Raw genomic sequence first — 117,439 nt, 5'->3', positions numbered from 1 at the left:
TGCGAAACGGCTGCTACCCCCTCTCTGGCCGAGGGATACCTTCGTCTTCCTGAGCCTTTACATGGTGTGCGTGTGCACCTGCGCCAGCCCTCTCCTCCTGCAGCCCTGTCAGCCCTTTCCTGTTCAAGTGAATTTAAAGAAAGTGAAGGTGAAATCCCGAAGCTGCAGCTTTGAGCTCCCAAGCCAGGCAGCCTTCCAGCGAGATCCATGCTGCTTCCCTGGGGCGGCACTCAGGGCTGTAATAACACATTTAGTTAAGCTTTTAAGACCTGATCTTTTTTTCGTATGGGAAAGCCAACTTCTGCAGCAGCCTCCAGCTTCTTGATGGGTCTGTTTGTTCATTGCCAGAGCTTTTTCTTGAGGCTTTGCAAGAGCAAGGAGCTTACGCGGTCCTCTGTTTTGTTTTGGTATTTTAAGTGATTTGATTTATTATTATGGTTAAATTATTAATACTAGATTTTAGATCACACCTCAACTAGATTAATTGGTCCAGTGAAAAAATACGAGCTCTTATAACTACTTTTGCTGTTTGTCCTTGGACAGTCTTACCCCACCATACCACAGCACTCTTTGTTGGATACCTCTGCATAGCTGACAGTACTGTAGAAGGGATATTTTGGCTTTTCTTCTTGGCTAGTTTCAGTGGCTGGGGTGGTTTCAGGGTTTTGGTGTGTCTTACAGTCCCTTGTTTGCACAGGGCAATGCTCCATTATCCCATCAACCTGTTTGCCTGCACACACAGCTTGTGGATGGATGGCATGCCTGCTGGCTTAAGCGTTATTTATTTTGTCATCTCTCCAGCATGGCCATCCTGCAGGCTGCAGATGAGTGCACAAATGCCAGCTGGTGACCAGTGTCAATGGCATCGAACTTGCATGCTCCTGCTGCAGCGCTGGTCATCTCCAGCAGCATCCCAAGCCTGGCGCGGGCCGGCAGGTCTGTCACCTCCGCTGCAGTTCGATGGGTGGGAAACACATGCCAGGCAGGGGAAAGGTACATGGTGGAGCCTGGCAGCAGCTCGGAAGAGTGGGAACATGGTAGAAAAACATCTGTCCCTCTTGGGGATTTGATACCTGGAGGTGGGGACAGCCCCAGGCTCAGGGATCGATGGCAGCGAGGGATGAGGGAACATGGTGCGTGGGTGGCTGGCTGCCATCAGGCTGGAAGAGACGGTGTGAATTGGAGTGAAATCTGGAGTGGGGGTGAAGTGAGGAGGGGAAAGGTGGGCAAATCCGTTCCTCAGCACCAGGGAAATGAAGTCCCACGGTTCCTCAGTGCCCTGCCGGTGAGGGGAGCTGGATGGAGCCCTGGCCAGGCAGCGCTGGCCCTGCTGCCCTGTTGAGTCGGCACCCACAGTCTCTGGGGTCAGTGGCTTAGGGCAAAGAGGCTGCAGTCCTGCCACTGCTGCTGAGCAGCTCAGCTTGGGCCAACTTGCCCACTCCAGCCATCAGCACATGCCCAGGCAGAGCCCGGTCCCCTGCCTGGACAGGTGCATTGGCTAGAGGGGCTGCCATCAGTGGGGACCCCTCCTGCTCGAAGGGGTGACTGGGTGACCAGGGACAAGGGCACAGGAGCGCAGGGATTGGCACTGGGTCTGCCAGGCAGCTGTGCCAGTGGCGCTGGGGTTGTTGCCAGCACTTGGTTTGATGCTGCTTTTAATTCTGTCGTGATAAGGTTTGCTTGTTTGTTTGTTTTTTAAAGTAAATGATTACATGAGCTTTGCAAACATTAATAAGTAAATAAAATAAAAATGATTGCTCAGTGGTCAGCTCTGCAGGTCACGTTCTCCACAGTCTCTGCTCCATGATTCTTCTTGTTTGAAATACTTTGCTTTGAGCCTGTCAGCCAGTGCTGCCCAAGGGCTTTTGAGGGGGCAGCGGTGCTGGGTCCCCCATCTTGTGGGTGTCAGGGCCCTAAACCAGCCTTTGCTCACCCACTTGCTTCTGCTCTGTGTGCTTAAAAAAGAGCCCAGGTTGCAGGCAAGAGGCTGGTCGAGACTTGCCACGTACAAAGCCTCAAGTCAGGATAATGCGTGGAGACAAAAGGAGACAGTTATAAAATCAGCAAGCTGAAAAAATAGAATCTGTTGCTGCTTAAATCACCCCTTGCTGTGCCACGTGGCCGTTCCCAAATGTGCTGGCACCTCATGGCAGTCCTGTGCGGAGCTTTGCCTGCGAGTGACCCCCAGCCTGGCCTCGGCAGGGGCTGAGCTGTGCCTGCGGGGATGCTGCATGCCTCTGGCTTCCCGGAGCACCACAGGGGCCATGGTTTCGGCGAGAGAGGGGCCCAAATCCACCAGATCTCTGCAGAGGCACAGCTCATCCCTGCTCGTCCGTATGTGCTGTGGGGCCAGGGACCATGGTGCTGCCCCATCCATGGCCAGCAGCACCCTCAGGACCCTGTGCTGACTTACTGCTTTTTCAAAGGAAGATTTTGAGCCCTCACCCAGGACTGCAGAAGAAATTTGGAAGATGCCTCAAGAGGAAGATAAATGAAGAAGATGATTATGACCCTAACCATTCTCCTTTGCTTTTTGTTTTTTTTTCTCTTCAGGTCCATCTTCCAATTCCTAAATGCTTCAGGTTAATGTTGCTCTTCAACACCATCACATCTTGCAAAATTTAATTTCTTGGCAGAATTTCCCCCCATCGCCCTGTCTTGAAAACCCTCTCTCTGTGGATCCTCAAGGATTTCTTCACGCTACATTACATCTATCCATTACCCCGCTGTTATTTTGCTACGAAGGTACATCTTGAGGCTTTTAGGAAGCATATTCAAGCTCCCTGACAACGGTGCTGAGGCGGATGTAAATACAGCATGACAGACTGTGAGTGCCATAAAGTGCAGGGGTGGAAAACTGGCTGGGGGGGACCTGCCTGGCTGCAGCAGCGCTGGGATTTCATGTCCAGGTGAACAGAGAAGGGGGACCTGGCCTGACACTGGTAGAACTGGGGAAAAAATAAGCTCTCAGCTGGACGAGTCTGTCTTTGGCAATGCAAATTTGGAAATGCAAACCTTCAGGTTAATGGTATTCAGGCAGGGTGTTCACAGCTCAGTTTATTTTGGTCAATCACTTGGCTTGGGAAAAAAGTAGGGGTGGCGTTTGTGGAACAGAAGGAGCTGTGGCCAGGGCTCAGTTCAGCCACGATGCTGGGCATCACCAGGTGTGTTGGGAGAGTTTTGGGGTGAAAGCAGCATGGTTTTTCCCAGCCTGTGTTCTTTCCCATCTAGCAGAACTGTCAATGTTCATCCTGAGGCTGCTCTTCACAGGGTCACTGCATGGTTGATGTTGGGAGGGACCCCTGGAAGCCATCTGGTCCAACCCCCTCGCTCAAGCAGGGCCACCTGGAGCATGTTGTCCAGGACCATGTCCAGGTGGCTTCTGTGCATCTCCAAGGATAGAGACTCCACAGCCACCCTGGGCGACCTGTGCCAGTGCTGGGTCACCCTCACAGCGAAAAGGTATTTTCTGACATTCAGAAACTCCTCCTGGGTTTGGGTTTGTGCCTCTTGTCCTGTGAAGGTATGTGGTGGGTCTCCTGGAAGAAACGGTGCCAAGAGATCAGAGCGATAAAGTGGTGACTTTGTTACAACTGTGAAAATAAAATGTACCTACTGGTGCTGGGGTGTCTCAGAAAGGACAGTGGAGACTCAGAGAATGGCATGGCAAGAGCACCTAGGACTGAGGCTTGAGCCTAAGTGGGAGGTGAGACAAGGAAGGGGTGCACCTTTCTTTGTGGGTGAGATGGGAGGCTTGAACATGGGATGCGAAGAGAGGACCAGCAGACGGATGGTGATGCCAGGTATTGGTGTTACAGCTCCATGCCCAGGCACCATGCTGTGAGCCCTGCAGCATCATCCCATACGTGTCCTGACAGCCCCAGAGACTCAAGTTCTGTGCAGCCCATCGGTAAAATCTTCACCAGGCCACAGCTGAGTGCCAGGCAACCCCTTACGGACAGCCTGGAGCTTAGCCACCTCCCAGTACACCCAACATTTTCCTGCTCAAGCTACCATGGACTTTAACTAGAGATGGGCTCCACTTCACAGACATCACAAGATCAAGGTAGTAAGATCAAGGTAAGAAGATCCTGGATCTCGGGGCTTTGCTCTGGGCAAGTCTTTTTTGCTACTTTCCTCTCCCCTTTCCAGCTTTCCGTTCCCTAGGCTAAAACACTGAGTGCTGAGGAAAGAGCTTGGTATTGAATATGATGTAAATGAGTTTTACTCACAAACTGAATTAAAACTAAGGAAGGTGTTAAAGGAAAAAAGCAATCCCAGTGTTTTGAGTGGAGTAAGCCATCAGTGTTAAACAGCTTATTTCACCACCGGGAACTCAACCAAAACCAGCGCACCCCCTCCTGGGCAGCACCCCGGCAGCATGGGATGCCCACCAAGCAGCGAGGAGGTCTTGCTGTGCCTGGGAGCAGGAGGTTATTTCTAACAGAAAGCGCAATCAGATTTTACAGGGAAGGACAGATAGTACGTGAAAACTGAGGGGACAGGAAATCTGTAGTGGGAAGAAGGTGGCTGAAGCTCCTTCAGCTTGAAAGCCCTGAGGAAACGTTGACCAGCAAAGCCCTGCAGGGCAGAAAAGCATCGAGTATTTCACCTACTCAGCAGAGGAGGAAAATCAGACCCTTGGGGATATTGGGGATGACAACTGGTATGTGAAATGTGGATTTTTGGCATTAGGCAGTCACCTACCTCTCCCCTCATCAGGTGTGTTGGAGGGACCTAGAGACCCTAAGTACTGCTCGAGGGTCAGCTGTGGATCCTGGCTGTAAGACTTGGGCAAAGTGATGCAGCCCGAAGGAGGCAGCACGTGCCTGGCTGCTGCACCTCTCCCACCAGCCTCCCCCAGCAGCCCCCGTGGGGCGTGCAGCTGGGGGCACCCCCGGACAACACCCACACCCCGAAAAAGCACCTCAACGTGCAGTGCTGGCTCATTGCTCTGCTCTGTTGGCAGCACAGAAGGATGCCCAAGGGGAAAGAAATTCAGCATGAACAGTGTCGCCCGTAGTCTGGAGGGGAAAATGGCGTGGCTGCAAACCAGAAAAGCTGCAGCCCAGCATTAGAGCCCGAGTTTATTTCACATTAGTCATCTTGTTGCGTCCTCTTAACATCTTGAAGCACTACAGTAGCAGGGAGGAAGCGCACGCCCCAGACTGACGCAAGGATTTACCCATGCTGTGGAAAAACATCAGGACTCCTTGTCCTTTTTACATAAACAGTGTAAAACTAAGTGGGAAAGCTCCTTTGAAGGGAGGCGTTACGATCTCTGCTGTGCAAGGAGAGTAACAAGTAAGTCCAAGCAAGCACCAGTTATCAGAAAAAGCATCAGTTCCTACTCAGCAGCCCAGCCTGGCAGGATGCTTTATCCAAGCAGCAAGCAGGGTATGTTCTGCTTCTGAGCAAGTGGGTTGGGGGAGACTGAGTGATCCGTGACCAGCAGGACTGATGGAGAAGTATCACAAGAGCAGGATTTTCTGTTTTCCAGCTCCTTGCCTGGGCCAGGGATAGGATACGGAGATTGCTGGGGTGAGACACCCCCCCATAGACACTAGGACAGTGACTTAAACTGTTAAGTGACTCAATTGCTACTGACTATTCCCCCCCAAAAAACCCCAAAGATGCACAAGAACACAGGTGGCTTTTATTTTCTCAGCTCTTAATGGAAAACATATTTGTCAGCAGTAAAATCCTGTATTAGATTGTGTTTGTTGGATATATACAGTCAATTGTAAAGCACAGCGTTGATTTTGGCACAATATATACAGAGGGCACTCAGGGTGGATAATCAGTAGTTTCACAGTTTGAGGGCAAACACTGGGGGCAGAGATTACCCTTACAAGCAATTTCACCCTCAGCTCATGCCCTCCTTTCCTTTAGCTGCCATGAAACAAGGCTGTGCCCTTGTCCCTGGCTTAGCCATCCATCCTGCCATTGTGGCATTGGAGAGGGACACGGAATCCCTGTCCCCTGTGAGGGAGCATGGCCTGACTCAGCTGGAGATGACATGATTTTGAAAGCACTGCTGTTTCGCCTGTCAAGCAACATTTGGGAGGGCAAAGGAGGGTGTCAGGTGAGTGCAGGTGGAGACCCTGCAATGAGGGGCAGAGAGAGGAGTGGGTGCAGTGCAGCCCAAGAGAAATGGAAGAAGGAGATGCCATAGCCGCACTGGTTGGAGAGGAGTTTATTTATAAATTTAATGGGTTAGCGATCGCATCTTGGTTTGGATGTCAGCGTAGTGTGACAGCTAGCTGTCATGGGGAGGATTTCATACAGCAAAATTTGCAGCGGCACTCGCTCAGGCATCATTTCAGGCACTTACAATGTGATAGGAAGCAGCAAGCGAAGCTGAGCATGCAGGGTGGGGGTAACTCAGCTTCTGGCCCTTCCTCATCTACTGCAGTCCCTGTGCATCTGCACGTGGCAAGGTGGAGAGGACCGTGTTCCCTCCCACTGCGCTGGTGTCCCCACAGCCAGGTTCTTCAGCTCTGGCTGGGAAATGTCTGGAGGCAAGCAGAGCTGAGCCTTGGTTTGTGTGAGGACATCCATGTGCAGGAGGGCAGCAGTAGAGGTGTGTTTGGTGCCGAGGGCAGTTGCTTGAAGGTGGCCATCTCATCTGTCCCCTTTTCTTCTGTCACGTGTCCTCGTGCTTACTCCTGTTCAAGGATGCCCTGATTGGTCTCCTGCCTCTCCTCGGCCTCCCCATCTGTCTTGTTTTCTGTGATGGTTGTTAACTGCAGCCCAAGATGGTTATTTTCTTGTGTGGATGTTCCTTATTCTTAACGTTTTGCCAAGAGAGGGCCAAGAAGGGAGAGGGAGAGACTCTTTCTGCAGGGCTGTGGAAGGGAAGAGTGGGAGACACAGCTCCAGGGAGGAGCAGGGGAGGCTGCAGGATGGGCCATGTGGACCAGGGATGTGTGAGCGATTAATTCCATGGGAAGCACAAGGTCAGGAGTCACCATGGGATGGGAGGAGAAAAAGTACAGATAAGGCACTAGCCCAGAAATAAAATGGACAATTATTTTAAGAGCTGCTTAGAAGCGTGACCCAAGACCACCTCTTCCAACCAACACATGGACCTTGGCCGAGAGCCAGCGAAGAGACAATTAAACACATACGATGAGACAGCTGGACACCTGTGATCAAATTCCCCCACCCACAGCCCTCCCTGGGGCACCGTACTGTGCTCAGTGCTGCACAACTACTCGGGAGCTTAAAGACAAAGCCCTAGAGGAGGTGGCAGTGTTGGTACTAGAGGACCTTCTCTCTGACTGTGAGGACACCATGGCTAACTCCATGTCGGAGGCTGCTCCTGCCCGGTGGAAGTCTGTGGCACCGGTCACCCCCCACTGTGAGTGTGAACTGTGTCTGGTGGTCCAGAAGTTGGTCTCTGGTCACACGGGATGTCTTCCAGCATCCAAGTGCTACATGAAAACACCTCAGAGTTAAGAAAAAGTGAAAGATGATTCAGGATGAAGCACATGTCTGCACATAGACTTGATACCTGCCCAAGCAAGTTGTGAGATGACCAAAAGAGGGGAACATCTGTCAGCATTACTAACGCTTTAATATACTGTGTGTCAGAAAACACACGTGGGTTTAGCTAACAGTAATATTGAGGTCAAGAGAACAGTGAAAACGATGAAGACATCCACTTAAGCAGAACAATAAATAAATAACATGTCATTTTTATTTTTGCTGGTATTTGAATCCATCTTCTGGTGCCACTAAAATAAGATCAGGGCATGAATAGCAGCAGTAGAAAAACCAGATGGTGCACTTGAGCGAGCAGATGGTGCACTAGTGTGTCATACTTATTACTGTCACTTACTTTATTATTTCTGTTATGGTGGATCTCTGGATGGTCCTCACCTGTGATCAATCTTTGTGGATTGGATTTTTTTAATTCAGTAAAACATTATGTTTCACATACCCAGAAAAAGTCTATTTGAGTGGTGATTCCCCTCTGTAGCGCTGCCAGGTCTCAGGAAGCATTTGATGCAGTCAGTGTTTTTTCAGGTAGAAACATGTTTTTGGGAGTGGAGGGAAAAAAAAAAAAAAAAACCAAAACAAAAACCCACCAAAACTGGCAGCGTGTGTTTCTTCTGTAAGCACCCTGGATCCAAAATAAAGTGGGAAACAGTTTGTGTGGCTCTTCTCTCAAACCCTTTCCTTTCACCACAACCTGGCTATGTCTCCTTATGCTGTTCTGGCTGCTTACCCACTCCTTGGATGCTTATCCACGTACTGAAAGTTCAATCTGTTTCTGAAAGGGAATACGAAAGGCGCAGGCGAGGAAAAAGTTGACTTTTGACTCACACCAGTTGGGGATGGCACGCAAGGACTGTGCTTTTCGTCCTCCCCTTGGGCAAAGGCTGCTGTGTCACAGCCTGTCCCTGCTAGCAGACACGTACGCAGTTTGCCGGGGAAGGCTGGGGCTCCTTGCCCAGCAGCAGGGGGGGATTTGTTGCGCTGTTCGACAGCCCGAAGCCATAAAGGAGGTCTCCTCTTCGGCAGCTGGCCCACATGCAGTGTGACAGTGCAGACAGACTGCACGTTTGCGCTCCCCTCCCCTCTTACATGCTGTCTAGCACCTTGCCTCTGCCGGCACGTTGGGACCGTGTCCTGTCGGCTCTGTGATGCTGCTGGGCACGGCAACAGGCCGACAGCGTCAGCAGCCAAAGGCTGAACGGTCTGTACGGCTGCGCCCGCTTGCTCAGAAAGAGGCAATCCATGCAAACGTGCTCACACAGACTCTCACTGCCAGCCAGGGCCAGAGTCTGTATAAAAGCCCCTGGCTTTATCATCACTCTTGCATTCAGACTTTATTTTAGCAAGAAATTTTCCTTGTTGGTCTGTCTGCTTTTGTTTCCTCTCCTTTTCTTCCTTTCCCTCCTCTATTCTTTGTGGTTATCCCTTATATCCCTTCCCCACCCCCACCCCCCCACTCTCCCCCATTCTTCACATATATCCCATTATAACTCTCTGACTGTAAATCCCTTCTATAACTCTGCTATTCCCCCTGAGGTCAGTGCGTTCACCCTCTGGGTGAATGCCTCTGGTCCTGCTCCCGCCCTCAGCCAGGGGCTGCTGCGGCCATTTCCATCAGCTGGTGACAGGCACCACCTGGCAGAGCTGCCTCATTTGCTTTGTGGTGTTTTCTTCTCCGGTTGCTGCTGACAGTCCAGCAAGTACATTTTGGGGCAATGTGGGGCTGTGTCAGCTCCGACTGCTCCACCCTTCAAGTGCAGAACAGAGGAGGGAGAGGGGATGGACACCCATCTTACATGTGCATCGCACTCTTTCATTTCTTCTGATGTATCTTCTCACATCTCCTGCACGGGATAGCTCTGATTGTAATTATCTATATTTATTTGATCCCGCCCCATTCGCTAAGCTATTTGTCTGCTACAGTAGCCTGCTGCTGTATTCAGCCAGACCAGATGCCGCTGCCAAATTGCACTAACTCTAAAGCTGCACCCCGGACAACTGCTTTGGTCTATTTTTAACTGCTGGTAAACACTGGGAAAACTGTCTGAGCCCATCATATTCTTCCTCTAGTCTCTTTTCAATTGTTTATTGTGTAATTATCTGCAAAAAGGCAATGGGGGAAGAGCTGCCTGTGTGCCGTTTTGTTCTTTTCAGTCTACAGTATGAAATATTTTCCCTCCTACTCACATGCAATGTTTGATCCTTTTCTTGTCATCCCAGCCAAAAGGATAAGATAACCTGAGTGGAGCCTTAACCCTCTGCTGAAGCAACTTACATCTGCTCGTTCCTGCATCGGAACAAAGACATTGTCTATCTTTGACAAAGAAAGCCTTTCTCTGAAGTGTTTGCCAACAGTCTGAGTTAAATAGGCCTTTATAAAACCAAATGGAGAGCCAGATCTGGAGAATACCAGAGCAGCAGCAGCACTGCAGGGGCAGGCTAGGGGACAATGGCTTTGCTGGGCTGGGGGCCGCATCACTGCAGCCAGGGAGGGCAGGGGCACCGGCATCCTGCAGCCGCTGACGTGGGCAGGCTCCTCCAAGTTCTTTGGAAAAAAGTATTGGGGTGTTTGAGCCGTGGTCCAGGTTACCAGCTTCAGGAGGGAAAGCACAGCCAGCGTGGATCATCCTGATGAGCACACCAGTACGTTGTTCAGGAAGCTGTGCCACTGGTTGAAAGCCCCAGGGAAGTTGATGGGTGCAGGCAGATGTACAAAGCAGCAAGATAATATTAACTGCATTAATATTCACCTTAGCGCAGCCTTGAGAAAGGAAAGGGGGGAAAGGAGGAGAAGCTCTAGGCTGTTAGGGCTGAGGGCTCAGGTGCCATGGGGTTCAGACCCATGCTCTGCCACAGATATCCAATGCGATGATGAAGAAGATGCTCCTTCGTCACCTAAAACTGCCTCAGCTGGCAGCAACATAACAAAGCAGACCAGGAAATTTTGGTAAGAGCTCTGGGGATTTGTACTGAAAAACTTCATTGCCGTTTTTAGCTCAGCGAAGGCAACACGATCAAACACGTTTCCCCCACGGTGCAAGTCAGAGTACAGACATGTACCACCACTTCTAACTGGCACTGCACGCACGTGTTGTCACGAGCACCCCTGGTCCAGCAATCTCCACTTGGGGACTCAGAAGACGGGGACAGTCTGTGGTATGTGACATGGGAAAACATCCTGCTGGGAGCTGGGAGAACTGATCCGCTCTGCTTCCCTGCAACTGCTTCTTCACTGGCGAGGCTGCTGTGCTGCCTTCAGATGCTATTACTAAATTAAAAATCCATGCTGCAAATGACTAAGGCTGTGTGTATAAGCGCTTTAAGCAGAAACTGCATGTGTTTCAACAGGCAGCAAAGAGACAAGCACAGCCGCTTCTCAACTGCAGTGGAACTGGAGAGAACGCAAAATAGAACCGCACAGTTATTTTCCTAGTTTTACAATTCCTTAAAGGTTTCCCTTGAAATGGGACCGTGTGAGAGGCTCTGGTTTTACAAGGAACAGCTAGTGATTTATATGAGACACATACCTTGTGCCCCCACTGTGCCACCCTCAATCGTGCTTTTTAGTCACTGACAGCATTTTCTTCGAAGTTGTTTCATTCCCTGTCACACAATCGATTTCCTTTGGCAAACAGAACTCTTTAATGTTAGAGCTGGGTTTGCAATCTGAATTACCAGCATTTTTCTTACTCTCATAAGGCACAGGGCCCTGCCACACAGGCGGCAGCACGGTTGGTACCATGCAAACACAAACAGAAAAGCTACTTGCAACCCAAGTACTGCACAAGAGGCTGGGCAGAGACGCGAGCTCGCAGGTTGCAAGCCACAAGCAGCAACAAGGGTGTGCAAGAAACTCTGTGGGACCTTCTGGAGTTGTTGCTTGCAGTTCTACCGGCTGCCGCAGTCCCTGTGGGACCCTGCGGGGGAGATGGTGTGGTGGGCACCTGGAAATGGGGGGGGGGGGGGCGGGGGGAAACGTTGCATGCGGGAGGTACCGGGGAGAGCTGCAAGGCGGGAAGGGGAATGCTCCTGTGGACGGGCCTGGGAGATCGGTTTAATGTGGTGTTTGATGGGCTGGAGGCAGCGGCACCGGGAAGCTGAAGCACACGGAGCGTGCGGTGACGGGGAGCAGAGGTGAGCACGCTGCGGCAAAGCTTCGGAAGCTGCAGAAGAAACGGGCCGCGGTGGCCAAGCCAAGCCGACGGCAAGGGGAGATAGCCCAGATGATGCCCCCACGCCCTCCGCAGGGGCCGGGAGGAGGTCACCCCCGGCGGAGCGGGGGCCGCAACGAGGGGCGGCAGCAGCCCGGAGCGGGGCCGCCTCAGGGCCGCGCCGCGGAGTCGCCGCTGCCCGGCGGGGCCGCAGACGGGCCGTGCGCTGAAGCGCCCGTTGAAGCAAGAAGCGGAGAGGCCGGGCCGGGAGCGCGTTGCGGACAAACCCTGCGGCGGCCGGAGGGTGGCTGCCCGGGGAGGCTCCCTGCCGCGGCCGGCCCCGTGCCTCGGGCGCGCCGCGCTGACGGCCCGTCCCGCTTTCCGGAGGGGGACCGCCTGTCTTCACTCCCGGACGCGCCGGCGGGCCGACCCGTGCCGCGGGCGGGGCCCGGTCCCTTCCTTCCCCGCCGGCGGCGGCACCTGCCCCGGGGGGGGGGCCGCCACACCCCGCCCAGCGCCCGGGCCGCGCTGCCCCCGCCGTGCCGTGCCGTGCCGTGCCGTGCCGCACGCACCGCTGAGGGGGGGTGGGAGCCGCGCCCCCCCCCGCGTCCCGCCCCGCCCCGCCACACCCCCACCGCGCGCACGGGCATTCCCGGCCTCCGCCCCGCCCCGCCCCCAGCCCGACCTTTCCCCCAGTTTCCAGCGCGCGCTCCCCGGCCCCGCCCCCGCCCTGCCTTCCCGCCCGCCGCCGGCCGGGCCCACGCGCCCGCCCTTCCCGCTGGCAGCCCCGCGGCACGCCGCGATCACGCCGGCAGCCGCCGCTCATTGGCCGGGCGCGGGCCGAGGCGGGCGCTGATTGGCGAGTAGCCGCCGCTCCCCCCGCCCCGCTTCCCCCGCTCCCCGCCCCCCCCGCCCCGCCCGTGCTGTCTGGCGCAGGGAGCGCTGCGGCGCGGGTCCCCCGGCGCGCGGGGGAAGGGGAGGGGGCGGAGCCGGCGCCGGCGGCTGCTGCTCTGTGTGTGTGTGCGCGCGCTGCCGCCGCTCCCCGGTCACACCGCCGCCGCCCGCCGGAGCTGCGCCATGCACGGCTCACCCTGCTCGGAGATGGGAGATGCGCCCGCGGTAAGTGGCGGGCGAGCGGAGGGAGGAGGGGGGCGGCGGGTGCCCCGAGCCGCGGGCAGCTGGCGCCGGTCCGGCCCGGGCACGTGCTCTGCGGCGGGCAGGGGCGCGGGGACCGGCACGGCCGCGGCGGGTCGGTCGCCCCTGGGGACCGTTACTCGCCCGGGGGCGGGGGGGGATGGTCGGTTGGGACCGTTACCCGCCGCGGGGGGCGGGCGGGCGGTGCCGTTGCCGCTGGGGGGGCGGCGGTGCCAGGGCAGAGCCCTCAGGGGCGGGTGTGCCCCGGTCACCTGCAGGGGGGGGGCTCCCCCCGCGGCCTTTGTGGGGGCGGTGGCGGGGCGGGAGCTGCTCCCCCCCCCGCTCCTCCTCCTCCTCCTCCTTCTCCTGCTGCTGCTGCTTCCCTTCCTTCCCGCCATCCGCCCCGCAGCGGCGCCGCCCGGCCGGCGGGGTGACGCGGGGACAGGCGGCCGGGCGCCCCGAGCCGTGCCCCTGGCGGCGGGGGAGCCGTGCTGCGGCGCTCGCCCTGAGAAGGGGCTTTTTTAGGTTTTCTTTTCCGAAGCGGGCTGTGTATGTGTGTGTGTATATATATATATTCATGTAACTGTAGGGACAGCTGCTCTCCTGAAACGTGCGTTTGGAAGACATGAACCTGCTGGCTTGGCTGCCTGCAGTCACGCTGCGGGGAGCGGTGGCAGGCTTTGGGGCAGCCGGGTGCACAGCCTGCCCTGCGGTGGCTCCTGTGGGACAGGCGCGCTTGGGTCCGGGCTTGCAGCCCGCATCGGGTTTTGCCCTCCTTCCCGTTCCCATTGCTTTTAGTGGAAATTCTTAGGAGTCTCCCTCAGAACCGTTAGTCACTTGAACCCCATCCTGCTCCCCAGTCTTGACATCTCCATGCCTGGTACATGTTTTAGGTGAAAGTCCTCTGTGAGTGCATTTTGTATTCATTATGTTGAACGTGTTTACCGTGCAGGTCCCTATAGGGGAGGCAATGGCACGCAGCTTTGCATCTTTGTGACACTGTTGAGCCAGGATCATTCCTCCTTCCTTGACTCTGTAACAAAACTCGCTGACTTAGGTGTGTAAGTGATGTCGCCCAACAAGTATAGTTCCCTCTAGGGCTTTAGAACGTGCTAACGGTGTGGCGGTGTCTTTTTAGTTAGAACCTTTTCACTGCAGTCTGTAAGCACTCTGTGTAACAGCAGTAGGCTCAAGAATCTGGGTCCATGCAGAATCCCAGCCTTCACAGTTAGTTGGTGTGCCTAAAGACTGGAAGAGTTTGGATGTCTAGGTGAGCCTGAGCTGGCACGTGAGCGATAAACCAGCCACGCTACGTAGCTTTTGGAGTCACTGCCAAGTGCTGTGGAAGCTTTATGAAGTTTGGGTATCCTTTTGCAGAGGAGTCAAGTGTGTTGCGTGCATGCATACACATGCACACACAAATTTTATGTGATGTTTGCAGCTGGAAACAAATCGGTATGACTACATTTGTCTTCATGTTACTCATAGTGCATCTTGAGATACTCAGCACCTATGTAGCGTCATGACTTTCTGAAGTACAATACATACAATTCCCACTGCACTTTGAAGGCCACTTTCCCCCCTTCCTTCCCCCCACCCTGGCTTCCCTATTGACAAAAATAAGATGAAAATGCTTTTGCAAGATGTGGTACTTAGTCAGTGGTCATAGCTTAAAGCGTCTTACTGTCAGCTGAAATTTATCTTCAAAACGTTACCAGAATTAAGTTAGTGCTGACCAGCAGTCATCTTTTGGGTCCAGGAAACAGCCTTGTCTAAACAAAGTTGGAAGTCAGGATTTTTTCCCTCTTTTCGCGTGTATGCAAGCACAGGGTGTGTTCATTCAGAGAAGTGTAATCTGGGACAGCAATTCTGGAAATGTGAGCTATATACATATCTGTTCCTTTCCTGCAAATCACACTTCTTTCTATTTAAATTTTATTTTTTTAAGAGTAACAGGGGAGTGGAGATGAGCTGGTGGGGGGAGGGTTAGGAGTTGAGCGGGTTGGTAAAAGCCTTTCTGCGGGCATGGGATCTGTTTCAGATGACCTTCATCATGAGCAGACAGTACGTGGGTGGTATTGGCTTTGTATTCTGACCTGTCCTAATAGCCAGTAATCCAATTGCATTTAGGTTGACATCGTGGACATCTATGAGTCTATCCGTGAAAGGCAGCGTCATGACAGCGAAAGGTCTACCTGCAGCACCTTGGAGCAGAACGACATTGAAGCTGTTGAAGCGCTTGTTTGTATGAGCTCCTGGGGTCAAAGATCACAGAAAGGTGACATATTAAAGATAAGGCCACTTACGCCCTTCTCGGATTCTGGTGATTTCACAATGCACGCTGAGACTACGTCTGAATTACCAAAGGACTATTTATCTACACTGGTAAGAAAAACATGAATGCAAAATAAATAAGCCTGGCATCTGGATGTTACATCTCTTCAATGTTCCGATTTGGCTAGAAAAGACAGCTTGCTCATGTGTCCCTGTGTGGAATAGCTGTAGTATAGCCAGTGCTCTGTGTGTGCACGCAGAGTAGTGAGGCGGGCATGGTGAATGTGGGTTTTTCTGATGTGTCTGGAATGGCAAATGCAGGAGCTTGATCCCTTGTTAAACATAGACATGAAAGCCCTTGTTTTTACACTTGGCAGGTACGTTGGGGATGCTGTCTGTGTGGCCGTTGTAGGTTTCTTGGGGCACTGAGTAAGAATTGGCTTCACTCTCGTCATTATAAGAGAAAGTACAGGTTACCATTATGAAATAGACAATTTAATTAGTTTCTGTGCTATGAGTTTTTACATGTAGTCTGTTATTTCTCCAGAGCATTGGTCTACTCTGGCTGAGTAATGTCGGTTGAATCACTTTATTTTTTTTCTTTTTTGTTGCAATTTATGTTGCAGCAAAAGTAGGTATTAAAAAAGGGCTTGGTGCTCTTCAGGTTTCGGATGGTTAAGGCCCTTTTCAACCAGCGGGCTTCTAGTGTGCAGTTATGTCAGGAAAAAGGGGAATAATAGGGGAAAAGAGTCTGAGACAGTATGGCACCTGCTTGATGGACTTCTCTCATGCTCCTGCCGCTCAGTGTTGTTACTGTCTCTTGAGCAGCACAGGAGACAGGTGTGAGTTTTCAGAGGTAAAGGAGGAAGGAGAGGTGGTGGCAGCAGGAGAGCATAGAGAGAATGGATGAAGAAGAGAGAGAGCATTTCCATTTGCCTTTGTCTCTGGAGTAGCCACCAGCTGATGAGGTAATCATTGATAAAATATCTAGGGTTTCCTGGAAGTCTGAAATTGAAAAAGTACAATATTGCTGTCTGTTTCTAGCCTGTTTTCTGTGAACAGCAGAGCGCTCGTACCTCTTACGGCTGCACCAGTTGCTGAGGAGAAAGGAATGGGAGAGTTTGTCATAGTGCAGTGAGTAGACATGCAATATTTTATGCAGGTTTACAGCTGCCTCATTGCCTTTCTTTTACTAATTTTCTTTTGAGCACATTCAGAATGGCCATCAGATGGGCCACTGTATGCTTTAATCAGTTTGTCCTAAGAGACAGGTTCTGGGATTCTGGTGAGGGGCTGTAATTTTATTTTTCACTGTAAAGATAGTCAAAAATTATGCTATGAAGTTACACTGCTGTATAATGGCGTTGTCTGTTTTGCAGTGCATGACCCCTCCGCACAGCCCTGACTTTGTTGAGATATCAGCTGCTATGCTCCTCTCCTCACAAGTCACTTATTCCAAACCAAGGACTGTCATGGCAAGCACAGCTGCCTGCTCAGTCACATCAGCGACCGGTGCCTCTCCCATAACCAAGCCATCTGTTATCAACATGGAGCGACAGTGCAGTCAGAAGCCAGTGATATCGGAATCCTTCACCCCTCAGCCTTGCAGGGCCATGGCAACAAGTGTCATACGTCACACAGGTGATAGTTCGGCTTACCATCACATTCCTGCTGTGCAAGAGAAGACAAAGGTAACTTCAGGCTACAGCACTCCCAGAGACTGGTGTGGAGTGGATGACCGAAGACATTCCAGACTGCCACAGGACATGTGTGCTGCGGATGATTTAATTAACAAAACTTCTCCAGTACATCAGCCTTGCACACACGACTCCAGTGATACTGTGACCAATAAAGGACAGCTACCAGTCCGGCCCATGTCGCCACAGACCCACTTACCAAAGAGTTGTGAGAATGACTTGCTAAAAAGAGCTACCCCGGTGACACCTGCCCCTGTTTCAAGCCCCCAAGTTCTCTGTCAGATGATCCCTTTAAATGGGCAAAGCAGTATGATCAATGCCTACGTCAAGCCTTCTACTCCAGCAGTCTCAGCTCCCATGAAACCTATTTTACCACAGACAGCCCCACTCTCTCAGCCTGTCCTCATGGGACCTTCTGTGCCTCAGGGGACCGTCATGTTGGTTCTTCCACAGACTGCTGTCACACAGACACCGCAGTGCCCACAAACAGTAATGACTGTTGGGAGCACCAAGTTACTGCCCCTTGCCCCTGCTCCTGTGTTCATCACTTCTGGTCAAAGCTGCGCCCCCCAGGTGGACTTTTCTAGACGGAGGAATTACGTTTGCAACTTTCCTGGGTGCAAGAAAACCTATTTCAAAAGTTCCCACCTCAAAGCCCACCTTCGCACCCACACTGGTACGTATGACAGCACGCGTCCTTTGGCACTCCAGCTCTGGCTTGTGTTGGGGTGCTGAAATGCATGGGTTTTGGGGGGAGAGGGTGGGAAAGGGAAGAGGCAGGTGATCGGCAAACTTCTGCCTATCTCGGAGACGGGAGGAATGTTCATTCTCTGTGGGCAGGCAAAACAAGACAGACTTTGTTCTGAGACCTCAGCTGACCCCATAGTGTTAGTTGAATTTCACATGCTTTACTTGGAGCAGAGCTTTGCTGTCTCTGTGTGTGTGTGTGTGTTTAGGTTTGAGTGGAATCCTGCCGTCTGGACTCGATCGAAATGAATTGTGCGAGTCCCATTTTTGGGGGCATGGAAAGGTCTGGTATAAGCAAACCATAGTAGAGGTAGTTGGTCTTAAATTGTTACACAAGTAAAAGAAAGGTGAGGAAGTCAGAAACTGCACGTTTTCCCCAAGTTTTGTTTAGGCTAAATGGGAATGCATTAGATTTTGGGCAGCTGTGTGAGGAAGCAGAGCTGCTACAGGAGCGTAGCAGTTTATTCACTTGCAGAAAAGGAATTTTAAAGGCAAATGAAAACTAATTGTAATTACACATGAGCTGATTTGCTCCATAAAATCTGGTCAGTGTGGAGACCGTATACGTGTATGTTACTTACCCTTTTTCTGGCTCCAGATTCTGTTAAAACATTTGCGTTCTCAGGGACTGTTCCTGATGTCGAAGGATAGGCATAGCAGGAGATTGGTATGGAATAGCTCATTCAAAAGTGTCTAATTTTGCTTGTCCTTGGCTTTTTTTCCCCACCCTCCCTTGGCCTACAGACACTGGTTTATTGGATGTCAGCTTCTTTGGCAGGATTTGCATTAGTTTGCCAGCTTGTCTTTACAGTTCCTTTGGGGAAAGAGCTTAAACCCCACAGGAAGCTGATAATCCTTGTAAACCAGAGCTCAGTGGTAGAATGCTGCTTCTACTTCTGGCTTGAAAGTAAGTGCTGCAGGCTGCTGAATTAACCTGGAGCTACAGGATAGACATGGACTAACAACAAATGTCTTGGTTTTGAATAGGGAAGCTCTGTGTCCCTCCATATGGTGATCAAGCCCAGGACATCTATGGGAGGTGAACCACACTGACCCTTACTAGCCAGTCCGTGTTACAGGATCAGGAGGCAGAGTAGTTCAGCTTTCTTTTCCCAGTGCACAGGTAGTTAGGTGATAACACATACACCAAATGTAGAACTTTACTCTCAATATCTGAAATAAGAACAACACTTCTGTGGGGGTTTCTTTCTGCTGGACACTTTTGTCCTGCTCCAAAACGTTACCATAAATTTGGGTCACATGGTAGATGTTTATCTTGAGCTTTACCAGGGGTGGGGGTTGCAGGCGGTAGATCACGTTGTTTAGGATAGGTCTGATGTTAAGCAGTGGCCCAGGACAAGCAGAAGGTAACGTGGACGGCCGTCCTGACTGCTGTCATTCCTGGGTGTGCAGACCTCCCCAGTCTGTCTTGGGATCTAGCCCTGTGGGGATGGCAGGGCAGGCCATTCCTCAGTAGAACTCGCTGGGGCGGGGTGTTTGTGTATCAGACTGGATCACTGGAGCAGTGGGACTCTTGAGGCTGGATTCCAGGATCCTGCGATCCTGTTCTTATTTCAGATATGTTTGCCTGCGGTATTTGCTGATGACATGCAGCAGCCATATAGCTGTGGTGGCATGGGGCTTGCTTCTAGTTCAAGTCAGCTGATAAGGTAGCTTCGTGAAGAATCTTCTTCTTTAAACTGGGGTTTTGGACAATTAAACCAGACTTGATTGAAGAACATTTAAAGAGATATAAGGGAATAAGTAGAAATGGTATCTGTAACTTTCCTCTGGAACACAACTTGAGCTTAAGCTAATATTGAGTGCACACATGAGCGGTTCCATGGAATTCATCAGTTTTTGCAAGGCAGCGTTTAAGTTAGTTCTTTGATAAAACCATAGCAGGCTTCTCAGAAGTAAGTTATGCTTCTTTTATGTGCTGCAGGAGAAAAGCCTTTCAGCTGCAACTGGGAAGGCTGTGACAAGAAGTTTGCCCGCTCAGATGAACTGTCACGCCACCGTAGAACTCACACGGGAGAGAAGAAGTTTGCTTGTCCTGTGTGTGAGCGTCGCTTCATGCGCAGCGATCACTTGACAAAGCACACCCGCCGCCATATGAGCACAAAGAAGATCCCCAGCTGGCAGGCAGAGGTTGGCAAACTCAACCGAATTGCCACAGTAGAGAAACCGAAAAGCAGCAGTGGATTGAGTATGCTCATCCCTGTACCGTCATCTGTCTGTCAGGGCTAGTGTGAGGAAGCACCTTCTCTACAAACTTGCTGAAGATCAGGAAGAGCTCTAATGGCTACAACAGAACTGACAACGGCTTCTTTTCTTCGTGTGTGTGCATACTTTATTTTCCTTCAGCTTAGGTCCTCTGTCAATAATGCTATGTGAGAAATCTTACCATATATTCCCTCGTCCCTTCCCTATTTGTTTCTTTCAGTACTTGGGCAAATGCAATCACCAGCACTTCAAGAAAGCAGAACTCTTTGGAAATGATTTTGGCAATAGGTTAAAAAAATGTAATGCTTGCTGTTAATATTTTGATGGACAGTAAAACAGGGTGATTTTTAATTTTTATACTAGTATTTTCTATACCAAATATATTTTGTATTTATTCATTTTGGTCTTGATATACAGGCAAATTACTTAGCCTGCATTAGTAGGGGTGTGCAGGATGAGACCCAGAGTTTTGGAAACTCCTTCTCAGTAAACCTAAAGAATTGCATTCAGACTGTTTTGTAAACACATAATATTTGATAACCCATAGTGGTTGGGATTTTCACACTTGCAGATCCAGATCCTGCAGTGAGCTGGTGATGTTACACCCTTCTTACGCAGGTGACGTTGGGGGTTTGAGATCGAAATGTGTCATCATTTCTAAACCAAACCAAACCAGCATGACTTTCTTTCAGAAAACAAGTGTTGAAATCCTCAACATTTTATAAATTCATACCCTTTGCAAGTGGAAGCTGTTGTGACTTTTGGTAAAGGTTTGACATGCTGGGCATTCCTGAGTCCATCCTCTGCTGGAGCAAAGTCTGGAGGAGCCATACTTCTGTGATGGAGGTAGAAGCACAAGCAGTGTTTAGAAACTTTGACACTAAAAATTATGGTTTACTTTCAGTCCTACTAAACCAGCATATCGAAATCTTCTGGAAAGTGCAAAAATGGCAAGATAACCCATGAATAATTAGCTGGGTCTCTGTTTTGGGTTTGTTTTTTTTTTTTTTTTTTTGAGTACTGGAGAAATAGGAAACTAAGGTTTTTTTAATGTATCGTGGATGCTTGTGCACCTTATAAGAAATTGTTCAAGGCTTTCATTTACCTGTATCAAAGCACCAGGGGAAGTACTAATCATGTCTTGACTTAAGAAGTAGCCACCGTGTCAACTGGATGATGCTTTTCATGTGGCCTTATACTTCCCCACAGTACTTTGTATAAAATCACCCTTTTCTATTAAATGAGATATTCTCCCTGTTGATTGGATTTTCTTTTACACCAAATGTAGATATGGCTAAGAAGTGGGATCACTGGCTGCAGGAGTGCTGTGTTGTAATGGCATGGTATGAATAATAAAAAATGCCCACAGCACAGTTGTATTGCTCAGTTTCCGTGGTGCGGCAGGATGTGCATACGTATTGTAGCAGGGCTGACAGTGGAGCTGTTGTGCTGTGAAGCACCGGGTGTTGTTTTGCTGGGAGATGGCACACCTGCTGCACAAAATATTTCTGTAGTGTTTATTCCTTCTGGACTCTTCTCCCATCAGCCACTCCTGCACTGAAATTTAGTTGAGCACCAAGGAGGACTTTTTCCTTGATATGTAAAATGTGGATAACTAGGAATGCACTATCTCTTGCGCTGCTTTGTTGTTCTGAAATTCTGGTCTTGCTTCCCACTGTGGGCAAAGCACGGTTCTCATCTGTGTAAGTGCAGACTTGCTGATCTCAGCTAGCCCGCCCCTGAAATTGGCAGAGACTTGTTTTAGTTGAAAGCAGAATATATCCCTTTTTTTAATGCTTAAATCTATAGTCTTAAGTAATGGTAGTTAAAGTTTTCAAACTGCACTATATTGGGAGTATTGTGCTAAGTGTACTGAAGTTTTTGTGCCTGACCTTTACCATGTCCACACCCTATTCGCTCGACACGCTGCAATCCCACCGACCATGGCGTAGTGCTGATGAGTGTGTGTGCGTGTGCAAACCTCACTTTGTACTCTCCAAAGGGCTTGGTTGAACCCCCTCTTCCTGGTAAAGTGGGTGCTTGTAGTGTTGCTACTCTGTCAGTATGCAGTTTTCCAAATTCACGTGGTGAAGAAAGAGACATTGCTATTTTTTTGTTCATTTGTTTTGCTCAGAAGTCCCTTAGAACAAGCAGCTTGACTTCTGGATGCCGTTTTAGCATGCTTTTAACGGGGGAAGTGTGTTCTGTTTCAGTCCAATAGCCAATTTAGTACTTAGGTTTTTTTACAGATTAACCACATATGGTGTTCGCGTGAGCAAAACGGTTTGGAAACTCATGTCATAATTCAGTAATTTGTCACGTCAGTTTGTTGCATTATGGTGGGGGCAACGGTGGGCTGGAGAATACGGAATTTAAAAGCAATGTGTTGTGTACGTGTGTGACGATGCAGAAAAGCGACAGCTCCCTCTTTGTTAAGTTTGCCTGGCCTGTGATTCCTTGCAGCCCGCTCCTGCGAGGCATGCGCTGCCTTCCGCCACCCCTGTCTGGGACCTGCAGGGACCTGCGGCTCTTGTGGATGTGCATGAACAGCTGAGCGGCGGTGTGGCTGCCTCTGCTCTGTTTGCTCTTTCTGTTCCTTCCTGCTGTGTAAGGGTTATTTATGGATTAAGCATGACTGGGATAGCTGCTCTCTTTGCACTTTACTGCCTGAACTCTATTGTTCAGTCTTTATTTTGAGCCTATATTTTAAAGAAATGGAATCGCATTTTTGTACGTGTTTTTAACTTTTATTAAATAAAAAGTATGCAATGTGACTGGTTTTAAATCAAAAAATTGTGAATTTTCAGGTTTCATACATATCCATTCCAGAACTATGTAAATCCATCTGCCTTACGTTATATATCTAGGCCAGTGGAAGACTTTGGGGCTTGCTAGTTTACTTGTAGAGGCAGGACTTTTTGGATCCTGTTGTAAATTGACCAGTGCTTGTCCGTTTATAATTTTGTGCCATGCTGCTTGTGTATCTTGTAGAATGCCAGGGCTTGGGGCTTTTGCATGCTGTCTGAAAACAAGAGCCTCGGGGTGCATAACTGTTCTAGCATGGCCTCCAGAAGCTATCGGCAAAAGGTGATGATGGTCGGAGCACTGCTCTGTTACTGTTGCAAGCTGCGCATGGCATGAAAGCTGGAAATAAAGGAGAGATGAGAATTTGCCTTAAAAGATGGCTACAGTAGCCCTGCTTCTTCCTGTTCCCTCATACCTGTGTTCTGGCAGGCTGGGGTGTCACCTCCAGGTCTCAGCTGGCGATGGTGACAGCAGCAGTGACTACTTTAGATTTTCAAGTATCTCTGCTGTTTCTTCCCTGCTGATCAGTTCCCAAACCGCAGTGATGGTTATTTCTAGCAGGGTCACGTTTTAATGGAAGAGAAGGGGAAGAGAGGATGTAACGATGCCAGCTTTCTGTCACAGCCCTCCACAGCGAGGTGACTCAGCCTCTGCAGTCAGAGCCCTCGGAGCGAACGGGGAGTGGTGACTCAAGGCGTTGTCTGCAGGAGGGCACATTGTTCTGGCAAATGTGCTGAAGATGAAAATATCCCATGGATGGTCGTACTTCCCCCTCAGCAGAGCTTGGAAGGCTTTACTGCAGGATCAGTGCTCTGGCAGAGTAGCACAACCTCCAGCCCCTGGCTCTGGACGTCTCCATAATGCTTTTGTCTTCCAGGGGAAGATGTCCTACTTGTCTGTTCCTACCACTGTTTTTCAGGGAAGATTTTTCTGATCATCAAGTTACATCCTAAACAATACGTGTAATCTTTTTGCTGGTTTTTTTTTTTTATATTGTCTCCCTTGCTTTGCTTACATGAAACACTACAATGGATTTCACAGTTCTGTGCTCATGGTTCTGCTTTTCCTTAGAAACCAAGCTGTGGTGTGAGCTGTTGCGTGCAGCCAAGAGGTGCACTCGGTAATCATCCAGGTGGGGCTGGAGTCTGGAACAGCTTCGTCCTGTGAGAGAAAATGGTTCACATGTGAGGAAGCCTTCCCAGCTCTACCTCTGTGCTGACACAGGCATTGTGCAGGCAAAAGTCTTTCTGTCTTGTAGCCATTCTACATCCATAAAAACCATCAATTTTTCTAAAGGGAAAGAGGTGTCCATTGGGCTAATGCTACGTTTTGCAGTTAGACCAGCATTCGTTCCTCTGTGTGGTTACACAGCCAACCCTTCAGTTTAGCAGCAGCTTGCCTCACCTTGCTCACAGACCCCTGAGCACCGGTCCACTTGCAGTGAGGGTACTGGAAGCGTGGATCTGTTCCGAAGCTGCGGTGCTGGGTGGGCAGAGGCGGCCCGTGCTGCGGTGTGGCTGCAGGCTCAGTGTGCTCCTCTGGCTTAGGCTGCAGCTCTGGTGAAAGCTGTGCTCAGCATCCTGTGAATGACGAAGGTGGCACGTCGCTTGTCATCTCTCGTGAGCTGAGTTTTGCCTCAGGGTTGCACCTAGGTTGAGTTCATCTGCTGGGATAAATCTTCTAACCGGTTTTGAAGTTTAATCTGTGAGCCCATCTGCCTGTTTACCTTCCGTTCAAGTCTGACAAGGCAGCTTGAGGCAGGCAGGCAATGGCCGTGAGAAGGCAAACTTCTTCCATGTGTGCAGAAAGAGTAAATCATGACTCAAACCCTGGCAACCTACAGGCTAAGGAAAGACTGAGATGGTTCAGGAGGAAGCTGCAAGGCCTCGGCCACATCTGCTCTCAGTCCATGCAATCTCTGGGATTACCTTCCCTGCAGCCAGTACGTTAGCACTGAGGCATTTTCTTTCCAGATAGTTTTCATCCTCTGTCAAATGCAGCCTTCCTCGTTTTCTGCTTCAGTCCTTGAACAGGAGAAGGGAATCTGGTGACTTCTGCATCCTGATGTGTGCAGAAGCCATGGGCACATCTTACACGTGCAGAAAACCTGAGGAAGCTGAAGCATACCCTTTCCTGGGAGAGGTTTTCCTAGATGGGAAGAATACCTTAGGTTTCATTTTCTCCCTTGTAGTGTCTCACAAGTTCAGAGTGATTTCTGTTGGTTGTCATTTTTCAGATAAACCCACTTCACCCTGCGCAAGTAATCACCGTGTCCCGAGTGTGTGTGGCGGGAGGGAAACCAGCCCCTGGTGTGGATGCCCTCCCCGAGGTGTGGATGCCCTCCCCCTGGTGTGGATGCCCTCCCCGAGGTGTGGATGCCCTCCCCGAGGTGTGGATGCCCTCCCCCTGGTGTGGATGCCATCTGTGCCAGGCAGCTGCTGCTCCACCTTGCCGGCCAAGTGCGGTATGGAGCTCTGCCGGTGGCAGCTCCGGGGCAGTGGCTCTGTCTCAGCTCCCACGGTGTGTGTCTGCAAATAGTTTGGCTGAAAGTTTGTTGCGGTTTGATCCTCGGAGGAAGGAGGCTGGGGGAGAGCATCCTCGGGTTGGTGAGGGTGCCACCCTCTTTTGTCCTCTAGTGTTGTGAAGGCGAGTAGATGACAGCAGGGTGCTGGATGTGATGCATCAGGGAACTAGTGGTTGCTCTGCTCTGAGAGGTCTTGGCGATGGGGTGCTGGCAGAATCACACATATGGGGGCCATCCTCATGTACACTGGGCAAAAGAACTGGCGTTCAGGGTCCCGGAGACAGAGGTGGACTACAAAGACCTCCTGCCCTAAGGAGCTGTGGTTATGGTGACTGGCTGCTCTTCCTTGCTCTTTCCAGCCCTCTCACCCAAGCACAGATCACGTCACAGCTTTGTTTTCCCCACTCAGGTCTGCCTATAGCTCCCGGCTGAATTCTTGGAGCTCGTAGGAGATTTCACAGGATGGCTACCCACCAGGTAAAAGACAACTCGCTTCCTAAAACTGCTCTGTTGCTGATCGGTTTTCTCAGTTGCTCTTTGGGGAAGAGTTCTGCCCATTTACTGGGCTACTGAAAGGCAGAGCTCTGCAAGAAGCAGCAGCATCCATTGCAGTGCTGTTAGACAGAAAGGGCATCTATGAAGGGGGAAACAAAAGGATTCAAAGCCTTTGTTTGTTTAGGAAAAACCCAGATTTGAGTAAAATCGAGAGTCTGAGTAAGTGTGCAAACCGGTTTGGTAGTTTCAGGTTCATTGGTTTTGATTTTTAAGGTCTTGGGTTGAGTAATTTAAAAAATAGGGCTTTAATGCTTTCACCACCTGAACCTTTCAGCTGGAATCTTGTTGCACGGCCAGGTAAGAAACCCCCTGAACTCATGGAAGCCACTAAGCTCAGAAGTGGTGATATTTCTTCATGTACTAAAAGGGAATTTTTCATGATTACCTGAAAAATTACTCTCTTTAGTCCTCTCAGCAACTGTGGTTTTGCCTCACTTAAAAAATAATAGCAATAGAAGGTAGGTATAGACAGCCAGCTGGCCAGTGAGGCTTTCTTACCCTTTAGGCTGGTGCAACACAAGATGTGTAGCATTTGTCTTTGTTAGATTAAAAATGTAGTTATCTGGTTAATATACATAGCCTTTTGCTGTTGCATTAATGGGGATTAATAGCATTAGCTCATACCCCATGTCAGCTACCTTGTCTTATGCTGTGTCTATTGCACAGGAGGGTAGTTTCTAAAATGATTAATGGCAGACTCTCCAGCACCCTACTGAATTTCAGCAGAATTGTTTTAGGGGCAGGAAGTACTGGCAAACCAAGTAATTTTTTGTCTTACAAGTATTTGTGATTTGATGATGGTTATAGAGGAATACAATGAAAATAAACTTTCTGATAATTCGGCTGGTGGGATGTCAGCATGCACTGCCTGAGATGTGGCAAAGGGATCTTCATAGTGCAATTTTTTTTTTTTTTTAAAAAAAGCAATTAATTAAAGAAATCTCTCTTGAAATTAGTTACGGGCTTAGATACTTCTTCAAGGTGTTTGTTTACCTGAAAATGATCTAGTGTCCTGTTTTCGCTGAATGGACCATAAGTAGGGTTACACTGACACCAGATAGTTAAAGCTGTGCAGTTGTGCCTCCCTGGGTACCAACCCCACTGCCACCCTCCCAGTTTCAGCGTGCTGCTGGGTGCGGGTTTGTCGCAGATGGAGGAGCACAGTCCCTGACAGTCCTTGGGCAGACTGAGGACTTGAGTGCCACCATCCCATTCTGCACAGTATGAGAATAAGACAGATGGTGGTGAGCCGTCCTGTGTGGGCTGGCTCTGTGGTCAGAGCACGGCACTGACCATGGAATCACAGAATGGTTTGGGTTGGAAGGGACCTTTAAAGACCATCTAGTTCCAACCCCCTGCCATGGACAGGGACACCTTCCACCAGACCAGGTTGCTCAGAGCCCCATCCAGCCTGGCCTTGGACACATCCAGGGATGGGGCATCCACAGCTTCTCTGGGCAACCTGTGCCAGTGGCTCACCACTCTCACAGCAAAGAATTTCTTCCTAGTATCTAGTCTAAATTTACCCTCTCTCAGTTTAAAACTGTTACCCCTCATCCTATCAAAGCGCCCTGGCTGGCATGCTGGAAGCTCTCGCCTCCAAACATAGCTTGCAATCTTTGTGGGAGGCTGGTTCCCTTTCTGCTGCCCACCTCTGCTCTGCTGGGTGCCTGGCAGCTCCCGAGCTCTCCAGCAGAGCGCAATGCCCAGCTTTGCTGAAGGCTGCTGCAGGAAGGACAACTAGAGCATTAGTATGTATGCCAGGGGTATAATCTAGTGTCTGCCTCACGGCATCCCTCCCACCATCCCCCGAGGATGCACTCTGCTTGGAGTCTGCAGGCACCGTAAGGTGATTCACCGTGTGAGCTAGAGAGCCTTTTTCAAAACATTTGATGCCTTTTACTGAGGGCTACATAGAGTACAGATGCATTTATTTCTGTTTCACAGATACCAGGAATTACAAAGAAGTTAAAATACAGCATTTTAAGATGTGTCCTGCTGTTTCCTCTTGCATTTACACAGGCTGTGTGAAGAGTTCATCTAATGTCTTTTATGCTTAAGCTGAAGACAGAAATAAGGTATTTTTCTACTTCTGATAATAAGCAGCTACTCATAGTATGTTAAGATGCAGGTAAAATAAAAGCATGAACCCTAAAATACCAACCTTCCCTGTCTGAGAGCACTGAAAATATATGGTTTCCTCTGGAGAGACAACTTTCTGCTTAACTTTTCAGTCAGCTAATGGTAAAATGCAGTGATTTTTCTTCTAGGCTACCCACTGAGGACAAGAAATAGGTGGGAAGGCCAGGAGTGATAATTCTGAAAATTTATTGCAAACAGCTGCTCTACAATAGCATGCAAGTCCCTCTCAAAATGGTGCTTGCTGGCCACAGCGAGGCAGCGCCGGGGACATGCCTCCCGCTTTCGCTGAAGGATCCACACCAAGGAGCCCCAGGTACGACACTGATGCTGGGATCCCTCCCCAAAGGGGTCGTACAAATCCTCTGCGCCCTGATGGCTCCCAGGAGCCTCATTTTGCCTATTGTAGTGGGATTCGAACTCTGGGATTACACTGCCTATGTACTGGACAGTGCGCTCACTCCCCATTTCATCTTACATCCCATACTGGGGACCACATTCCAAGAGACAATGCCAAGTCCAGACCTGGAACTGAGGCTTGCGCAGCACAAGGAGTAAATTTGACCTGTTTTAAGTGGCAGGAACGTGAATTTCATGTAACATCTCCTTAAATGAGATCTGAATCGAATGATATTACTGCATTTTTCTTCTGCTAAGACAAAACAAGATCTTCCTTCAAAACACCATGTCTCAGCACTTCTGGTACGATGCTTCGATTCTAGTACTTCTTCATTGGTAAATACCATTTAGAGATGAGCTGCTAAATATTGATTCACAAGATTAATTGCTCTGTCCTCCAGTGGCGCTTATCCAAAATCAGCAGTTGGTGAGGATCCTCACAGTCTCGCTCAGAGCTGGCTGGGAGGGCTTTCTCCTCCATGCTTCCCAAGCAGCCACACTGCTTCTCACAGTCCATCTCCCTTTGCCACCCACCTCTCCAGTGCCGTCTCGCTGTGCAAGGGGTTATTTTGTCAGCAGCAGTTTTGCTCCAGCTGTGCTTCCAGGAACATGCTTGAAGATCTTGTGGCACGGGGTTGGGTTCAGCGGCAGTACTCCCGCTCGATGCTTGCCATGAGCTCCTCCTCTGAGTAATCATATGATACTGTGGACTGTGCCGCCAGCTTCTTGCTGTTCCTTTGTGGGCACCTGCCAGGGAAGGCAATGAGTTATTGGTGTTGTGACAGAGAATCAAGACACAAGATGACCCTTACTTCTTTTTTTTTTTTTTTTTGTGAATGGAAAGATCAAGTTGCATATGGCTTGCTGAGACACAGATACTCTGTCATGTCTAGTTCCCCCACCCCACAGACACATTGCTTGCTGACATTTGCTGTCACTTGGCACCTGTTTCAGTCTGCAAGTTCATTACAGCACAGCCCTTACAATGCTCCAGATCAAACTCCCAGAACCTTTTGGTGAGTTAGGTTTGAGGCCTGGCTAAGGGACTGCATAACCTTTATGCTAGTTACTAGTTTTAAGGTTTTATGCATTTTTGTTTGTATCTGTAAGGAATCTTTGTTTGTATCTGTAAGGAATTTGAGTTTCAACCAAAATATGAATGCAAGTACCTCAGACTGCTCTTTGGCTTTTATTTATTTTCACATCAGCACAACTCTCCCACAAGTGGGAACCGATGTACGATTCAAAGGCAGCTGGTATGGGTTTTATTGGTGTTATCAGAGGTGGTTCGTGTTGGGTACAAGGGAAATCTGCCCCTACCTGCATGAGGGAGAACAGTGAAAAGTCTTCTGCAAGCTTTGACCTCTGTAGCTCACGCTACCAAGTCCGTCTACTGATCTTGCCCTCCAGGGCTGAAAAGGGGAGACAGCAGCTGCCAAGCGAGCACTCCTCTTTGACCTTGCAGAGAACTGGGAGGCGAGCTAGCCGGGCTGTCAGGCCAGTCATCTCTGGAAGCTAGGGCACGTGGCTCCGTGAAATGGAGGTCATGGTGAGGTACAGAGCTAAGCGGAGACTTGAGTTGGTAAATCTAAACTGTGAAGTGCTCTGCCATGACATGTCAACTGAGATTGGTGAGCTTACCTTATGACCATCCGCTGGTGGAGAATAAATAAGCAAGAAAGAAATGGTTTTGTACAGTTGCCAAAGAGGAGAGATTCTCATATCCAACAGCAGGGCTCCAAACCGGTCCCAGACGCATTATGTAGCATCTATTGACTTACCATTTCTCTGAGGACAAGATCTCTCCCACCCTTGGTCTGGCATCTGGGATTAATTTGGCCATCAGCAACCTCCAGTGAAAAAACTAAGGACCTGCTTACTAGATGAAATCTAAGGAGCTGCCCCAAAGCAAGCAAGTAGACATAGAATCAGAAACCAAAGAACCCTGAAATGCTTTTCTAAGGAAACCTTGTCATATAGAGGAGGTGCTTTCATAAACTGCCCTTCCTGGGCAAGGGAGCACCCGCAGCATTCCTCGAACAGGCAGCAGCCAGTCTCTGCTGCTATCGCTGCAGAGCAAAAGGCAGCAGTGCAGCCCTTCCTCTCTTCTTATCTGCCTGGCTCAGAAAGGCTCCTGCCCAGTCCAGCTGCTCTGACCCAGCTGTGTTAACACCGTGCCCGCCCCCACGCGTGTCAGAAAGAGTTTGATGTTCTTCCTGGAGCAGCCTGGTGACCAGCCAGCTGGTGTGGCAGCTGGGCCATGTGGGTGTCCCACACTTATTTACGCTGCACCGTGCCCTTGATGGCAAGTTCTACTGGCAGCAAGATGGCAGCAAGTAGGATTTAGCCAGTGGACTCTTCTGCTTATTCCTTTTATTTTTTATTTTTTTCTTCTGATGGTCTGCAGGGAGTCCGGTTTCCACCGTAGTAAATGAGAACTGGGAAGAAAGCTAAAGGTTCAAGAACTCAAAGCATACACCAGCAGCTACAAAGCAAGGACTGGGAAAAAGGAAATGCAGAAATCTGACTTAAGCAGGTGATTTATTGATTTAAACTCTGCACTGTGATAATCCTTAAACTAATTTTATATTACGTGATGAATTAGAGGCAGAGCTCTTGGCAGCTTGCTTGCAGGCCCACAGAAGAGTCATTGTTTCTCTTAGTGGTTACATAATTTCCCACTGTTAATTATTCCTGACACTTTGGCTTGCAGGGTGACCTCCAAGCATGGGAGAAAATCTCCAGGTAAAATTGGTACTCATTGAAACACAGATGTGCTCTTCAAAAGACAAAAGCAAACCTCCCTTACCACGCACCTCTCGGAACTGAGAGGAACAGAGGGGGCTGTGTTTGTTTCAAGAGCAAAGGAAAAACAAGTTGCCCTTCATGTTCTTCCTCCCTATTTTTTTGTGGCAAATTTCTGTATCATTTAATATGGAAAAACTGAAATTAATTAAGAAACAAGAGATTCAATATGGGTAACAGGAGAAAGTTCTGCACCCTGAGGACAGCAAGCAGACAGAGGATCAGGCTGTGGTTGCACAGGCTCCATCCTTGGAGACTTTCAAGACCTGACGGGACAAGGCCTGGAGGGTTCTGCTTTGACCTCACAGTTGATCCAGCTTGGAGCAGGAAATCGGACTGCAGACCTCCTGAGGCTCTCCCAGCCTGAACCCTGATCTCAAAGGTACGCTGGTGCAGCTGTTTCTGCTGGCCCTGGCATCAAAAGAGAGGCTGTGGCGGGGAAATTCCACGCACAGGACATGGGCAGGACAGGAGCTGTGGCCCACAGCCCTCTCCCACGCTCCGCCAGCTGCTCCGGCGCCAGAGGTGGCCCCTTACTGCTCCCACCAACAGGCAGCCGGGGCTGTGGATCGGGGCTTGCAATCACGCAGAATCCAGCTGAGGGCTGTTACTGTTTCCGATTTGGAAAATAACAGGTCAGTGCATTGAGGGGAAAAATTTTCAAACCTCAGATGTTCTGGGGGAAGAGGGAAACCCGGGAAGGAGCGAAGTGGAGAGAGAGCTAGCTGAAAAGCGTACAAGAGGGGAATTTGCAGCACGGTAGGACAGCGAAGGAAAAAAAGGCCGGTGCAGATCCATCAAGATTATTGTGCAGGCTTCTCATTATGAAAAAGTTATTAACAGCTTGGAGGGAGTTTAGAAAGCAGCAATAAAAGTGATTTAAGAGGCTAGAGCAAAGCAATTTAGGAAAGAGGAAAGCAAGAAATATGCTCCATTTCAGCTAAAAGCCTCTCTGTGTTTAAAGATTATTAAGGGAAGGAGGGTTATTTATTCTTTTTTTATGGAACAACAATGAACTGTGCCATGAGGAGAAGGAATGCAAAGGGCAAAATTAGACCAAAAGTGAGCAAAACCACCTTGGAGCAAGGTCCCAGCTGTAAGGATGGCTGGCAGTGCCCCATCCCTGCTGTCAGGCAGCTGCCTGGTGTGGGGGAGAGCTGCCTGTGGGCTCTGGTGACAGCATCCCTGGTGGGTGGCTAGGGTGACAGCTCTGAGGCAGAAACCTGAGTGAAGTGGCTGAAAACTAGGCTGGGGTGAATCTAGGCCAGTGTTTTTTATTGTTTTGTTGAGGATGGGAAAGTCCAGGGTTAATCATTAAAATGCCTTCTGCAAGACTTTGCAGCTGAAAAATGGGTCAAAACAACGCCCCGGTAACTCTGCCAGTGACACGAGCCTTGGCAGCAGCAGGAAAATCATTACCGCGTTCCTGGGCTGTGTCATCCCACCCGTGGACTACCAGATGCTAAAGAGCGGTTCCCAAAAGAACTGCGGGGGTAGAAGAGGGGTAACACAGTGCAATCAGGAATCCATCCAGCCATGTTCCCGTGCACATCTATTTATTAGGGCCTGGTTTAGATGCTTACGTGGTGGCACACAGGCGTGTTTGCAGCACAGGGACTGCACACCTACAGCATCTGTCTCGTGTTGACTGCTCTCTTGGCAGATAATAGTATTAAGTCTCTGTATTTAGTTTTTCTTCTCCTTGCTTGGAATTTATTTCTTATTTAATGTGGCTTTACGGGAATTTCTTCAGTCAGCAACTCTATAAAGACAAGGCTGATTTTTGCTGCTTGTAACATGAGTGTTTATCTAGAATAATTCTAGCCACAGAAATGTGAAGGGTGAGGCACCTGCACACATTAACTGCTGTTTCAGGGGCTTGATTTGATTTGGTTTCTTCAAAATGCAGTTTTGCTGGGTGCTGGACCATTTTAAAAACGAACAAAAAAGAGGTTTGCATGCAGTTCTTGCCAGCAGAAATTGCAGCCCTGCTTACCATGGGTGGCAGAGGCAATCCGCACGTGACCTGTGCTATGGGCTCTGCAGTGAGTATAAAGTAAATGTTATCTAAACGAAAATAAGCTCCTGCTCTGTCATCCCAGATCAGAAACCTGTTTCCTCTATCTCAGGTTTTCCTTTTGTGTTTCAAAGAGGGAGGGAGAAAGAAAGCCTTGGCAGGGGGTGAGGGGCCAGTGGGAGCCTGGGGCTGGGGAGCTTGGTGTGGGACTGCAGCAGGGCTGGGTGTGCACCCCCAGAGAAGACTGCTCAGTTGCCGTAGCCCAAAGCCTATTGAGGATGCTGGCGAGTCCAGAGGGGTTAAGGTCCCTGCGAGCGCACCTGTACAAACCTCACCCTCAGGAAAGGTAAGGGCAGCCACATTTTGCAAGCACTCCCCAAACAAGCAGCCTCTCACCAGGTGAGCTCCCTGTCAGCCGGGAGGGAGAGGAGGAGGAGGAGGAGGAGGAGGGAGGAGGAGGAGGGAGGGTGGCAGCTGGCGCTGGGGCTCTCGTGTCACATCGACCAGCGCTGCTCGGCGTTACTAGGTCACAGCCCGATGGCCAGATTGGCAGATTAGTCAGCGCTCGAGTGCTGCAGGAGCAGAGGGGCTGGATGACAGTCAGAGCTTAATGTTGAAGAGAGTTGCTTTTTAGCATAAGAAGATGGTATTTTAAGATGGTTTTCCAAGCCTTTATGTTTCATCTGGGTTTCCTTAACATGTGCATCAAACTGTTCCCATTGCTCCCAGTGCCAGCAGACTGGGAGGCGCAGCCTGCTCGGTAGCTTTTGCTTGTGGAAGATTTCAATTTCTTTTGTGGGCACCCAGTGCAGTAGGTCCCCACCATTCCCAGGTCCCTGAGGGACACTCTTGTTGCTAACTGGTGTGGCATGGGAGTGTCTCATGGATTTTCTCTTATGATTCCTGGGAAGCAGAGATGTTCTTTTCTACATGCTGAAAGAGCCCACGGGTGAGCTGTGGGTGAACAGGGCCTGACCTATTTGTTGGAGCGAACCTCCCCAGCTTGTCACAAGCTCCCTCAAGGTGCCTCTCTGACATGTGGACTAAATGCAGCCTAAATTCTGCATTGCTCGTGACCAGGAATGAATCTCTATACTGTACTTGAGCTGGAGCCTGGATCTTTTCAGGCAGCACAGCTCCTGGGTTTTTTAAAATTGGCAAATAGGTAGAGGACAGAATATTTAGGACTCTAAACCATTCCACACCATTCCCACCTCGTTTGTACAGTGGGAGGTGTGCAGGAATAGCTTTTCCTTTTATGCTCCCTTTGTTCCAGCTGCTTTCTCCCCCTGCAGATACAACAAATGCACAGGGTACTCACTGATGGTCAGCATCGATCTCTGGGCCTGGTGGGCTTCTGGTTGCCAAAGCCTGGGAAAGGAGAAAAGTCATGTATTTCTGTTATAACACTGTAATGTTGAGGGATGTGATTCCGCCCCTCCACTCCACTCCGGCGAGACCCCCCTGCAGCGCCGGGTCCAGCTCTGGGGCCCTCGGCACAGGGGAGACATGGACCTGTCGGAGCGGGTCCGGAGGAGGCCACAGACATGGTCAGGGGGCTGGAGCAGCTCTCCTGTGAGCACAGGCTGAGGGAGTTGGGGCTGTTCGGCCTGGAGAAGAGAAGGCTGCGGGGAGACCTTACAGCGGCCTTTCGGCACTTAAAGGGGGCCTATGAGACGGATGTAGAGAGGCGCTTTATCAGGACCTGTAGCAACCGGACAAGGGCCAATTGTTTTAAACTGAAAGAGGGCAGATTTAGATTAGATACTAGGAAGAAATTCTTCACTGTGAGGGTGGTGAGGCACCGGCACAGCTTGCTCGGAGAAGCTGTGGATGCCCCATCCCTGGAAGTGTCCAAGGCCAGGCTGGATGGGGCTCTGAGCAACCTGGTCTGGTGGAAGGTGTCCCTGTCCACGGCAGGGGGTTGGAGCTAGGTGATCTTTAAAGGTCCCTTCCAACCCAAACCATTCTGTGATTCCATGGTCAGTGCCGTGCTCTGACCATAGAGCCAGCCCACACAGGACGGCTCACCACCATCTGTCTTATTCTCATACTGTGCAGAATGGGATGGTGGCACTCAAGTCCTCAGTCTGCCCAAGGACTGTCAGGGACTGTGCTCCTCCATGGCAGGGGGTTGGACTGAATGATCTGTAAGGTCCCTTCCAACTCAAACCATTCTTTATTTCTATGAAACCTATCTCTGTCTATAGCAGGCTATGTCTGCCCTGGTTTAAACCCCCTAACAACCTCCACGGAGACAATACAGGTAAAAGACAGTCCGCTTTACTGAGCACTGTTCTGCTCTGTGTCAGTGTTGAGGGCAGCTGGGTGGCTGCAGGCTCCAGAACTGAAACCACTGAACGTTAACGTGGTAATCCTCCCAGTTTTCCCATGAATACCCACTGCCCCCCCCAGCTGACAGGTATGAAAACACCTGCTGAGGAAGGAAGTTACGGCAACACAGATCCAATTGTTTCTACCTGACAAAGCTGCTTCCCTGAAATGATCCATCTGGAGTGAAACATCCACCTTCCCTATGCTGGAAGCCCATGGATTTCCAACGGGGCACCAGAGGGTCAACCAAAGCCAAACCTTTGGCATTTAAAATGGGAAGATGATGGGACCTTGGGTCTGTCTGAGCCCCCAGCTGGACCAGTAACAAAATGAACCCACTTCAGCCAGATGCTACTGAGAAGAATATAACTTTTCTCTTTTTCTACTTCCTCACTGTACTCGCATGGGGAAAGGAAGGGGGACAGGGATGAGGGCTGTGGCTTTGCACAGAACTAGACTCATTTTGGCTTGCCATTATTTTTTATGAGCTGCAGTTCTAAAGCTGGTGGGCCTTCTTCATAGAAGTTATCCTAAATCTCATGATGACACTAACAGATGTTAAACGGGTAGCACACAGAACCAAAGCGAGGACTTGGCTTCCAGAAAATAGAAATGAAAAGTTGTTCCATCAGCGTGAAAAAGAGAAAAAAAAATTCCTGCACAAGAAAAAAGGGAAGCAAAGGAAGCAGGGAGTGGTGCTGAAAACCTTCCAGGTCAGAGCCATTGCCTATACATCTGCTGTGCAGTGTTTCTGAAGGGCTGGATGGGATCAAGCGATTCCTCAGAAAGATCGTGTATCAAACCTGTGCTGTCCCGAGGTCCAGCAGTGCATGGGACTGGTGCTGGTAACCCTGGGAGCTATGGAGGAGATATCTCTCCATAGGCAGCACCGGTAAGGCAACGATGGCTTTATGCACAGTTTTGGGCTGATGTAAATCAGTTTGTGTTGGTCAGGCTTGTATATGGTATCTGCTGGATAGAAATGTCCACCTGGGTGTCTGCTGTTAATGCGTGGCACCTGACTTCAATTTGAGAGGAGATGTTTTCACTATGGTCCTTCCTCAGCTGCTTTCCAGGTGGATGGACAGGAATTGAGGTTTAAACACAGTGGTTTCAGGCGCTGCTAGGCACACAGGTACTTGGCAGCAAACTATTCAGCTCTTCCCCGGTTCCTGGCTGGGCTTTGTGCTGCGGTCACCTTTGGCTCCCATGCTTGAGCAGGTGAGGGGGGGCTGCAGCAAAGACTCCTCTCTCATGGCACTGCATCAACACCTCTTCCAGGCAAACCCTAAGTGGCTTCTATTTCTGGAGCTGGGAAAGGCGTCTGCTATCCACTGTCTTTCATGTCCTAGCTGCTTGCTTAAAATTACAAACTAGATCTCTACGGAAGACTTGTAACATCTTTTGATGCCTGTCAAAAGGCACTCCACTTCCCCTCAGAAGAGCCCGCGCTCTTTGGCAGCACTTTGTTTTCTCTGGAAGAGCCTGAACTGTTCTAGAAACAGCTCCTGGGTCCAAGTGGAGATGAGGCTATGTGAGAAAGCTGACAGTGATGGAAGAGAGTTCCCGCCTGGTTTTTTGGCATAGTTTCTTGGCAATCTCCTACAAGTGACAAGAGCAAGCAGCAGAGCCAGGAGGACACCGTGCTGAGCTCCAGGGGCTGACTTCTCCCGGGAGCACACCCCACAATGCAGCCCTGCATCCTCATCATCACCATCACCCACTGGGCTACTGCTGCCACCCTGGTTTCCTACCACCAGGCAAAGTACATTATTCATTCTCAGCACCGAGGGGAATACAGTTCTCAAGGAGTGCTTTGATGCTACTCTTCCCACAGCGAGAACCCAGCTTCCAACAGTTCTGGGCAAAGGATGGGTTTGGATCATTTTAGGGAGGGGTTTGAAGTGTACAGTAAGTTGTCTTTTTTTCTTCCCTTGTGGCTGACTCCTCCATATTACGAGCTGTACGTGTTGTGTGGGTGGAAGACAGAATTAATTAGTCATCAGGATGGAGCAGCTCTGGTTAGCAAAATCTGCTTCCCTGTGCAAAATCAGCTCCCACCTTCTCCAAGGGATCTGTCAGCAACAACACTTATTTCCCAAGAGAATTTGGCATTGGTACAGGTAGACATTTAATTTGGTGCATGCGGGAAAAATGGTGGCGAGTAAAACCAAAAAGCACCTCCAGCCTCTGCCTTTCCACTGCCATCAGAGCCTCCTTGCTTCGGGAGCTGCTCCTAACCCGGCCGGGTGAACGACGCGTGGCTTCGCGGTGCCCAAGTGACACCCTGCGGGCAGCAGGCAGGATGCGGAGCCGGCTGTCGCAGGCAGTGAGACATAACAAAACCTGACCCCACCCAGCCCGCTCCGGATTGCTGTAATGTACATGATGCAAGTTCAGCAGATAATTAGTATTAGCCCTTTTTGTGGGTTAAGATGATGTGCACGTCACGACACTTTAGTATTATGGGTTCCTATCCTACAGCTAAATAAGTAATTGCTGGCCTGCTTGGCCTATGCCCTGTTAAGAGATAAATGAAGTCAGCTTCTCCTTTCTGCAGCTTGCAGTCATCTTTTTATTACTCATCCAGACTGCAGCGTGTCTCCTTGTTTTCCACCCTGTTCCCAGCGTCGGCATCTCATGCTGGGGTCTGTTGTGCTACAAAGCCCCACATTGCTACCACGTCCAGGTTTAAAGGGTTGGATATTAAGCTCACCCAGCATGTACTCGGGTTTAATTTAGTGTAATGAGATGTGAGGCGGAGTGGTGTGACAGCCATTGCACACACAGTTCAGCCGTCCTTTACGTTAGGGCAGTGGCTCCTGGGGGCAAGGCAGAGTGGAGAGCTGGATGCAGGGGCTATTTCTCTCTACTCCCCCCAACCCGGTGCAAGCTGTGGCTGGCATTGCTCACGGTCCTGCCTGCCATAACCCCCCTGCTCCCTCCCTTCTCCTTCTGTCAGCTGTCAGGGTGAGTTGGGTGAGAGCACCCTCCCCTGGGACCTGCAGGGCAATCTGGAGCCGTAGCTCCGAGCTGCCCTCGAGCTGTGTTGAAACCGGCCGATGACAGCCTCAACTAGTAAAATCACATCGTCTCCAAAACTGGGTGGCCGATTTGAAGCTGCCTCTTAGGGGTGCTCCCTGTACTGCCCCCCGAAACATTATTTGGGAGACTGTGAGTTGGTCCTGGCCCTGGCCAAAACCATGCCAGCTCAGTGGGGCAGACGGCCATGGTCTGACGCCAGGCAGTTGCTATGGTATAGTTTACTGGTACAGATACAGCCCTGAGATAGAGTAGAGTAGAGGTACAGACCCTGAGTGGTCCCGTGATGCGCAGGGGAGCCTGGAGAGTGACTGAGTCACTGTCTACGTGGGAGCAGTGTGGTCCCCTGCCAGTGCTGGTCCACTGGTCTGTGGTTTCATTTTGTGGCTTTTCTGCAGGATGTAAGTCAGTGCCTCCTTCCCTACCTCTGCTCCTCCCAAATCCCTCTTCACAAACACCCCGTGAACTGGACCAGGGGACCGATCGGAGCTGGAATGAAAATCCCCTCCTTTGGGGGGGAGGAAGGTGATGTCGGCCGGCTGGAGTGCGTTGCAGATGCCGTTTGCAGCAGAGCCACAGATGGTACAGCAGAAGGGCAGCACCCTCCAGCGACGCCAGCAAATAATGTGGATGGTTAAGGCCGTCATCACCGCCAAATACCGCCTCTCACAAACCGCAATCGGAGTTATCGCTGGCAAAAACCAATCTAGCTTACCCAACGTGTCAGCAGGTACCAAACGGGCCGTATAGCCCCAGCTGCATCCTAGGCAAAGCACTCCCAGCCTTGCTCAGGTCTGCAGCAACATCCTCTGGCCAGCGAAGGAATTGGGAGCAGGCGGTGGACGGGAAGTGGGCAGGGATGCAGGGAGTTCCCACGCTGCTTCTCTCCTGCCAACGAAAACACCAGCTCCCAGCTATTCTGCGCATGCCCTGGGCTTAGTGTTTAGTTCAGGGATGGTTTCAGGGCAAAAGCAACCCATGCTCTACCAAGTGATGTGGGTGGGTGGGTGGGAAATACCTAAGTCAGCAGTTTTCCAAGTGCAGCTGAAACACAGCTGTGCTGGGAGGGTGACACTGGCTGAGGGGACAGCACAGCTCCCTGCTTGCTGGGCTCTGGTAAAGTTTCAGGTGCTTTTAAATAGACAAGGAACATAATGTGAGAGAGAGGGAGACCTTTTGCTCAGCAACCACCAGATCCATACCTGGACAATTGCAGAATCTGAAATAATCTCACTTTGGACCTTTTACTTAGCTGCTTCCCTAGTTTGGAGCTCAAGGATTCCCAAATGTTCAGTTGGAAAAGACCTTGTCTGAAGGACCCTGGCCAGTGGAGCACAGCTCCTGACACAACTGTAGGAGAACATCTTGACTTGGCTCTTTTTTTTACCATTAAAACCAGGAAGAAAAAGCTGAAATAAATTGCTAACAGCACTGAACTAGAAAGATCAAATTTCTGTTTGGAGGAAGCATACTTTCATTAGAGTAGGAAAAATAAACCTATCTGAGTTCCTGTGAGAAATTAATGGGGCTTGACATAAAATGTCCCCACAGGACCCCTGTGTGTTTGCAGCTGGGACCAGCCAGCCACGAGATGATGCTGCGCCACATCAATGTGCAGAAAGAACATTTATCTGGCTGAAAAAAATCACGCAAAGCTTTGAAGACCTGGGTGTTTGGAAAGTATATGACAGTCCCTCTAGGAGTCAGCTAAACATACCCTCTACCCGTGTTATTCCTGTGCTGCAGCTGGGGCTTAGGTTTACCGTAATCACATCCCCTCTCCAGTTAGAAGGAGTAACGGCACCATGGAAAAAGCTGTTAAAAGCAAGACCCTAACATGTCTGCGTGATTCTACCATTTCAGGAAACCAGTGGGGAAACGTCTGAGGCTGCAGCCTCTTCCCTGGTTTCCACCAGGAGCTGCCACCCTGCTCTGTGCTGCAGCAGCACCTGCAAAACCACAAGTACTTTTTCTGTCTTGAACAAAGAAACAAGGAAAAAGCACGTACAACCATCTGGAACTGAGGGCAAACCTGAAAATGGACATTTGATGCTGATAAGGAGGTGCTGGGGTCTGCTCCAAGCTGGATTCAGGTTCCCCATTAGGATTTGGTTCCCAGCCCACTGCCGTGATGTGCTTTCATGCTTCTCACTCCAAAGCACTATTTGAATGCAACAGAGGTATCTCAAGCTTTTAAATGCAGCTGCATCCCTCTCCACCAGCCCTTGCCACCTGGCATAACCCCCCATCAGCGCTGCCGGCTTGCTGCTGGAGGACAAGGTGCATCGGGGTTCAGGTGCGAAGCACAGCGTTGGTGCAGAGCACGCTCAGGAGAAACCCAGCCTGACAGCAGAGAGCTGAGCCCTGCTTGCAGGCACCCGCTCTCTTCTGGCTGGTGGCAAACCCCTCCTCTCCTCCTTGCTCCTCCATGGGCTATTTCTTCACCAGACTTTTCTACTGTAATATCTCCTCATTGCCTTTCCTCCTCCTCCCTCATCTTTTCTCCATTAGCTCTGTTGAATCAACTTATCCTTTCTGCTCTGAAATTTCTTTGCTCATCCTCCAGCTGAACAGGGCAAAGCAAGCAGGTTCCCACCACAACAGAGAAATTACAAATGACTGGTTGAGAAGCTGGCAAGACCAACAGAAATTGCCCTCAAAATTTCTAGCAAGGAACTAGTGACACAGCGAAGCTGGTATCCCTTTCCAGAAACCTCCTCCACCAGCCTCATGGGAAGGGTGGGACTGCAGTCTGCACAATGACCCCAAAGAATAAACTGCATCCAGTAAACAACCAAAACGGTGCTGCAAAGTTTCCTCCCTCCTTCTCTCAGGCTAGTGACTTTTTAGGCCTCCAGGAGTCAGAAGGGTAAGCCCACGACTACTGTCTGTACCACAGCCACCTCAGCTTCAGGCAAAGAAAATGCTATCAAGAAGAGCTTCAGGTTCAACCTGAAAATATTTAAGACTTCCCTTGTATGGCCTTTACATCTTTGAAAAACACTGGTAATTCTTTGCTGTCTTTCAGACCACTTGTCTGGCTGCAACCAGAGATGTGAACCTCATTCCCAAACAAGACACATCAGCAGCAGCTGGACAAGGAGACACATAAGGTGCTTGGCATCCCTGTCACCCCATGGGCAGCACAGCTGTGTGCCACGGCCACCTGGCCACGCTGGGTGACCGAGGCCCCACGTGCCTGCTTCAGCCTGAATTTTGAGGGCCCTCACAGACATCTCTGCGCTGCAAGGCGTGACGGTGTTCCCACCGTGGGTTTGCACTGGGTGTGACCACAGCTCGGGGCAGCTAAGGTGATGCTACGGGTTCCTCATCATTATTCCTGCCAGAGGAGGAGGTATGCCCCCCCCCCGCCCCATGCCACCCCAGGGGCCACGTCTTAAATTCTTCAGTCTTTCTGGTTTGCTTCTTGTCATGAGTTCACTAGTATCTACTGCCACAGTATACTGTCTCTTTACTGATTTTTGTGAAGAAAGATGAGGGCAGCTCTGTGGCCTTTCTGATACATAATTACCCAGAATACACATCACTTCAAAACAGAGCTAAAATACCACTTTATGCACAGGAAAATTCACAACTGATGTAATTATTATTTTTAAAGATCCAGCCACGATATTCACATGGGGAAACAGAGGGAAAACAGACAGCAGCAGCCTCTGTTCCCATAATTAAAGATAAATGGGAGACATCAGGAGGATTGTTCATAAATGAGAGTCCCTCAGAGGAGAAAGCAGTGCTGGGCTGAGCTCTCCTGTTCGTACTGCAGGAGGGTTTGGAGTTAAAAAAGCAAGGAAAAAATACAACAAGAGCTGTATTTTTTCCATTTCCAAATCTTTTTTTCTTTGAGGCTTTCCTTTAAAACTTGTCTAAAAAAAAAAAAAAAAGGGTTCTCATACTGAACCCTGCCAAGTTTCCTAATGCCAAAATTACTTTGTATTAAAGCTATCCTTACCCCATGGACATGCAGTTTGGCAATGGAAACAACACACTTCCAAAGAGCAAAACTCAAGCATGCAAGGCAGAAAGTTCCTGGGTCCTAAGTGTTCGTTTCTCTTTTTATATTTATTACTTCAGTCTGACGACATTCGCGCATCTGTGGAGAGCAGCGTTTATCGAACAAGCAACACACAAGTTTCAAAGCCAAGCAAAGATGAAAGAAGCCAGTGACTTTTGGCCTCATCCCCAGACGATATAGATGTCTTTTATCTATATAGATATAGTCTTTTTTGGTTTGGTTTGGGGTTTTTTTTGTTGTTTTTTTTTCGGGGGGGGGGGGGGAGATAAACTCCCTCAGAGGTAAATCCATTATTTGTTAAACACAAAGAGACCGAAATGTTTCTTTAGGGAGAGCCAGGCTGCACTCGCAGCGGCTAGCAAACATCGCGCCGCAGCTTTACGTTCGCATTTGTAAACTCCTGCCGACAAGCCCGCCCCAGGGAAAGGCACCAGCTGCACTTCATGAAGTCGAGCTATTTCCACAAGGCAGGAAAAGCAACTTTCAGTGGCCCAGGAAAACGGGAGAGGGGTTCGGCGCCTGCGGGGACGGCGCTCCCGCCGCACCAGCGGGAGCGAGGGCAGCCGAGGGCCGGGCGCGGTGCGCCCGCGGCGGTACGAGCGCTGAGCCCCGGCCCCCAGCGCTCCCCAGCCCCGCATGGAGGGTCCGGGATACCGGCCGGCAGGTGGGCCCGGTGGCGCGGTCCCGGCCGGGCACTTACCGGCTGCTGGAGCGGGGGGGACCCGCCGCTGCCTGCCGCCGCCGCCTCCCCGCAGCGCCCGGCGCCCCGGGGCGGGGGGTTGCCGCCGGCGGCCGGGGCTGGGCGGCCGGGGGCGGGCAGCGCCGCCGCCGCCTCCTCGCACTCGGCCGGCACCGTCTCCAGCAGCTCCCGGTTCTCCGCCGCCGCTCTGCCCGCGGGCACGGCCGCGCCCCCCGCCGCGCCCCGCCGCCGGCTGCTGCCGCTGCCCATGGCCGCCGGTCCCGGAGCCAAGGGCCGTGCGGGCGGGGGGGCGGCGGGAAGCGCTGCCGGGCGCCGCCGCCTCTCCCGGCCGGGGCGGACCGGGCGCGGCTCTCGGCCGCCCCTCGGAGCCTGGGTCTCCGGAAGCCTTCGCGGGGGGGATCCCTGGCAGGAGCGCCCCGGAGGCCGCGGGAAGGAGCCGGGGGTGCAGGGGAGGGGGCACGGGCGGCCCCGCCGCGCTTGTGAGCTGCTCTTGCCCTCCCACAACGAGCGACACCCGCCCGTTATCCCGGGCCTCCGAGCCGTCCCTCGCGTACATCTGCCGGAGCTGGGGACACACACTCGGGGACACCCCCCCCCAGCCGGGGACACGCACCCCCAGCCGGGGACACACACCAGCCGCCAGGCAGCGTGCAGCAGGGGCAGCGACGCCGGGTCCGTTCCAGCAGACCCCCCCCCGCCGGGCCCTGCAGGCCTCTGAGCCAGGCAGCCCGGCGGTGCCACCCGGGCCAGTTTTGGCACCCGGCGCCGGTTCAGGCCGCGCTGCTGGGCCCGGGCGATTTTCTGCCTTTGGGCTGAGCGGTGGAAGCGGTGGAGATTTGGGGAAGCCCCCGTGCAAGGCGGACAGGACAGCTGGGCACCCCCTCAGCCCCTTCCCGCCGACAGAGTCACTCTGCTCCCCAGCAGCCCGCTGAGCCTGCGGAGCAGATCCCCGAAGCACCCCCACCGCCTCCTTCTGCCTTCGCTCCTGACAGCACCCTGGCGATGCAGCCCTGGGCACTCTGGAAGGCCCGGCTGAAATGTACAAGTCCCTGTTAAAGGCGAGGCTGTCGTTTCTCCCCTGGAGAGGAGATCAGGGGGGTAAACCAGCTCTTTGGTTCCCAGCCCCCGTCTGGGTGAGTGGGAAGGACAGCAGGTCCCACAGGGCTGCTGCTCCCCTCCTTCCAAACCAGAGGCTGATAAAAGCAGGAGGAGCAGAGACGTGATTCCTCCTGCTGCTCCTCATCACCAACTGCAATGATTGCACCTACCAGTCATTCGTTCTGCTGGTTCTTCCTAAGCCACCAAGCTGAAGCCCGAGGGTTTGTACCGGAGGGGCTAGCGGAGGGAGGGCAGTGAGGGGTCAGGTCACTGCCAGGCGGCTGGGTGTGTAAGAATGGGGGCTTATAAGAAAGATGAGGACAGACTTTTTAGCAGGGCCTGTAGCAATAGGACAAAGCGTAATGGTTTTAAACTAAAAGCTAGATTCAGACTAGCTATAAGGAAGAAATCTTTTGCGATGAGGTTGTTGAAACACTGAATAGGTTGCTCAGAGAGGTGGTAGATGCCCCATCTCTGGAAACATTCAAGGTCAGATTGGATGGGGCTCTGAGCCACCTGGTCTAGTGGAAGATGTTCCTGTTCATTGCAGGGGGGTTGGACTAGATGACCTTAGAATCATAGAATCATTTAGGTTGGAAAAGACCTTTAAGACCGTCAAGTCCAACTGTTAACCCAGGACTGGCAAATCCACCACTAAACTACATCCCTAAGCACCGCATCTACATGCTTTTTAAGGACTTCCACGGATGGTGATTCCACCACCTCCCTGAGCAGCCCGTTCCAATGCTTGACCACCCTTTCAGTGAAGAAATTTTTCCTAATATCCAATCTAAACCTCCCAGGCTCAACTTGAGGCTGTTTCCTCTTGTTCTGTCACCAGTTATCTGGGAGAAGAGACCGACCCCCACCTGCCCCCAGCCTCCTTTCAGGCAGCTGTAGAGAGTGATAAGGTCCCCCCTGAGCCTCCTCCTCTCCAGAATAAACAACCCCACTTCCCTCAGCTGCTCCTCACAAGGCTTGTTCTCTGGTCCCTTCACCTTTATAGGTCCTTTCCAAAACAACCTCTTCCATGATTCTGTGAAGAGTGTTTTGCAGGAAGAGGAGATCAGCTGGGAGTCTGGTGGTGTGGTGTCACCCGCAGGACCTGGGTCGAGGGCAGGGGCAGTGCCAGAGAAGCTGCTTTGGATCTGAGGCAGGTCTTGGAGAAAGGAGAAGTGATAGAGCCTTGTTGTTGTGGAGGAGATGGTGGAGCTGAATGTGGAATCAACTAGCCCCAAACAAAATGCTCAACATATGAAATGGCTGAAGGATGCAAGGTGAGGAACCACCACCATTCTGCTCTGACCTGGCAGGACACTTCATGAAGACCTTCCTCGGCAGGGAGGCTGAGGCACCATTGGTGGCCATGTGGTCATATTTACCGAGCAGTGAGAGGCAGCCCCATCTCTCCCCATGCACTGCGTGGCTCCAGGCACCGGCACAACTCATGTGCACTGGTGCGATGGGCTGTTCCAGCTGAAGGAGAGGGGAGGGACAGGAGAGGACTTTTGACCTTGGCCCTCCTAACCTCACCAAGGGAGTTCAGTCCCAAGCTTTAACTCCAGATGCTTCCTTGAATGAACTCAATGTACATTGTTTCACCCTGGGAAAGACCGTTCCTGTAGCAGTATTGCTTTTTGGATAAGGTGTGAGCATCTCTGAAAGCAGAGGAGGCAGCTGGGCTTGGGGTTGGGTGCGAGCAGAGGTGGTGTCAGACCTCGTGGGATGCAGTGGGACTGTTCCCTGGGCTCACCAGGATACGGGGCTCTGCCACTGTTTCCTGGCCTGTTTTCTCGATCCAAAAGAGGTGGCATTTCTGACCTCTCCTCAGCGTGTGTGGTGCTTGGGCTTCGGAGGGTCTGTGGGTTCACGAGGTGTGAACCCAAGGGGAAAGGCTCTGCAGGCATCAGAGACAAAAGTATTCCCAACAAAAAGTGAGCAAATTCCTCCTCCTCCTCCATCCCTGCAGGCTGTCTCTGAAGGACTGGAACCTCCTGGAAAGTTTCCTGGCTGCCCCCATGGAAACAGTTCATTCCAGGGCAGTCCCTAAGATTTACTTGGATGCTATGCTGGCTCCATAAACCAGCTGTCAAAATGAGCCAAACGCCTTGTGTTTTGAAGCAGCTTGCTGCTGGAACCAGGCAAGTGTTTGAGCAGTGGTGACCCCGAATGCTGCTGAGGTTTAGCAGTTAAGACCGAACGACTCTGAGGCCGTTCAGCGATATTTCCCTGCTGCAAAGGCTTTAGGACTACTGAGAATTAAAGAGATTTTCTAAAACCTAAAGGTCTGATAAGCACACGACTTCTCAGGAAAATCAATGAAAATTGGCTATCAAATTCCTTTTTACGATGGACTGGTGACTTCTAACACTGTTTCCCAGCAGGGCCAGCGGATGATATCTCGGCTCATCTTCAAGAGGAAGGGTTGGAAGTGTGTTGTGCAAGTGCCAAGTATGGCATGTGGATCAATTTTGGATGGCACCCAGCCAGGCTGGCAAGGAGCCAGGAGCCTTCGCATCCGAAGCACAGCATTGAGAGAGCCAACAGCGCTAGCTCCCAGCTTCTCCCGAGTCCTGTGGGAGCCCAGGAGCCATTCTGGAGGATGATGCTGGAATTATGTGGTAGGTGGCCTCTTCTGACTCCTGCTGCGCTGGCACCCTCAGCTTCTGCTCTGGGAGTGAAAAGAATATATGCCATATGTGAAAGGTTTCCCATCTCTCTCAGCACTTTTCAAACCTGGCAAGCATTTCTTCCAATAAAAGAATTAATTATGGATATATATAGATATACGCGTGCACACACATCTATACTTACACATCTTAACACCTAAGTCTTGCCCAAACCAATACATTTATTTGAGGAACATAGGACTATTTAAAGTTTGCTATTATCCATTGAAGCCAGTAGTGCTGATTTGTCCTGCTGTAGTATTCTTCCAACTTCCAAGAGCAAAGGCCAAAGTGGAGTCAAGACATGCAATTGCCGGGACAAAATGTGACTTTCAGATCTTATTTTTGGATTGCTCATTCCCTGAGTATAAGAATAAACCAGATGGACTCTGTCTCATCCTATGACCAGACTACAGGTAGAACTGTCACTCTTCTCTCTCCTGACAGTCTTTCATCTGTGAAGGGACAGGGCATGTGAAAAATTGCAGCCAGCTCCAGCCAAGCTGCCTGTTCCCTGCCTTGCCCCCAGCCGCTGGTCACTGTGGGATGGTCTCACAGAACTTATCCCACACCTCGTCTCAGCCTCAAAGTCAGACTCCACAGTCCCAAGCTTTCTCTCTATTGAAGCCAAAGGCTTGCTGTTTCTCTGCAATCCAGAGCCTGAGATTTTTGATTCCTCGGGTCTTTGCTCTCTGACTCCCACCCCTGAAATAACCCCCTGGTCACAGGATGGATCTTCATGGCTTTAGCTGGTACAAGGACCAGCACAGCCCATCCCTCACACTCAGCAGCATTAGTGCAAGGAGGGGACTGGGAGGATGGAAGACAGGCAGCAACACACTCTCTGCCCCACCAACAGGTTCCCCTGGCAGGGGCAACACCCCGAGAGGGTCCCGGCACTCGCATTTGGGAGGGGGTGTTGTGGCTGGGCTGTGTTGCTGTTCACCCCAGCGAGGTGTGACAGGCAGCTGCAGTGTTACCAGTAGTTATTATGGGAGCACCAGAGAGTAAACATACAAGGAATTTCCTTGCTGGGTAAAATAACAGGCTCCCTCCAAAATAATAACCAAAACAGAACCTGGGGAGCTCTGTGTTTTCAGGTTTTTGTTCCCACCAGAAATTTTCTAGGCTATTTGCAGCTAGTTCATTGAAGGAGCTGATCTTGTAACAATAAATATCACACCACATGTTTAGGTTTTGACTTCTTTCTTAATACTTGCTGTATTTTCAGCAAGTCTTCAAGAGAGAGGGATACAGTTCCTTGGTATAGGAGCTCTGGAAAGCTACAGGGTTTTTTGTGGTCATCTGCATTAACCACAAAAAGGATTAAAATTCAAAGTTAAAATGCATCATGTCAGAATGAATCTCTCCCTCTTGCTCGCTCTTTCCAGTGAGAAAGGGTGGTTTCTCCCGTGCTGTCCAGGCATCCCAAGGTTCCCCTGTGGGGTACCCACTTCCCTGGCATGTGGCTTGGAGAGGTGCTGTGTCTTCCCAACTGTTCCCCACCACAGCATGGATGCTGGCTGACCACTGCCAGAACCTGGACACTCCTGCCTTGCACTATGAGGACGTGCTGGCAAGTCTGGAGAAAGCCTGTAGATCTTAGTATAGATTTTTGCTTTGGATTTGTTTGAAGCAGCCCAGTGAATGTCCATTAGAAGTTTGTTTAGACTTCAAACCAGCTTAGGCAGCTTTTGCCACACTCTGAGAAGAAAATAAGATTTGGCCTCCATGGAGCAAGTGGGAAAACCTTCATCTTTCCCGCTGGAAACTGCTGGACTGGTGTTACCCTTCAGTGAACAGGTTTATTTATTAATCTGCCTTTCTAGCATTAACTTGTATCTAGCAAAGGCAATGTGTACCTTGCTCAAAGCAGAGCCAGCCTCTGTCACCTGGCTTTCCAAACCTCGTCCCAGATACCTTCACTTTGTTTTTTCTAGAGTTCTGACCTGAAACTTCCTGCAAAATCTATTTCTAATCTTGACGGTTCTTCAGGTCTTTGCTTTTATGCAGAGACTTCACGTCCTGTGAGTCTGAGCCACATCCTGACATGATGTGCTGTGAAATACAGCACATGGAAAAAGCTGGGCTTGAGAACAGAGCACAGAGCCAGTGTTGTCTGCCTGGGGATCCAAAGGGGGAGCAGGAGGAGGGAATTGGCTTTGCTGCCACCAGCTGTCTCGAGAAGGATAATTGCAAGAGAGAGGCCAGTGAGACTCAGAGAGGAAAGGCTCAAGAGGCTGAGTTGGAAGGTGATGGTTAGGGGTTAATGTTCCTAAGCCTGCTTCATCTCTGTTGCTGCTCAAGGTGCTGTCTCTTGCTGGGCACCCCTTTCGCCCACTGACATGAGCTGGAAAGGTGGGTGCTTCACAGTAGGGGAGACTGGTTCCCTTGCTGAAGGGCTGTCCTACAGCAGAACGGGGCCAGGACGCATCAGGGAAACCACAGCTGGAGGAGGGATAGAGGTTGCCCCTATGTAATTAGCAAAGCTGGGCTTTGGCCCAGGGCTGGAGTTTGACTCATACAATTTGCAAAAAAACCTGCTGAGATCAGATGTTTAAATACAAAAGCACCTTTTTTAGGAGTGTCCTTTCAACACATCTCAGATTTTATTGCACCCTAAGCATTGTCAGTAAACATTTTTTTCTCCCTGCTTCCCACAGTCTAAGGGCTTTGCTTTGTTCAAAAACATGAGAACAAAGGCCCAGCCCAGCGAAGAGTTACATTCTGTGTGTGTCACAATGTTTTCCTGTGGTTTTTCCTTCGGGAGCGTGGAGGGCTGGTGCCGTGGGTGCACTTCCGCCAGTGGCAGCTGCAGCTGGTTCCTGCTTGAGCATCTCTGCATGCTGGAGGGGCAGCTGTGACACAGCTGGAGTATGACGGTACGTCCCGTATGAGCAGCTTGCATGCTGACAAGACAAGCCCTCTCTGTCGAGTCCCTGTGTGAGGCTTAAACTACGGCCAAATGAGGAAAAAGGCCAACTGTCACTGTCGCCTGAGGTAGGGAGGGATGCTGTCAGGCATCCTGCAGGTGAGGCCCAGCACCATGCAGATGAGTTGGTGTCCACCTGGTAATGCTGCGTTCCCAGCAGTGACTTACAACTCAGTCTATAACTTCAAGTCAATGACCACAGTATGGATGTAGTTACCAAGGTGGGTGGATGGTTCCAGCTGCCTGTGTGGTGTTCACACCTCATCAGTAGCATAGGATGCCCCCCAACTGGCCCCGGTTGGATCCTTCGAGTTTGGCCCATCTTCCCTGTTTCAAGCCTGACCTCCCCTGGCCCTTCCCACCATGGCTCCCAACACTGCCGTCTCTCCAGACAGGGACACCCTGGGGACCTTGCACCCCTGCCCCATCCTGGGTGGGCTGCCCTTCTGCAGAGCTCTGCTGGGCTTCCTGCTGCGGCTCCCTGTCTGTGTCCTTCTCCTCTCTTGGTCTTGGTACTGGAGGTAGGTCTTTATGAGTGGTCTTTAGAGATGGCTGCTTCTAACTCTGTTGGGTAAACACAAGGGTGTGGGGAAGCAGAAGAGCTCTGCAGGGATCCTAACCAGCTACTAAGAAGAAAATTAACTGTATCTCAGCTGAAACCAGGACAGGGTGTATGAAGCTGATCAGCAAGAGATGAACCCCCCCCTTCCCAGCAGAACCTTTATTCTTGCTCTGGTTTTGTGAGATTGTTTCTCATAGTCAATGTGGACAAGGTTGAAGTCTATGACATTCCCAGTGTCTGGCAGGCTACGGGATTTCAGCAAAGCAAGGCGCTATGTCCCCGGCTTCGGCAGAGTCAAATGTGCTGTAGGGCTGCTGGGCTTGAACATCAGCAGACATGCACCAACCTGGGGTGACACCAAGCAGGGTGTAGGTGAGCAGGCAGGTGACACCAGGCCTGGCTTCCTACGGCCAGAAGCTGCTTTGCTGCCTGGGCAGCACCCAGTTCTCCTGCGGCTTTTGCCCTGTCCCAGCCTGGGAGAAGGCCACGGGCTGCAGGAGTGCTTCCCTGGCTGCCTGCTCAGCGCAGGCGTGCTGCAGCCTGGTGGTGCTTTGTCCGGAGAGCAAAAGGCAGTGGTGGCATAAGGGATTGCTGTTGGTCCCCTTCTCCAAGCTGAGCTATTGCAAATGTCTCTGGCCAGGCACATCTCTCCCCTTACACCTCCACCTCTGCTTTCTGTTCCAGCTGGACAGCCTGGAGCCCTGCAAAGGAGGCAGTGGGGCATCAAGGGCAAATGTAAACTACTGTGGCTTGAGACACTGTTAGGTTTGCAGGCCTCCAGCTCTGGGCCCTTTATCACCACAAGTTGGAGCTCCTGTTATTAAATAAATATTCTGCTTTTCAGCCCTACAGAGCCAAAGCCAAGCCCTGTTTGTGCAGGGAAGCCTAATGGGGAGAGACCACCCAATATAGATGCAACAGAACTGGTTTAACTTGCACAGAGGAAGAAAAGAGCGAGGTTAATGCCTTAAAGCAATAAAACCGACTTGGTGTTCAGGCACACATGTGGGTTGTTGGAGCCGACAGGGTTATCCCCTGGCAGCAGGGCTGTGCTAACTGACCCTGTGCCCTTAGCTGTCCCTGCGCCCTTAGCCCATGTCAGGCTTGAGCTAAGTCCATGCCTCACAGCTGAGCCAGGTTAAAAGCACACACTTGGATAAGTCAGGTTTTATGGCTCAGGCCATGGAATAACTTGCTGAGTGGCTGTAACGGGATCCTGCCTGGTGCCTTCATGGTGTACATGACCTATCCTGGTGCTAGCGGACCTGTGTCTCCCAACGAGCCCCAGAGGCCAGGCAGGTTTGAAACAAAGATCTCTGAAGCTGGCCCGTGACAGAGCATATCCATCTCCCGCTCCCGAGGATGGGGTGGAGGGGGGACCACAAGCCGGGTGGCCTGAGGGAGAGGCAGGGCAGGACTTTCCAGGGCTTCATCTGCAAAGGGCGGTGTGAACAGGAGTGGATCCCTTGTCCTGGCAGTAAGAGTTGTGAAGAGACCTTCCTTTCATCTACCCTGGCTACAGTGTACAAAATCATGTGCTTTTACCTCGAGGGGAAGCCTTTGCATTCTTCTAGTTGAAAGAACTTGTACAATTTTTGGTATTTCACGTTTGAAAAGACTAATGGCAGGGAAGTTTTTAAAAGCATTTCCTTTACAAAAAAGTCAACCCATACAGCGTGCAGCTGGTGTACAATATACCTTTCAGCGTGTAGTTAATGATGTCAAGCTGTGCTACTCCAGAAGGCAGGCCTGAGGTTTGGGAGCATGGGGATTGGCATTGCCTTCACCTCTGTGCTGCTGGGAGGTACAAAAGGGAAGGAGGAGAGCCAGGATTGCTCCCTTGATCGCCCTAAAAATATGGGTCGCAGATCCAAGAGTTTGGCTCTTGTAAACTCAGTGACTGCATCTTCTCTGAGAGGCCAGTCTGGAAACACAGAGCAGCTTGACTGGGAACAGAGATGGACAAATCGGTACTGCTGGCAGGAAGATTTTTGCTTTCCCAGCTCACGGAGAAGAGACTCCAGCAAACTATGGTTCAGCTGAATTTCCACATAGGAACACAGAACCATTTCAGATGCCCTAGAGATGTCCCACCTGGAAGGGTCTCCCGTCCAGCCCTCAATGCAGGGCCGGCTAGATCAGACTGCTTGGGGTCTTGTCCAGTTTTGGGTATCTCCAAAGACGGAGACTCCACATTCTCTCTGGGAAACTTGCTTCAGTGCTTGACCACCTTAATGATAGAAACTCATTTCCCTTGTTCTAGTGTGTGGCTGTTGCCTCTTGTCCTGTTGCTGAGCTCCTCTGGGAAGAGTCACGGATGTTGTGACTGAGCAGAGCACTGACACCAGCCTGTGTCTGGGCAATCAGATTCCACCTCCGGGCTGCTGGTGTATTTTTGCTAATGTGCATGCAGCCTGTTTGCACAGGCGGGGAAAACAACACATGGCCCAGCTTCTGACCTGTGGAAACAACTCAGCTAAATGCTAATGCTTGCTTTTTCACCTTTCCCACAAGTGGGCTAACAAACCCCTCAGGTTCTTTGCTCGGGATTATTCCCAATACTAATTTGCATGAACACCAGTTATTAGTTCTCTCAAAATGTCCATGTGATGTGTTCATGGACATGCTGAAGCCATGACCTAGCAGTGTTGCTGAAGAAGGGCAGGGGGCAGGTTGTGTCCCCCAGCCCCGAAGCCAGCTGGGCCAGCATGTACCCAAGGAACACAGGACCCCACTCCCAGGCTGCCTGCTGGGATGTCTGAGCTGCATCTAACACTGGGCAAGTAAGCTGAGGTGGCCAACAAGCTTTACACCCACACCTCTCAGCCTGGAGACCAGCATGAACAGGCTGGAGCTGTAGAGAGGTGGCCAGGTGGCCTCTGGTCATGGACAAGTCCCATCTAGCTTTATTTGCCAGCACAGATGGACCCTCTGAGTCTTCTCTGGAGCTGATGGAAAGCTGGAGGTAGATACAGATGTGTGTAAATGATAGTCTTAGTGGATTTGTCAGCTATATGTGGCTGAAGACTGAAAACTGGAGCAGAAGAATCAGGGACATGGGAATACCGTATGGGGGCAGACCCTAGAGAGCAAAGATGGTCTGCACAGAAAAGTAATTTCCAACAAAACTATGGGATCTGTCACATTACGCATTCATTACCTTTAATCTCACATGTGCTTTTCTTCTACCATTACTTTGCTTTTCTGTAGGCCTGAACTGTTTATTACCATGATGCCAGGCATGACCTTAAGTGACCCTCTACGCCCTTGATTTTAAGAATCTGTACAATACCATCTGGGCTTCATCTCTGCAAAAATCCTTCCTTTTCTTTCTCCAGGGCTCTTGTCCCTGTTTAGCTAGCTCCAGGATGGGAAGAAATGTCAGCAACAATTCAGTAGTGCTTGCAGTCAAGTCTTCATTTCCAAAACACAGGGAGAGGTTCCCAGAAGAAGGAAGTCGAGTGTCTCAGTTGCTTCTAGAGATTAGTACTCAAATGACATCTGACAGTGATCAAAAGGAAACACAGTTTTGTCCAGGAGATATCAAAAGATATATCTGCTGAAGGCCTTTAGTGATCTGCATTAGCGGACCATCTGGAAGCTCGTTACCACATCTGCTCTTTTGATCAGTTGCCTTGAACCCAAGAGAGACCAACCAATGCCTAGACCTGGGGTCAGTGAGGCATTGCACGGAAAGAGAATTGCAGTTATAACTCAGGTCTCACAGTGAACATCATGGCTCTGGACGTCTCTGTTGACCAGTCCTGAAAAATGTATTTAATTTAGCCCAGAAGGCACCAAATCATTTGTTTTGCCTCCACTCCTGTGTTCAGATAGCCATCTCAACTCGGCTTGTTTTCAATGAAGGTAGAACATCTTTTCTTTTTTTTTTTTTTTTCTTTTGTTAGTTTGGTAAATAGTGCTCACTACATCAGAGACAGTTAGTTAAAGCAAGTTGATTTAATGTCACTGAGTCATGAGCAAGTCAAACTTTTGCCTACTACCTGCTTCTTCTGAGACATGTCAGGGCATCTATAACAGCAGAGCATACATACATGGGAATAATAGATTGCTTAATAACAAGGATTTTTTTGCTGAGCTTTGTGGAATACCCCTAACAGATTGGGTATTAAAGACCTGGAGACATTGCTGTAGTATGTGACACTAATTATTACAAAATGAAACTGTAAACACGTGGTTTCCTTGCAAAAGCATTGTGTAACCATCAGTTAATTAAGCTTCCCTGCCCCTGTTGGGGTGGATGTGGTTACCTCTGCGCTGCAAAGGGAATAACACACAGCGCAGAGACGGTTCGTTGGCTGCTGTAAACACTTCCCACATCCCCAGAAGAACTTAATGCTAAATCTCCTGATAATGTGGTTTTGGTTTTGAAGTAAGCATAGACTTATTTAATTAAAAGTTTTGTGCTTTTTTTCCTTTAGAACTGCAGTTACAAAGGCTGTAGAAGAGGCTGCCTTCACTTCCCTCAGCTGGCAATGTGCTGTACAAATTAATGACTAGATAGCCAGTTCTTGCTTTAGGGAGGTGTAGAGTGGTGGTTGTTCCTGAATGTCCACAGTGTTCCTGCAGGATCTCTCACTGAGGTGTAGTTACAGGCAGAGTAATTGTGTCTCCTCTAAATGCACATGGTTAAGGGATTTAGCTGCAAAGCTTTCAAAGCCTGTGTGTAGCAGAGCAGCGTCAATGTGATTTTTGTGCTGTCATGATATGGCTTCCCATAGAGCAAGGCAAGGATTTATTAACCACTGGCCCTCACAAACCAAGTGGTCTCTGTCTGCTGGAAGAGTAAAAATGTGAGAAAAGTGGGCAACCAGGGCAGGGCCGCATTATTTCTAGTAACACAGTGCTCTGAGCAAAAGATGGAAAGGCGAGGATTTAATAGCAAAGTCTCAACACCGAGGCAGGCTGCATTTTTTTTCCAAGTCTGAGTGGTTTGTATGCTGTGGATTAGGGTGTGGGGCTGAAAATGGGCATAGCTATTAGCATGCTAAGTGTTGCCGTTTCATCTTCAGGATCTCATTTGACACCTTGGTGTAATAAGGATGGAAATAATAAATTGCAAGCTGTAAACCCTTGTGTGTGGACTCACTTTGTGCTGACAGTGGTGCATTTCCAATAAGGCAGTCTAACGCCATGCTGCTTTTAGCTGAGTCAGTCCATGGCATCAGCAAAAGCCTTTGCTCAACAGTTGGCAGCGATTCAGAAGCTCTTTGGTTGGATGCAGCAGATCTTTGTGCTCCCTTTTGATCTGAGGGGTCCCCAAAGGACGTTTATCTTACAGGTGTGAGCCGCAGCCTGTTGTGGCAGTAGGTTTAATTGATTTTTGAAGACCTATTGGAATAGTACAAAGGCTTTTGGGGTCTATGGAAAACATACAATGGAAACCACTGGTGGTGGGTCTCTGGCCTTGGGGTGAGAAGATCAGGTTTTATTCTTCATTCTGCTGTTGGCTGCTCTGTGATTGATTTTACCTTCGTTTCCTTCAGATACATGCTTTATGTATAGCACCCAGCAGAGTGGGTCCTGCTGTGCCTGCTGAAGACATGGTTTGAGCTGTGCAGCTCTTGGCCAAGCAGTGATCTGAGAAACGTTCACCCCCTGATGTCGGTGCCTGGGGGATGCACACATGCTAGACCACACTGCCCAAAGTACAGGCAGAATATGGCGAGCATCGAGCCCTGCTGTGCGCTTGCGTCCATCCCTATGTGTCTGAGTGGTGATGCCTCCTCCATCCATTTTGAGAGTAACTTTCTCATTCCTAGGCTACTCTGTGGTGTGACTAGCTTGGAATGCCCTGCTCCAGCATGGCAGCTGGATGCTTGGGCTCAGAGGTAGACTTATGACCACAGCCACTGTCTCTACCTGCGTTTTCCATTGTTTCTAGCTCTCCATGGCAAGAGCAGACCAAATGAGGCCACAATCTGAACGATCTATGACCTCCTGAGGTGGAGAAATCCTGGACCGAGACCATAGGTCCATGCTGGGGAACACCACCACATTCCTGCAGTGCTTCGGATGCCTCTGCAGCAGGATTGCTTACAAATCCTGTAATCCATTAACATTGACTGCTTTAATATTGTACCAAAGTTATCTTGATTTTATTATCTATAAGAATGATGCAGTGACCTTTAGAGTGTGTTGCTGTTACAGGTGTATCCTGAAATGGTCATTTTAAGACACCAAGGGAACAAAGCCCTTTTTAAAGTTGGGTTCAATAGCTTTTTATAAAGGAGAAATAAATGTATATCATCTGGAGACACATGAGAACTTCACAGGGCTTTTATTTGCTACTTAACTACATTGGGGCTTTTAGCTGTTTTGTAGTATTTAGATTTCTATATGAATTTCAGACGTGGCTGTTTCATAAGCTTTATTTTAAACACTTTTAATCATACTGAAACAACATCATAGGAATATACATGGCACTACAAACACAAGCTGGTTTTGGCAGGCACCTTTATTGCTTTTCATCTAACTTTGTTTAAAAAATGGGAAAACAAAGGGAAAAGTCTGGTCTTTTAAAACTGTTGTATGATGGCTTATTCCTGTTAGATTTGAATATTGGGTACAGGCATCTGTAAGAAAGTTGTTACTCTCTCGGGAGTCTCAAAGTATTTAATTTTTGTCTTATCATAAATGAACCTTTTAACCCTTAAAGACCTGAGTCTGCTAATAAATGCGCATAGGCTTGGGATCTGCATGTGATCTAAGGGGACTCTTCACAGCGCAGAGGGTAACTATAGCAGCAGAGGTCTGCTTTGGGAAGAAGGAGCATATGATTTATGCTTTTTTTTTCCCCCAAAGTTTGTTTTTACACTGTTTCCAGAAGAACTTCCCATAAAGAGGTTACTCAAGTTTGAAAAGAGGCTTCTGTTAGCTCACTAGACAAAGCTTTCCTCCAGCTCTTGTTTAACATGGATTAGACTCAAAAGCTGATTTCTGAAAGCATTTTAAGTAGAATAATAATCATCTTGAAAGGATTGTCAGTGGAAGCCCCTCCACCCTCCCCCTGGTGAATAAAACACAGCCTAAATGCTTAATAGAGACCAGTGGGCTTTTCTGGAGTAGAAACTTGTTTTTTCTAGCTCACTGCCTAGAGGCTAATTTGTCTTTGGATCAAAAAAAAAAAACAACAACCCTCCCCTAACTTCACTGTGTTTTTTCTCTCTCTAAACCCAAACCATCAGGAGTCTTTTGTTTTTTGTTTGGTGGGGTTTTTTTTGTTTACAATGCTAAGTGTAAATCAACCATAACCAGTTGTACAATGCTATTACAGATTGAACCATCTTGAGCAAACACTGAGAAGAAGCTATCTAAAAATATGCTCATAAAATGTCATGGCTGGAAGCCTGTGAAAAGGAGATAACAGAACAGGGAAACATTTGTCCCATTTGGTGACAGAAGTTACTGGGTTTTGCCACCTCAGTATACGGTGATTTTTATGAGCAGCTCTCAAACAGTGAACATCTAAATTATGTTATCTTTTGGAGTCAGAAGTAGATCCCAGGGGTGTAGCCATCCGTGCTTCCATCTCTGACACTACATGGTTCAAAACACAGATGAACATGGAAATTGGCTACTGCTTCAGTCAACATCAGGCACTGAGGGAGGGTGAAAACCTGGCTGTAACAGTGGGGCACACATTTACCACCAGGACACGTCACCGATGCTATCCAGGGCAGCTGTTGCCCAGAACTGTCCCTGACACAGAGCCTGGATCAGACCCAGGAGCGCAAAAGAAGGGATGGAGAAGGATGCCCAGCTCAGCAGCACCTCCTTTTCCATGACTCTGCCCTCCCCATCAGGTCCTGGTCCCCTGGCAGTTACCGCCACTGATGATTCCTTTTGCTGGGTGGTTTGGCTGTGGCCACCCAGTTTTGATGTCCCCCTTGGTACTTCTTGTAACCCCTCGAGGATGCTGTGGCTGCATCATGGGAAGTAGGAGGTGGAGGATCAGGTTTTCAGCTTGCAAGGTCCCTTGCCAGCCCTGCTGACTGGGGAGGGCTGTGCCAGAGCCTCTAGGATGCCAGCCGCTGCTTCTGCCCTGGGTACAAAATCTCCTGCTCATGGGACATGCTGTTGCCTGAGACTTCAGAAGTAGCTCAGAGGTTTGCAGCCTTCTGGTGGCTCCCAGCGTGGGTTTTGCTGTGTGCACACACGCACTGTGTGCAAGCAGAGCATTGCTGTACGCCTGATGCAGCGGGGATGTGCCTCCTCCTGCCTCAGCAGCAACAGCCAGGGATGGTTTTAGCCCCTGCCCTAAATTTAGCTGGCTTAAAGTAATTAATATGCAGGGGGGTGATGTACCCACATGCCACGACAGCTGCGAAAGGCTTTCCAGGGTTTGTGAGCAGGCTGTAGCTGAGTCCCCTGGTCCTTGTTCAAGTAAAGCCATCTCCATGATTCCAGAGGCAGAAGGCCAGCATCTGGCTGAGTGCTGGCACCGGTGTTGCCTAGCTTTTGCAGGGATGTGATGTCCCTCACATCTCTGCAAGCACACGGTGAACCTGCAGGAGGTCCAGTGAGGAATAAGGGGCTGAGATACCTGCTAGGAGGTGTTGGGTCTCAGGCTCCCGCTGGGCTGTGTGTAACAAACACCCTCACGTAGCAGTAATGGTGGCAGCTAAGTCCTTAGTGGGTTTATGGCACTCCTGCTACTTCATGGATGGAGAAGGGGACAGAGAGTAAAAGCCATCTCAGGAATACCTAATAGGGGAGTTTTCTTTGCTCTCATGCCTTTGGATGCTGTGCTTTATCAAAGGCTTGGTTTTCTTAGTTTGAGGTTTTGCTCTTGTGGGAGGCTTTTCAAAGAACCCTGAAAATGCTTTGTAGCATTTTCTAGAGATGGCCACATTCACCTCATTGCCTGTGGAAGTTAGCGATGCTTTGTTCCCAGCTCTCACCTTGACTTGCCGAGCTGTAGCTTGCAGGGGGACTGCAAGTCACCCACTGAAATCTGGGATTACCCCATGAAAGTAGGATCAAAAGCTCCAGCAGACTGTGGAGGCTGAGTAAGGGCTGGAGGAGGGAGGTGTCAGTGGCTGCACCGTGCTCCCTGAGGCCTGGACCAGGGTCAAGGCAGGGAGCCAGATGCTTTTTTTGGTGTGACAGCAGGATGGTGGTTACTCTTTACATCGTCAGGTACTTGTGTAAATGCCCAGCTGCTAAATATATCGGGATTTGCTGTATTTCTGTTCTGCCTCATCGGAGCAGATGATAGCTGTTCACCTCTCCCTGCAGTAACTGGGAGCAGAGCCAGCCCAGCATCACCGAGAGAGGTAACACATTTCTTCTGAGCTGTGGCTGCTCCTCCTGTGCTTGCCAGGCAAGCTCAATACAGCTCTTTTCCCAATTTAACAAAACTTTGCATGATTTTTTGGCTGCAGTCTGTTGGACTGACTTGAAAAATGAAGCAGTTGTGGGCTCTGCAAAGTTATGTACTATGTTCCTCATGGTACCTGACTTCCCCTGGAGGTAACGTGCTGGAGAAGATGCTGGCTTGATGCATTTTTGGGTGATGCAAATTGAAAGTGTCTTTTTTAATGTTGAGCCAAATGACAAATAGAGGCTGAGAAGAGACTCAGCAGCGGACTCCAGCCAGCCGAGGTGAGCCACCCCCCGAAGCTCGCCGTGCACGCTGCAGTGCAGATGTACACTGTCAGAGAGCTGCTGCCACCGGCACTACCCCAAGCTCTGCTTCCCGGAGCAGAGCGCAGATGTCCGAGTCACTGAATAGTTGGACAAGACAAACTGATTCCCCTCTAACACTGCAAGAAAGGTCACACTGGGCCAACATTGTGTTTTTGTTAGTGCTTCCATATGAAAGCAGTGTGAGCACTTTAGGAAAAGGCACGTTTTCCTCCTGGCAGTGGTGGGAATGGAAAATGCTTGGCCAATAGTTAATGTATATTTTCCGTAATCACTGGCATTACTGTGGCAGACAAGGGCCTGTGCTTTGCTCTCATCTGGCGAGGCCGATTCCTCTTGGCATTTAAATGCCTGTGTGAATATGCATTTGTTTGGTGGCTAACCAGTTTCTTGCAATGGCAGGGACCTGGGAACTGGTGATGGCCTTAATTCCTTCTGCTTTCTTCCCATGGCACACCTTTCTCTGAGGCAACACCTTTTGAGGTTATTGCTCTAGGTTATTTACAGGGTAATCGAGAGGTGTTTTGTCGAAGCAGTGTGACGGGACACATGGGCCATGACCAGTACCTTGTCCTCCATATGTGCCAAGCAAATGGCTTTGAATATACAAGATATAACAAGGCTCAGGATGGGTGGCAAGTGCTAGTGCTGAGGTGGCATGCCACCATGCATCGTGGCATGGTGGGATGGAGAGACCTTCACCCTCAGCAGTTCCGTGCCCTGTGTTCAACCTCCAGAAGCTGTGGAGGGTGTGTGTCCCCATGGTCACCCTGGCCTTGCTGATGCAGGGGACCCTTCTTTCTGGTGGTTCAGCCCCACAAGGGAGCTGGCTGAGCTCTGGCTCCTGGGATATTTTAGCTGCATTACCAGTTTCTTGCTTTCCTTCACCATCTTATTGTCCCTCACATAGCGACAAGTGTGGTAACAAAAAATTGCTTGGGAATGAAGCTGGGACACAGGCTAGCTTGCAGGAGGTGGAAAAGGCAGAGCTGTCAGAAGAGACTTCTGTTTGGTGTCTTACTGTTATCTGTAACTTCTCCCTCAGGAGGGATGTTACAAGCAAATGATGTTACCTGTGAAGGAACCAGCTGAGAAACTCCAAGCCACCACGTTTTAATAAACATTAGCATTCTGATATTCTGGAGGGGAGGGAAGGGCTGTCACAGGAGCATCTGTATAGTGCCTGTTTGCAGCTAGTGCAGCTGAAGTCAACTCAACTTGGCTAGCAAGAGTGCAGCTTGCACCCCTTCGGCCCATCAGCTGGAGAAAGGGGAGGAGGTGGTATGGAGAATGGAAACCTGAGTGCAGGGGACTGTGAATTTAACCCAGTGCTTATCTCCATCTCGGGCACTTCCTTTGCAAAGTGTTTTGATAACTGCCAGCATGAGATGGGGAGAGTGTGTTCTGCTCAGGGCTGGGACAGCTGCTGGCAGGAGCTTGGGCCATCTTAATGCTATTTCTAAAAAAAGACACCAGGGTGTGTGAATTTCAGTGGGACCAGAAGAAGGAAGGGGAGAAGCTTTTATAAGCCTGGGCAAAACACTTTTTTTTTTTGTCCTAGGGGATGAAGGGTTTTTAATTATTTCTTTTTCCTTGCTCTCCGTGCTATGTAACTGGACACAGCCCTTACAAAACCCTGCCACGGGCTATGTCATCTTCCCTGCAGCTGTCTGTGTGTGCATGCATGCCTTCATCCACCAGCAGTGGTCTGAGGCAGCTGCAAGCAGCCTGCAGAGCCACTGGCACCGAGCTCTGGGGAGCTTTCTGGGCTGGGTCCTGCCTGAAAGAGGCTTGGAGTGATAAGCAAAAATACCGCTTCTGGTTGTTGAGACTTGGTGTGCCAGCAGCGGGGCTCCATCGGAGATGTTAAAGCCTGACACTGATACTGGCACTGATGATGTTTGCGGGGACTCTGTGGAGTCTGAAGTGTCCTTCCCTGGGTGACACAGGGCCACACAGGGAGTGTTCATCTGTCTCCTCCCAGGGCCATGTGTGACCCACCCCCCTCTGGAGCGGGCAGCCATGTCCCAGGCACTCTGGTGCCATGGAAGGGTGACACCCCCCCCCCGAGCACCTTCCTGGCGGAGGAGGCAGATGGAGTCCTGTGAGGTCCCTCTCCCATCCCTGCCCAGAGGGTCTGTGCTCCAGGGACAGGCTCGGGAGGAGTGCTTTTCCCACACACATGTCCCTGCAGGAGTGCTGGAAACCTCCTGGGGAACACTTGTCTCTGTTATAAAATCACAGAATGGTTTGGGTTGGAAGGGACCTTACAGATCACCTAGTTCCAACCCCCTGCCGTGGACAGGGACACCTTCCACCAGACCAGGCTGCTCAGAGCCCCATCCAGCCTGGCCTTGGACACATCCAGGGATGGGGCATCCACAGCTTCTCTGGGCAACCTGTGCCGGTGCCTCACCACCCTCACGGTAAAGAATTTCTTCCTTATGTCCAACCTAAACCTACCCTCTTTCAGTTTAAAACCATTGTGTCCTGTCCTGTCACTACATGCCCTGGTAAAAAGCCCCTCTCCAGCTCTCTTGCAGGCCCCTTTAGGCACTGACAGGCCGCTATAAGGTCTCCCTGGAGCCTTCTCTTCTCCAGGCTGAACAGCCTCAACCCTCTCAGCCCAACCTCCCAGGAGCGATGCTCCAGCCCTCTGTCTTATTGCTGCTTTTTCATTTCTGCTTTTTTATACTGTGTCCAGGTGGCTGAGTTTAACAATAGATGGTCTGAACCAGGAGAAGCGTCTCTTGGTTTTTTTGCCTGCTAAAAGAGCAATTACTGCATGTGGTGCCTGGGACCTGGAAGACCAAAATGCCTTCATCTGTGCATCCTCCCAGACATTACCCTGGGCTCCTCAAAGCCCTGGACTGACTTGGGGCTGATCGCTGCCTGTCCTTGCTGCCCTCTGGCAAAGTGTCTGATCCCTGTGCTCTGGTCTCTTCCACTCCCATTCCCCACCTTGTGCGCATCTGGTCTATTAACCCATGTGAAGTCTTGTTCCCCTTCCAGCAGTGCCCAGAGATTGCCAAGAAGGATTATGGCTTTATTGGACTGGATTACGAAGTCCAAACAGTACAGATCCTCTACATGCTCTCTCCTCTCCCCAGTGCAGCTTTGCTGATCTGAGGTCTGTGCCTGTGCTCACTAGCTTTGCAGCCAAACATTTCTGAGCTCTGCAGAGAAGAGATGATAGACAGGCTAGTAGTTGTAGAGCAGTCTCACCCCTTTTTTTGACTCTGACCCTAGGAAACAACTCCAAGCGCAGGCTGTCATGCACCTGTGCCCTCACTGCGTGGAGCTGGAGACATCAGGTCTTACGTTAAGGGATGTGTACTCAGGATGTCAGGACTATGGCCAGGGATGGGATGTGTTGTGCATGGGGTACATGCTGCTTTTCAAAGCTGCTTTTAAACTGGGATTGGCAATGGGATGGGAGCTGAGGCACTGGGCTCTGGATTTGGGGCAACTGTGGAAAATGAGCCTGGAAGTGGCTGCAGGAGCCTGGTGCTCAGCAGGACCAGCTCAGATGTGAGCCCCAGGGAGGGGGAGGGGGGAGGATTCCAAGGGAAAGAGGGTGCAGATTGCCTTGTCATGAGGAATTCAAGTGACAGAACTGGAGAAAAGCGAGAGATGGGAACTTAAAACTAACACTGAAAAATACCAGAAAAAAATAGAGACAAGATAGGGACAACCAAAGGGAAGGCAACTATTGTAGAAAACTGCAGAGGAGCTGCAGTTCTGTAAGGCAGTGTAGGCAATGAATGGTCACATTCAGCTTTGGTGTATCCATCTGTGATTGATCTAGGCTGCTTACGTAGTGGAAGCTTTCCCAACTCCTGCTCGGAAGGAAACACCACTAGTAATTCAGCTCCAGAAACATATCTGTTAACAAAACAAAATAATCCCTTTCCTTCCCCAAGGACTGGTGTGGGAAAGGAGGAGAGAGTGGATCTGTGTAAGGGTTTTAGAAGGAAAGGAGTATGGGAAATGCTGTATCCTTTAAAGGGATTATTTCTGTTTCAGCTTCACTGAAAATGCTAGAGGTCACTGATCCCCCAAATGGGAGATGTGGCAACATGTGGTGGAGCAGGTACAGTGGGTCTCTGTTGGCCAAGAGTTGTCTCCTGTCTTATCTTTTTTTTCTGCTGAAGTTACATGAGACTGGCTTGTTCTGCTGAAACAAAATGTCAGTGATTGATTTATTGATGTTTTCATCACTAAAACTTGATGCTGAAGATTCCCGCCCCCCCCTCCCCCCCCTTTCTTCTATTGGGAGTGCCAATAGGGACAGCTGGGGGGAACTAAGCTCCTGGCATGACACTGAGTTTGCTATGCAATGAACATCTTGATGGATGCAAGACAAAAGGACTAATAAAATTATCTTAATCCTTTTACCCTCAGCAAAACTTGCCAGTAACTGCTGAGCAAATCATAATGTGACCCAATAAAACTCACGTGAAGTCTTGAAATAATGACTGGGAATTGAGGAATCTACTGTGTCCCCAGGAAAGCTGCTTCGGTGCATAATTACCGCCGCTGAGAAATATTTCCTTTCTGAAACCCATGTTCTGGTTACTGTTCAGAGCTGTAAGATCTTACACCCTTTTCCCCCCATCAGTTGATTGCAGCAGTGCTTGGTCAGCGTGGTTATCTAGTCGCTGCTCAGCTTTCTCTCAGCAGCACTGAACAGGACAGCTTTCTCCAGTGACTTGCTCCAGGGCAGACTTTTAAGCCTCCAGTCTGCCCTGGGACTGTCTTCTGAACTTCTCTGTTGCCAACACCTTTTCAACCCTTTGCAGCTGGGACTGGGCGTAGCGAGTGGGTTCAGTTTGAGATAATGACAACGGATTTAGGTATCCAGCCATGGGTCTGTCTCTCTCATAACAGATAGCTTGACTCAGTTGCCTAAATATGGACATCTGTACCTTCTGAGAGGCTCCAGGGAGGCTAGGATGTGTGGCTGGCAGGGGTGACATGGAAGGTAAGAAAGACCTTTAGGGATCAGTGAGGGCAGGCAGGATGCTTTAGGGCATCTTGGGTACCCTCAGTGCCTACACACCCCACCTTTGGGTGGCTGAATTTTGAACTGAGCCCCCTGGGGCTGCCCCGTGGATGCTCTGCCACGTGATGCAGGAGGCAAGCAGCACTGTCCCCAGCTGCAATCACTCTGCTTATGGAGCAGAAGGCCTGGTTTGCCCCCTGACCATCAGTTAGCGTGGGAGGCTGCTGATGGAGCTGCTATGTATCATCACCTGGGAGCCCCTCTCTGCAGGGCCAGTCCACATAAGTGTGATCTTCAGTTTTCTTCCCTAGTGCAAGATCTTGCATTTAGGCTCATTAACACCAAGGACAGAGAGAGACAGGCTGCTTTTACACCCATTATTCACCACCCACCACATCTACCAAGTGAAAACTTCGCAGCCAATCTCAGGACGCTGAGCTGGTAATGATATGCTGCTACAATGACTTTCTAAAGTCTTTCAGTTAACCAGTTTTAATCCTTTTTATTTCAATGTCACAAGTGGTAAATAAAATGCACCCTTATAAAGCAAGGGATTTTGTTTGATCAGCGTGACTGTATGCTGCAAGGATAATGGATGCCAATCTTTTTTTGCCTCCTATATCCCTATACAAGCCTTTGCATAATTTAATATCAGATGGGCATCAGTTTATCCACCTGTGGTTATCCCTTCGAATGCAAGTGCAATATAAAACCACTTTTCTGGCTTTTCATGGTCCCCTGAGTGCTGCGGGCACTTCCTCTATCTTTCCAGTTCCCATCTTGCATCTTTTTTCCCCTGGTTACAATTCCTAGGGTCAGCTGCTGCCTTCATACATAGGCATATGTCTGTCTATCTTTCACTTACTTGGATGCATTCGCGATCTTTCCTACCGTTGCATGTTTATGCACTGGGACTAACCAGGTAAACAGCCCCTTGCACCTTGTCCTATCACCACAGGGTCACCGCTGGACCCCACAATGACGTTTGCCCTGACAGAGCAACAGGACATGGCGTGGAAGGAGCCTCCTTTTCCCAGGCCCTTTTTTGACATAACTGCAATTGAACCCTGACAAATACTAAACCTTTGTGCTCTGCAGGGAGGTGTCTGGCAGATGCTACCAGAAAAAATGTGCAACGATAAATCTCCCTGTTTTCTCTGCCCTGCTGGAAGAATGCAGATGTCATGGGAATCTGGAGCAGAACAGGGCCAAAGTGTTGTACTGTCCCAAAGACAAGAGGCAGGATCCTTTCTCCGTCCTTTCATGCAAATCTTGACTAGGAGATTTCTTGGGATAGGGATGCTGGCTTGCACCAGGAAGTCTGGTGGTAGGAGGTGTTTGCTTTGTTGAAGCTAATTTGCATCTTCCAGGGAAAAAAGTCTCTGCTGGGGAAAAAAAGGTCATTGGGAGCAGATAGAGTAGGCATGGGGGATACCTAGGACCCAGGACTCCCCTGCAGATTAGTAAGGTCTGGGTGATTAACCAAGCTGCCTGCCACTGATCCGGTTAAGAAAGAAGATTTGCAGTCCTGCCTTTGCCTCCTCAGTTATTGACTCTCATGGTTCGAGGATGGTTTTCTTTGAAACCATTCAGGAGTACAGGGGGGGGGCTTCTGGCAGCTTTGCTAAGATGGCAGGCTTGTTTTCTGGAGCAAGAGGGAAAGGGTAGCTCAGACTGCTTGGTGTGTGTGGTAGCAATGAGTGAGATGCATCAGAAACGATGCTGTGCAAGACGTAAACAACATGAGCCTGCCCAGAAATGAGGGACTGCCTTCCTTGCATATGCAGTTTTGGATGAGTAAGTGCTGAGGAATGTAACCCTGAGGAAAGTTCACTATCCCTCCGTGGTGACTGACAGGCTGCTAGAGTGCTAGAGTGGGAATGACCTGTAATTTTCCATGTGTGGCAAGAAATCAGCCACAGCCTCCATTATCAGAGCACAGGAGCTAAGACCAAAACCTGCTTGGGGCAAGTCAACAGTGGGCCAAGAGCCTTCTGGTGTCATTGCCTCCTTCTGCTGCAGGAAACAAGAAGGTGGTGCTACCAGAAGGGAAGAGTGACAACTTTCTTGGGCACATGTATGAATGCAGTGCCAGGTCTCGCTACTCCAGCTCCACAACGGGCTCGTAGATCCTGAGGAAGGCCCCAAAATGAGTGGTGTTCTTGCGTATTACTGACTGCTGATGACCAGCAAGTGCAGCTGGCTGGAAAGCTTAATTTTTCCAGCTCTTGAAAGTCTTTTAATGCTGGTTTCTCTACCTGGCCCTTGTGGGACTGTGTCTGCAGCACTGTGCCCAGTTTCACGAAAAGCAAAGGAGCAACACGTCCAGTTATACACCATTATAACCCTAGATATGGTCATATATTACCCACAGACTTTGCCCTGAGAGTTGTAAAGACAGTGGGGGTGCTAAACATGCAAAGGCTTTCCTTTTCAACAGCTGCTCCTTCCCCCTGGAGAGGCCGATCATCAGGTCAGTAGGCAGCTAATGATGGTGCTCTCAGACCCACAAATTAATGGGCTGCATTTGCAAATGTGATATACAGCCAGACTCAAGCTAATAAAGCCTTGTTTCGTTCTGCTTTAGATTTCTCAGTGAAACAGTCTGTTAAAGTGCCTTGGCTCAACAGGCAGAGCCCTGCAGCTCAGTTTTTGCAGAGCCCTCCCCCAAGTTACGAGCCCTGCAGCGAGTGGAGGGCAATCACCTCTAAACAGGGAGCCAAATTATTTGGGCAAATTTTTTGTTCAAACTATTGAAGTTTTGGTCTAAGTCCTTATGGCTTGGATTGGTTCAGGAGAGATGTGGAGCCTCCTTCTCAGCACCACTGAGTGAGCACACAAGGAAATGCTGAGGGCTGTTGGAGAAAGTGGTGGCCATTGAGACCACTGCTTGTCATCTTGGCAGTATTGGCTGATGGCCTCCTCCTGCTCACCTACCCTGTCTCAGCTTATATTTAGAGTATTTAGATCTCTTTTTGCTGCATGTGGAGCTCAGGCTTTGGGATTCTCAGGCCTAAGCAGGGACCCTTCAGCATGATGCTCCATAAGATATTAACGCTGCCAGACTGAGCAGCTGGTGAAGATTTCAGGATTTGGCATGGATGGATGAGACTGGATGAGGCCATGCAAACAAATCACCTTCCTCGAAAGAGGGGAAAACCATCAGCAAACGCTGTGTCCTCAGCTAGTGATGAGTCAGCTTATGTCTCCTATGGAGTTATCCTCACTAGCTTTCATCAGCTAAACCAGCTGCTGCAGTGGTGGGAGGCAGTCAGCAACCTGGAGTCACTGCAGTCTGTCCTGTAGACAATCTGCCTTAAAATGGAAGAAAACCAGTCCTCTGAGCAAAGCCGACCTTGCCCTGAGCATTATCCAGTGCCTCCAGGCAGGTCAGCTGAGAGCCAAGGCAGCACCCATCAGGACGAAGCAGACGTGTGATGGGGACGTGAGGTCTGGGGGCCATAAGCTGTGCCTGGTGGGAAGGGCCTTTGCTGTGCTGGCACTGAGGATACCACGGCAGCAGCTGGGGCAGGGGATGCTGCTGAGCTCCACCTGCAGCTGATGAGACATGCCAGGGCCTGGGTGGAGGCAGGTGCTGGGGTCACTCCTCCAGCTGGGACCCCAGGGTGGGCAGTCTGGAGCGGGATCTGTACAACCAGCACGGTTACACAACGCCCCACACCCGCCTCACCCAGCTGCCCCAGGCTGCTCTTACTTCCACCTTTCTGAGTGCCTAAATTCCTGTAAAGTGAAATGAATTTAAGTTTTGGGGCGTTTGTTTTTTTTTTTTTTTTTTAAACACACAGCACTCCACTCCAGGCCAGAGTCAGAAGAGCAGAGCATCCTTTCCTGCATGCAAAGAGAGGGCATGAGCCGGGTGACATGCCCCGGTGTGATGCTAAGCACTGGCACCTCTGAGCAGAGCAGCAGCATGCTGCCTTGAACCCAGCTCTGGCCAAGGAGCAGGCTTGAAAATGCTGGTCCCAAACGCAGTTGCATCACGGAGGAGGACGTATGTGAAGGGGAGAGGGTGCCTCGTGCTTGCCTTCCTCTGTGACACCACTGGCAGGTACACAACTAAGTACTGTGCACAGCATGTAGACCCTGGAGATGTGCCCCGAGGGACAAACGTCACTGGGTTAAACTGCTGTAATAGGAAAATTCAGTGTGGACACTCATTCACAAATACCGTTTTGCAGCAGCTACAGCATCACAGAGATGCAACACGCTTCCTCAAAGGCCCTCTCTGTGCTTTCCCAAGCGTCTTCACTCCCTCTGGAGCTGTTGTCCCTGAGGCAGGGCTTTGATCCTGATCCCCTGCCACGAGCTTCTGAGAAGAGTGGCTGAGCTGCAGCGATAGCATGGCCATTGCATCATGATGGCCCTTGGCAGCAGCCCAGGGCTTGTGGGCTGTTGGCTTTGGGGTCCTTTGTTAGGGTGGGAGGGTAAATGAGTTTGGCTGGGGTGGGGAGGGTGCTGCTGTAGCTCTCTGCCAATCCCCCCAGCTGCTGTAGAGGTGCAGAAGATAGCAGGGCGCTGTGTGGGCACTGGCGAGTCTTTTGGGAGCTGTCTGGTATTCCTGACTCTGGGACCAGCTTTCCAGGGCCAGACGTGTCCATGCCTGTCCAGGCTGCCTACGAAGATGGGGTTTTGTGGTGCTCATTCTCCTGGGCTGGAGATATATATTTAGATTTGTATACCGGGATGCATATTTAGTGCAGAAGGTCCCACAGATCACCTCCTGGGTGGGTGCCCGCATTAGTCTGATGTCCTAAATAGGACCAATAAATACATAAATACTGCAAGCCTCATCTCTCTGCTGGCCATTTCTGGTATGTCCCAGCTGAGTGGACTCAGACTCAAATTTGTGACCTTAACGCTGACCTACTGAAATGAATAATCAGCTTGAATTTACAGTGTCAGAGGTGATGCCAGAGGGGAGTACTCATTTTTCCTCTGAACCCACTCATTACAGCAGTAAATATAACATTGTATCTGTCCTTTTACAGTGGAAAGGACCGTATTGATTCTCCTGAGGCATCAGTCTTCTGCTGCCCTCCTGCCCCACATGCTTCTCTTCCAGCCAAGCACAGCACAGCGCTGGGTCACCTAACTTGCTGTCCCGGTTCTCGGGAGCATGTGCTCCGATGACAGTGACCACCAAGCATCATTCAAGGACACTGTGCATCACACATGGCACAAGAGCCTCCAAGTCTCATTTGAGCTCCTGGTTTCATTAAAACTGCTTCAGGGAAAACATTTTGGTGACAGGAGCAGATTCTTTGTGGAGCTGAATGAGGGAAACTATGTTGTTCAAGTAAAGGCAACTTAATTCATATAAAATAAATGCTGACTTGTTAAAGAAGATTATTCTCCTCTTCTTCGTACCCCTATTGTCCCTTTCTTGTGCTATTTGTTTAAAGCATGTGCAAGCAGCTGGCACAGGGCAGCGGTTTCTCCAGGAAGCCAATTTCTGTCTCCAAAAGTAAAATCTGGAAAAAAGGAAAAGTGAAATCTGCCTCCAAATGCAGGAGTTGCTGTTCAAAATGAAAATGAATTGGTAGGTAGGAGGGCCGGGAAAAGAGAGGGGGAGAGCAAGAGAGGGATGGGGGCAACACGGCGTGCCCAGACCTCTCCCTTAAGGCCGGATGACGGCCGTTCCCATGCCTGGCAACAAGCTTCCTGCGCTCCTGTTGCCTCCCGCACCTTTTAAAAGCGGGTGTTGGTACAGAGGACCAGTAGAGTTTTAATTTACCTCCAGAGAGATACACTTGCTTTGTAAATCTGCAGCATTTATGATGAAAATCTGTTTAATTGTTTATGACCACCTCGTGCATTCATCCATTAACAGCTTCAAAGGAGAAAGGCCTTGGTTTGATAGGAGATTCCAGACCAGAGGAAAGCAATATTGTTAATGTGTTTTGGATTTATTTCTTCTTCTGTGTTGTCCATGAATTTTAGCTGTAGTCCTGAACCAAGGTTATTCAGGCAGTTGTTCTGAGAATATCTTACTTTCAGATACCCTTATTCCTTAGATATTAGTCTAAGTCTACTCCATGATCCCACAATTCTTACTAGTTTACAGGTTTATACAATCACCTTCAGTATCCAAAACAACCTGTGTCATGAGTGCTCAAATGAAGAGTAGGTTTCAGATCTTTCTGTCCTACATGAGCATGCCAAAACTGCAACCATTGTTATGTGAATCTTGTTTTTCTTTACTGTTATATTCACTTTGAGTTTTTTATTATTTTTGGTTTTCCTGAACAATTTCTAGTACTGTGGATACAGGCATAAACTTTAATTATTGGTATCTCAATGTTTTATTTTCTCTGGCAGAGAAATGAATAATCTTTCCAATGAGATTAAATCTGCCTACAATTATGGTATACATTTTTTGAATACTTTTTTTTCCAGAAAGCTCAGGCACTTTAAATTTGTTGCTGAACATCTTGGTTGGTAAAATCTTAAAGATTTAGCTCCAGCTAAATAAATTCAGACAACTTTTCAGTCTGTGTTCTCATAGTTGTAAGGATTTCAATGTCATCAGATTTTCAGTGATACGTATTGAGAAACAGTATTTAAATGTTGTGTTTTAATTTTCATCAAAGATGCACAAACTGGAGGGACATCAGCATATCATCAGGTGTTTTGTGAATGAAGCACTGTTCTGTTTGCATCTTGATGCAAGCTTTTTCTCAATATCTTCCTCAACTGACAAAAAAAATATTGTCACTTTACACTCCTTCAATTTTGAGTTATGTTGGAGTAGCAATATACTGGTGATGTGTACTTGGACAATAATTAGGGATTTGATGTGACAATCAAACACTGTCTGTCTCAGACAAAAATGTCTTTAGTAATTTCTAATGATTAGATTTAATGGTCTGGGTATTGAAATGACAGCACTGAATATTTCAGGCAAGAAGAGGGTAAAGAATGGTGGAAATATGACCTTATTCATGCAGAAAGAGCAACAGCACATATTACTGACTCATTTCTCTTTCTGCGGAGAAGCCACATTATATAAGGGAGAAACGCTCCTCAAACCGCTTTACCTATTTAGATGTGTGCACAAACGCATGTACGTGCTGCCCCCCGGGAAGCTGCGCCGGCCGCACGGCCGCCGGGCTGCGCTTGCGCTTTCCTCACCGCCGCGCCGCGCGCGGGACAGAGGGGCGGGGCCCCCGCGCTCTCCCGCCTTTTCCGCGCCCCGCCGGCGCCAAAGCGAAGGGCAGGGCTCGCTCGCGCTCGCTCTCTCCCTCTCCCCCTCCCGCCGCCGCCGCACCGGGAGGCGGGGCCCCGGCCGCCGCACCGGTCAATAGAGGCGCGGGGGCGGGCGGCGGCGAGCTGTGAGTGGCCAGCCGGGCGTTCTGGCGCCAAGTTCGAAGGGAATATAAAGGGGCGGCGCGGAGACGCCGCGCTTTCGCTGCTGTCCGCCCCGTGCCAGCCGCCGTCACCATGCTGTCCGCCCGCGCCCCCCTCGCTGCCCGCCACGACCAGCCCCGCTTGTCGCCCATGAAGAGCTTGTCGCCGATGAAAAGCCTGGCGCTGAGCGACAAGGAGAACACGGTGAGCGCCCGCCCCGCCCGCCGGCTCCCCGCCCGGGAGTGCGGCAGGCTCTCACCCTGCCGCTCTCCCCGCAGCCCCCCGTGCTCAGCAGCGCCCGCGTCCTGGCCAGCAAGGCGGCCCGCAGGATCCTCCAGGAGGGCGACGGGAAGCCGGTGAGTGCGCAACGCCCGGGCACCGCGCCCGCTCCTCTCCCCTCTCCCCTTCTCCGGCGGCTGGCGCGGCCCCCGTCCCGCTGCGCCGGCCCCTACGGCCCGTCTCTCCCTTCCGCCCGCGCCCCCCTCCCTCCCGGGGCTGCCCCCGGCCCGCTGCCCTCCCTGTTTCCCGCCAAGGCCTGGCGCCGCCCCGCCCCCGGCGCGGCCCGGCTGAGGCGAGCCCGACCCCGCTGCTCCAGGTGCCGCCGGGCGACGAGGAGGAGCCGCTGCTGCGGGACAACCCCCGCCGGTTCGTCATCTTCCCCATCCAGTACCACGACATCTGGCAGATGTACAAGAAGGCCGAGGCCTCTTTCTGGACGGCGGAGGAGGTGAGGGGGCGGGCGGCCGAGGCCTGTGCCGGGGGGAGCCCCGGGCTCGGCAACGGGCCGCCTACCTGGAGCCCCCGCCTCTTCGTTTATATCGTCGCTGCTTCTGGTGATGTTTCAGGTGGACCTTTCCAAAGACCTCCAGCACTGGGAGTCCTTGAAGCCTGAGGAGAAGTACTTCATTTCTCATGTCCTTGCCTTCTTTGCTGCCAGCGATGGCATTGTCAACGAGAACCTGGTAAGTGTGTTTAAACAGTCCTCATAGATATGTCCCTCGAACGGGAGAATAACCAGGTAACTGCATGTTTGACACACTTGTTGCCTGATCTAGCTTGTTTGTTGGATCATGTGGCGTTACCTGTTGAGCTAATTGGCAAATTGGGGTTGCCTTTGTAATCCAGAAGCTTGCCCAGTCCCCGTGTTGCACTGAGCATTGCTTTATGGCAATACTTGGCTAGTTTGGAGCCCTTCTTATGTTGCCACCTTCTCGGCTCTCTTCTCCCTAATGGTGGATAAGTAAAACTAGTAAGCTTTGCCATTTCTCTTGGGGTTTGGAGCTGTGAAGGGGCTATTGCTCTTCATATTGTTGTTAAGAATACACATGTCTGGAATTAATCTGAAAGCGTATTCTGTAGGCTAAGCAAGAGCTGTTACAGCATCAATGCCTCGAACCTGCAAATTTGTTATACATGCTTGTGCAAACACTCATTTATTTCCTCTAGGTGGAGCGGTTCAGTCAAGAAGTACAAATTACAGAAGCTCGCTGTTTCTATGGCTTCCAGATCGCAATGGAAAATATACATTCAGAAATGTACAGTCTTCTTATTGACACCTACATTAAAGATTCTAAGGAGAGGTTTGTATTAGTTGATGATGAAAAATTCAAACCTCTTAAGTGTTGATATTTAAATGATGCATGTCAGTCACTCCGACTTTAAGGTTAACTAGGATTTAAACTAGATTTATGTGAAATACTACTGTTTCTTAAGAGCAGCTTTGCTTCAGAATACCTTTGTCCTCTGAAGTGTATCAGCAAGAGCTTATTAGAATAAGAGTGAAGCTGAAACCACTTTAATACTGAAAAATAAAGGAGTGAAACTGAAAGGTGGAGCAGTCAAATAAGGTGAGTGTATTAAATCATGGAGGATCCCTTCACCTATTAGAAAGCTATATAGAAAAAATTCATCTTGCTATGAAAACTATAGATTAAAATCAAGAAATGGGGTCTTGGAACTAAACACCAGTGTTCAGTTCTGGTGTTGGGTTAAATCTCATGTGGTATTGCAGTGCAATTTGCAGTCTAGGTATACTTAATAGCTGCTACTTTGTAGAAAGCTGACTGTGTCATTTACATTACTGGAATCTCTGAATAGAAATGGTTAAGGCAGAACTGCTAACATGAGAGCTCTGGTGCCTTGCCACTGGGAAGTGGAGGCTAGTGGTTCTGTGGTTTTGAAAGCCTTGTTTCAAGTGTTAACGCTTGATGAAACTGTTCCTCTTGATACTGTTATAGGAATTCATGTGAACTGGTGTTAGTGTGATGTGTAGGTGATGAAAAGGTAGTTGGCTATAAATACAGCTAGACTGGTGCAAATTATGATGGGGAAGGAGACTTAAATATCAGGATGAAGGTCCAGACCACTTCTAAGTGAACAAGGCCACCTATGACAGTGAATGCTTGTTGTACTAGTTTTGCTGATGTCCAGTCCTGATGTATTTTATCTTTCTCAGGGAATTTCTTTTTAATGCCATTGAAACGTTACCGTGTGTTAAAAAGAAGGCTGACTGGGCCATGCGCTGGATTGGGGACAGGAAGGCAACATATGGTGAGTACGTAAATCTATTGGAAGAAAAGGGAAATTTTTTTCCTAAAAAACAGGGAAACCACCATTTCTCTAGACTTCACAGTTAACAGGGATTGTTGTCACAGGGAGAGTATATGCTCTCCAGTGTAACATACTAGTATAATTCTGGAGATGAAGACAACAATTTTTGTCTTGCAAATGAGCTAATGACATGAATCTTTACAAAATTGCTGTCATTTTGAATAATGGTAGCTCATGTAGTGATACGCATATGCCTGGCTATATGATCAAATTGTAAATTGCTGTCACGTGTCCAAAACTGTACTGGCAGTCTGTCTCCAGCAGGCATAGAAGCACTTAGGTTGGAAAAGACCTTTGAGTTCATGACGTCAAACTGTTAACCCAGGACTGCAAAGTCCATCACTAAACCATGTCCCTAAGCACCGCATCTACATGCTTTTTAAGCACTTCCAGGGATGGTGATTCCACCATCTCCCTGGACAGCCTGCTCCAATGATTAACCACCCTTTCAGTGAAGATTTTTTCCTAACATCCAATCTAAACCTCCCAGGCTCAGCTTGAGGCAGTTTCCTCTTGTCCTGTCACTAGTTATCTGGGAGAAGGGACTGACTCCCACCTACCCGCAGCCTCCTTTCAGGTGGTTGTAGAGAGTAGTAAGGTCACCCCTGAGCTGCTGGCTCTTTCAGGCTAAACAACCCTGGCTCCCTCAGCTGCTCCTCATAAGACTTGTTCATCGGTCCTTTCACAAGCCCTGTTGCCCGTCTCTGGACACGCTCCAGCCCCTCCAAGTCTCCCTTGCAGTGAGGAGCCCAAAGCTGAACACAGGATTTGAGGTGCAGCCTCACCAGTGCCCAGCACAGGGGGATGGTCATCTCCCTTGTCCTGCTGGCTGCACTGTTTTGGATACAAGCTGTGCAGTTGGAGGCTGTAACTCTATTGTCTTACTGTTTCTCGATGTCTCACTTAAAAGGAGAGATGAGATGGTACAGATCATTATTTCACTAGCATTAGAGCGTTCATGGTCAAAGTTCCTTACTTAACCAGACACTGATTTAAACCGGCTGCTAAAATGACTCCTTTTATTTTCATCGTGCAGCCTTTGAAAAAGGGTGGTGTTGATGGATAACCTGGGGGAAGGAGTCTTGGCTTCAGCTACTTAGTAGCTACTCCAATTGGTTTTTACTTCCTCTCATGTTAAAAGGTCTGCTTCACGACTGAAAGCCTTTACTGCAATAGTTTTTAAGGACAGGCCTTAGCAGACTTGAGCAGAAACTTGCCTTGGAGAATGCAGTTTGCTGGTCTACTTGCAACTTCTGAGTATTAATCCTGTTAGGTTTTCTCTGTGATATTACTATCAATCTTTTCTTGACAGGAGAGCGTGTAGTAGCTTTTGCAGCAGTGGAAGGAATCTTCTTTTCTGGTTCTTTTGCATCAATTTTTTGGCTGAAGAAAAGAGGATTAATGCCTGGACTCACTTTTTCAAATGAACTAATCAGTAGAGATGAGGTATGAATCAAATTCTAGTGTTTAAGACTGTAATGTGCCACAGTAGGTCAAAGTAATGATACTTGGGTGCAGCCTGTATTTTAACAGGAGTATGTGTAGAAACAGGCAGTCTGTAAAGCTCACTGAAGTGTTTAAGCATGTGTCATCGTGGATCTTGCAGGAGAGACTGAATGAATTTAGCGTTTTACTTTCTCTAAGGTAGGTTAAGGGTTCTCACAGACTCTTGCACTCGGTATACCTTGCCATTTGGAGCAAGTGCAACTAGTACTGGCTGAACTTGCGTATACCTCCTCCTGGTTAAGTAAAAAGTTGTCTGTAGGTAATACTAACGTGATGGGTGCCAAGATGGTGCCATTTATTCTGTGCTACTGATTTGAGTGGCTCTTTTAAATCAGTGTTCCTGAAATAATTTTCTAAAACTTCTTTCTAGGGCTTGCACTGTGATTTTGCCTGCCTCATGTTCAAGCACTTGATACACAAACCATCAGAGGAGAGAGTAAAGGAAATAATCATGAATGCTGTTCTCATAGAACAGGTAATTGTCTGCTCCTTGTTTAGGAACTTGATAGCAATTAAGTAGAAAGCTGGGGAGCTGTTGGGTACAAAATTAATCTAGACAGTACAGAATGTGAATACCAGTTTCTGTATGTAAAGTGCTTCTATTATCTGCAGGAATTCTTGACGGAGGCACTGCCTGTAAAGCTGATTGGCATGAACTGCACTTTAATGAAACAGTACATAGAGTTTGTAGCAGACCGGCTTATGCTGGAACTGGGATTTAACAAGGTAAGACCAATACGCTGAATCTTTCATGGGGAAAAGATAATTACTTCGTCCAGAAACCCACATCCTGAAATGGCTGCAGCAGTATTGGTATAACTTGTAAAAACATTTAGCGGTCCTGCTGCTCGATCCTCTTTGGAGACCCACAGAAAGAAAAGCTAAAGGATACTATGGAAAAAACGCTATGCAAGAGTCACTGTGCTTGTGTACTGCAGCTAAGAGACAGGAATGAATGCAATAAAAAAGGCCTGGGGCACAGATTTTTGTTTGCTGTGTAGTAAGCCTGCTGATGTCATTAGAGATGAGCTGGAAGGAGTCTTAATGCTCTCGCATATTCAAGATGTGTGTACCTGTAGTGTAACCTGAATTGCCTTTGCATTTCAGATTTACAAAGCAGAGAATCCTTTTGACTTCATGGAAAACATCTCTCTGGAAGGCAAGACCAATTTCTTTGAGAAGAGAGTAGGTGAATATCAGAGAATGGGAGTTATGTCGAAGTCCACAGACAACTCTTTCACCCTGGATGCAGACTTCTAAATGAACTGAGACCATATGAGTTAGAGCATGTGCTCCCCTGTTTATAGGGAAATGTTAAATATATTGAGTCACAGTGTGACTTGATTGCTGTACTGAAATCCCACTCCTAAAGTGTGGTGATGTTGGTACTTTTCAGGAGGCTAGTGTAGCTCCAGCAGTAAAATACCTTTTTACTAGGCTTTGCCAATGATAATTCATAGAATGTTTAGGTGTGTCTCTTATAACTTATGCTACTCCATTTTGTTGAAGATAAGGGCACCTTCTGCAAGACAGGAGGTTATGGGCAGCGACCACTAGCTTCTGCTGTTTTTCCCACAGAAAAAGGAGCAGCTGAGCAATTCTAGTGTTAAATTTGCTGAATACTCTGTAGAAAACTCTGGAGGCAACTACATGACCTCCCTGCTTTCTTAGCAGGTTTTAAGTTTACCTTTTTCACTATTGTTTTAATAGTTTGTACATAAACCTGGCACTTTACTGTTGAAAATAAACTCTTGTAATATTTGAGAACAGTAAAATGCAAGTCTAAATCTTTAGACTTTTGCAACCTAACCTTTTATGACTTGTGCTTCTTTCTGGGTATGTAACTTAAAAATGGTGCTGCGAATCAAACTATAAGGGAACAGGAAGAAACATGGTATGGAAGGTGAAGAACTTAGTGAGTTGGATATCTTGGCTGCTGAGAAATAACATATAGCTGGTTTCTGGACTGAATTTTTTCCTTATCTGGGAACAGTATTTCATATAATAAAGAGCTGTTTGAGGGTTGTACTGGCTTCAGTGCTGCAATGGATAAAGCTGTGTGATAATTTCCTTCTGAATTGCAAGCAAATGTAAGTTTTGTGGGAAGTAACTGTGTAGTCATGTGGTTAGTAGATGTCAAGTGAAATTGTTGTACTTGGCTTTAAGATTGACTGTATCAAATGGATGGTGGTTTAGGGTAAATTCAGCTAATTCAGGCTCAGTATTAGCTTCCGCATCATGCAGTTAGGGTTTGGTTTTAATACATAACGGTAGTGAAAACAAAGTACATCTTTATGACATTGTTACTCCATGCTAAACATGGAGCCACAGGAATGGGTATGCTTAATATAACTTTGGTAAGGGCATATGGTCAGTGAAGGAGTTCCCTGTGGTCTTGGGTTAGTTTCCTGCAAATTATCTGCAGTGAGGTAAAATAACAATGGGATAGACTGAAATTAGCTATTGCTTTGATGTACAAAAAGGAGTTTCTTCCATCTAACACCTAACAAAGACTGTCCTGCAAGTCTGCCCTTCTTCCTCAAGTGTAGCTGGTATGGAAAATAAACTTTACAGAACTCAAAGCATTTCCTTGAAAGGAAAGAATACTGGGGTTTACTGCTTCCTGCTAAAGTGCTCCCTCTGAAGTATAGCGTATATATAGTGCTGCTTTGAGAGATGCTGCCTTCGTATAGAATTAACCCTCTTGCTGGCTTTTGCTCCTTCGCTCTTGATTGCACTGAAGGTGGTGTGTGACTGTTCTTCCCTTGGGTGTCTCAAGCTAGGAGGATGTGCAAGTTTCCAAGGCTGTCCTTGGAAGAGAAATGTAAATAATTGGAAAATCCCAAGGTTCAAAGTCTGGAATTCAAAGTAGAAGATATAAGACTGTTAACAGATGGTGCTCTAATGCCCCTGCAGCACTGCTGGTGGTGATTGCAGTGGTCAGAGATTAATATATTGGGAACTGGAACAAGGATGTGTTAAGTTGGGATAGCCAGACAACTTTTTGAAACAATGAAATGTAATGCTCGTTTTTAGTTAGGCAGGATTCTGGCTAAATACCAGCTGCAGCAAATGGGGCTTTGTGCTTTTCCTTGGCTTCTCTTGGCTGTCAAAGCTTTGATCAAACTAAGTCTGGTGCGAGGCATCAGCACTCGTGGTGTAAGGCTATGTTTAGAGCATAAGTGAGACTAATAAGGTACTGAGGTCACTTTGGATCCAAGTATAACATAGCGGTGTTAATTTATATTAAAGTATGTTAATTTATGTACTTGACATAGAAAAAGGGTAAGACTTCTCTAATGTAAGAGTAGGATATAGCTATATTACAGCACTCTCTTCCCACTAGATCCTTAGTATGTGCCGAGGATCAATACGTGAGAATTATTAGGGCAGAAAGCTTTAATTTGTTCTCCTTAATTTTTGGAGATATGTACTGGAACTCTGTCTTCAGCTTAATATAAAGAACTGCTCAGAATGGATTTGACATGGCAGAGTAATCATTTGTAATGGCAGGTAGGAAGAATGTCCCTTCTAGCCAAGCATTGCTCTTACAGGGTAATAGATACTGTAGACATGGACACATTAGAGATAGATTAGATGGGAATTAGAAGCGATTCAAGAGCATAAGACTTGCTGTGGCTGGTATTAATCTTATCCTGGTGCCACTGATGTCTAAATGCCTACTTAGTTTTTGTTTATGTACTTGCTGTAATGCAAATTGGTTTTTAACATAGTCTGGAGAGAAGCTATGCATCTGGTCCCACCTATTTTAATTTTCAGTTCTCAAAAAGATTTAAATGTCTTGCTTAGGTCATGTCCAATCTTGATAAAATACTTTACTGAAAACAGATTACTTTCCAATTCAGCTGAGATGCCTGTTGCTTTGACACTTGATCCTCTTAAGCATTGAGGAGATAACAATCTCTTATTTCTTTCCAATAAACTACTACTCGGAAAAATAAGTTTCAGTAGAAATAACTGACCCTTTGGAATATGTTTTGGAATGGAGTATGGAGAAGCAGGAGAGATTTGAAGCAAAGTAATGAAAGTACTGATTTTTTTATCCATGTATGAATTGGAACAGCTGTCTAGTAGGGGTTCTGGCAGAGTAATTGCTGCAAGTGAAAAGCGATTAAGCTAGTAGAGGAAAAAAAATACTGCGGGATAAGTAAAACCGGATATATTTGGTGGTGCAATACTCTGATGTCTGTTGTTAATTTATACAGAGCTGATCCCTAGCTCTCCCCTGTGTGCTTTATTGCTGTTAAAATTAATGGCTTTTAATAGCACCAGATAAAATGGAAGAACAGTAACCTTGAGCATAGTTTCTGTTATATTTATTTCCTATTGTAGCTTTAAAAATATAATTGCATGGGTTCAGGAAAGAAAGCTTCTGTAACTCTTAATTGACACATTTTCACTTCAGGTTGTGTCAAATGTTGAAAGCCTTAGAGGATGTGGAGGAGTAAGAGTATCAAGCTAATGTCAGCCTCATCCTCAGGAAGCAACTGCAACAGTGTAATGACAAAAAGAAAATCCCCAGATTTCTCAGATTCCCTGGAGTGATTACAGCAATTTGTGCCCAGAAGAGGTCAGCCAGCCAGCCTGCACATCTGAAGGCAGATGTGGTGGGTTGACCCTGGGTGGATGCTAGCTACCCACCACACTGTTCCATCACTCCCCTCAGCTGGACAGGGGAGAGGAAGTAAAATCAAGGGCTTGTGAGTCAAGAAATAAGGATAGGGAGAGACCAGTTATGGGCCACAGACTTGAATTGGGGAAAATAATTTATTACCAATGACATCAGAGTAGGAATAAGAAATAAACCCAAATCTTCAAACAGTTTCCCCCAGCCTCTCCCTTCTTCCCAGGTTAAACTTCACTCCTGCTTTTTCTTTCCCTCCTCCCCTGTCAGCAGCGCAGGGTGATGGGGCGTGGGCTTTGTGGTCAGTTCATAGCACGTTTCTGCTGCTTCTTCCTCCTTGGAGAGGTGTTCCTCACTCTGCCCCTGCTCTGGTGTGGGGTCCTCCGTAGCCTGCAGGGGCACAGCCTGCCTCATTGTGGTCCACCACAGGCTGCAGGGGAATCTGCTCTGGTGCCTGGAGCACCTCCTGCCCCTCCTTCACCGACCTGGGTGTCTGCAGTTGCTGCTCTCACACAGTCTCACTCCTCTCCCTGCTGCAATTGCAGTTGCACAGTAACCTTTCCCCCCTTCTAAACTGTGTTATCACAGAGGTGCTGTTGTGGTGGGCTCATCCTTGGTGCTGGCTCTGTTGGACATGGGGGAGCTTCTGGCAGCTTCTCACAGAAGCCACCCCTTTGCCCCCCTGCTACCAGCATCTTGCCACGCAAACCTACTGCAGTGTATTAACTGGTGCGGTCCCTGAAAGGTAACTGCTTCCTCTGCACCAGTCAATAATCAGAAACTTTGCCTGGCAGAAAGCAGCAGTTGTGCTTGTTCAAAGCCTGCTTTTCACAGGTGACCGTGGCTTGTTTTATTTTAAGCTGTTGATTAGCTCTTGGTGCTTTGGCCTTTTTTTTTGTGCATAGTGACTTATGCTTGCTTCAGGAAGGATTTGAGAGTTATGGAGAGTTAAATCTTGAGTTCTGTTTGCTGATGGACAGCTAGTTTTTTGTTAGGAATTCATCCCTTGGGAGCGTGCCTGAGATGCTGTGATCTTCACAGCACAGTTGTTTGGTTTCTGCTGTAGAACAGTCTTTATGTGAAGAATAGCTGAAAGATTAAGCTAACGGGGGAAAAAAAAATCCTGTCTGGTATGTGTCAGATAGTGGTTTTAACTTCTGAAGTTATGCCCAATTGATCTTTGGAGCAATGGTAATAATGCTACTTCCTGAGCCTGCAGAGAAATGGGGGCCAGGAAAATTTTTATCCCTTTAGAGTGTATCACGGACTTCAGTGATGAGCTCTTATTGATGTTGATAAGCAGAGAAATGGTGGTGGCTGGGTATCTACCCTTAGAGATAGCTGTGGGACTCTGATGGTATGAAGAAGGAATACCACTTTTCATTCCCACATCTGGATGTTACTGGTGCTCTTCTGGGTATCAGCTGAGAAACCTGTGTCGCCATCGTGATCCAGAGGTAAGGCTAAGCAGATCCCCAGGGCATTGACTGGCCACCAGAGCTGTGCCTTTGGATCCTGACTTTAGTTTTCTCCCACACCACATTGTGCTTTGGAATCTGCTGGAGAATCGAGGTTGAAGGGTGAGTGCTTCCTGCTCCAGAAGAATGAGTTGTGTTAAAAGTTCTTGCTGTGGATGCTTATTATTTTTCTGCAAGTACAAATCCTGAAATGCATCAGGGGTGAAGGAAGCTAATACCTTTTCTCTTCCCCGCTGTTAATAATTTTTTTCAAACTTCAAATATATAAAGAAATATATTTTAGTGGCACAGCTCTGCAATTTTTTTGTATAACCAAACCCCTCTTCTGCTTTTTCCTTGGTTATAATACAGTGTATAATCTTGCCACAGGCAATGTTGCTTTGTTCATCGGATGAAGATTGCAGTGAATTACTAGGAGATGCTGAAGTCATATGGCACTTGGGAGCATTTGTCTGATGCTGAACATGTGTGTGGAGGTTTTTGTTTTGGCCTAAGGGTGAGGACTCTGGTGTTGGATACACAATGGTGCTTCTGAGATACAGACTGGGGAAAAATCCATGCTAGGCTAGTTTCTGCTACCAGTTACCAGTAAGTAATTGGTATTTTCCCAGTATTGTAGGATTTATCTTAAAGTAGGGGGGAGTCTGTGGTTCTTAGGTGTCCAAATCTTGGAAGTGCTGAGCTTCCAAAAAGTTGAGCTGTGTTTTAGTTCTCTTTGGGGTTAGGGCATGCTGCTAGTCCTGTTACAGCCTCTTGTATTGCAAAGTGCTGCCGATACAATCCAGGGTGGCTTGTGCAGTCTTTGCTCCCCCTTGGATCAGGCCTAGCAGTCTGGTAGACTTTATTTTTGGATTGTCAGTTAACTAAGCCAGGCATCCAAATGAGTTGCAGGGAAACAGCTAGTCTGCTAAACCAGTCATTTAAAGACTGAGGTGCTTGACCCCAAAGGAAGGTGCTTGCAGGTATTTTTTGCGGATGGACTAATATTTAGGGAAACCAGTTCTTGCAGTGTAAGTATGTCCTGGAGAAAGCGTACCTCCAGGTAGATCCATGGCTGCAAAGGTGCTGCTTGGGCTAGAGCACCAGGGAAGGATGGTCAATGACTCTCTTCCATTCAATTCAAAGTCCCACATGATGCTCAGCTGCATCTTTGACCACTTACACATCATTTTATTTCATATTTTGCTGGCTGGCTCTGATGTCTGTAGCCACATTGCCAGGCATTTCTCCTACCCTCCTAGGCTGGGAGCTGCCTACCTCGCTTGTCCTTTTAGTCAGCTGTTGGAATCCAGCTCCTGAGATGCTCTCCCAGGTGTTACCCCAAAGATCTAGCTCAGAGGCAGTTGCAAGCTGATGTAGATCTGAGTCAGGCAACAGCAAACACCAAGTCCAGCTTTGCCGGTGTCTTCTAGCATCCTTCTGCAGCCCTGGCTGCTGCCCTACTGCCAGGGACTGCAGCCAGTCTGCCTTGTGACCAGTGTTGGCCAAAGCTTTCCTGCTTCCCTTTGGAAGATACCTCATTAAAATGAAAATATTTTATCAGAATTTATCTCTGAACTACTCAACTGGCAAAATCCTGATGTGATTCAAAATCAAGATGAAATGTTTGGCTTCAGCAGTGTTTCTTGTGGTGACTTTATCACTTCCTTTGAACTCCTTTATCTAATCATTTTGTTTTGATGTGACCTAGGAGTTTTCAGTAAGTGTGTTTCTGTCAGTGCTTCAGAATTGTTCTCCATCCTCTTGGCCCTGGATGTCTGCTCTGAGAGACGTTGGAATGTGTTTTCCCAATTCAGGACACAAATAAACAGCAGTCACAGAAGCTGCCCGCTTTAGCTTAATCTCAGTTCCGTAAATAGCAGAGAACATGCTGACAGCTGGATTTGCATAGGTCTCTCATTGGTATTTAATGGAATGATTTATCTCTTCCTTCAATTTTATTTTGAGGGTGATGCTAACATGACCACCCCCCCGCCCCAAAGGAAACCCCAAACTCCTACAATTTCTCTGCTTTAAAAGTTAACACTGAGCAGAGACTTGGCAGGGAAGCTGTGGAGCAATGAGCAGTCATCAGAGGAACGTGAGAAGCAGGGTTTTGACACAGGGAGCGTATTTGAAAGGAACATTCCAGAGCAGAGCAATGTTAGCTGGGCCAGCGTTCAGTGCCTGCTGCGGCTGTGCAATTCTGTGATGCCGCTTAATGCAATCTCAGCTATAAGGAGGACTAAAATCTAATTCACTCCTAAAAGGAATAGAAATATTAATTGTATATTGGATTCTATAATAACTTTAAGCAGAATGCACTGTAGGTTTATCGAAGGCCTAGGAAGAACTTAGCTGTTTCAATTACTGCTTCTGAAAATTGTATCTCATTCTATTGATGAAACTGTTATGGCTGCTCTTGATAATACTGTAAATATCTGCAGATATACAGACTTCGGAAAAGTTACTCTGATCTGGGTTTATTGCCATGTGTGAACTAAGACTGGCAAACACTGAAAAACCTAACAGGATTATTTTTAATACATGTTTCCATAACGTGGTTATCCCTTGTCAAAATGAAAAGCTATTTACTATGCTAAATAGGCTAATTTTATGATAAGTTTTTAATCTTGCCACCTTTCCATTATTTAGCTGTGATTCTGCATTTCACACTACTAAACCCTTGGGATTATATGTGAAATAGCAGGGTGACTGGGTTGCATTTTAATTAAAGCAAAAACGTTTCAAATAAAATGTTAAATATTGCTGCATATATCCAAGAAGCAGATGTGATTTCACCACTTATATCCCCAATAACACATGCAAATCCAGATTAAGACACATCTAAATATGCCTATAAACTCAAGTGCAGCTCTTCAGGCTCCCCAGGGGGGAGTGAATTTTATGTGGCTTGGGGAAAGTTGTTCACCACGATGGAATAATTTTGCTTGAAGGAATCATTTAGGAGTGGGCTTTCAAAAAACAATCCTCACGCGGCTGGTCCCAGTGGCTGTGCAGGGGCTGGCTGGCAGGGTGCTGCTGTGCCCCTTGGGGTGGCACAGGGGGTCCTGGAGGAGCTCTGCAGGCAGAAGGGTGCTCCCATCACCTGCCATCCCCTCCTGCCTGGGCACATAGGCTTCTCTGCCACGGCAGGTAATGGGAAAGTTTATTTTGCAGTAATTTGTGCCGAGTCGCATGTTACCTATTGCAAGCACTATCTCGAGCTGTCACCAGGGGGGCTCCTTGGTGAAGAAAGCAACAGCTGCTCCAGCAGCCCAGGTGACAGTGCCAAGTACCGGCTGTTTATCATGTCCCAGGTGACTGTCACACCGGGGAGGGGGGAACATGGGCTGCTGGGGCTTTCTGTCCCTCTGTGAATAGAAGTACGGTCCGTGCTTGTTTGCTTAGAGTGCAGGGCAAGAGATTACACGTGCAAATCCTGCTTGAGATTTTTAGCAGTCTCACTCCTCCAGTGTGGTATGAGTGCTTCCCTTGTACCTCACAGACACGGGACTACATGGAAGTATGTCACACGTGCTTAATTCACTGTGCAACATGACAGTTGAGGATGGGAAAGGTTTTCTAGTAGATGTGCCATGTGTTTTAGTGAATGCCAGAACTCTGTTACCCACTCTTGCACCCACTGTGCCAGGTGCCTTTTCTGGACTGTAGCGAGCTCTTCTTTTGGGATGCTGGGACCATAGCAAAAAAGCAGTACAGCTCCTGTAGAGCAGGACTTCTCAGGATGCAGCCACAAGTGCTGTCAGCAGGGAGAGGTCCTGATGTCTGTTAATCTTGACTTCTTCCCTCAGGAATCAGGGTCATGTCTCTCCTTCCAGCCTCCAGTGGATAAAAGCAATCCAAGTAGGAAGGTGGATTTCATGGGGTGGATGGGAAGGTGTGATAAGAAGAAAACGGAGAGGGGCTCTTCATTTTGTCCTGCACATTACCTAATTGGGGCTGTTCTCAGCTCGGGGTAGTGTCAGTCCAGGAGTAATTTGCATCAGGTGCAATCACACAGTGAATTGAGGGTGAGGTGCTAACGGTGGGTTCAGTAGGTCAGAACACTGGTGCATGCCTTCCCCCTGCTCCTGAACAAAGCACTGGACGATATTTAACCCAGGTGGAAGGCAGGTGCATCCAGCTTGCTGAGAAAACCACATATTGCTGTGCTGGTTGTTCATTTAAAATGGATTGTATGTAAACGGAGGTGATGTATCTTCTGAACAACCGCAGTGGGTTCCCTACAGTGTGGCTACCTGGGTAGCTTTGAGGACCAAGCCTGTGTTCATACAGGTGCTGGCCCGGGGGTGATGCTGGAGATGTGGCTGCTAGCTGGGGATGGAGCTGGCTGCAGCGTGGTGCCCAGCCTCAGCTGTCACTGCTGCAGCCCTGCCACACAGCACAGCAGCATCTGCCTCTGAATGTGGCTTGTACCTGCACCTGCCTAGTAAAAGCTCTACAGCAGCCAGCAAGAGTGGCTCACAGCTCCCGCAAACAGCTGGCTGTGAAAACTCAGAAGGAGTTTCCCATGGGTTAGGTGAGCCCTTTAACCAGTTTTATGTGTAGTCAGTTGTGCCTTCCTCATAACATATTAAAAACATAAAAGGTTGTCCTGGTTTCGGCTGGAATGGAGTTAATTTTCTTCCTAGTATTGTGTTTTGGATTTAGTACGAGAATAATGTTGATAACAAGCTGATGAAAACATCACTTAGCTGTTGCCAAGTTGTTGCTTGCTCTAAGTCAAGGACTTCTCAGTTCCCCGTGCTCTGCCAGTGAGCGGGTGCGCAAGAAGCCGGGAGGGAGCAGAGCCAGGACAGCTGACCCGAACCGGCCAAAGGGATATTCCATACCATAGAGCATCACGCTCAGTATATAAACTGGGGGGAGCTGCCTGGTTTGCCCAGGAGTTGGCTGGGGCCAGGTGATCACTGCTCGGGGACTGGCTGGGCATCAGTCAGCAAGTGGTGAGCAATTTTACTGTGCATCACTTACCTGTCTTGGGCTTTAGCTCTTTCTCTCTTTTTTGTTGTTTCCCTTTTCATTTCTACTACTATTATTATATCACTATTATTATATTTTATTTCAATTCAATTATTAAACTGTTCTTATCTCAAACCATGGGGTTTACCTTTTTTCAGGTTCCCAGTGGGTGAGCGAGCAGCTGCCATGTAGTTGCCAGATGGGGCTAAACCACAACAAAAAAGGTTTATCTCGCATCCTGCACATGCAAACTGGGCAGAATCAAACTAAAAGTGTCATGGTAACAGGCTGAAGCAATACGGTCTGCAGTGCTGCAGGTGCTGCGCCTACGGCTGCCCTAGGTAATCACTGTGCTTTGTTGACAAAGCATGGGGTTGTGAGTCTCACTCTAAATATTTGCCAGAAAGTTTGCTTGGGAATGGTGAATGTTATGACACAGGACAGCTAAAAATAGAGCACTTACTGGTAATTTTTCGGTCTTCGGTTTCGCAGTGTGAGATGTGATTTTTTCAGAAGAGCTGTACATCTGTGCCCCCCCCCCCCTCCCATTCAATCACAGCATCTTTGCAAATCAGGCCTTTTGTGCCTCCCAAAATCAAGTTCTTAAATAAAATAGAAGCCAGAGCAATGGAAAAAAATAGATTTTGAAGTCATACTAGCAAGGGTACTATTATAGGGGCTGTTATCCTCCATGCTTCCTTTTAGAGTTCACTGAAGGGAGATTGGAAAAGATGTCTCACCTTTGTGTAGGACTCGGGAACCAGGTTCCCAGGCTTTTCAAGTTGTTTGTGCCGAAGAGAGACGAGAGACTCATCAAGAGGAGTGAGTGGGCTACAGTGAACCACAGATAACTTGATCCTGCCCTTGTTGAAGTGAATGGCACAACTCTATTGTCTGTAAGGAGGGTGAGAGCAAGCTGTGAGGCTCTTGCAAACCCTACCCTAATCAATTAACCGCTGCCCTAAAATTTCCCAGGTGATGCTCTGTTGCATGCTGCAGGAGCCCACTTGGTCCTGAGGCTTTGCAAATCCTTTTCGAGACCTCTTGAGGTGAGTTAAAAACATAACTTTTTTTTTGTTTGTTTTGTGTAAGAAAAGCCTTTTTTGCTTTGAGAACTCTGAGAGCCTTGTGGTAAGGAGACTGCTTCTCGCTTTGTGCTGGAGGCTCTGCTGAGGCAGAGGAGAGGCTCTGCATCATTTTACTGTGGGCTGGTGTGGGCCAGTCTCTCCTCCTGTCCATCTGTAATAACGGCCTGGGGACAAGGGCCCTGTTTTCATGGGGAACGGTCAGGCTTTGAGCTGGAAAGGGGTGTTGCACCCTTAGATTTTTCTACTGGAAACTTCAGTTCCTTGGAGCCAGGAGCCAAGAGAGTGGTGAGGAACTTCAGGCAATTTAAGGCTTAAGGACATCTGCCTGGATGGGCGTAGGATGCAGGTTTAGGAGATGCAGGAGTGTGCAGCAAGCAGCTGGTCTCATGTGCTGGGCTGAAGGTGGTAGAGTTGCTCCATCTTCAGATGCGTGTCCCACCTGGCCGGGCATGTTACACGGGCTGCCCTGCAGGTGCTGGTTACCCGTGGGGGGCTGGAGATTATCCCCTGTGTCTGCAGGAGGCTCTTGCTGGATGGTTGGGGGAACAGGGACAGCAGTGGTCTGGGACATGAGATTCATTGTTCAAAACAGTAAGTAGTGTGTTTTGTGGGACGTTCTGCAACCGTAGCACTGGCTTTGGGAGATCCTTTGCTCCTGAGGTCTGGGTCTCCAGATCTATGCTTTAACATGATACTAACTTGCAGGAAAATTTGAGCTTATGGGTCAAACAAGCAAGACTTTCTGAACTCCTGACACTGTAAGAGTGATTTGGAGGATATGGACTTCTAATTCAGACCGGACTAGCAATAGTCTATCTGGCCATGTAGGATAACCTTACTGGAAGCATGTATGGGTGGGGAGTTAATCTGCTTCTTCCATGTGAGGTAAGGATGGATGTTTTATTGCTGTCTTTCAGGCAGTGGAGATCGCAGTAACAGCCGCCATCCCTAAGCAGAATGCCCTGCGTCTCTGCATGTCGCTATGGTGTTTCGGTAACCATGAAACGCCAGGTGCTCTTTCAAAATAATGGTTTCTTTAATTATTTATACCTTAAGGATTAAAGAAGGTTTTGTTTTGCCTAGTTACAGCAACAGCTGGATGAGTCAAAAGAACAGTTGCCAGTGCTATCAGAGGAACCTTGATATTTCTAACAGGAAGTTTATAATTAAACTGAGTCACCATCACATCGTTTGTGTTACCCAGACCCATGCATCTGAAAGATATTATTAGCCTTGTCTTGCACTGCAGGGCTGTGACTCCCCCCACGGAGCTGTAGGTTGCTGACACTTGGTGGTGGTGGTAGCTGTGCTTGTGGTGCTGGTGCCTCGGCGTAGGGCTCGAGGTGGGGAAGTAGCAGGTCAGCATGGAAGCACGATGGGATGTGTCCTTAGCTGGGCTTTCCATGTGGGTACAGCCTCTCTGCGCGATGCTTTGGGTACCAATCTTTGAAAGGGTGGATTGTTGTTCTTTCCTGGAAGCCCACAAGACCCGCTCCCCTCCCCCAACACCAATTTCTTCTAGACCTTTTCTCAAAATCAAGCGCTTGTTGCAAAGTCTTCACTTTTCAAGAGGCTTCCTCTCCTGTCTGCAAGAAGAGTAATTTCCCACAAGGCAGCTACATTCCCTTCGTGTTGATCTTAATTAAAACAGGTATATGGCAAATAATGTTCTCTTAAACCTTAATGAATGGTTTCCCCAGACAGCTGTTAATTATGACATAGAGCCACTGCCCTGTGTCTTCATTGCCATGGTACAGAAGCTGCCTATTTTTAAATATCGGACATCAGAGGGATATTTATTCATTTTGGGCAAAGCTGCTGGCATGGAGCAGGCATGCGGTAACACGACAAGCAAATGCCACATGTGAGTTGTCCTGGGATTGGTTTCATCTAAGTTTCCGTGGCTGTGGCAGAGAAACTTCTGTCCGAGTTTGTTACCCCAGGCTCCCATTAGAGCAGATGAAGGGGAAGGGGCAACGCCTCTGACCAGCATCAGACACCAGCTTCCAGAGGGAGGGAAGGTGCCCAACAAGTGCTTGTTTCTTTCTAAGGATGGTACAGGCAACTTTGTTGTTAACTCCTGTTTTGACATTTACATCTGGTCAGGTGAATTCCAGCTTTTCAGAGCTGGAATCACATCATCTCCTTGATGCATCTGAAGCTTGTGGGCTTTGTAAATAGGATTCTCGGTGCTGCCCAGCTGCTGGTCCCTCCGCATCGTGCTGAGGTCCAGCCTGTCCCCCCTCCTCCAGTTTCTTCTTTTGTGCCTCATGCAACCTTTTCCAGACCTTTGCTGAGCAGGCACTCTGTTTGCTTAATCCCTGGGATCATGCGGCTGGTGAAGAGTGGTGATCCCAGGCAGGGTGGCTTATACTAATATGCTGGGCTGCGAGCGGCGGGCAGGAGTGGTGGGAGCCCCTGCAGCCAAATCCAGCCCTGCCCATCTGTCGGAGCCGCTCTCCGTAGGCTGTCATTGCTATCCCTGAGTTTTGAAAGGCTGCTTGTTGTCCTGGGCTGGGAGCTGCCGCAGCCTGGTTTCAGCAGAGGTAGATGGAGAGGCGTAGAGAAGGCTTTCATGTGACAGCTGTTTGGACAGGAACGAGAGCATTGTATTATTTGCTGAGACCCACAATCATATACGGGCTCCTCGCATCGCTTCACCTGTCAAGTTCATGAGTGCCTGTCTACTGAATCCCCCTCTTTTCTTGCTGATCTCATCTGTTACGCTTTTTGTTTTGCGGTTTTTTTATTTCTTGTGTGACCTGTTTTCCTTCTGTCTCTCCCCTGCTCTTGCTCCCTCCCACCTTGCCCTGATCTACCTGGCATCACGGCAGCTGAAATGAAGAGTGCAAGCAGTGTGGCGTTCATGTTGCTTTTTTTCCATTTGTTGCTTGTATCTGCAAAATGTGGCTGAAAGAGGAGAAGGAAGGGGTGCTGGAGCATCCCAGGTGGATGCAGGCAGTCCTGAGCTTGTATGGAACAGATCCTCGAGCTGTGTCTGCCTTCATGGAGGCTGGTACCTGTGCTGTGCAGCAGTCCCTTTCGGCACAGAAACCACCTATAGGAACTATAGGTCTCTGAACAAAACCTTTGTCCTGCAAAAGCATATGAGAGAGGCAGACCAAAATTTAGGTCATGCTTAATCCGTATTAAAGATTAAATTATTGAATGGGATCTTCATAAGCGTGTCATGGATGTGAATAGCATATAATAAAATCAGATGAAAGCAGCAGGTATTACGGATGGGCATAAAAAATTTATTTATACGTTAGCTTATGTATTTACTAATATACCTAAACATTTGTGTATTTTGTGATCATTAGTAACCCTTTACATGAAGACTCTGAACAGAACCTTCCTATAAACATTCCTGCAGTCTAACAGTGGCTTGCTGCTTATAGAAAAATGTGACTGCCCTACTGATCCCATCTGCTGCTCAGGGATGCACCTTCTTCCAACACTGAGCTTCCCTTCTTCTGTGCCTTGCTCTGGAGTTAGACCTGAGGCCACTGGGGACCATTCATTAGCAAGCTTCACGTCTGCAGAGATGGCCAGGCTTTCCTGGGACTGTGGGACAGCATCTTCTGTGGAATGCTGCAGATGGAGCCTGGGCTGTTTGGGAAACATTGTTCTGGGCGGCCTGATGTGTGGAGGGAGCAGCAATTTGCTGACAATGTTGAGGATCTAAAAATGTAAGATGCAGCAAATTTATTACCAGACTGTTCCTTGCAAGAACTTTTTGCAGGGTGAAGACATGAGGCAGATGATTAGATCTGTGAAGAAAGAGAATGGTGATGCCCAGCCTTCCCTAGGGTGAGAGTTAGAAAACCAATCCACATCTTTTCTATCTTGCAAAATTAACATGCTTCCCTTCATACATTAAAATACCAAGCTGGCCTGGCTGTGCCTTGCTATAGCTGCTTGGCAACACCAGAGTGCCCCGGTACAGTGGAAAACCCCTCCTGCTTCATTCATTCTGCTGAAAAAGCTATTTGCAATCAGCAAAAGGGGCTAGAAATGACACCCCAACACCCACGTTTTATCCACCTGCTATAAAGCAGCCAGAAGTTAACGCCTGCTGGAGCTGGCCCTCAGCCTGAGCCCAAAATCCATCCTTCCTACCAGCCAGATTTCTCCTAGGCTTGAAGGGCTGGTTGAGAGAGCAGTGAGCAGTTGGTACCTGGCTCTGCTGGTCCCCACATGAGGTGTCCCCCTCATGCTCCCTCTGCCAGCTTTCATCATGGGATGCAGGTGACATGCTCCCCAGGAACTGCATCCTCTGCCTGTCAAATTTGTTCTCTCTTAGGTTGAATAACCAGGTGTTTGCTGGGCCGTGGAAGAGCCTCTGAATGTGCATCCATACCTCAGTGCGAGGGTGGCTGGCTTGCAGCTTGTGAGTGATTTGAGTGTGTGGGGAGAGTAGGGGCTGGTGATGCTGGAGCTGCCGAGCCCTTGAAGGCAGCCTGGCTTTGCTCAGCTGCTTCCAGAACTGAGTGCTGTGATCTCTGGGAGCTGGTGCCCCCTCTCATCCCTGCTCTTTGGCTTTTTAAGGCATGCAATACATATTTTGTGGCTTGGCTACTGAAAGCAGAAGCTTCTAAGGGTGAGAGAAGCCAGCTGCCCCTAGAGATCTGTTAAGAGCCAGGTGGGGGTCACCCATTCCCACCTGGGACATGGGTGACCAGGGCAGGGAAGTGACTGAGTGTGCCCAGCCCCAAGGGACCCTGGGCTTAACTTAAACAACCAAATTCAGATTCCAGCTCAAGTTCCTGAGGCAGCTGAAGGAATCGGACCAGACTTTTTCGTGTTCCCAGTAAAGCTTCCAGCTACTGCTGTATAAGAGACTCTTCTTTCCTCACCTCTGGCTGGGAAAGGTGGGAATTTTTAAGGTATATGTCATCTCATCCGATGCCTGTCTTTAGAGCCTTCCAGGTGTGCTGTCAGTGCTTCATTGTACTGCTAGTGGTGTTATCATTGGAAAATAATGCTCAGGTAGGACACACAACATATTCCACGTTACAGCAGCTCTTCCCAGCTCTCTTGTAGCTGAGTGTTACTGCTCATCCTGCCTCCTCAGCCCAGCAGGTGACCCCCCTTGCAAAGCCAGTGGGAGAGAAAACAAAAGCTGAATTAATTATAGGACTGCACCAGTTCTGTTGTGGTTATTAAAATGAACAGGAGCACCTGGAATTAGGTGGATAATGAATAAAACCAAACAAAATTGAAGAATTACTAAAAATACTGAGTTTTTCCAGTGTGCTTTAGTAATGAGATTAACAGTGAAATTAATTGAGGTGAAAGGCAAGCTTGGAAGACAAATATCTCATGATCTTCCTCTATATTTTACTGAGTTTGCCTTTGAGACTTGCATGAAAGAAAGCTACAGTGAATGAATATACAGAATATAAGCAAACACAGGTCATGTTTTATTCAGTTTAAGGAGAGGCAAGATTTAAATTACACAGGCTTGTATTCTGTATCTGCACCTGGGAGCTGCAGGTTCCAAGGATGGCGTAATTTAATGATATATTGTCATTTAATGATATTTAAGCACTTGCAGTCTGCAGGCGGTATTTTTTAATTGTGTTGCAGGGATAATTCAATTCAGTTTATCCAAGTCATCTTCATCAAGTAAGGTCAAATCCCAAGGTGGGGGAACTTTGGTCATTATGGGAAGATGGAAATAGGAAACAATAAGTCTGGTTTTCAGTGTGTAAGGTTTAATAATTATTTCAAGGGTGAGTGATCTCATAGAACCTTAACAGTAAGAAAAGTTTTTTGTTTTAAGTATATAAATATGACTATGTTGAGGTTTGGTTTCTATAATGCAATTTCAATTTCAGCAGCTACCTCTTAATGATTGCTTTTCATTGCAGTAGGTAGATTGTTGGGCGTTTTGCCTTCAGATGCTCGCTGGCTTCCCTGTGTAGTGCTCCAGGGCTTGTTACGTTCATTGAGGCTCTACGATGATCTGGGGGTTCCTCAGGCTGCACTTGATCAAGGATCAGAGCCGCATAGTTTGTGCCCACACATTGGTTTGTACTCACCTCCTCACATGGCTGTGGTGTGCTGGAGGAAGTGATTGCCTTCCAGCTGAAACTGGTGGCCAAGCTCTCGTTAGCCTACTCAGGCACGTGAGTTTTCATGTATAATGGTGTGGTGCAGCTAGAATGGCTTTTGATTCCTAGCCTGGTTGTATCTGCTTACTGCTTTGCTGATGGGGAAACGTCTCCACTATCCATCTGAAGTCATGCTTTGACTCATGCTTCTGAGTCTGAAACACTGTATGCCAGCCTTCCTCCTCCTGTATTCCTCCCAGCGGGTAAGGGTAGCATTCATCTTTCAGTCCTCTTATTTTTGAGACTATTCTGTTCTTGCTAGTGAAGCTTCCACCTGTGGTTTCAGTGGCTTCTATTACTCTTTCTCACGGTCTTCCTTAAAGCCTTAAAGCCCTTGTGCCCGCGTGTACCAGTGAGCCGGCGTGTTTCCCTGGAGAGTCTGTGTTATGCTTAGGGCTAATTTGCATGGGGGGGATTTACTTTTGTAGTAACTGCTCTATATGAAGTGGCAGGCCACAGCCACATCCCAAACAGCCAGTTGTCAGTTTATAGCTTCAGTTTTGCCTGTTCCAGGCTGCTTTCAGAGTACCCACCACCAGTGCTGAGTGCGCACCGCACAGTCCTCTGAGCTGTCCCTGGGATGTCCGCACCATGGGGCTGTGGTCCCCCATAGCCTGGTTGGGTACCTGGAAAGCAAATTTCTGAAGTTGCCATGACCACCTTCCTGGCCTTTCTGTGGTTGATGATGACTTAATTTAAAAGTCTTACCAGACCTGGGGAGACCGGGTGCCTCTCCTTGTTGCAGCTGTGGTCGGGGGACATACCAGGTGGTCAGATATTTGCCTGTAAGCTGTGTAACTGAGGTGCTGTGGTTTCTGCAGCGGCAGGAGATATGAGCAGCTTCCTCCTATTCAGACACACCAGGCTTTGCGTATTCAAAGTGAGTTCTTTCCACACAATTTCTCTGGGAGGTTTTTTGCTCATACGCTGTACATCGGTGCTATCCTCACCTCCCCATCGCCATGGGAGCTCATGTCTTGTATGTGGCTCTGAGCAGCAGTGAGTGGTGGATGCGGCTAAGGGAGCAGACAGCAGGGTTATGCTGCTGCTGAGGGATACTGGTTCCATGCCAGCCACAGCCTTTCATGCAGACAAGGTCTCTGACATAGCTGGACTGGTGGGTGCATAATTCTCCTCCTCCAGGCTTTGTGAACTTCTTTTTCTTTCTTTCAAGAGAAGCTCAGATGCTGATTATATATGCTGGAATTCAGACTGGTACACTCACAGTTGTCACTGCTGGCTGCAGGGAAGAAATCTTATCCTTATTAAATAGAGGGAGAAAAAAGATGAAAAAAGAACGAAAAGAACACCTACACAACTGCACTAGTTTGGATTAAAACCCAGACAAAGGACTTTTGCTCTTTGTCTGAACAACTTGCTTGAATGACTTGGGGGGGCAGGAGAGGGAAAGTAACTAATGCCACTCTGAAATGTCACTCCTCGCTGTTTAAATACCACATTGCACCGAGGCTTGTAAATCACACGTCATTTCCTAATTAAAAAATGACGAGTATAATGGGGTGTTTCACTGCTGTGGCAGAACGGTTCACAGACAGGAGTGCTCCCAGGGTTTCACAGCTGCCGGGTGTAATCCGCTACGTCTGCCTCCCGCTTTCCTTTCTGGAGCCAGACTCATCAAGGAAAGAGGTTAAGCTTGCGACCAGTTTTCACTGCTGGCAAGGGGATGACTGACTGATCGCAAAGAAAAAGCCCAGGAAAGCGTATTTTCTCTGTGCTAAACCATAATTTTGAATTAAAGTCCAGGCATAAGCTGCTACTGCAGTAGGATGCTGAAGAAACTGGTGGGCTTTCTAGTTCTCGGTCTCTGGAGACCCCGGCACCTGTGTCATTTCCTTGGTTTTGTAGTTAACCATGGGTTTTGTAGTACCAGTTATAAAAGGTCTTTCTGGATATATCTGTCCTGGAAAATTTTAGAAGTGTACTTTCTGCCTTGGTGCAACTCAAAGCAGACAGAATTTCTTCACTCCTCAGCAGTAAAGAAATTGTGTTGTGTAGGCAGCTTGTACAGAAGAGTGCTTACAAATTTTACGGGCAGAGGTCAGGCATTTTTGGTTTAGGCCCATGGTAAGCATTTCAAATAACACTGTTTTGCAAGCTCTGGTTGTCTTTTTTTTTTTTTTTTGGTGTACTTCACTAATTAAAGTAATGACTGTTGCTTTATCTTGCTGTGAATACCTAGCCACCTGGGGGAGAATTAATATTGACAGGAGCTGTTAGAGAGATATTTGAGATTTGTTTTTGGGTCCAGCGAGGTAAAAGGGTTTGTGGACCAAACATAGGACAAGTAGCTGGGGCCTCCCATGGAAACTGCCTCCTGCTCAGCCTCCGGGGCCTCTTCAGCTCGGAGCTTCACGTGCTGCCATGATGGCACTCAGCCAAGCTTTGCTTCCCCTCCAGTGCTGTTGGCTTCTTTCTGCTCATGTTCCTTCTTTCAGGTGGTTTAATCTCTTCCCAATGAGTAAGTGGGTGTGCTGACAAGGTCAGGTTGGTGTGGTCACTGCTGGTGTGGAGAAACCAGCTGGTGGCTCTCCTTATCAATCTGCAGCCCAGCAGGCTAAAGGAGCATCTCTTCCAGGTCCCTTGGATGTCCTTCCCAAGTGTCTGCCTTGCAGTCCTGGTCAGCAGGGCAAAGCCCATCCCCAAGTGGTCCAAGTACATGTCAGAGAACAGTGAGAGCTGCTCAGTCTTTGGATATCCTAATGGTGAGGGTGACTCAAAGCAAGGATGGGGTTTGTTTTCCTCCAAGCTTGGGGGCCAGGGCAGCCATAGAGGCCAGGCCTCCAATGGACCTGCAGGAGGTCCCATGACAGTGTGGACATGGCCTGAACTACCTTAGCTTTGCTTGCATTCACCAACCAAAGACTCTACACCTTACCCCCAGGCAACCTGCTCCGCATCTTTGCTATCCTTACTGTTAAAAAGTAATTCCTTTTTGACAAGACTAAAAGGTCTACCTTTTAGTTTTGCTGCCAGAGAGGACAACTAGTCTTTTCTGCTTGGTGGCTGCTTTTTTACTTCTTTAAAGAGAATTATCAAGTCTCTCCTCAGCCTTCTCCCCCCTTACCTGCCTAACCACCTGCTAAGCCAACCTTTCCTCTAAGGCCACGTTTTCATGGTTGCTGATCGTGCCTGTTAGTCTCCTGGGGTGTCTTTTCAGTTGGTACGCATCTGAACCACATGCCCAAGGATACAGTTGGTTTTCTTGATGAGATCTGAGAGCTGTGGGTTCCTAGGTGGTACTTACCTCCAGCCCTCCCAGGTGTTGTAGGATGTTTGCTTATTCTGCACGGCATGGATGCACACAATGCTTGTGGGGCACTGCTGGCTTGTGATTTGTGGTGACACCTGGATCCTTTTCTATTAACTTGTTGCTTTACCATGTCCTTCTCATCCTGTATTTTTCCACTGTCCTTTTGAATTGCATCTGATTTGTTTTCAGCTTGATGTTAGGGTTTTTTCTTGCTTTACTTTCTTCTCATCTAAAAATATAAGCTATATAGCCAGAAAATATGTGTTTATACTTTACTTAAGGAAAGAATAACGTTTCACATGTCACTCTTACCTTTTAACAGATCTAGATAACTGCCTGTCTTCTCTGAGGCTGCATGAAATTGCTGTTAACTACGTGGAATATTCCATCAGAACGGTGCCAATTTCCTTCTGCAGCCTCTCAGAATAGCTGCATTATAATACTGGGTAATTAAGTTGCACTTCTATTGCCCTTTCAACCAAGGGTACTATAACCTTGCTTTAAACTGAAAATGCACAAGGAAAACTTATACCTGTGTTCTGGCCCAGCAGGACCCCAGCTGAAGTGTTACTGTGACGTAGTGATACTGGAACCAGTGCCATCCCGTGGGGCATGTGCCATAAACACTGCTCTAGTGGGGGAGATAAGTAAAGGGATGCTCAGTGTAGATGGGCTGTGTATCATGCCAGAGGGAGAAGTTTTGGCTCTGTGGACTCCTGGGTATGTGCTTGAATTTCTGTGGTAAAAAATACCTGTTTTACTATGGAGCTGAGCTCAGCATCAGAGTGTCTTCCCAGTGATGCAGTGGTTTATAGCACATATCATGCTTTCCTACTTTTCTCCATTGGTAGATGCTCTTTAGTTTTTTTGAATGATTTACGTGTGCTGATGCGATGATTTGGGCTACCACAGCCCATAATGAGCTGTTTGCCACATAAACATGTGGGGGCAGAGAAAGGTATGGACTAACAGGCTGCACAGCCCATACACGCCAGTGTCCGCCCTGCACGGTGTATGTGTCTGCCAAGGGGCTTTGGTACCATTGCTGGCATGGTGAGGGGGCAGCAGACAAACTGCTGGGTGGGGGGTGGCGTGGTTTGGAGGCAAAACCATTTTTGACAGGGGCCTTGCTGTCCCAGAAAGGGCACTGAGACAGGTAGGGATGTCTCTTGCAGGAGAGGACAGCAGAAGGAACACATGAAGAGAGGGGCACTGAGCAGTGCAAGGAGCTGGGCATCCTTGGTGGCTCCTTTTTTGGTGTCTTTAGGCATTTAGCGGAAGGGACCACATCCCTGGTGTCTTCTATATCATCGTTGCAATGAGACAGGCAGAGTCTTCTGAGCAGCCGTCCAGCCTTCAGAGACACCTCACGTCTGCTTTCAAGGCCAGTGTGCTTGGCGCAGCCTCAGGGAGGGGGAGGGGGCGATGGATGGAGAGGTAGTGACTCCCGTGCTCCCGCTCTGATCATCTCAGGGTCGTGGAAATGCCACTCAACTCTTGCCTCAGTTTCTCAAGCATGTGTATTTCCCAGGGGTGTGAAAAGATAACTGTTACGAAAATTAAAACCAATACAGAAAACAAGAAGGGTTAGAGTGATGTGTCTGTTCAGCCGAATGTGGGGTCTGGAAAGAGGCACAGAAATGGCAGTTTTAATTATAAATGAATTTACAATGCAATTTGCGCTTAATACATCTGGCACAATATTTTTCCGTGGGAACTTGAAGGATGCTGGGCTGAACAAATTGAGTGCAGCTTTCACTAAATTGTACTGAGTTGCTCTAAACAATTGCATTTGTAATTCATCAAATTCCTGACCTTTGCTCAGCGAATAAATTTGGACAGTAAGATGAACATACACGTACAAAGATGCTTTTTGCTTGACATTTAGATACCATTAATGAGCATGAGTAAAAGAATAAAATCCTAACAAATGCAGGTTATTTCAATAATTGGAACAGTAACAATTCAAATTTAATTGCATATTTACCAGTTAATCATTCACATGAAGCTTTCTAAAGAAAGCTGCAGAGCCAGACTCCAAATTAGAAGTAGTAAGTTGTTTTTTTCTAAGGGGTACTGCCTGGAAATAACAGAAGAGGAGAATTTTATAGTCAGCCCATAATTTCAGGTTTATGAGCTCCCCACTGAGTCATTGAATTCCAGATAAGAAGATCAATAAAGTCTAGTTCCCTGCCTCTGAGTTCAAATCCAATTCTGGTTGTGGTTGCTAGTGACGGCGTTTTTGGGGGTGGGTGTGCTCTTGACTGCGTGGCTGGCCAAGTGGCAGATCTTAGGACCACACATCATTTCAGAGGTCATTCAGTTGAGGTCAGGGACTCTGCAGTTTGTTTTACCAGCTATCGACCCACAGAGAAGTAATTTGTGTCTGCTGATTATATTCTGTCTTTTCCTTTTTAGGATGGATGGATGATGAAAAAGATGCTGTATATTTTCATCTCATATTTTTGACCCCTCCCATCCCCAAAAGTTGAGCTTTAACAGAGGGTATCAGAGAAAGATGTTTTAGGCAGATCATTTTTAGAGATGGTTTAATTCCAGCAGGACATGGTGATTTTTTTTTTTGTTGTTGTTCAATTTACTCACAGTTTCAACAAGGAATGAGGTGTTTGCTGCTGGAAAAAACTGATATGGTTAATTGTAAGAAGGAAATGAACAAAGAAATGAGAAAGCAACCTCACCTGTTCATCACATTGGATAAAACAGCAAAGCAGATGGAGAGAAACAAGTGTTTGAATATTGTTCATGGAGCGGTTTAGTCAGTAAATAACTTTGTTTTCTGTAGACAATTGTGAGCAGCTGATGTTTATTTGGTTGTGGTAGGCAAGTCAGAAGCCCAGGGGACTTTCTTCTGTGGACGTGGAGTCGGGACTTGTGTGTGTGTCATTGCTTGTCCAGCTCCTCTGTGACTGGGAATCATTCCTCCGTACCCCCTTGCAGAAGATGAAAGCAGTGATGATTGCTTAACTATTTAGAAGCTGCAAGGCTCCGTAAGCATGTAAAACCTTTAATTTTCTAAGGAAAGGAGCCATGCAGCATCAGTCCAAAGTGCAGCTATAATGTATCGGCTGCAGTGGCTGAACAGTGCCTGTTTAGTCTGATTACTTCTCCTGCTCTGACTGTCCCTTGCCGAGTGCCAAGGAACCTTTCCATTTGCTGGCTAAAATGCAGGACTCCAAAGCCGCCAGCATCGTGGCTGTCCTCTTGGTGGTGCCTCTGTATCTTATGCTGTGTCCAGACTGGTCCCACTGGAAATCCCAGCCCTCATTTAGTGCTGGCTGTCAGACTGTGCTGAATACATCATCCTCAGAGTACCAAATGCTTCTGACGTGACGCAAATTTTTATAATGGCTTAAGTCTTAATTTGCTGGTTCCTGCATGCAGGGAAGCTGAGGGCTGGGAGTAGAAAAACCTGGGCCCAGAGAAGACTCCAAGAAGTTTCTAGCTACAGTGCTTCAGTTTTCTGCCTTGTAGTTTCTGCTTCTCCCCCTGTAACCCATCAGTCCCTTTACAATAGTCACAAACTGCTTTGGGACCATTTCAGTCATTATTTATGTTTTGAAGTTCTCTGGCAATGTGGCACCAAGATTTACTGCAAACTTGTGCGTTTGAGCTGTGTCAGATCGTAGTGACTTTGATAAAAGTGTCCATGCAATAGGTAGGATGGTTGGTGTAAGGACGGACTATATATATTAAACCTCTGTGCTGAATAATCTTACCTGGATCAAGCCTGGGCACACCAGGTCACTGCTCCCGGGATTGCTCCCAGCCAGGGAACTGCGTGTTGCAGCTCATATGGGAAAAATTTAAAAGTCTTGTCCTGGACTCTGCTGTTTCACTGACCACAGTGTTTCCCTCTGGGTTAGTTCCATTGCCAGACTCTCCTGGGGTTTTTATGATGTTAACTCATTTAGGATTTGTGACAGGACCTAGCCAGAAGAAAATCACCCAGCCCTGATCAATCTAAAAATCAGATTTAGTTTAAACACCTGCTGCAGACAGTGGGGGGACAGAACAAGTGACACACCTTCAGGTTCATCCAACTCTTTTAGACACCTCTAATAAATCCCCCTCTGGAAGAACCTTCAGTTATCAGCACTCTCTTGTAAAGGGAGGATCCTCTGGGGAAAAAGCTGATGGTTTGGGGAGCAGGGATATGCATAAGTGCACAAGTTTTTTTGGTGACTTGTGTGGGTTAGTTCTGAAGCCTCTCCTGGACATTTTGGTGTAGATGGTTTGTATCAGGAGCTCTCAGACACAATCATAGAAGTCAGATCCTGATCTGCAGAGTCTACAGCTGCAAGAGCTGCAAAAATTGATGGGTAAGTTGTTTAATCTTGTAACGATAATGATGAAATGTTGTTGGCAAACTTGGAACTTTGTAATCATCTTGTGGATCAAGCCCCTTAAGGCTGATTTTAATTGGAAGCCTCCTCCATTTCTGAACTGTACAGCTCTTTGGATGTTTCCCTGGTGGGATGCAGCAGTTGTCTTTCGATTGCTCAGTCAATAGGCAGCCAAAACATAGCTGCCCTGTGCTGGATGCTAACAAGCACAGAGGCCAATCTTGCAAGCTCTCCTAATTGAATTTTGCTTAAACACAACAATCAGTCATCTTGTAGAATTAGACCTATACATTGTCCCTGTGTCTTTTTGTGTAACTGTCTATGGATATGAAAGCATATGCTATGAAGCGATGTCATTTGCAAATGACTTCGCAGTATGAGAGAAAGGCTCACAGGTAAGGGGATGTCAGCAGAATAAATGAACTCCAATGTTCTGTATCATTCATGAAAAAGTCTGGCTGGGTTCAATAGGGAAGAAAGTAGCAGTGAAACTAAATTATGTTACCTAAATTCTGCAGCAATTTTATCTTCTGTATGTGGTTTCTAGATCATCCCAGAGAAGAACTAGTTCAGTTAAAACCTAAAGATTATTACACATTAGATGTGATATGTAATGTCCATGGGTATGCTCTGCGAAAGGCTGCTGGTAGCTCTCCTACAGGATCATGGGATCTTGGAGCAGATGCTGGATGCCTCCAGAGCTTGCAGGGATTTGCTGTACAACAACTCCTGGTTTGAAGATTTAATCTGGGCCGATGCAAAATTATCTAAGAGATCAAAGCTTTGACTTCCTCTTCCTTTCAATTACTTCAGTTTATTTCTTGTGAACCGTAGTGACTCAGTGCAGAAATCCAAACACCTCAAAGGCCTCCAGAACACATCATCTGCTGGGTTTTAGGTGTCCTTAGGGGAGAGATTGCCTCTTTGTTGTCTCAGATGGCGCCTGTTGTGTTCTTGACACAAAAGGGATAGTGGCTAGTATGAGAATGTAGGCTGTGAGTTTCTGTCCATAGAGGATGTGACCTGATTTCAGTAAAATTTTCAACTTGCAGGTCCTAGGGTTTGACTTCTCAAAAATTGTTTACACCTTATCTGGCAAACTGGGCATGTGCTAGGTTCTGTCAGAACCACCTATACAAAAATCGTTAGGTTTTCCTAATATAGGTTGAAACATCTGAGCATTTACTTAAAAGCTGATAATCTGGCATATTTAAAAACAAAGATTCCTGTTCCTCTAATTTTAGCACAGGAAGCTGCTGCCCAGGACCTCACAGTAGGCAATGTCATTTCCTTGCAGTCTCTGGGTCACATTGCCTAATTTTTTATAATTGGTACCAAACTGGGCTTCTAGAAGCATCCAAGTATTTGGTTTAAAAATCCCTGCAAAAGCTCCTTCTCATAATGCAGTTGTTTTTCATTAAATATTCTTAGCCAAAGTAGCACTGATGAGCAAACTGATAAGGGAAAAGAGCTGCTTTGGTGTTGCTTGTAATTAAACACAGCAATATGGATGGCACAGCTCTTGCAAAGGGATGGTTTTAATCCAGTCTGGCTTTAAATCTGTTTTAGCATAAATCAACAAAAGCCAAAATAAACTCTGTTTAATTAACAGCTTCCAACACAATGGCTTCGGTGTGTTGCATCAGAGACCCCTGTGGAGCTGAGACTGCTCGGGGGTGGGGTGGGTGGGGGGTGGGGGGGCTGATGTGTTTCCAGCTGTCATTGGGCTTCTTTTGCATCCCTGGTCTTCTCCCAGAGGTTCCCACCTGTCCCAGACCAGCCCATCTCATTGCACGTATGATTGTCCAGCAGCTTTGGGTGGCAGAGTTTAACTGGGTTAGGGGGGGGAAAAACCTAAACCAAGCCAGAACTTTTTTTTTTTTTTAAAAAAAAAGCTAATCCAGGTCACTTGACTAAACCAGATTCAGGGACTGATTATGTGAGCTCTTATGACAGTGGATTGGAAGGGGTAGTCATCTTTAGAGTGTGTAAGGGATGGGGTTGAGTGGTGGGTGATGTTCACCAGAGGTGGGTGTGCTGAGTGGCTGAGCTTGGTGCTGGGGACCTGGAAAGATGCTTTCCCTGGGCCAGCCGTGATGGTGGACTGGATCTAGGACCCAGCTCCCCTTGGGGTGTGCACCCACCAGAGGTGCTGCAGCAGAGCCCAGGGCTGTGGGTGCTGGGGACAGCTGCTGCTTCAGTGGCTGCGTGTTGCTGCCCAGTTGGCTAGGTCCCCTGCTTTGACATAACCAGCTGGTTGTTGTCTGAAGCAGACTTTGACCTTCATTTGGACTCCTCTGCTCGCTGAGGAAGTAGAAGTAATCTGGTGAGCAGCTGGGAATTGTAATCTCTGTTGCCAGGGTCTCTAGAGCCAGACGACAATTTTTAATTGCTTTAAAAGCCATTTGAGGCTCTACTTGTTGAAAACATCCCTGCTTCTTTCCCTTTGTATGTATTTTTTGCTTTCTAAGCTTTCCTTCCTCACCTCAACAACTTCCCTATGTCTTTCCTTGAGCAAAATGTCTCTCGTTTATAGACAGCACTGCTCTGCTGGGGTTTGGAAGGAAGCACGGGAGCATTGCTGGGAGAGCATCGCTCCCTGCGCCAAGTGGTTTCCCAGTGAAGTCTTGAGCTTATTCTGCTGTGATTACCAGACTCTTTATTCTATTTAAGACATTCAGAGCATATGCAGACCTGAGCTCCTCTATTAATGACACCTTCACATACCTACTGTGAGATGCTTTATGATGCTCCTGAGTGCCTGTCTCGGTGAGAATCCGGATGATGCTTTGCCATTTTTTGGGTGTGTGTGTGAACTGCAGTCATTTCCACTCGCTGAGTAAATAGAGACATGCCCTATGTGCGCATCTGCTTTGGAAAGTTGCTGCAATCTTTGTACTGATTTCCCAGGAAGGATGGAAACCTGAGACAACCCAGGATGTTTCTGGCAACAATGTTAGACAGCAGAATTGCTGCAGGTCGGTCAGGGCATGGCAGACGTAGGGTTTTTTTTTTTCCTCATGAAAGGAAGAAGTGCTGCAGGGTTATCCGAGCAGAGCCGCCGTGCCATTACTGCTTCATCGAGGAGTGAGATTTAAAAACAGGATTTGGGTAATAAATACAGGCTTCATGCTAGTTATTAAAGCAAACACAGAATAGCAGAGATAAGCCTGCTGCATTTATTCATGGATAAGAAGGTAATATAGAGGAACAGAGAAATACTTTGTCAGAGGAAATCTGCTCCTCCTGAGAGTACGGCTTAATTGCAGTTACCTCCAGGGAGCTGGACCCCATTTGTGAGTTGCTACATAAACATGGGAGAAAGAGCTTGTGGCCTCTTTTGTCCACGATCAAGGGCTTGGGCTCAAGCGAGTGCTACATGACAAGTTGCTGCTCCTTATCCTCAGGTGCCTGTCCATGCATTTGCTTTTAGCCATGGCAAACATGGACTAATTCAGCTTAGTTTAGAGGGACACATGAAGTGTATTCACCTCATATGTCCCGGAGGCTTGCAGCGCACACACAAACCATTGCTGAGGTCTGGAGGAGGCTTGTTAAGCACAGCAAGAAGGAGGAAGGTGGGAACATTCAGAGTGATGGCATTTGTCTTCCCAAGTCACCTTTACACATGATGGAGCCCTGATTTCCTGGGGATGGCTGAACACGTGCCTGCCAGTGGGAAGTGATGAACGAATTCCTTGTTTTGCTTTGCTTGTGTGTGTGGCTTTTGTTTTACCTATTGAACTGACTTTATCTCAATCCATGAGTTTTCTCACTTTTCTGATTCTTTTCCCCATCCTGATATAGGGGAGAACGAGCGAGCAGCTCTGTGGGGCTTAGTTGCTGGTGGGGTTAAGCCACACATATACAAAATACTTAAGGGATTCAGGTTTGATGGAAACAGCTGGGAGGACAGTAGAAATAATATCCAGCATGGCTGGGATGGATGCTCGCTAAATGCTTCCTCCAAATGTGGAGAGAGCAGTGGCAAGGGGAAGTCTCTCATCTGCTGCCATCACCACCTGCTGCTTTGCCTAGTTCAGAGTCCCACCTAAAGATGTCTCCCCAGACCTGTCAAAGCTAAGAGTAATATCTGGGCTTCTCCATCCTGCCTGTCTTATGGCCATTGCAATCTCTCTCTCCTATGTGTTTTAATAAACTCAATTGTCTGAAGGGAGGGAGATGGCTAAAGGTGATTTCAAAGTTGAGATTGACCCCTCTAGGGCAGCGTGGCCAGAAGACCAGAGAGACTGATCACAGAATCCCGCTTAGTTTGCTGTCTCCTGCCCTCTGAGAGGGAGGGAGGGACACGAGCCCAAAAGCTTACTTTGTATTCTCCTGAACTCTGAAGGTGTGAAGATTTTTATGCGCTTTGGTACCTAGAATCGTGAGTTAACATAATTAATATCATGTTTTCCTGTTGCTTTCATCTAGTCATCTTGTTACCACCAGCGGATGCTGAAGATCACATGCAAATAAGATGAAAACCTAGCTGTACTTCAGCAGGATTTATTTTTACAGCTAGATAATTTTAATGAAGCTGGTGCATTGCACTGACCCATTGCTGGTTATTGCTTGCCTTTCCTGCATTTCAATGTGTTACTGCTTAGGGATAAGGCTGTTTAACTGATATCCAGTTGCTCTTCAGCATTTCTGTAACATTCAGCAATGCCTATTACAAATATTTCTCACCACTAAAGAACTGGCAGCTGCAGCAGGTTAGGGAACTGGCTGTTACAAAGAGAGACAAGGGTGGAGAGGAGGCACGCTTGGCATTTGTGGTTTCTTACAAGCCTTTTTTAGGATTTTCCTCTCCTTTTTAATGCTGTTCTTCAAGTTGAAATGGAGAACTGGAAATGGAGGAATAAATGATAGCACTGGAGAAATGCTTTTACCCGTTTGTGATTAGACTTTGTGCCAGTACTGCTAACTCATTAACCAGTGGATTGACTGAAGTGACTCCTTTGAGTCACTGAAATCACATTTAGGATGGCAGCCTGATCTTCTCCTTTGTTCTTTGTCTGTTTGCCACTTTCCATTGGACTCTGGCTTTAAGCTGTAGTGCTGTAGCTGTGTGCACGTGTGTGACAGCCTCGCCTGCTTGATGTGAGCCCCAGCCCTGGCTGTCCCCCGATGAGGCTCTGCTAAGCAGCAGTAAATAACAGGTCGGAAAAAGTGGCTTTGGAGAGGCATCTTAAAGCACCTGGTAGCAACAGCACGAGTGCCGTGTCCCACATGGGGACCTCGTCTTGCTGCTGCTCACTTGGTCTGACCTCCTACCTCCTTATGGCCACCCTGGATGGATGCTGGGGTTTGCCTGGGGAGAAGGGCTCGGTGGCAGTGCCACACTGTGTGCTGTGGGGAGCTTGGGCATGGGCTCAGCTCATGCACCCGAGTTGGAGGTGCAGGATAAGCCTTTGCATGGGCTGTCTCTGCGGGGTGGGAGCACAAGCATGAGGCTCCCACCTAGTCAAGGTCAGGCTCTTAACGCAGGTGCCCCAGGTAGGTGCCTGGAGTCCGCCGGGGCAGGTTCAGGCTCCCATTGCCAAAAAGCATGGCAGAATAGGATAGGGACAAAACCCCGTGGCTGGCACCACAGGAGGGTTTTTGTGAAGGGAGGCTGCTGGGCTGTTCGGTTTGCAAAAGAGCTGAGCAAAACCATCTGGGAGAACGGTGTGGAGATGCTGCGTGGCGGTGCTGAAGGCCGGGTGGGTGTCCTTTACTCTTCTTCCTAACTCCAGAACAGGGGCAATGCAGTGAAAATGGAGATTAGTGAATCTAACAGGAGTGGGAGGAGGTGTTTGCTGGCTCTGTTTACTGTGGACCTTCACTGAGGCCAGGAGCTTAATGTTGTCCAAAAAACCAGGCATCTGCATGGGTGATGCAATCCCCTGTTTCAGGGCAGACAAAGATGATAGGAAGCTTGTGTGTATCCTATTTCATAGGAAACGTCAGCGAGGCCAGATGCTTCCCTCTGCAGAGAGTTAGTCATGGCTGGGGCTTTCCAAACTGCCTCCCAGTCTGTCCCACCTCGGCAAGCTGCTGTGGGGCTCAGACCCACGTGGGGTGAGCAGAGGCATGCAGGGTTTTTGCGTGTGCTTCACTGAGAGAGTCAGGTTGATGCATTAGGCTGTGTTACCTGGTTGGGTGAAAGTCTAACAGAGAGCTTTCTGTAGGTACATCTGACCTCAAAAATGTTTAAAATGCATCACTGCTTTTAAAACTTCCAGCGAGGCTTTTGTTCCTTATTAGCTTTTTAGTGGTCCCCATGGCACTTTAAAGCTAACCAGGTCTGAGACCTGGCTCAGGACAGCATCTTTTGCAATGGGCACTGGTCCACAGGACCTGTTTTGGCTATTGAATCTGGCTGTTTGACCCCATAGGGCCCTTTTAAGCCCTGAAAAAAGCCAGGTGATTATTTGGACACTTAATTTGTGAGCTAGATGGACAAGGAAAGGTTTCTGCAGCCCTTGGCCCCTTGCCTCTGGCTTGGTGCAGGGGCACGTCCCTTCCTAGAGATGCTTGTGGTCGATCAGAGGAGCTACATACTTCCCACCCTGTTCCGTGCTGGGATCGGACAGAGGATCGGGCAGAGCATCCTCTGGCTGGTTCCTGTGATCCCTGGGCAGGCAGGGAGCTAGCTGGTCTCCTCACCTACAGTGGGTGCTGGTGGCTGGTGGCACCCACTGCTTTTGGCAGATGAAATCTTATTTCTCAAAATGTGGATGAACGTAAAAATTTGCAGATTATTCAATTTGGAACAGAGTCTTTTTCTCCTGCTCCCATTTTCTTTCTTTTCCTTCATCTTTTCTGCCTCTTTATTCTCCGAGCTTGTGGAGGGATGGAAGCCACGGAAGGCTTTGAGTTGGTGTTGAAGCTGTGTTAGATGCCACGGGAAGGAAACCTGGCTGCAGCCTGTCCTTCTGCCAGGCCATCTCCAGCAGCTGTTGCCTGTGGGTGTCTCTGACAGATGAGCAATGGCTAAACAGCAGTTTTGTGTTAACGGAGTTAAAAATCAGCACAATTTGGTAGAAAACCCAGACTTTCATAGCTCTGGAACTACTTTCTAGGTTTTTTTCTTGTCCTCTCTTTGTATTTTGCATGTTTCTGTTGGAAAAGAGAAGAAAATATAACAAAACTTTTTTTTTTTTTTTTTTTTTTTTTAAGGAAATATGTTTCTACTGACTGCATGGAATGGTGTGATTCAGACACTTCCAGAAAACTTTTAGCATTCTTTTGAACTGTCATAATTTTTACTTAATTGAACCAGGAAAGAGTAATGCTAGTTCTGTCCCTTGATGAATCTGGCAGGGTGGTTACCATCATTTTCTTTCCTTGATAGAAGCAATTGCCACATTACTTTCTGCCCTGGGAAGCCTCAACTGCCACAAATGGCTGCAAGCTAACGGGATGTCAAACTGCATACCACTTGTTAAGCTCTCGTGACTGGCAGCGTCTCTGCATTTGCAATGACATCTCTAAATCCATCCAGGATAAAAAAGTACTCTCAAATTGTGGCCTTTGTGTGTGTATGTGCTGTATGTTTTATTTATAAAGCTTTTAGAGGTAGCAGCTTGTTCTGTAATTTATTTTGGGTTGGTGAGGAGGAGGAAATCTCATTGGCAAGATAGGGAATTTGCAATCTGAATTTAAAAGGAATGTGAAAAAAAGAGAGGAATTAAAAAAAAAAAATCCAAGGTTCTGGGACATGTTTGCATGAATAATAATGCTTCCAAAATGATAATGGATTGTGTGTCATCCATTTGTAGAACTGTAGAAGCCGCTATGATAAATAAAATGATATGTCAAATTTTAAACAGCATGGGGCCTGTGTGTGTCACTCGTCAGATACAACTAAACAAGGAGAATAATTGCCTGCCTGCTAAGTGGAAAGTTGCAATGTCACAGTGCCATGCTTGGCTTTCATTTGCACAAGGGACATTTGCTCTGGACACCCAGTTAAGGGCCTGCCCATGTTTGATGCGGAACTGTGAAGCTGAAGATGGGTGGATGTTTGTCAAACTTTCTGAGGAGCCAAAGCTGTGCTATTAGGATTCAGTGTTTCAGACCTCCCTTATGTAGTTGTAGGGGCTTGGCTGTGACAGACGCTGCTGGATACTTGTTCCCCGCTGGGTACATAAAATCCTTGCAGCATCAAGCCTGCAATCAGTTTTGAGCCACAAACCCACCATTTCTTCACACCGGTCCCGTACACCTCGCTAGGACTGTGTTGTTGGGTCTTCCCTGCCTGCCATTGCAGTCCCTTGTTCTTGGAGGATGTCCTAGTCTAGCAGAGGAAGAGATACTTGAAGACGTGGCCCCAGCTCTGGGGAACCTCTACGAGCAACGTTGCTTTTGTAAAGCTTAGAGATGGATCAGGACCTGCTAGAGGAGACCTGAGCCTGCCCTGAGGAGGGAGGGAGGTACAGGCTAGCTGATCTCTGAGGTTGCTGCCATGTCTGGTTTTATACTGTACCACAGTATGACTGCTGTCGTTTGGAGACTAGACTGGTGTTAGAGATGCAGTTGGTGGACCACTGTCTACAGCTGCTGGAAAGGCAGCAGAACCTACTTTTTTTGTTCAGCCCTGGCCTATTTCTCCTTGGTACATTTTGTTTCCAGTGTCTGGCCTGTGTTGGCGGTAAACTAAGAATTCCTAATTGCTGTTTACTCATTAACTAATAATAAGCAACTCTTTAACTGCAGATCATGGGCAGGTGCATGTTAGCCATTCCAGTTTGCACTGTCTGCAAATGCTTTACTAGAGGCAACAAAAATTTCCATGAAATTACTTGAAAATGGCTTTTGGGATCCTGACTGTTCTAGTCAGAGGAGAGGGAAAATGCCTCCTCCCCCCCACCTCCCCCTTTGACCAGGTATTTGTTGATTCTAAGTCTTCCAGTGCAGATTTGAAGTGCTTTCTATTCTCTGCTGGTCTCTAACACAGGTTTATGCTATATGAAGACTTCCATTTACATGATGGTCTGGTGAAAAAATACATAATTGTAATGCCAAAATTCTGCTTTTGTCATTTCAGGACTTTGAAATAACATTTCTGCATCGGGAACATTAGGCTCCTTCCTTTCAGGTAATAAAGGTTCCCATTTACCTTCAGCTATGTACTTACCTAATGCCCAAGGTTGTGTTGGTCTAGCAGAGGTTATTAGCACTTGTATATCTTACTAGTAAGATTATTAAAGTATGAAGAAGTCTAATACATCTGCCTTCGTAAGACTGTAGTATTCTGCAAGGCATATGAACAAATAATGTTAAGTTCTCATCATAACTTGATGCTGAGCACTGTGCTCAGAAGCCAGGCTGACCATGGACAGGACAGTCATTTAATGTTATTTTCCTCTCTTGTGTGTTCTTTCTAGGTTGAAAGTTCCCTGGAGCACCGGTTCCTTGTGTTTGGCGGAGAGTGCTCACTGTGCTTCTAAACTCTGTTGGGACATGAAAACACAACAGGTGAGAGTGTATGATGAGCTGTCACTGGAGATTAGGCTGATAGTGTCAGTGACAGTAACATCAGTGTTATGGTACCTTACCCCGAGAAGGCTTTGCATCACTGAAATATAGGAGAATCACAGAATCGTTTAGGTTGGAAAAGACCTTTAAGATTGAGTTCAACCATTAACCTAATACTGTCAAGTCTAAACTAAACCATGTCCCTAAGCACCACATCCACACGTCTTTTAAACACCTCCAAGGATGACGATTTCACCCGCTCCCTGGTCCAATGCTTGACAACCCTTTAAGTGAAGAATTTTTTCCTAATATCCAATCTAAACCTGTCCTGGTGCAACTTGAAGTCATTTCCCCTTGCCCTATCGCTTGTTACTTGGGAGAAGAGACTGAGTGCCTGGGGCATGCTTTCTCAGACCATTTGGCATCATATATCATTATGTTCAACCTGTATATTCTTGACAGGAAGACATCACTCGGGCAACTAAGCTGTTTACTTCAGCATCTTGCCAGAGTGTTACGAGGAAGGAAATTAGACTGGCTGTAAGCACTGAGCCAGTGCAGACCTTTTGGTACTTTTGCCTTCCAGATGTTGCTACCGTAGCTGGAAAGATGTTGCTGCTGCCCAAAACCTAGCATCATCATCTTGCTCTACTGAACTGTGAACAGTATCCTGATTCCAGGGCAGGATGGATCCCTTGGATGGATCCCCATGGCAGACCCACTGCACACATATGGCTCTGGAGCTCTGGCTGGCCTGCTGGGCCTGCCAGCAGCTTTGCTTACAGTGCTTATCAGCCCAAGATATGGCTTTAAGTGTATGAGTGCGAACATTGCAAATGCAGACAGAGCCATTAGCTTTAAAGGTCAACACTGAAGCCTTCCATGTATGTGGTACAGAGGCTATCTGTATTAGAAAGTGCTTGTAAAATTAGGGGTGGAAAAAACAAGCATTACCATGGGAGTAAATGGATTTGCTGGACTGCACTCAGTAAAAGCTAGGAAAGCTGAGACTTGCGTCTGAGCAGTGTCAAGCTATCCTGAGGCATGACATTGCGTGCCGTCAGGCTGCTCTGCATCTACCACCCCTGTGTGTCCTTCCTCCTCATATGCAGCCTGTATGGGGGCTCGCTCGAGTCCTCATGGGCTCTGAGCTGCCCAGGGTCCGTGTGGTTTGTGTGCAGCCACTTGGGGCATGTATATGTTCATGCATGTTGGCTGGCTCAGCTGAGGCAATTGGTTTCACCTTAGAGGAGGCTCCTTTTGGTCTTCTCATGATCCTTGGGGACTGCTGAGCCTGCATGCAGCTGTGATTTGACTATGGGTTCTGAAGTGTCAGGGTCCTCCTGGGCGAACTTCATGGGAAGATGGGGAGGAGCTTCTTGGGCTGATCCTGGCCGCCCAGGCATCCACTGCACTCACTGTGCCAATGTATCTCCTTTCCGTGCATGGTTGTTCTACACAAGATTTAGGCTGGCTTCCTGTGGAAATGAAGTTTAGAACTGCACTCTGTGTGGGGGCATCTGCCTTCCGCCTTCCTGCTTGGAGAGAAGCAGCCCTGCATGCAGGCAAAAGCTGGTTCTGGCCAAATTTTACAGAGGGGCAATGGCCTCAGAGAGGTAATGTCCTGACAGGGGCAGGTAAGGGAGAGTCAGAGTCACTCTGACATGCTCCCATGAGGGTAACACCCCATTAGGTACCCAAGAGTCCATGCGCCAGGGGGTGGTTATGAATTTTCGAATCTTGCAGAAAGCTTCAATTTGAACTTGCTTATTCTGCCATAGCATAGAAACAAAAATCCATTGGTTTGGGGGATTTTCTTCTTTTCTTCTTTTTTTTTTTTTTTTTTCCCTACCTGAGATAAGGCAAAGTGCCAGTGCCAGTGTGTGCTGAATGCCAGCTGAGCTCAGGCTGCCTGTGCTGGGGGCAGCCTGCAGGCAAGGGCTGGCCTTGCCTTGGGGGGGTGGGGGGGCTCCCACGCTGGGCATAGGCAGCAGCAGGGGCAACGAAGGGTGTGCAGGCGATGGAGGTGCCAGAAACCTTAGAGGGCAGCCTAAGTCCTCCTGCTTTTCAAACAGCTCAGGTTGGATTGATGTGTACATATATATATAAAATTTATTTTTCCAGAAAAGACTATCACTTGCTTCTCTCTCCTCACTGCTCTTGTCATTTATGAAGCTATGCCATCGACTCTATAATCAACCAGAGTAAATATCCCTTTTTCTTCTTGGAGAATCTTAGTTTTTCTCTTTTGCAAAGAGAACTCCCATGATCCTGACTCTATCATAGCCCAGTGAAAACCTGAGTCTGCACAACACAAGGGGACATCGAACTGCAAACAGGAGGAGCTGGGGGTGGCAGGGGGGAGGGGGCACTGGGCATTGTGGGTCACCCAGCAGAGTGTGCAGGGAATGAAGTCACACTGCCTAACCAGAGCACACATCGCAGAGGCTGCACCAGCTTCATGTCTTTATGCTGGCTTCAGGAAAGACCACTCCCAGTCTGAACTTCAGGTGGTTTGGGCAGGTGGTACCCAGTTCCAGTCTAACAACGGCAGGTTTAAAGTTCTCAAAATTTTTTTGAGGAACTTAAAACTTGTGGAGTGAATTTGTGCCAAACTCGTGGGGTTATTTTGCTCCTGGGACTTTTGTGTTTGTATAGGAGCCCAAAACCCAGACTTACTAAATTGGTTGGTGCACGGTCTTCATCATTACTCCAGAAGAGGATTTAAGTACCTAATTTGCACTGATACTTTCAAAATCTTATTCCTTGTTACTGTGTGATTTTGATAAACTCAGTCATTACAAAACTGAACATTTTATGAAAAAATATGTCTGAATGATAAGAAAAGCCCCTTTTTTCTGGAAAAAAAGAAAAAAAAGGCTGGATGTAAGAAGAGGGGAAAGTCATAATATATTGACAAGGTCTGTTTTTGATGCTGATACAGTTGCCCCTACACAGCCCTATAAACTCAATTTCACAGAATTTTGAAAGTCTTGACTTTTGGAAGTCTCATGGCACATTGGGAATAGCCATGCTTTATCCGATGGAGGAACCCAAATGGTTGTGTTTCTCCTCTTGATGTTGCCAGTGATCTTTGGGAAGGGATGCTGTGAAATGCTGGTTGGGGATCTCCGAGGGCTGGGTGATGCAGGAAGCAGGGACAGGGATTTGGGTTGGAGAGCGGAGCACCTGCTCCAGGCAGCGTGTGTTCTCTGGGATCTGGTCCTGAGTGAGAGCCTTTGTGGGGGACTGGTCCCTCAATGCAGACCGAGCAAACTTTGCTTTGCTGCAAGCAAGAAGGACAATTTCCTCTCGGAAAGCTGAGAGATGCAACCCTTATCGTGCCTTTCAACTGTCATGGATGTTTTCTTCTGGTTTCCGTGAAGGAGGGTTTAGAGCATTTTTTATTTGTGTGGTTCTGCCGATCCCTGTGCAGTTTTCTATGTGTACATCCTGCAGCAGGCATGTCAGGGAGCACAGCATATATTTTTTTAATTTCACGGAGATCAAACAAAGTCACATTTGAAACACTGTGTGAGGATATTTTTTTTTTTTCAGAATTAGAGCTGGATTAGGTGTGGGTCTTCATGTCATGTCACCTCTCTGAGTGTTTTCGTGTCAGCAGAAAAACAAGAGCGAGGCTTTCTGACCTTGAAAGAAATGCTCGAGGGAAAGGCTCCTTCATGCAATTTTTAATACTCTTCCTAGTGACTTTTTTTTTCTTTTTTTTTTTTTTTCCCAAACTGCTGTAGCATGATACAGGTTTGAACCAATGAATGTCACGGTCATGTGGGGCAGTTCCAAAAATGAAAGACCTTGAGTGACTGAACACTATTATTGCACTATACGAAGATGTGATCAACATCACCTACATTTCTGACTTTCAAGTGACTCGGTATCTTATAGTTAGCCTGTCTGATGTGGAAGAGACACAATCTAGATTTAGTTTCAAGCCCATCACATAAAACTTTACTCAAAAAAAAAAAAAAAAAAGGAGCATTATATGCTCATAACTTTTTCATTATTTTCTTTTGCCAGATTTGCCAGATCTCTTTTATTTAAAGTAATATTGCTAAAGGTTGTTCTCAGCAGCAATGTTCCTCCCTAATACTGAAGAAAGAGGGGGTCATTTTCAGGTCCCTTTGAAAGCCGTTTCACTTGCAAGTCTTCGGAAAACATGGATGAGATTGTCAGTGTGGTACAACCTTGGGTGCATTTTGTACCTTTAGCAAAGCACCTCAGTCATACCACCCCTTCCCTGGAGGGGGAAAACTGCCTCCCTTTCAAACATGCCCTGTAGCAGATGTGTTACCTGCTTGAGGGAGGCAGCAGACACTAGTTCTTGCACTACATAGATTTTGAGGTTCCTCCTCTGATCACTCGCTCAGGTTAGGCGGAATTTGATGTGATGAGCTCATCAAGTGAGGATCTATTGTCATCAAGGCAGGTGTTAGGGATGAAGTTGGGTCCCTGCTGAAGTTAGCAATAAAATATTCCCTAATTTCAATGAAGGGAATTTCATCCCTCTGTTTTGGAGTATGAGGAGGCAGGGTTCACCTTTCAAATGTAGCGAGCTCACTGTAAAAGTCAGTGGACTGGGTACTAGGGAGATTTAGTCCTGATTCTGCCACTGGCTTTCTGGGGCACTGAAATTAAGTTAGAGTACTTATTTCTGTCTCAGTTTCTCCAGCAAAAGGGTCTTTTAGTGTTGAGATTCAGCCACAGCTGCTAATTCCCAGACTGACTTACAACTTCCCCAACTCATGCTAATTTTTTGCCTCCATTTCTGCCTTTCTTTCAAGGCTGTTGCATTAGCTGTCTCTCTTTTTCAGTCTTATGTATTCCCTGGCCATTTTTTGACTTGAGGTCATGCAGAACTTCTCTGTACTAAAATTCATTTCCCTTCTCCATATCCCTTTCCGTGCTGCTTCTTGGGTTAGCAAAGCTTTTAATGTTTTTCAGTTGGAACTTAAATAGCTGGAAGAATATGTCCTGCCTGAATGCTGCTGAAGTGAATGTGGGGAGTGTAGAAATAGACAGAACACAGCATTCTCAGGTCAAAAATTATCTTAGTTCAGTGATGCAGAGGTGCATGCCAGCAGGGGGGAGATGGGTAGGTGTTTTGGTGAGCTGCAGTGCGTTCCCTGCATGCTTATGCCAGCAGAGGTGTGGGTTTGCAGAGTGCAGTGAGTTGTCTCATCTGGTGCAGATGCTTCTGCGGCATGGTTTCAGAGCTCCTCAGTTTGAGTTCAGTTCAGTTGTTTAACCTGCAGTTCTACAATGATGTGTGCAAATTACAAACCCACGCACACATCTGCACTACAGCAGAGTAAGATCTGAGGAGTTCTGCCTATTTGACACGCATATGACTAGGGACAGTAACACCAGCAACACCATGAATTTCATAGCCATGAATTCCCTCTTGCCTTGGGATAAGAGATGCTTAACCTACTTCAGCAAGCGAAAGCAGGCAGCGCACCAACTTCACTTAGGTGGCCTGTGCTGTCTGTGATACTTCCATGCCAGGACTGAATCAC

General features: G+C 48.4%; 3 protein-coding genes and 2 long non-coding RNA genes across 7 annotated transcripts; 4 read left to right on the top strand and 1 right to left on the bottom strand.

The window, feature by feature from the left end:
* Positions 1 to 12,624: 12,624 nt before the first annotated feature.
* Positions 12,625 to 19,814, top strand: KLF11 (Kruppel like factor 11). 2 transcript variants are annotated; one of them, XM_037392411.1, is made up of 4 exons: positions 12,625 to 12,773; positions 14,919 to 15,173; positions 16,442 to 17,435; positions 19,452 to 19,814. In XM_037392411.1, the coding sequence occupies exons 1-4, from the start codon at positions 12,732 to 12,734 to the stop codon at positions 19,754 to 19,756; spliced, it is 1,596 nt and encodes a 531-aa protein (XP_037248308.1). In that variant the 5' UTR covers positions 12,625 to 12,731; the 3' UTR covers positions 19,757 to 19,814. The 2 variants fall into 2 exon arrangements, with proteins under 2 accessions (XP_037248308.1, XP_037248309.1); XM_037392412.1 differs by lacking the exons at positions 12,625 to 12,773; positions 14,919 to 15,173 and adding an exon at positions 15,183 to 16,196.
* An 8,113-nt stretch (positions 19,815 to 27,927) lies between these two features.
* CYS1 (cystin 1) lies at positions 27,928 to 43,942 on the bottom strand. The gene is made up of 3 exons (XM_037392586.1): positions 43,086 to 43,942; positions 34,298 to 34,347; positions 27,928 to 28,901 (listed from the first exon to the last, which is right to left on the bottom strand). The coding sequence occupies exons 1-3, from the start codon at positions 43,332 to 43,334 to the stop codon at positions 28,796 to 28,798; spliced, it is 405 nt and encodes a 134-aa protein (XP_037248483.1). The 5' UTR covers positions 43,335 to 43,942; the 3' UTR covers positions 27,928 to 28,795.
* On the top strand, positions 29,938 to 42,998 carry LOC119150234. 2 transcript variants are annotated; one of them, XR_005104976.1, is made up of 4 exons: positions 29,938 to 30,690; positions 30,868 to 31,594; positions 41,381 to 41,707; positions 42,445 to 42,998. It is a non-coding gene; the product is annotated as an uncharacterized LOC119150234 (long non-coding RNA). The 2 variants fall into 2 exon arrangements; XR_005104975.1 differs by having other exon boundaries at positions 29,938 to 31,594.
* A 1,217-nt stretch (positions 43,943 to 45,159) lies between the features above and the next one.
* LOC119150497 lies at positions 45,160 to 70,358 on the top strand. Its single transcript, XR_005105076.1, has 3 exons — positions 45,160 to 45,460; positions 46,565 to 46,804; positions 70,030 to 70,358. It is a non-coding gene; the product is annotated as an uncharacterized LOC119150497 (long non-coding RNA).
* A 2,074-nt stretch (positions 70,359 to 72,432) lies between these two features.
* On the top strand, positions 72,433 to 78,524 carry RRM2 (ribonucleotide reductase regulatory subunit M2). Its single transcript, XM_037392497.1, has 10 exons — positions 72,433 to 72,592; positions 72,667 to 72,744; positions 72,984 to 73,115; positions 73,234 to 73,350; positions 73,835 to 73,968; positions 74,844 to 74,938; positions 76,311 to 76,444; positions 76,875 to 76,979; positions 77,117 to 77,230; positions 77,612 to 78,524. Exons 1-10 carry the CDS (start codon positions 72,482 to 72,484, stop codon positions 77,762 to 77,764), a joined length of 1,173 nt encoding a protein of 390 aa, XP_037248394.1. The 5' UTR covers positions 72,433 to 72,481; the 3' UTR covers positions 77,765 to 78,524.
* The last annotated feature ends 38,915 nt before the right edge of the window (positions 78,525 to 117,439 follow it).

Source organism: Falco rusticolus, chromosome 6 (genome assembly GCF_015220075.1).
Source record: "Falco rusticolus isolate bFalRus1 chromosome 6, bFalRus1.pri, whole genome shotgun sequence".
Taxonomy (NCBI): Eukaryota; Metazoa; Chordata; class Aves; order Falconiformes; family Falconidae; genus Falco; species Falco rusticolus.
Note: the sequence above shows the minus strand (reverse complement) of the source record. Positions and strands in the feature narration are given on the sequence as shown.

Coding starts and splice junctions, on each gene's coding strand:
- KLF11 (XM_037392411.1), top strand. CDS start 12,732: ATGCACGGCTCACCCTGCTCGGAGATGGGAGATGCGCCCGCG. Junction 12,774..14,918: donor AGATGGGAGATGCGCCCGCG/GTAAGTGGCGGG, acceptor AATTGCATTTAG/GTTGACATCGTGGACATCTA. Junction 15,174..16,441: donor AGGACTATTTATCTACACTG/GTAAGAAAAACA, acceptor TCTGTTTTGCAG/TGCATGACCCCTCCGCACAG.
- CYS1 (XM_037392586.1), bottom strand. CDS start 43,334: ATGGGCAGCGGCAGCAGCCGGCGGCGGGGCGCGGCGGGGGGCGCGGCC. Junction 34,348..43,085: donor CCCCCCCGCTCCAGCAGCCG/GTAAGTGCCCGG, acceptor CTCCTTTCCCAG/GCTTTGGCAACCAGAAGCCC. Junction 28,902..34,297: donor GAGATCGATGCTGACCATCA/GTGAGTACCCTG, acceptor CTTCCCTGGCAG/GTGCCCACAAAGGAACAGCA.
- RRM2 (XM_037392497.1), top strand. CDS start 72,482: ATGCTGTCCGCCCGCGCCCCCCTCGCTGCCCGCCACGACCAGCCCCGC. Junction 72,593..72,666: donor TGAGCGACAAGGAGAACACG/GTGAGCGCCCGC, acceptor CTCTCCCCGCAG/CCCCCCGTGCTCAGCAGCGC. Junction 72,745..72,983: donor AGGAGGGCGACGGGAAGCCG/GTGAGTGCGCAA, acceptor CCGCTGCTCCAG/GTGCCGCCGGGCGACGAGGA.